The sequence below is a fragment of the Arachis hypogaea genome, chromosome 15 (genome assembly GCF_003086295.3).
Source record: "Arachis hypogaea cultivar Tifrunner chromosome 15, arahy.Tifrunner.gnm2.J5K5, whole genome shotgun sequence".
Lineage (NCBI taxonomy): Eukaryota > Viridiplantae > Streptophyta > Magnoliopsida > Fabales > Fabaceae > Arachis > Arachis hypogaea.
In genome coordinates this window covers 32,280,753-32,424,931 of record NC_092050.1, presented here as the reverse complement: position 1 = coordinate 32,424,931, position 144,179 = coordinate 32,280,753, and the positions used below count along the sequence as shown (strand labels likewise).

Here is a 144,179-nt window from a genome sequence, read left to right as displayed (position 1 = left end):
ATAAAATATCAAAAACATCAAAACAAACAAAAATAAAAATTCTATTTTGTGTTTTAGTTCAAATTCCAAAAAACTTACATTTTTACAAACTTATGAATTCAAAACAAAATAATAAAGAATTTCTAAAAATTCATTAAAAATCATCTCTTGACTCAATAACATCTAAAGAATCATTATCGAAATTTTTTATGTTAAAAAAGATATTAAAGTATAGCCTTCTAAAGTAGTATAAGAGTTAAAATTTAAATTTTTTCAAAGTTAGAAGTAACACATAGTTATACAATATAAAATAAATATCTATATTTATACAATATGTAATTTGTGAAATAATTAAAATATTATACTAATTAAATTATCATTTACTTTGTAAAATTAAGTATAAAGCTTACGCTTTGATGATATTATTTCTAACTCGAACTTTTCAGAGCATAATGTCATCAAAGTGTAAACACTGAATTTTAACAATTAAACGATAATTTAATTGATATAATATTTTAGTTATTTTTCAAATTACTGTATAAATATAGTTGTTCATTGGAGGATTATATAACTATCTGTTACTTCTGATTTTGAAAAAATTTAAGTTTTAACTCCTATGTCACATTGGAAGACTATATTTTATAATAACTTTTTTAACATTAAAAGTCTTAGTAATGATTCTTTAGATATTAATGAGTCAAATGATGATTTTTAATAAATTTTAGAAATCGTTTATTGTTTCGTTTTGAATTCATAAATTTGTAAAAATGTAAATTTTCTAAAATCTGAACTAAAATACAATTTGAATTTCTATTCTTATTCTTTTTTATATTTTTTATGTTTTATTTGAATATAGATGTGAGTATTTTCTTATTAACATTTATGTTTTAAAATTATAATTAACTTAAAGTAAGAAATATCAATAAACTATATATATATAAGTAGTAAATCGAAACAAATTGGTTTGATTTATTACTCAACATGCAAAATCGAATTCAATTGATTTGATTTACATGTAAATAGTGTAATTCGATTCGATTTATATAAGGATGCTTAGGACAGACATGTAACAAAAAATGGATTAAGATATCTGCATAATTTTAAACTCCAAATTATTTATTTATCTGAATTACTCAAACATAAAAATATTAAAAACGTTTAAAATTCTCAAATCATTCATAGAAGAACAATCTAATTTAGAAATTAATTTATTTTAAAATAAAATTTAGAATTCAATTTGATAATTAAAATTTATCAGGTAGATAAAAAACTTTTTTGAGACCGAATCATATATTATTCAATTTTTTTTCAAATGTGGTTTCCTTACAAATCAAGCCAAACGGTAAGTTTATTTAGTCGAAAAACTACGTCGTTTCATTTTTTTTTATATCTATGCCTTAGTAAAAGAATCTTTTAGAAAAAATGTAAATTATAACTTAAGAAAAAGATATTGTATTGGAATGCTAATTTTTACCGTCGTTAAATATCCACATGTAGCAAAGTGGACAGATTAATCCATGTAGTTATTGCAAAAACAATGTCGTTTTGTTTAAAATGCAACAAAAATGTGATTTGTGTTAATTAGTTCATTAGTGAAGTTATGTTTTGATTCAAAAATAACCCAATTCCAAAGTGAGTCACGGTAAAGTTCATTTGTTGCAGTTTGATGTAAGAATTTTATCAATAGTTAGACCAAAACTCTCTCTTTAAGTCATAGATACCGGAGATATAAATCACGTTTTTTTTTTTTGTTATCTATCTGAATGATTTTGGCACCTATCAAAAGGTGAAATCATTGGTTGTTAAAATGAGTAATGAGAGCCTAACAATAAATAGCATTGTTGCACTATCATATTTTCTAACAACCTCTTTTTAGCAAATGTGCTCTTTATTCTATCATTTGACTTTTTAAGTTATTTTCAGTGTCAAAATTAACAACAATTTTGAAGTGCAAAATGCTATTATTCATGATGATATCTATGAAATTCAGGACTAAGCTACATTGAGAAAGATTGGAGTAGCTAAATACGGATAATCTATATACAGTACATTGTTCACCTTGCATTGCCACAAACCTGAAACTACAATATTAGCATTTCATTTTTTACATATTTTAGCTAATTAATAAAGATTTAGGCGCATTGCCAATTGACAACAAGATTCTTGGCCACATTAGACTAGGACATATATACAATTCAATAAGATTGTGATAATGAAAAAGGAATTTTCATTCATTAATTACAAAGTCAATGACATCATATCTTACGATAAAACACTCAAATAAATCAAAGCCATCTAAATATTCTATAGATCACTCAAAGCCAAAAACTTTACGTGAATGTTTATATGCATGTCATTATATAAATTAAGTGAGTCATATTCGATTTATTATGGTGTAGGATGATTCGAAAAAAGGTAAGTTAATTTACTAAGGAGTACACACGGTTTAATTTAACCTATAGTAAATTGATTCAAGGTGATTTGATTTAGTATATAGTTTTGGTCCATGGTAATTCAAATTAGTTGTATTCGAATTGCACCATGGTAAATCGACACAGCTTGTATTGATTTATTATAGACGTACTTCAAAGTAAATCGATAGAACCTCATTCAATTTACACACAAATCTCTATATATAGAATTCGAATTCACTAGATTCGAATTACATTTCATTAACCCATACGCCACCAAAGTCGAAATCTAGAGAAAGGCAAGCTATACTACAAGATTGATACTACGAAAATAGAAGACGATCCAAATCGAATCTATCGATTGGACGGAGTCGCCCATATTGCTGGTAGCGTGCATGAAGAGGTTAGTAAATAAAATTTAATTTTTTTTAAGAAATAAATAATTATTTGTAATATTAAATCACTTAGAACTTGATTATTAGAATGTCGAAACTTCAAGTAGTAGTTAGAGTATTCATTTAGGGATAGTAGTGTGTTACAAGATTGATAGTGATATTAAACCATTTAGAACTTGAATATTATAATTATTAGAATCTTTAAACCTCAAATAGTAGTTAGAATATTGATATAGGGATAGTAGTGTGTTAGAAAATTGAAATCACAAATGCATGTTGGATAAGGGGTACTAACGAATGTTGGCGAGAAGATTTAACAGCTTTGGTTAGAGTTTGTGAGTTTTTATTGTTACAAGTTTAACGAGGTTAAAAATTTTGTGGAGTTTAATTTAATTTAACTTAATTTAAGTTAATTTGGATTTCAAGTTTTGGATTATGCAGGCTGCATAAGATTAGCATAAGATTAGCAAGAATCTAGAATAATTTAATTTATTTAAAAAATTTAATTATGAAATGTTAGATTAATGAGGCCCTACAATATTAGTCATATGCTAAAGGGTTAGTTGTATGCTATAAATAGTAGGTTAACTATATTCCGTTAGAATTTAATTGAATTCTGGTTAAAGTATTATTTGATTAAAATTATCCGTTTTTGGTGATTTTTGTTATCTAAAGTGTTATCTAAGAGAATTTTTTTCAATGTCATGCAGTCCTGTATCACGAGCATGAGGAGGCAGCATGGTATGTCGTTAGATGATAGGATCATACCGTACCTGCAGATGGCTGGCTTGGCCCATTTTGCGAGACTCAACGACCACTAGTTTAGGTTGGATGCGCCATTAGTGAGTGTATTTGTGGAGAGATGGTATCTGGAGACGCAAACATTTCATCTGCCATTCGGTGAGTACACGATTACGCTATAGGATGTAGCCTACTTACTAGCTAGGGTTCCGAACGACGGACAATACATCAGCGGATGTTTGATGGACTTTGAGCGGTACATCGACGGCGGCCGTCCAGCATGGGTTTGGTTCGAGAAGTTGTTGGGTATGTTGCCGCCACCGGACTACATCGACAAGTTCACTATGAAGTGCATTTGGATGCAGGAGACATCCAGTGACCTTTCGAGGGTGCAGATAAGAAAATAGTCAGAAGGCACGTGAGAGCGTACATCATGATGCTATTATCAACGCAGCTCTTCGGTGACAAGTCTGGTACACACATACATATCAGGTGGCTGTCGTATGTAGCGAGGTTAGAGGACATGGGCAGATATAGCTGGGGATCAGTGACGTAGGAAAATTGCCGGTAAAGAATTTCTCAAAATTATAGCGTTGTAAGTATAGTTCTAAACCAATAGATTTCCCTTAGTCAACGTTTAATTTGTTTTTCACTAATACAAACCCAATAAAAATAAACCGAAGTATTTAAACCTCGGGTCGTCGCTCAAGGAATTGCAGGGAGGTGTGTTTATTAGTGGTTATGGAAAACTGTATTTTTGGGTTTTGAAATAAGGAATAAGAAAGTAAAATGGCAAGAAAATAAAGTAATAACTACAAAAGCTCTTAGCAAGGATTGAGAGTTAGAAGTCCTATCCTCATTATCATTGTCAATTGTGATGGTAAATGTGAATTGCCTTTACTTAGTTAACCTCTAATCAATGGAGAAAATTCAAGTGCATACAATTAACTTGAGTTCACAAGTCCTAGTCAATTCATAGTGAGAGACTAACTTTGGTGAAGTTCAAGCTAACCGGCAATCTTCAATCACCAATCAACAAAAGACTTTTGATAACTTAAGAGTCTCTAAATAATCAATCCAAGTTAAGAACATAAAAATCTAAATTAAAATCCAACCAAGCATTTTATCAAACACTTGGAAGGCATAAAATAAAAGTATAGAAAACTAACAAGAGAATGTAAAATCTAAACAACCAATTGCAAGCATCAATGACTAACAATTAAAGAGAGTAACAATGAACATGGAAAACATAAACTGCATTAAAAGAGATCAAATCTAACAAGGGCTCATAAACATAAAAATGGCGAAAAAGGTAAATTAACAAGAGAAGAAGATGAAATAAAGTGTTTAAACAAATAAATGTAAGAGAACTAAATTAAAGAAAGATTGAACCTGAATTTGAGAAGAACTGAAACTAAAACTAAAAGAAGCCCTAAAACCTAGAGAGAGGAGAGAGTCTCTCTCTCTCTAGAAAACCTACATCTAAAAACCTAAAATTGTCTGAATGAAAGTTGTATGAGAAGTGTCCATGATTTCCCCGCTTTGCAGCCTCTAATCTGAGTTTTTGGGCTTGAAACTGGGCCGAAAACGGCCCAGAAATTGCCCCCAGCATTTTCTGCAATTGCAGCACGTGACGCTCTGTCACGCGTATGCGTCGACCACGCGTACGCGTCGCTGAACAATTCCTGGTCACGCGTATACGTCATCCACGCGTGCGCGTCGTATTTCTGCTGCACCAGTCGTATGTCCATGAAAGGTGTTAATATCCACGTCGTATGTCCATGAAAGGTGTTAATATCCACGTCGTATGTCCATGATTCCCCCACGCTCGCGCGTCGCTGTCAGCTTCTGAAATCTCTTAAATTCTTGTGTTCCTTCCATTCTTGCATGCTTTCTTTCCATCCTCTAAGTTATTCCTGCCCTATAAAACCTGAAATCACTGAACAAATATATCACCTCATCGATGGTAACAAGAGTGGATTAAAAATTAGCAATTTTAAAGTCAAAGAAGCATGTTTTCAATCATAGCACAAAATTAGGAAGGAAAATGTAAAACATGCAATTTCTATGAATAAATGTAAAAATAAGTGACAAAATCCACTCAATTCAGCCCAAAATATACTATGAAATAGTGGTGCATCAATCAGCCGCTCTATCGTGGTTATTCAGGTGCCTATGTCATGTGGTCAACAAGCATGTGGTCAAGTTGGCAAGTCCACTACAGCTCCTTCAGTCATGGATCTTCTGGCGATTTTTGGGTTTTAGGCCAGATGGGTTTAACACCTTTCATGGATCTGTTCCTATTTTTCCATTTTTTTGTGACTTGTTGATAACATATTGACGTGAGGATTATTGTTGGTCTAGCTAGAATTTCTCAATAGAAATGAACTTCGTTGCAAGTATAGTTCTAAACCAACAAATAACTCTCAATCAAAGTTTAATTTTTTTTGTCACTTAAGCAAACCAATAAAAATCGAAGTATTTAAACCTCGGTTCGTCTCTCAAAGAATTGCAGGAAAGTGTGCATATTATTGGTTTTGGAAAAGTATTTTTGGAGTTTTTGGAATGATGAACAAGAAAGTAAATTGCAAGAAAGTAAAGAAAACTCAAATGGTAAAAAGGTCTTGATAAAGGTTTAGGGTTAAGGATCACTATCCTTGTTACTAACCACAATATGATAATTACAAGGATCAATCCCATTTTGTCATCCCCAACATTAGAGGAAACTCAAATGGGTTTTATTAATCCTAATCCATAAGTCCTAGCTAACTCACCAATTAATTTAGTGAGTGACTAGAGTCATTGGACACAAATTATCAATCACTTGGACATTAGTAACTCAAGGACACCCAAGTTACCAACCCAAGTCAAGAACACAAAAATCTACTCTAAAACCTAACAAAGCATTTTATCAAACACTTGGAAGGCATAAAATGAAAGCATGATAAAAGTACAAGAATATAACATCTATGGCTACCAAATGCAAGAAATTAATAATAACAACTCAATTAAACATCAATAAACATAAAAATATTAAATTGCATTAAATGAAAACTAAAATTAACAAGAGTGTTCATAAAATAAAAAGTGACATAAAAGATAAATTAATAAGAGGAACTAAGAGAATTAAGACAATAGAGCATGAAAATATAAATGAAACTATACTAAAATAAGAATCAAAGACTAAAATTAAAGAGAAATTAAACTAGAAACCCTAAATTCTAGAGAGAAGAGGGAGCTTCTGTCTCTAGAAAACTACTCTAAAACATGTTAAAATCTAAACCTAATTGCTCCCCCCTTATTTTCTCTTTATTTCAGCCTGAAATAGCTTCAGAAATGAGTTGGATCTGGGCCTGGATGAGCTCGGAAATCGCCCCCAGCGTGTTCTTTAATGAAGTCACGTGCCGCTTGTCACATGTACGCGTGGGTCACGCTGCATTTTTCAGGTCACGCGTACGCGTGGGTCACGCGTACACTTCGCATGGCAGATTCCCAAATCCTCATTTCTTCATGAATTCTCCACTTTGCATGCTTTTTTTCTTCATTTCTTCGATCCAATCTTTGCCTTCTAAACCTGAAATCACTTAACAAACATATCAAGGCATCGAATGAAATTAAAGAGAATTAAAATTAGCAAATTAAAGGCCTAAAAAGTATGTTTTCACTCTTGAGCACAATTTAGGAGAAATTCACAAAACCATGCTATTTCATTGAATAAATGTGGGAAAAGTTGATAAAATCCACCAAATTCAATACAAGATAAACCATAAAATTGTGGTTTATCACATATCTTAGGTGGCAGGTGGTCAGGTTATTAGCCGACATCGAGCGAGAAGGGACCTCGAGTCGCACACTGCAGGCTGAGGATAGATTTATTTTGTCCTGACAATGTGAGATTCATACACTTTAGTGTTTTATTCTTCAGTTATTTTGTGTCGTTACTGGTCATGATGACTTACTTTCGACCCAATTTCCCTTTTCAATTTGCTTGGATGTCGTATAGCTCGCCGAATGTCATACAGGTCATGCATCCCAAGATACTAGAGCCGCGACACACAGTGTTATGAAGGTCTGTGACGGTATTGATCTACTTTGCTGTCATAGAGTGGCATCAGGTGGATCGGGTTCTACCACAGCTTGGAAGAGTACAGCATCAGCCGCGACCCGCACTGAACATCGAATTTTTTATGTCAGAGAATGGCAGAGGTGGTGACCGATGGTTTCCAACTACCTTACAGAGTTGGCACACTCATTGGATCAACAAGGCGCAGCATGTCTTACGGTTCGATGTTGTTCCTGATCCAGGTCCCTCTCATGAATACTTAGAGTGGCAGCATTAGTACAGTAGGCGATTCTTGTTGTCTGAGCTATTCCTTGGAGACCCCAGAACAGACGCAATCCCGGCCGATAAATTGCAGAGAGATCCAGGATAGGCTCCACAGATGGATCAGGTGCTTGATGTTTCGGACAACCCTCATGTTGAGCAAAGACATCGTGTCGGGACACACTTCAGTCAGCGTGAGTGGAGGTGGCTCGATGGTACGCGAAATTGTGATCCCTGGTAATGGCTCTAAAAACTTGGTGCTCTAATCTTAATTCATAATTTATCACAACTCCGTGTAGCTGACCAGAAAGTGCACTGGGTCGTCCAAGTAATACCTTACGCGAGTAAGGATCGATCCCACGGAGATTGTTGGTATGAAGCAAGCTATGGTCATCTTGTAAATCTCAGTCAGGCGAAATCATATGGTTATGGGAGATTAGATAATTAATAAAGCATAAAATAAAGATAGAGATACTTATGTAACTCATTGGTAGAAATTTCAGATAAGCGTATGAAGGTGCTGTTGCTGTTGGAAATGGCTACATCCCATCCTTTCCATGGCAAACTGTATGTAGGGCATCACCGTTGTCAATGGCTACATCCCATCCTCTCAGTGAAAATGGTCCAGGTGCTCTGTCACAGCACGGCTAATCATCTGTCGGTTCTCGATCATGTTCGGAATAAAATCCATTGATTCTTTTGCGCTTGTCATCATGCCCAACAATTGCGAGGTTAGGTGGGAAGTTTAGGTTAATCAAAGATTCAAATTTCAAGCTCACTTGACCATATGCATCCTACCTTGACCCTAACTCCATTACAACCTATGGGAAAGCCCTCATGATAATTGTATACATGCATAAAGTAATTGTTGATTGTTAGATGAAAAACAAATCTTGGAAAGCATGATTAGGAGAGAATTGAGTGAATCAACCCTATACACTTGAGTGACTAGAGCGGATACACATCCGGTGAGGGTTCGATCGCTCAATTACATGTTTCCACCCATGATTATCTTTTCTTGCAAGTTTGTAAAATATTTCAATGATTCAATTCAATTGTGGGTTAATTTGATTGCTATTACCTTAGCCCTTGTGCTTGTATATGTATTCTTGGAAATTGACTCATTTTGACCAAGTGGATGCATTCATGTAGATAGATTGCATATAGATAGATTGCATTTAGTTAGTAGTTTGCATTGAATAAATGTGATACCCTTTGCTTCTTTCTTGATTTTAGCATGAGGACATGCTTAGTTTAAGTGTGGGGAGATTTGATAAACCCCGATTTCGTGGTTTATTTTGTGCTTATTTTGGGGGATTTATTCACCTTCTCCCACATTTATTCAATGAAATAGCATGGTTTCATAATTCTCCTTTGAATTGTACTTAAATGTGAAAACATGCTTTTTAGGCCTTAAAATAGCTAAATTTAATCCACTTTAATTCCATTTGATGCCTTGATATGTTTGTTGAGTGATTTCAGGTTCATAAGGCAAGTATTGGATGGAAGAAGTGAGGAGAAAAGCATGCAAAGTGGGAGAACTCATGAAGAAATGAAGGAACCGTAAAGCTATCAAGCATGACCTCTTCGCACTCAAACAACCATAACTTGAGCTACAGAGGTCCAAATGAGGCGGTTCCAGTTGCGTTGGAAAGCTAACATCCGGGACTTCGAAATGATATAAAATTTGTTATATGTTGCTTCGCGTTCAGGGGCGCGCATGCGCCATGTATGCGAGCACGCCGATTCTGCCCGTGGCCCACTAAAGTGAAATCGCCCCCAGCGATTTCTGAAGCACTTTGGGCCCAACCCAACTCATTTCTAATGCTATTTCATGCATAATTCAAGCTTGGGCAAGGGGGGAGCAATTAGTTTAGCCAACATGAGCCTTTAGTTAGTTTTCTAGAGAGAGAAGCTCCCTCTTCTCTCTAGAATTAGGATTAGGATTTCTTAGATCTAGGTTTAATTCATGCCTTGATTTACTTTTCCTTTATAATTTCTTGTTCCTATACTCTTCCTTTCTCTAGTTTTGTATTTAATTCATGTAATTCTCTACTTTTATGTTGATGCATTTTTGTTCTTCTATTTTCAATTCCATGCAATTTATGATTCATGTTCTTTATTGTTCATTTGAATTGTTATTGTTTAATTCCTTGCAATTGAGTAGTGTAGATTTACTTTCCTTGTCATTTATCATGCTTTTCTTTTATGCCTACCAAGTGTTTGACAAAATACTTGGTAAGATATTAGAGTAGATTTTGAGCATTCTTGGCTTGGAAAGAATAATTAGGTAATCTTGAGTCATGAAAACCCAACTTATGTTGGTGATCTAGAGTTGTTAGCTAATATTATTTCCATTGACGCTAATCTTTTGCTAATTTAATTAGTGAGTTGATTAGGACTTTTGGAATATTGTTTCCATTGACGCTAATCTTTTGCTAGTTTAATTAGTAAGTTGGTTAGGACTTTTGGATTGAGATTAGCTAGTCTCGTTAGACTTTCTCCCTATTTGTTAGAGTTGACGTAATGAGATAAATTCTTGTTTATATTTGTGACATGATTAATTAGTCTTGTTTGACATTCTCCCAATGTGTGAGTTAACTAAATAAGGCGAATTAATCATGCATGACTAGGATAGAAAGCCTATGATCTCAATCCATTGCCATGAATGTCTCTCTCTATTAATTGCTTTCTTTAATTACTTGCTCAATTTACTTTTCTTGCCATTTATTTTCTTTCCAATATCAACCAAAACCCCCCTATACCCCTCGTAGCCAATAATCATACACTTCATTGCAACTCTTCGTGAGACGACCCGGAGTCCAAATACTCTGGTTATAAATTCATTTGGGGTTTGTTATTCGTGACAACACCAAAATTTTTGCATGAAAGGATTCTTGATTGGTTTGAAAAATATACCTGCAACGAGACTTCAATTGTGAATTCTAAACCGTCAAAAGTCCGATCATCAGTCCCTCTAGCGCAGAGAGCACGGCGGATCAGGCTCCCCTGGCGCTACTTCACAGGATTACATCTCTTTTGACTTGTGTTTTTGGCACTAGGCCGTTCATGTTAGGTCTTCCCTATTGTTTTATGTTATTAGATACGATTTAGTATCGTAGCTACGTTCATGCTTTATCCGAACATAGTTTTGAACTTGTTAATTTCATTAGTGTATGTTCATGTTTCCATTCAAAAGCACATGTATTTCATTATGTTTAGAAGCACATGTATTTCATTATGTTTAGAAGCACATGTATGTTATGCGACTTTTCCATTATACGTCGATATTTCATTACACTACATAAGACTAAACATTACACAAGCCATCAAATGTAAACAACAAATAGACTAACAACAACATGACTAAACAACAACAAGATTAAAACTGAAGACAAAACACTACACTAAATAAGCCCAACACTAAACGTTATTGGCGGAAGTAGAACCAACGTTGACTCCTCCTTGTGGACACCTCCTACGTTGTGGCCAGGCTGTCTGCAAAGGCCACATCTTTTGGGTCTGTTCGGGTGAGCCTCGTCCATTGTGGTCCGGATCCTAGTAGTCCTGGGGTGCCCTTAGGGATTGGAAGGGTGAACCCCATCCGATATGCATTAAATACCGAGCTGAGGCGATACACTTCATAGACATAAGTTGATCAATCCAGACATGAATATGCACACCACGCTAACGCATGGTGACATGGATAATGAAGTGCCTAAAAATACCTGCAGTCACAGATGTAGTCCCTGAAGGACAATCTGTAAGAGCCGAGTGAGAAGCTCCCTGTCGGCGTGGTTTCAACCACAATGAGCTCAGAATTATCCCTGTTAAAGTCATCGTGAAACACTTTGAGGCCTTCAGATTAGCCTCAATTGCCTTCATCGGATGCTGACTAAATTGATGCTTGGTTTCTAACTGTGCCTCTACCTCTCTTCCTATGCAAAAAATAGCTCTGCCAATGACGTGGCAGAAATTGACGAGTTAAGAAATTATTATAAGAGATGCGTTGCAAGTACAGTTCTTAACCAACCAGAAATCCGCTTATCAATTTAGAAGGGTTGTCACAAAAATTAAAATTAAAATACTGGGAGTATGAATCCCAGGTCGTCTCCCAACGAGTTGCAAAAAGATGTGCTATTTTATTAATGAGATGTTTTCAAAAAGAAAAAACGGTTTGAGTTGAGTAACAGGAAATTAATTCAGAGAATTTATGTAATCTTAAATAAAAACCTTGACTGGGAGTAGATTAGTTGGAAGCCCTATTCTTGTTGGAGTACTCTCAAGATTAATTAATAATTGAAGGTTGTTCTGTTTAGTTATCCCTTACTAGGTAAGGGAAAGTCAAACAAGTTGGAAAGCTATTTCTATTCACAAGTTCTAATCCTCTTCCTTAGGAAGGATTAGTGTCAGTGATTAGAGGACAAACCAACAATAAACCCAATTACAATTTTTCTTTTGAGCATTCCAGCTCAAGATCCTCCTTTCAATCAACTCCCATTCAAGTTATGGAACTACTCGCTCATTATGAATGTAAATTTCACAACATAAGGAAAATAAAGAATGACATGATAAATGATAATAAAAAAAGATCAATTAAAATAAAAATAGTTCTTGTATTAATAAATTCTAACAATAATCCAATAGCAAAATTGAGTAAATTAAGGACATGGAAGAGTAAGAGACAAGTAAAGAAAAAAACTAGAATGGCGAAGTCTTGGCTGAGGTAATAACTCTTCTCAATATCCAAATGCAAAAGTAATAGAAAATAAAATCCTAAGAACTATGAATGTGTAGAGAGAAAACCTAGAGGAGAAGTAAAATTAGATCTAAAACTCAAAATTGTGTGGAATGAATCCCCCCTTTGGTCTCTGCATGTTCCCTGGCTCTAATATGCTTTTCTGGGCCAAAAATTGGGTCAAAACAGGGCCCGAAATCGCCCCCAGCGAATTCTGCAGATTCTGCAGATCGCGCACGTCACGCGATCGCGTCATTCACGCAGACGCGTCATCCAGCGTTTTACCTTGCCACGCGTGCGCATCGTTCACGCCTTCGCGTCACTTGTGCAGTTCCAATCCGCGCGATCGCGTGATTCACACGGACGCGTCACTGTAATTTCCTCTATGTCGTGCGGTCGCGTGAGCCATGCGTCCGCATCACTTCTCGCTGGTCATCTCCTCAATTTCTTGTGTTCCTTCCATTTTTGCAAACTCCCTTTCCAATCTCCAAGTCATTCATGCCCTATAAAGCCTGAAACACTTAACACACGGATCACGGCATCGAATGGGATAAAGGAGAATTAAAATACATAATTAAAAGTCTCTAGGAAGCAAGTTTTCAATCATGGAATAATTTTGGGAAGGAATTGTAAATGCATGCTAATCATACGAATAAGTGGGTAAAGATTATGATAAAACCACACAATTAAACACAATATGAACCATAAAATTATGGTTTATCAGCCAATCTCCCATAGATAGACTTCACCAACGAACAAACTGGAAGGTTCTTTACACCCTTCAGTATCGAGTTTACACACTCAGAGACGTTTGTAGTCATATTCTCAACCTCCGACCTTCATCTCGATGCTGAGTCCACTGCGCAGACGATTAGTCCAGTCACACATTGTAGGATCTTCAGAGCGGAGGATGTCAAACCAGTAGCCAAACTCGACTTCAGTCTTCACAAAAGCAGCATTCACTAGAAATCTCCTAGCATCCTTACCCCCTTCAAACTCAGGACAAAATTTACTACTATAAATTGAATCACCCCTTTTCGATTTACTACTATAAATTATAATCAAATTTGACTCATTCGATTTATATAATGACATGTATGGGAACATTCACATAAGATTTTTGGTTTTGGGTGATTTATGTAATATTTGGATGGCTTTAGTTTATTTGAGTGTTTTACCCTATACCTTATGTCATTTGGGAAAACAAAAAAAAAAATTACCATCCTTGCATAGTCTCAATGAATCTAAAAATTGTATTGGCCTTGTCCACATGGATATTTTGGGGTCATTGTCCACACCTTTCAGTGTAGCTCATAGGTACTTTTTGACAATAATGAATGATAAAAGTAGACATACTTGGATCTACTTTATGAAAGCAAAGTCAGAGACTTGACTTCCACTCTCTTACAAAACTTTGTTCAATGTACAAATTAAATGTATTTCACTCTAAAGTTCCAAAGTTTTTAAGCAGTTTGCAATTGGTCATGCAACCCACCTTATAAATAGAATTCCATGTACTTTTTTAAATAATTGGTCCCTATCAAATTTTGTTTCATAGTTTACCTTACTTGACTAACATAGAGGTTTTTGGATGCCTAGCTTATGCCAGCATCATTAGCAATGGCAGAACCAAGCTTGATCAACGAGCTAGAAAGTGTGTCTTCTTAGTCTACAAAAAAGGTACAAAGGGTTATATTTTGATTGAGCTCAAAAATAGAGAGATTTTCACTTGAAAACATGTCACCTTTTATGAAAATTACTTTCCTTACATGAATGCTAACAATAAACTTGCTAATCAACCTTATAACAAAGCAATTTCAGAGCAAAAGGTTCAATTTGAAGACCTTGATCATTTCACCTACTACACTAATAATTCTTCAGCATTCATACATCATGATGAACTAAAAACCGATACAATCATTCCAAATAATGATACTAATTTAGGCACCAATCCACAGAAAAGTATCACTAGAGAACTTGAGAAGAGTACAGTTTCCACTTTACAGCATGTTAGAAACATTTCATTCATTGATAATGCTCATTCACCATCTAGTAGGCCAATTAGAAATAGGAAACCACCCTCGTACATAAAATACTATCATTGTATGTTAGCCAAAACGGACTTAACACCTGCTTCTACCCAAAGGTATCTTATGTCGAATAATTTGTCATATGAGAAGCTTATTTTTAAACAAAAAAATCCCTGTGCTTTACCATCTCCTCAAATCTTGATGTTGAAAGCTGATGTTCATCAATGCTGGTGAGAAGCAATTCAAAGTGAGTTGAAATCTCTTGAATTAAACAACACTTGGAGAATCAGCAAACATCCGAATGTTAAATGAGCTATAGGCTGAACAAATGGATTTCATTGATACTTTGAACCCTGTGGTTTGGATGACAACTTTGAGATTGGTTCTGACCATGGCAACAACTAAGAACTAGTATTTGAAACAGCTTGATGTTAATACTGCATTTTTGCATAGTGACTTGAATGAGGAAGTGTACATGAAGATCCCACTAGGGCTCACTGACATTGAACTAGGCATGGTATGTAGACTGCAAAAGTCACTTTATGGTCTAAGGAAAGCAACTAGGCAGCAGAACCTGAAGCTCACAGTAACTCTCATAAATTCTGGCTACAAGAAGTTAGTTTTAGATCATTCTCTAGACACTCAAAGATTGCAAGAATCAAAGCTATTCTTCATGATAAAATTAAGATCAAAGATATTGGTGACTAGAAGTTTTTCTTAGGGATGGAAGTAGCTCAATCAAGCAAAGGCATTCACTTGTGTCAGAGAAAGTATGCCTTAGACATTCTTGAGGATTTGGGATTTTTGGATTGTAAACCAGCAAACACCTCAATGCACTACACTTCGAAGCTGTCCAAGGAAGGTGGAACTTTGCTCTCTGATTTCATGAATTATAGGCAATTAGTTGGTCGTCTCATGTACTTGGCCAACACTAGGCTTGATATTTCTTATGCAATTGGCCGTTAGAGCCAATTTATTGACTGCCCCACTACTACTCACTTGCAAGCTGCTTTCAGAGTATTGAAGTACCATAAAGGATGTTCCACGATTAGCATATTCTTCCCAGTAAACTTCAAGGTTACTGGATTTTCAAACTCTGATTGGGTTGCTTGTGTGGATGTGAAACGCTCAATTACTGGATATTGTTTCTATTTAGGATTTGTTTTGATCAGTTTGAAGTGTAAGACGTAGTCGACTATATCTAGATCTTCTTCGGAGGCAGAATATTGTGCTTTAGCAAGCACCACTTGTGAAGCCTAGTGGCTATCCTACATCTTCAGAGACATTGGCATGCCTTTTACAAGCTCCAATTACCATTTTGTAACAATTGTTTAGCCATTCATATAGCTGCCAATCCTATTTTCACAAAAAACCAAGTATATTGAAGCTAATTGCCATATTGCTCGTTAGAAGTTTCAGTCTGGGTTGACACACTTGCTTCTAGTGTCTTCGGCCGATCAATTAGCAGAGTTCCTCACTAAGCCATTGGCACCAGGGACCTTTTCACTGAATTTGTCCAAGCTAGATCTGCTAGATCTCCATGCCCCTAGCTTTGCAGAGAGTGTGACTTGATTGGTTTAGTCAAGAGTGTGATTTGTGTGAAGTTAATTAGCTATGTGAAGTTCTATTAGTTGGCTGCAACTTGAGGTGCTGAGTTAGTTGTTAACTTAAATTAATTAGAGGCAGTTAGGTAGATATTTTTGGCAAGTTGATAAGTTAGTTAAAGGAGAGTTAATTTAGCATTGTATATAAATAGCAACTATGTACAATTGCAATTTAGTTTTTGCCATTCATTACATTCAACTCAATCTGGCTCATTTCTCTCACTTCTTCTCGTCATTTTTTTTCCTCATCATTTCCATTTCTCGTCTCATTCTTTTTGCTCCTCTCAAGAACTCGCATCACATAGTTTGATGAGAGCTCATCATTTTCAACACACTTTTACACTATACGATCTAAACAAAACGACGTCTTTCTGCAATGGCTATAGAGACTATTCTGTCCATTGGCTATAAAGATCCATTTGTCCACCTCACTACACGGAAACACTTAATAGCCACGTAGGCAAGTGAACATTCCAAATTATCATTTGACGTAATTGACTATTGAAAAAAAATTGACTAAGAACTATATTGACTAACGAAAATAAACATTAGGAATGTAATTGTGTATTAAAATTTTTTGAGAACTAAAGTGTCGCCTTTTAAAAACCTTAGGCATTGATTTAGATAATTAGTCTCTACTTTTTATAAAGAATGCTGCTTGTCCATATTACACATTCGTCTTCGAAGCTGTGCTGCACCTTTGTCACACTAATGGATGTCACAACTCTAGCTTCCTTCAAATGGAATAAGAAGTGATATGATCCATTCACCTATCAAAATATCAATATCACATGTTTCAAGTGAACAAACACTAGCACGAATGATGACTACATACTTTCTCATATACAATATGTAGCTGAAGAAAAATTTCCCTTCATATATTACTGTTAGTCTATTACCTAAAAATTAATACAGAAAAATTTTGTAAAATATGAAGAGCCGTCTAGGCTACAGCACCAAAGGAACTCCCACCCTGATTGAAGCTATTTCCACTTGACTGGAAGTAAGAAACTGCTGCCCAAATCACACGCAGAAGCAGAATTGCAGCAAATACAGTGCCTCCAAGTGTGCAGAAGACCTAAGATTTATAGTAAATAATCGTCAGCGATTGTTGTTTGTTAGGTTTCGAACTTAGAATGCAATTCTCAATCACAAAATCAAAGGAATTCACCGAATTATGCCAAAACCACAGTTCATGTTTTGCTTGTGTTGGGATAAAGTGGCTAAGGGGAATACAAAAGACTGGAGAAATTAAAATCAATAGATTAAGGGAGAAATAAGAAATTATAAAACAGGTCAGCTGTCATATCTTAACACTAAACCTTAGCTAATATAGACTAAATTACTCTCTCTTGAAATTTCAACAGTAGCATGTTAATTTTATGATCTCAAACTTTTATTCTTTCTGTTTTTTTTTTTCCTCTGGTGTAAATTAAGAACTCATTTGAGTTAGCTTTTGGATGTTCAAATGAACTCTTCACAAGTAATGATTTCATAATCAATATATGTTTCAAGGCCTAAAACATTATAATAAAATATCAACGATGAGGAATTCTGAGAAAAAAGAGAAAAAAATAGGGGAGATAATAGAAGAGGAAGCTTTGCATTCTGTGATTCCGCAAATAACATTTCAATAAAGGAATTCTGATCAAATGAGCTGTAAGATACTATTAAGTTGTTAAACAAACATGAAAAAGCATATTATTTATTTATTCTAGAAACTATTACAATCCTTCCTCACATCTCTTATCTACAACAAAGGAAAATGGCGTGATATCAATTCAATTAGTGTTTATAGGGGGTGAATGATGATACTCTAGACGATAGATATGAAGGTGAAGCAACACAAACAAAGAGTTTGACTAAACATGGGTTCTCAATCAAGCCACACAGCAATGGGAAGAAGCAAATACCTCAAGAAGTGCTTTGGCTATGGAAAGTGAAGCAAGTAGCAGAGTCCCATCCACTGCAAAAGAAACCTGAATTTCCCCAAACAAATGAAAACAAATAAGTGAAACTAGAAAGAATGCCGCCAAAGATAAATACAAAGAAAAAAAAAATAGGTAACTACAATTAACTGAGCTTCCAGACCCCAAGACTAGTATCTGAACTACAAGTGCAGAATCAGTATCGGACTAAATCCTCCTATCCAATTTTTTCTATTCAGAACACTCCGATTTTGAATTTTCTTATAAGAAATAAGTTCTGAACCACTTCAAGTGCTAAACTAACTGAATAAGCTCATCCCATTCCCAATGGAATTTATTGATTTTGAGCCTGAGGGCCTCGAACTAGTTTAGTCGAATTTGGATCCTCTAAATTTTGAATTTTCACTTTAGAAGATAAAGTATGATCACTCACCCTTGAATGGTTTCTCTCTCATATTTTCTTTTGGTCCCACCTATAAAATAAATGGTGAGAAATCACACTTTGAAATTCAAAATTTAGAGGATCCAAATCCGGTTTAGTCAGGTTCTTATAATAACATCTGAAATTCTGAATAAAGTAGATCATTGCCTTATATTATTATAGAGTCGCCAAATTAAATAAAAAGGAAGGTTCAAGCAATTTCCCCAATGAACCAATTACTAGTGATTAAGAGTGATCTATATTGGGCTAATAATAATAACCTGAACATTAATTTGTTAGCTACAACTTACAAGTAACTCAGAAGTCAGAAGTGAAAAAACAAAATGGAAAATAGATAGTACTTCTTGATACCCAATTTGAAAATAAGGGTTCCAAATAGTGAATAAAAGAAAAACTAGAAGAAACTTACAAGCTGAGGCGAAATCACTGATGGCAAAACGGAGCGAGAGGCCTTCTTGGCACGCTTAGAGAATTTCCTGAACATGCTTTGAAAGAATCTGATAAACAAATCGAGGCTGCTCTCTGCATCATCCTCATCACTCTCGTCATCAACCCCATCATACCCACCGAAAAGTCCTTCATCCAACTCATATTGTTCTCCTCCACTCGAGTTATTCAACTTCAAAGTGAACCGAATTTGAAAGTACAGTTTTCTGTCACTGTTTGAACGGTAGTTGAATGAAAAATATACAAATCATGTATGTCTATGTAATTGTGTACCTTGCTATTGCAATCGCAGATTAGTAATTGATGTGAACGATGCTTGTAGAAGATTCCAGAAGGAAAGGGATGTTGAAGAGAAGAAGGAACATTAGTGAAATGGAGAAACTTGGAAGAAGGTGGAAGAGAGTGAGTGAGGTTGAAAAATTGTGGCGCAGTTGCAGTACTTGATGCCATTTGTTATTTTGCTTTGCTATTTTGTTCTGTTTTTAACTTTTTATGGACTTTATTTATTATCGATCTGAGGGAGGGGGAAGCCGAAGGCGAAGAACACCAAACAAGAATCATCATATCCTTATTATATTTTGGTTGGTAGATTCCGTAAGGAGCTATCGGCCTTTCTTTCTAACCAAATGGGCTCTACCATTAGCCAGGTCCAAAAGTTGGAAGATACCATTTTAATGTTGACTAAGACTCATGACAAAAAAAAATGTTGGCTAAGACTAGTCAATTTGGGTTGGTCGAGTGGTAAGCTTATTCATCTGTTTAAATAAGTGTTAGAGAATTCGAATTTCACTTTATATATGCAGTAACAACCCAAAACTATTCACGAAAAAGCACTCCTTGTGCCACCATCATCATCATTAATGGTGTTTATGGACTGGTGGGGTTGGATTTAATGAGACCTGAACCAGATCTTAAAAGGTAGACAAGTCTATTTTGACTCAACCTAAAAGTGGCGCAAAATAAATTGGGCCGACTTGATATAAAACAAGTATATATAAATTTGTAAATTTTATATATTAAAATAATATTTTTTAAAAAATTTAAATTTAATAAATATTATATCATATTTATACCAAAATAAATTACTTCTAAAAAAAACAATACATATGATATAAAAAATAGAATAAATGACAAATAGGTTCCTAACTTTTTTTCTTGTAAACATTTTCGTTCCTGTCATTGAAAAATACTTTTATGTTTCTGACGTCCGTAAAAGTTGGACTGATCAGTCCCTCCATCCAAATGCCTCCGTCAGACCCAACGGAAAAGTTTGACGTGGCTCCCGTAATGCTTGTCACGCGTACGCGTGGGTCACGCATACGCGTGACACATGCGTACGCATCGCCATGAATTTAACAAATCCACATTTCTTCATAAATTCTCCACTTTGCATGCTTTTTTTCCATTTCTTTCAAGTCATTCTTGCCTTCAAAACTTTAAATCACTCAAACAAACATATCAAGGCATCGAATGGGAGAAAAGTAAATTAAATTTAGCCCTAACCCCATTACAACCCTTAAAAAGACCTCTTGATATGTGTTCCATGCATTGAATATATGTTGATTGGTAGAAGAAGAGCAAGGCTTCGAAAGCAAGATTAGTAGAGAATTGAGAGAATCGACCCTCAAACACTAGCGAGATTAGAGTGCAAACACTTCTGGTGAGGGTTCGATGATCAATCCCTTATTCCTTGCTTTCACGAGCTTTCTTCTTGCAAGTATATTTATACTTCATTTTGAGATTTAAATTAGTGGAATTCATAAATCATCATACTATCTTAGCCCTACTTGTTCATATATGTTCTTGGAGATTGATTCATTTTTAACTAAGTAGGTAGACGCATTTTGCATATTAGTTGATGAACCACAAGAGTTTAGCATGAGGACATGCTAATGCTTAAGTGTGGGAAAGTTGATGAACCACAATTTTATGGTTTATATTGTATTGAATTTGGTGAAATTTATCAACATTTTTCACATTTATTCACTAAAATAGCATGGTTTTGTGAATTTCTCCTAAGTGTGCTTAATGATTGAAAACATGCTTTCTAGGTTATTAAATTGTTAAATTTAATTTGCTTTTCTCCCATTCGATGCCATGATATATTTGTTTAAGTGATTTAAAGTTTTGAAAGCAAGAATGGCTTGAAAGAAATGGAAAAAAAGCATGCAAAGTGGAGATTTCATGAAGAAATGAGGATTTACTGAATTCATTGCGACGCGTACGCGTGAGAGGAGAGTCTGCCAGGCGACGCGTACGCATGACCCACGAGTACGCGTGACAAGCATTACGGGAGCCACGTCAGACTTTTTCGTTGGGTCTGACGGAGGCATTTGGACAGAGAGACTGATCCGTTCAACTTTTAAGGACGTTAGGGACTTAAAAGTATTTTTCAATGGTCAGAGACGAAAATGTCTGCGGGAAAAAAGGTCAGGGACCTATTTGTCCTTTACTCTAAAAAATATTAATTGAAGTATAAAAATATTATGTGGCATTATTGCTTTCACTCTAAAATATATATTTTTATCATAAAAAAAGAACTTCGAACTGGACTGGGTGACTTAAAGCATAACCCGATCCAAAAATAACATCGAATAAGAATGACAAACCTAAACCTGACAAAATATGCCTTAGGTTCGAATCACGTTTCGGATTGAGTCCAGTTTTAAACACCCCTAATCATCATTATCTTCGTCTTTTCCCTAAAATAAAAAATAAAAATAATAAAAAATAGTACTACGAAAATAGTTGAGAAAAAAAAAAGAGAATACATTTAAGAAAATTCAGAAAGCAGAAAGAATAGAATTTGCGATGACCTCATGTGTGAGGATTTTACTTAGCAACCATTCTGGCGATGAAATTCTTGTCGAGGACTTTAAGGGCGTTGCAGAGTTGGCTATCGAAGGGGTCAGCCTTTTTGTGCTTGGTCATCAGATTCAGAAATTGAGAAAAATCAGAGGGGCGATGAGGTTCTCTTCGGCCTTTATACGGCTAATTTTTTTTTATATTGTAAAGTGAATGGTGTAATACGGGATTATTATGCAAATTGAGTATAATGCGTCGATATGGGTTGAATCGGTGTAGAACAAATCGTCACTTCCGATTTGAAGAGACAAAAATATCATAAAATGTGACTAACGATTTGAGAAAATGACAAATTTAACAAGTATATACAAAATTTTAAAATAAATATGTACAAATTTGTAAATTTTATATACTAAAGTAATAAAATTTTATTTTTAAAAATTAAATTTAACAAATATTATATCATATTTATACCAAAATAAATTATTTAAAAAAACAATACTTATAATATAAAAAATATTAATTGAAGTATAAAAGTATAATATGGCATTATTGCTTTCACTCTAAAATATATTTTTATCATAAAAAAGAATTTCGAACCAGACCGAGTGACTTGAACCATGACCCAATTCGAAAATAACCAGGTAAAAATGACAAACCTAAACTGACAAAATATGTCTTGGGTTTGAACCGTGTTTCAGATCGACTCCAGTCTTGAACACCCCTAATCATCATTACTTTCATCTTTTCCCTAAAATAAAAAATAAAAAAAAAAGAAACAACACTACGAAAATAGTTGAGAAAAAAAAAAGAGAACACATTTGAGAAAATCTAAAAGCAAAAAGAATGGAATTTGCAATGACCTCATGTGTGAGGAGTTTACTTAGCAACCATTCTGGCGATGAAATTTTTATCGAGGATCTTGAAGGCATTGTGGAGTTGGCTATCAAATGGGTCAGCCTTTTTGTGCTTGGCCATCAAATCCAGAAATTGAGAAAAATTAGAGGGACAATGAGGTTCACTTCACCCTTTATATGGCTAAATTCTTTGATATTGTAAAGTGAATGGTGTAATACGGTATTATTATGCAAATTTGGTGTAATGCGTCGATATGGGTTGAATCGGTGTAGAACAAATCGGCACTTACAATTTGAAGGGACAAAAAATATCACAAAATATGACTAACAATTTGAGAAAATGACAAAATTTTGTCCTCACTGAAATCAAAAGTTACGGTTTATATTTAGAATCTCTGACACAAAGAAATTGTTAGTACCAATTTCTTTTATAGACAATTACATTTTTTTAAATTCAGCCGTTAATCACTAATCGGATGATTTCTAGCTCCTCTTGCACATTCTCTCTCCTCCATGAAATCGTTAATCACGATTTTATTTAAATCATGTATAACGATTTTAATATAAACCGTTATTTGTCTCATATCTGTGCATAACACACTCAAATTCTCATTTCTTAGTATTACACGTATCTAACGTTCATATTAAAAATAAAAAGCGTCATAGGCTTGGTGAGTTCTCTTCTACCCACTATCGTTTATATTGAATAAAGTGAAAACTTTCTTCATTAAAGCTACCTACTCATCGCTAAAATTTTTACCTATTTTTATTTTATCTCTTGCTATTTTTCTTTTATGCTCCTCTCTCCCCCCTCCCTCTCAACAACAAAAATAAAGTTGAAAATGCTAATTTTTCGTCCTTTCTCTCTCACGCTTTTGAATTGATTTTATTTGATCAATCACGATAATGTATCATGTTTTCTCTATTTTTTGTTAGTTTTATTTTTATATTTTTTTTCTCAAATTTGTGAAGCTCAAGATTTGACGACATAGCTGGAATCATGTTTTCTATTGTTTTTTTTTTTTTTTGTAGTGGTAATGGTTTAGGGTGAGAGTAACAAGTGAGAATCGTAGACATATGGGTATGAGTATACAATAGTGCGTTTGGAATGTAAAGGTGAGAGTAGAGTATGTGATGTGATGGTAGGAGATGACGAGGGTCGTAATTTGGAAATTTTGAATTATTTTTTAACTTAATTAACCAAAATTTAAGGTTTGGACATTTTTGTCAAAGAAACCCATCATTTATGGGTACAAAGTTGATTTCACTTTTTTTGTAAATAATTTTGTCACCGTTTTGAATTTTCTAATGTAGAAATAATTATTTTTCCAAAATAGTTATATTGACAAGTACCAGAAGAGAGTATTGTATAAACAAAAACAATACTAATGGTGTGCTAGCCCAAAAAGAATGTGTTACTGTGTTTGAGTTAGGGGTGCACATGACCCGACCCGGTCTGAAGACTCAGTCCGACCCTGAACACATTAGAGGCTAATTTGGTGTGATTTCATCAGGTTTAGGGTCGGGTAAGAATCTCAAAAATAGATCTGGTCATTATTTCAGGTCAGGTCCGGGCCATAGCTCGGGTCACCCGAACTCGGCCTGGTGGCCCGGTCATCATACACAATTAATATTTTGTGTTATTAGTGATGGATCATGGCTATTCTTATGTGGAATTTAAGTATTGTAAACCTTAATATTTTGTATTATTAGTCATTATAAGACTATAAGTTAATGTTTTATGTTTAGAATGCATAAGACTTTAGACTAATACATAATATTGTGTTATTTGTATTGATTTAAATATTTGGTGTTATTAGAAAATATTAGTATTGATTGTGGTTATGCTTTAATTTTGAAGAAAGGTTGGTTCTTGTTATATTTTTCTAAGTGAATTTTACCATGTCAAATAATGGTTGGAGTCTTAAAAATTTGGATATTTTTATACCCTAACTTACAAGAAGGTATCAATGTAATGTAATGTTAACGACCCGGTTTTCACCCGGTATAATTGTGGCCCGAAAGTGTGTTGATTTCATCGGGTCTAGGGTTGGATTCGGGTCTAATAAATAGACCCTGTGTATACTTCGGGTCGGGTCTGGGTCACATCAAATCCGACTTCACGCGACTCATGTGTACCCCTAGTTTGAGTGTCGTTAAGTTGTTAAAAAATATATTTTTTCATAAATAAACAAAAAATACTTTTAAATTGTTATACCCAAATATAATTGATATATAAAAAGATAGAGTATATAACTATTTGGGTCCAAATTTTGAGATGGAAGTGTTGGGCCAACCGTGAGGAGCTCTCGATCATCGGGGAGACTTCGAGGAAGAATCAAGTGAGAGAACATAAGATGAGAAGACACCACATCCAACTCAAAACTTTAAGGTGTCAAGTTAATAAGTCTCTCATCTTATAAACTCCTCACTCTTCCATGCTTTCTTTGATGTGGTACTAATTTTAACATTCCTCACACTTGCAACACTAACAGAAAGTATCTCTTAAACAAAAGTATTTTTGGTGTTCAAGTTGGGAACCACTCGTTCCTGATATGGAAAGTTATTATCAAAGCTGCAGCTGCACTAAAGAATGGATTTTCTTGGTCTATTAGGTCTTTGAATAATTCCTTGTGGTTTTTCCCTTAGATGATATCTAGTACAGTTGGAGGCAAGATGGAGATTATTGAGATAAGAGAAAATGAATATAAGATAAATGATACCTTTGTGGATAACTCTTGGCAGCTGAATCGTATATACTCTCATATGCCAGATGAGCTAAAAAATGTGATTCTGAGTCACCAGTTGTCTTTGGCTGCTAAATGTAAGCCTGATTAGAGATGAGTCAAAGGGGTATATTCTACGAAAAATAGATATCTTTGGCAGTTCAATAAATCTGTATGTTGATTGCGATGCTCAAGAGGACTAGAGGTGGCTATGAAAGTTGCACATTCTAGAGAAACTTAGACTTATTCTCTAGTTGGGGGCTCCACAACATGTTTCCTACAACTGCACTATGGTACCATTGCAAATTGGTTGAGTCTGCTCTCTGTCTTAGATGTCGAGCTCACTCTAAGACTATCCTTCATTGCTTAAGAGACTGCTCCAAGGTAAACGATATCTAGACTCTTTTAGATTTTGCCAATCCTCATTTTTTCAATGTTCAAGACCTTAAAGCTTGGATTCTTCAGGGTTTTGATAGTGAAAACCTGTACAAATTTGCAATGGGACTGTGGTGCATATGAGTTGACCAAAATGAGGACCTCATTGCCAACAAGGGTTCCTCTACTTTTTTAGTGAGACTCAATGTGTGTGCCATGACGGAAATATTTAGAGCAATGGAGATTTTTTACACTTATATAAACTGATTCAGCTGCCACCCGTTTCTGGTATTGTCTGGAATCTAGATTTTTTGAAATTGAATTGCGACAGAATCGTATTCATGGAAAAGAGTTGGCTGAATTTGGTTGTGTTCTCCGTAGTGAAGATGACAATTGGGTCCATAGTAGGTATAATAAGGTGCCTAGGGTAAGTGTGCTTTGTACAGAGATTTGGACAATTTGGTAGGAGTTGTTGATTGCTCTGGAGGTAAGAGCCAACCAAGTGATCTGCGAGGTGGACTCAACGGACGCTTTCTTCTTGTAAATCACTAGTACTTCCCTAAGGGGTATGAAGAGAAGGTTCTATTACAAAGGATTTTCGAATTCAAGAATCATGAAAATTGGGATATGTGTTTTGTGCTGATCCAGCTGAGTGCAAATGGTGTGGTGGATTGATTCGCCAAATATGGTGCCCATGGTAATTGCTACACAGGAGTTTGGCTATAGTCATCCCTCCCCTACTTCAGTTACTTCTAAACTATCTAAATTACGGGACTTCTCCTTGTCATCCTTGTTCCTTGTCATTTGTTTTTTGCTTTTTTTTTTTCTTTTTTTTAGTCTTTGTTCACCAAAAATTCCTTTAAAAAGAACTAAACAAGGGATATCTATTGTTCTTATATAGTAATTATTATGAACTATATCTTGTCCCTTCTAGATCTTTGGTGCAATCCTCCTTTTGGGTGGAAGAATTATAATTCGGACCACTAAGAAAGGGAGTGTGGGTACTACAAAAGGTATTTTGACGCTCAACTTAATATTTGTACAAATTGATAATTCTTCTCTTTCACTTTCTTAAAGCATACATTTTACCTTTGTTCTCAAGTTCTTATATAATCGAATAAAGCATATTTGTCTCAACGTCTATATCATCAGCTACAACCAAGAATTGAGTTAAAATAATATAGGATAATTGTCGATGTTAATCCAATTTTAATATCACAAATTTGAGTTTAACATTAATTAAGCCTAATTATAACATATAGATCATCTGTATTTTAACCACAATTATTATTTAATAAAATTTTTAGTTGTATTACATATTTTGTAAATTAGATTTAATCAATTATATTAATACAAAAGAAGAAATAACCTCTTAATTTAGTACAGGAAGGTTAGCACTTGTTCCAATGTACAAAGCTAGAAGTTTTTTATTCCAATCGCTTTAGCCATATAAATTTAATGTAAAAATGTTAATGGTGATGATCGGATAAAAATTCTGTATTATGGACAGCAATATAGAGAGGTGCATGGTGCGCAAGGAACAGGATGATCCCTTATTATATTTGGCTTCATTTGAAAGTTTGAATTTTTCACACATCTCTAAGAAGTGAGCTTGTAACACTCTTGCTATTAGAATGTCATGCTTCTGGCTGCGTTATTCTTATAGCAAAAAGTATTACGATTGTAAGAATCAGAGTTTTTTACGTAAAAACCGTTTTAATAAAAATAATAATTTTTAAGTGCTCGGAGTAAATTCAAAATTTAGAAGTTTTAATTTGAAAATATAAATGTGAAATTTGATTTCAATAAATTTTTCTGAGTTGGAAATGTATCTTTTTCGAAAAGTTTTTGTAAAAATGCTTACTGGCGCTTAAGTTGGCAATACTGGCTCTAGTCTGTCCAGTATCGCGTATTTTGGAAAATAAGATTCTGAAAATTGATCTATTGTTTTGAAAGGACAAAAATAATTTAAAATCGAAAACCGGAAACTAATCTTAAAATCGAAAACCGAAAACTAATCTTAAAGATTTTGGCCCAAAGTGGGTCAAACGGACCAAAAATACTTAGCGGGTTAGACCGGGTCCAAGTGGGCCCCAAGTCCAACATATAAATGCCCCAACTAAGAGGCATTTAGCCTCATTTTCAAAAAAGAAAGAGAGGGACGGTGAGAAGAGAGAAGAGAAGGGGTTTGGGGTTTTACTATTCACCCCAACCTTGTTTTGATCATATCTTGAGCTAGGAACTCCGATTGACAAGTTGTTTGCGGCTACGCGAAGCTATCCACGAGCTCTTTCTTTCTGTCTAGGTTTTTCTGGTAAGATTTTGAAATTCACGCCCTAGTTTCCTGCCCTGACTTTCTGCGTTTTGGGGGTTTGATTTTTTTGTAGATTTTGTGATTTTGTTTGTTTAGGTGATCTCTAGTAGCGGATAATTTTTGGATTTTATCTCTAATCTCATTGGGTAAGGTAAGGAACCTCTATATCCTTGTGGTTTAGTATAGTGTTAGCTTTAGTTGTTAATGTATGGTTATGTTGTATGTATGAAGCTTGTTTTTGGAGTTGGTTGTGGCTTTTGGTTTGGCTTTGGTGGTTTGGAGCTTGATGGAAGCTTGTTGGAGCTAAGCTTTTGGTGTTTGCGCATATTGGGAATCGACCAAGGTATGGTTTCGATTTTCTTTATGTAATATGTAATGTTTTTGGACACTTAGGCTAGTTGACCTTAAGATAGGTTGAAAGATGTGATTATATGATTAATTGTATATAAAATGTATGTTTGATGATGGTTTGGATGTAGGAGGAATGGGTTTGAATGTGTTGATATACATATTGTTAGATGATGATTATTGATGAGTTGTGTTGGTGGGTGTTGAGATTTGATGATATATGTTGATGATGATTTTGGATTTTGGATTTTGAATCTTGAGGTTGATGTTGATGATTGAAAGTGGTAGAATGATTATTGTTAAGTTTGTTGGATTGAGAAGGGGTCTTAATGTGAAATTATGGATAATTGGGTTTGAGAATTTTGATGATATGAGTAGTGGATTATGACAAAAATGGTAAAATCTGATGTGGGATGGAATTAATGTGGTTTTGGTTTGGTTTTGGTTGAGAAATTTGGGAAATTGAGAACCTTGCAAATTTTGGTAAAAACTAGTTTTTGGTGAACTTTGACGGATCATAACTTGTACCTCAGTTTTCAAAATTTGTTAAAACTTGTTTAGAATTAAAGTTCATTCAAAAGTCTTCAAATTGATATAAAGTTTGTAAAATTTGGATTTTTGTAGAGGAAGTTATGATCATTCAAAGTTTGGTGTCAAAATCTGAAATTCTACAACGTTGCAGAATTTTGTGATTTCTGGTTTGTGTGTGCACGCACAGCCTTATGCGGACGCACACCCCTGTGATTTTTCGAACCTGTGCACACGCACAGCCTTGTGTGTACGCACACACAGGGGAAGGCTTGCTGTTGGCAGCGCTAGCACGACCTGTGCGCACGCATAACCAATGATGTTTTACAACCTGTGCGCATGCACACGTTGGGAAGGGCATTCTGTTGAGGGCGCGAGCACACCATGTGCGAGCGAGCAGAATTGTAAAAATTTGCACTTGTGCATACGCACACCTCTATGCGTACGCACACATTTAAAAAACCTCCTTGGGCGTGCGCACGCACACCCCTGTGCGTACGCACATGCCCTGTTTTTCAACTAAAATTCTGTTTTCAACTATTTCACCTTCCCAACAAGCTTGTAAGCTTCTGTGACACCTTTTTAAGATTCTTTGGCTTATTTTCTTTGGGTATCACAACATGGGAAAGGTCCTAGGAAATTTACTTAGTATTACTTTGAAAAGTTAGAGAACGGAGGTTTAGGTTTCTGGTGTACTGAGGATGAGTTTGGTTGAGAGAGAAGGAAGAGTAGTGAACTTGGTGATTATTGACAATGAGTTGAGGAACTGATGATGGTTATAATGAGCTTGATGGATATTGAAGGAAAGTGTGCCAGGCACTATATCCTTAGAATGTTGAGAATTGATAAATGAAAGTGATTTGAGATGAGAAATGGTAATGACCGGTGATGTTTTGAAGTTGATGGACAGTGGTTGAGATGAGTCGAGGACTCGGAGTTGTAATGATGAAATTATTGGATTATATGAGAGTGTGCAGGGCCTATATCCCTGGCTTAGTAGATTCCTCTGCTGCATGAGTATATGTTGTTGAGAGTGTGCAGGGCCTATATCCCTGGCGTAGCAGATTCCTTTGCTGCATGAGTAGATGTTGTTGAGAGTATGCAGGGCCTATATCCCTGGCGTAGCAGAGAATTAGCAGATTTCTCTGCTACATGAGTAGTTGTTGTTGTTTTCTTTCTGCTGCATGAAGTGTGCGGGGCCTATATCCTTGGCGTAGTAGACTCCGTACTACATGAGTGTGCAGGGCACTATATCTCTGACGTAGCAGGTTCGCTATTGCATGAGTGTGTAAGGCACTATATCCCTGGCGTGGCAGAAAATGCTACATCCGGGAGGATGTGTCGGGTTGGCATTTACGGACCGACAAGTGATATCACGAGCCAATAGGATAGGTACTCATCATATGCATCTTTTATGTGCTTGTTTGCTCTGATTACTTGAGTTTGCCTAATTGTATAATATGCCTACTTGCTTCTTGAATTAATTGTGATATATGATTATTACCTATGTATTACTTGTTTGCATTAATTGTGATTGTCTGATGCTGAGGAGGTTAGGTAGGCGGTGGCGATGGGATCGCACGGAGGTTAGGTTGGCGAAGGCTGTGGGATATAGCGGTGTGATTAGTATTAGTTAGAATCCCCCCCTAAGTTTAGATAACTCAGTTATGGTTTAAGTTCTTTATTTATTTATTTTATTCTAAGCATGAATATCTGTATGTGATGTGAAGTTCTAGAATTACCTTCAGCGTCCCGGAGCCTTACATCTTACATTATTCGGTACTGTTACCATACTGAGAACCTCCGGTTCTCATTCCATACTTTGTTGTTATTTTTCAAATGTAGGTCGTAATTCACCTCAGTGCAATTGCAGATATGGTGACAGAGCGGAGTATGGTTCCTCCTTGGTTTATTTCTATTTTACTTTGTTATAGTTACTCTCGCATCTCTGCTACATGAGTAGTTGTTGTTTCCTTCCTGCTGCATGAAGTGTGCGGGGCCTATATCCCTGGCGTAGTAGACTCCGTACTACATGAGTGTGCAGCGCACTATATCTCTGGCGTAGCAGGTTCGCTACTGCATGAGTGTGCAGGGCACTATATCCCTGGCATGGCAGAAAAGGCTACATCCGGGAGGATGTGTCGGGTTGGCATTTACAGACCGACAAGTGATATCACGAGCCAATAGGATAGGTACTCATCATATGCATCTTTTATGTGCTTGTTTGCTCTGATTACTTGAGTTTGCCTAATTGTATAATATGCCTACTTGCTTCTTGAATTATTTGTGATATATGATTATTACCTGTGTATTACTTATTTGCATTAATTATGATTGTCTGGTGCTGAGGAGGTTAGGTAGGCAGTGGCGATGGGATCGCACGGAGATTAGGTTGGCGAAGGCTGTGGGATATAGCGGTGTGATTAGTATTAGTTAGAATCCCCCCTAAGTTTAGATAACTCAGTTATGGTTTAAGTTCTTTATTTATTTATTTTATTCTAAGCATGAATATCCGTATGCGATATGAAGTTCTAGGATTGCCTTCGGCGTCCCGGAACCTTACATCTTACATTATTGGGCACTCTTACCATACTGGGAACCTCCGGTTTTTATTCCATACTTTGTTGTTATTTTTTAGATGCAGGTCGTAATTCACCTCGGTAAAATTGCGGATATGGTGACAGAGCGAAGTATGGTTCCTCCTTGGTTTATTTCTATTTTACTTTGTTATAGTTACTCTCACATCTCTTTGTATATTTATCTTTATGGCCTTAGAGGCTTACTTGAGAGATAAGTTGTATAAGCTGTTTCAACTCCAAAATTCTGTATTTTTCTGTTTATAACTAGTCGGCTTAAACTCCGCAAGCTACGGCTAGTTCCCTATGATTATTATACTCTTATATCTATATATGTTCTTTTCTCTTGCATCTATATTTTGTATCTTGTCCGTTTGCTTCGTGTGACCATCTCGTGCTTTTGTAATTCTATCTTTGAGCTTAATCATTCATCGGGCTTCTAGAATATATTATTTTTTTCTATATATAAATATGTATAAGCCTCAGAATTGTCGTAACCTTTGATTAACCTTTGCTTTACAGCTAGAGGTAAGGCTTAGGGTAATCAGGGTGTTACAACGACGACTTCATATATTTAATAATAAAATAAGAGTATTTGACTCGAAACCGTATTGCTGATTTCTTTTTAATAAAAATGGAAATACTTTTTAACTGAAAATAAATAAGCATATACATATATACAAAACTTCTTGCTCAAGCAACTTACAAATATTATATACATATGTATTATTACAGTCACGACTCCTATTCCTCTTGTAAGAATATAATAATAAAGGTGAGAGAAAGTCTATAGCATATGTATACAAAAAAAAAACATATCTATGAACTTAACAAAATTCCACAAGCTTCCTTGTCCGTCCTGAAAAGATGAAACTGTAGGAGGTGAGAACATTGTCCTCAAAAGAGTTCTTAGTAGAGGGTTTAAGAATTGTTATAAGATATGTATAAAGAGAAGAATTGATTTCAAGGCAGTGATTATCGTTCATCCTATGAATCTTTTTAAAATCTAACAGCTAATCATCCAAAACCTTTTCAAAAACCAATATTTAATTATCCAGAAAATCCAAAACCTTTCTTTTCCTTATAAGAAAATCTTAATCAGTTTCCTAAACTGTATGAATAACCAACCTGTTCCAAGCATATGTTCATTAAGTCTATATTGGACCAGCTTGATTTTTCATACTTTACTAAAACCTTAATCAGAAACCAATCACAGCCCCCAGCTCAAGCAATTCATTCAAATCAGCGATCAAATCATCACATCAGGAAAACAACTCTCAGCTTCACCACCACCAGTATGAGGGATCTCTCAGTTGCACACGCATACAATACAAACAAGGAAAATACAGATAGGATGCAAATACAGCAAGTAGGCCAAATAGCAGACAAGCATAATTAAACAAATAGGCAAACCAAAACAATGCACACCCAAGCAAAACATACATATGCATATGATGTATGCCTGTCCTATGACTGATGATAACATCTATCGGTTATATAGCCAGCCCGACATGTCCTGGTAGCTAACCGTGGACAGTCCCTCTGTACACACATCCCCAAGCTCAAAAATAATCATGGGAAAATCCCAAGCTCATCCATGGGGGAGACAAAATCCCAAGCTCAAATTCATATATATATGCATGCCCATGGGGGAACCCACGGAGTTAAAGTGCCTGTCACATCTTACATATAGAGGGTTAACAATTTGTCACAATTTCGCAAGTCACATATGCTTTTTAATTCATTATTTATCAATGTTATTATCATCATCAATTCATTCTTTTCTAAATAACTCACTTAAAATGAAGCCTCCAATTTTTATAAAAATTTCGCCAGTATCTCCTCTAAACCTCGGACATTGCTACCCTTTTTGGGTCCCATCCAAACATTCCTCAAACCCTTCTCAACCAAATCCAAATAGAAAATCATTTTTAATAATCAAACTGTTTTCAAATATCAAATCCTTTTCAAATTCGTTTTAAACCAAATTCCAATATCAAATCAGGTTCATTATCAAACCAAATTTCAATATTAACTCTCTTCCAAACAAAACCAATTCCAATATTAAATCTTTTCTAAAATCAATTCATTTTCAATAACAAATCATTTCCAAACCTCAAGAAAACCAATTCGGCAACCGCTAGTTTAACAAAATCAATAACTCAAAATATACAACCTTCTCAAATAGTCAACAATTCCACCAGACAGACAATTACAATCATCCAAAGCAACTTAATTCAGTCCATAAGACTTACGAAATCACAAAAATATACTTTTTGCATTAATATCAACTTGTAACAACTCTCGAAAGTAAAATAAGTTTAAGAAAAGAGCTCCTACCTTGAATAATCGAAACTCATAAAACAAATGCGTCAAAGAAACCCTTTTCTCCCGGCCCGCACTTAGCGACAATTGCATCCACAACTCCGTTTACTTTCGTAACAATAGAAATGGCTTTTATCTCAACCATGTAATTACTGGAACTCTACCCTAGAACGTTAATATCGTGAAATTCTCAATAATCTATAGCAGAATAATAGTGGTGAGGATATCAAGGCTAGAATAACTTATTGCAGCTAAAGAGGAATGAGGCAAGGAAGCGGCAATAGCTGCGGGGACCTTTACTGACAGCAGAGTAACTCGCGATAATCAAAACCCAAGAAAAAGAGGCTTTAGCTGCAGTTTTCGGCAACCACAGCCGTAGTGACGCAGCTTCCAACAGCAGTGGCGGCGACGGCGAAGCAACAATGGCGGTGACACTCCTCCTCTCCCCTCAATTCGCACGTCTTTCTCTCTTTCTTCGCCATCAACGACTTCAACGGATCTGGCGGTGACAGGACAACTCGACGGTGACATCCATGGGAGCTCTGCGCGAAACTGACAGCGATGGGAGGCATGAATGGTGGTGAGCCCTCCGCGGACCCTCTCTCTCCGTCGCATCTCTCTTCCGCGACAGCTCCACCTTCCATAGTGACAGCAACTGGCGTGGCGGCAGCTCCCTCTCCCTTCGCAGTTCTTGCTTCCCAACGGCACGGCGACCAATGGCGGCGGGCTTCCTCTCAGTCGCAACGGCAGGTTCGACGGTGACGCGACTCCAACGGTAGCGACAGCTGGCTCCTTCCTCTCTTCCCCCTCTTTCTTCTCTGTTTTTCCCTCACTTCTCTTTTCTTTCTCTGTTTCTTCCTCTTCTTTCTCCATTTTCTTTCATTCTTTCTTTCTGAAGGGATGGGACTGAGTTAGGGGAGTGGCGGTGAGACGATGGCTAGGTTAGGTTAGGGTTAGAGTGTGTTTTTGAATTTTAGAGTTAGAATTTAATTTGGGAATATTTGGGTTAATTAGGATATATTATATTTATTTGAAATTCAATTTAATCCCTTAAAATTACTTTAAAAAAATATTACTTAATTATCAATTTGCTAATTGGCTTTTAATAAAGTATTCTAATTTAAAATTAGAGATAATATAATTAATTTTATTTATTTATAAAAATTAAAGTATTAAATTCTAAAATCTCAATTATTTAAATCAAGTCATATAAAATTCTTATTATTTTACAATTACTAAATTTTATAATTTAAATATAAAAAATAATTTGATAAATTAAAATCAGATAAAATTTTAAATTATTTTAAATTTAATATTAATCAAAATTTATTTTAATTATCTTTAATAAAATAATTTATAAAATTAATATATTTAATAAATAAATAAATTAAAATTAGTTCATAATAAAAATTTTTAAAAGTTATGGATCTTACTATAGTAATTTGTCGAAAGGGGCTGGATAAACGTAGCTGAGCTGAGATGTTGTTTAGCTTTTGGTTGAAATATCGGTATGTGTAACCTAATGGGCTTATTCGTTAAATGGATTGCTAGTAAGAAGCTGATGTATGTTGTTTTATTTTATTTTATTTTTTTAAAATTTAACGTGTGGAGTGGGTTGAGTAAGAAAGAATTTAATAAATTCCAATATTTAGTAGAATAATTGTCTTAGCTTTTGGAAGATTGTTAACGCCAAAAGAAAAATAAAGAAAATTGCAAGGTATTTTACGTAAAGTAGCAAAATATATTGGTAATTAATACGAATACAATACATGTAATCAGGAATTCTTTGATTAATATGTATGAATTTGTATTAGATCAAATACTTGTTATGTTTTGGTGATTAGGCTTGTTAAATATTGTTTTCGGTGATTATGTTTGTTAAATGTATGGTTGAAGTTTTTTATGCTTATGTGGGAATGCATTTGTTAATTTAAAAAGGCATATGATATAAGAAGAATGATCATATGAGAATAAATAAAAATAGAGTTAAGTACGATTTTAGTTCCTGAGGTAGGGATTGAAAAATTTTTTTGTTTTCGGCCTTTTTTTTCTATGAAATGGTCCCTAAGGTTTAACTAAGTTTTAAAATCTTCCTTCGGACGAAAATACTCTTCTCCCTTCTTCCCCAAAATCAACTAGAAGCAGAAGCTGATCCAGAAGCTGAAGTTATAGCAGAACAGAAGAAACACTAATGAAACAACAACAACCAGAAATAAAGAACAACAATTAGAAGAACAACAACAACAAAAGTAGCTAGAAGCAGAAGAAGAACAACAACAAGAACCCAAAACTTAGAAAGTCATCATCATCATCATCAAAACTCAAAACCCAGAACTCAGAAAAACAAGAACCCAGAACTCAGAAAAAAGAATGGATAATGGAATCAAAAGAACAACAACAACAACAATGGCTAATGGAATCATAAGAAAAAACATAAGAAACCAAAAGAATTGATAATCAGCAGCAGAACCAGAAGAAACCAAAAACCAGAAACCGGCGAGGAGTAGCGACGACCGGCGACCGAGCGAGGAGGAAGAGCAGAAACAGCGAGCGGCGTGTGACGTCCACCCTCGCGGATCTGCTGGTGTCAACGTCGAGCCAGGAAGAGGAACAGCGGCGGCGGCGGCGAGGACCCTTCCCCCTCTTCTTCCCTGAATGGCTGAACCCCTTATTCTCCCTTAATGTGTTTTCCCTTCCCCCTTTTTCCTTTACGTGTTTTCTTTCCTTTTTTATTTTAATTTTTTTATTAGGAGTAATTTGGTAATAAAAATAAAAAATTTAGTAAAAATGATGATTTTAAAACTGAGTTAAACTTTACAGACCATTTTGTAGGCAAAAAAAGGCTGGGGACGAAAAAAATTTGCAGCCCTTACCTTAGGGACCAAAATCGTACTTAACCCATAAAAATACAACACAATGGTAGACGGATAAGATCATTATGGACATGGTGATTAGCATTAATATGTTAGACATTGTTGATAAGGATGCCATTAAGCTTTTCATACTAGGAAGAGAAGATTTGACTACAGTTAGATTTTGACAACATAGTAGGAGCTTTAAGAGTGGTAAATCCAAAAGAAATAGTTGTGTGGCAGGACTGAGTGGAAAATGACCTATAAAAATTGACCTAATGCTCCCCGACTATGCACTTGCTATCTCATGCATGCACTATCGTTGGAAGTTGCATCGTCAACCAAGCCATGGCAGGTGTTTTCGGTTCTGTAAAGTGCCATCTTGAGTGCGTCATTGTACCGGGTGAGATTGTTCAACCTGGTTTCCATGGATGCTAAATCTTGAGCGATCTCAGCGATCCTCTCTTTTCACCGAAGAAGGAGACAAAAGTTGTAGTCGTTGATGTAGGCATTGAGGTAGCGTTTATTTTGAGGTACTGAGACAGAGACTGAGAGACTGAGACTCAGTATCCTGTTTGTTAGTTCAAAGACTGGTACTAAAATTTCTGTCTCTGTCTCTAAAATTTCAGTATTTCAGTACCTCCAAAAAGTAGGGATACAGGGAACTGAAATTTTTAGAGATGGAGACTGAAACTTTAATAACATTGTATACCTAAAATAGTTTCATTTCAATTAATTAATTTCAATTTTACCCTTTGTGCAAATTAAATTAGAATTTTATTCTTGTTTCAATTCCTGTCTCCTATTTTGCACCAAACAGAATACTGAGATTTATTTCAATCCCTGTCTCTTAGTCTCTGTCTCTCAGTCTCAGTCTTTCTGTCTCTGTCTCTCCACCAAACGCTACTTGAGAGTTTATCACAGTCTGCGAATGCAAAGATGGGCACAATCTTCCTTGCTAACGGCAGGGTCGTAGGCAAAGTGGCTTTCAACAACAAGTGCATTGGAACTTCCTAAAGGGATGACGGAGACAAGAAAAAGATGCATACGCACGACCCATGTGTACGCACAACCTGACAAATTTTCAAAACTCATTTTTTTTTCATGAATTCTCCACTTTTGCATGCTTTCTCTCCACTTCTTCAAGTCATTTTTACCTTCTAAAATTGAAATCACTCAACAAACACATCAAGACATTGAATGGGATATAAGTGAATTAAATTTTGACAATTTAATGGTCTGAAAAGCATATTTTTGACACTAAAGCACAATTAGGAGAAATTCTTAAAAGCATGCATTTTTCATGAATAAGTGCAAGATAAGTTGATAAATCTACTATTTTCAACCCAAAAATTATCATAAAATATGGATTTATCACTGGCGCACCTTCCGCTGTGGAACCAGTTCGAGACAACATTAGGTCTTTACTCTTTGACGCCAACTCCTGCAAGGCTCCCTAAGATGCCTAAATTGGAGCGTGTCGAGATGACAACACATTGGATGTGGTCATCCACCATTAAGAAAATACTAACATCAATTGCCTCGTTCGTGCCTCCTGCAAGGCCAGTTATAAGACAAAGTAACCCCACCGGACAACATAGACATGCATTCGAGAACAATGGTAACTCTATGCCGATGGTGAGTTTTCATCCCCTATGCGACATGAAATCTCTAAGTTTATATACGTTGAGATTTTGTGAACTAATTTCTCCACCAATTTATTTCCAAGCATTTGACATTGGCTTTAGACCAACTCCAAAAAAGGGATTGATTATGGAGCAAATAAAGCTGGCTGATAAACCACTATTTTATGGTTTATATTGTGCTAAATTGAGTGGTTTTTCATCCATTATTCTCACGCTTATTCATAGAAATCGCATGTTTTACGTTTTCCTTCTTGATTTTGTGCTATGATTGAAAACATGTTTCTTTGGCCTTAATTTCATTATGTTTAATCCTCTCTTATTATCATTCGATGCCGTGATATGTGTGTTAAGTGATTTCAAAGATTACAGGGTAGGAATGGCTCAGAGGATGGAAGAGGAAGCATGCAAAAGTAGAAGGAATACAAGAAGCAGAAGGAACTGCTAAGTTGTCCAGCCTGACCTCTTCGCACTCAAACGGTCATAACTCGAGCTACAAAGGTCCAAATGAGATGGTTTTAGTTGCGTTGGAAAGATAACATCCGAGGCTTCACAACGATATATAATTTGCTATAGCTGCCTCGAAGCCAGGCGATGCGAACGCGTGGATCACGTGGACGCATGACCTGGCGAAAACCCAATCTGCGCGAACGCGTGGACGACGCCTCCGCGTCACTTTTCCACGATCTGTACGTACCAGAATTCACTGGGAGCGATTTCTGGGCTATTTTTGACCCAGTTTTTGGCCCAGAAAACACAGATTAGAGACTATAAAGTGGGGAGAATGCATCCATTCATAGACAAGTCTTCTATTATTCACTTTTCATGATTTATATGTAGTTTTAGAGAGAGAGGTTCTCTCGTCTCTCTTAGGATTTAGGATTAGGATTCCTCTTAAAGGATTTAGGATTTTTATTATTTCAACTTATAACTTCTTCTCAATTTCCAGGTTCAATGTTCTTTTTATTTATTTTTCCAATTTAATTTATGAACTTTTCCATGTTACATTTGATATCTTTATTAATGCAATTGAGGTATTTCAGATTTATGACTTTTTATTTAGCTTTTTATATCTTTAGCTTTAATTGATTAATTAAAGACTCTTGAGTTATCAAACTCATCGTGATTGATAATTGTTATTTTTGCTAATTGAATTGAATTCCACTAACTCTAGTCCTTTCTTAGGAATTGGCTAGGACCTGAGGATCTAACTAATTAGTCCACTTGACTTTCCTTTGCTTTAGTGAAGGTTAACTAAGTGGGATTGAAACTCAATTCTCATCCCCATTGATAAGGATAACTAGGATAGGACTTCCAAATTTTTATACTTTGCCAAGAGTTTTGTTAGTTATTAATTTATTAATTCCTGCAATTTATTTCCCTTGTTCAAACCTTTTAAAACCCAAAAATACTGTTTTCCATAACCAATAATAAATCATACTTCTCTGCAATTCCTTGAAAAGACAACCCGAGGTTTAAATACTCGGTTATCAATTTTATTGGGTTTGCTTAAGTGACAACCAAAATGTTTGTAAGAAAGGAATTCTTGTCGGTCTAGAAGCTATACTTACAACGGGAATTTATTTGTGAAAATTCTAGATCGCGCGAGAGTTTCGCTCTTTCAAAATGGCGCCGTTGCCGGGGAATTGCAAACGTGTGCCTTATTATTGGTTATTGTGAATATTTTTCTTTTGCTTGTTTATTTGTTTCTGTTTTCATTTTTTTATTCTTATTAGCTACCATGAATTCTCACCCCTCTCGCTTTGAGTTTGGTTCTAATATTGTTGAAGGGAATGAAAGCTATGGCAGGAACATGCATCAAGATCAGAGCAATCAAGGATGGATGGAGCCAAGAGGACTTAATCAACCCTTTAGGCAACAACACCCTCCACAGTATCACAGACGACGACCATTCTACAATGCATGCCAAGGCAATAGATACGGTGGATCCCTTTGTAGTTACCAACAAGTTCCACCCTGTGCTTATGAACCACCCTCTCAACATAGCTTTGAACCACCACACTCACAAGTTCCTTTTCACCATTCACCACCGTATGACCCTTATCCACCACAATTCCAATCCAATTACTCCCAAGAACCACCACATTCTTATTATGAACCCTCTCTCCCAACTAATGAACCCTCATATCCACCCCAATCTCAAATGGATAACAACCTTCGCGTTCTTCTTCAAGGGCAAGCGAAGATGCAAAGGGGCGTACTGGAACTCACTACTGCCTTAACTGAGGTAGTGAATAAATTAGCTTCCCAACATCTGAGCACTCAAAGTACTCCCATGGCTACATATGGGGAATCAAAAGAAGAGCGAAGCATAAAGGAGACACTAGAAACTTCGGTGGACAATGAGGAGCATGGCTTTGTATTGGAACAAGTGGAGGAAGCCATAATCGTTGTAGAGGAAGAAAAGATTGAAGATTTAGGAGATGCTGAACCTCCATGGGAATCGAGAACTGTAAAGGGTTCCGCCGAGAAGTTCGAATCCGATGCCAAGGAGGATAGTGCACAACCTCCAAAGCATATGCCTTGTGAAAAATTAGACGGAATAGACCAAGAAATTGATTCCATAGGCAGTGATGATCGTGAATCAAGCTCTCCTAGTCACAAACCTGCATCCGCAACGGAACTCCTTGAGCCTGAAGAACCTTATCCAAGTGAATACGAAGATGATGTCGAGGTAGACTTCTCACAACCTCCGACTTATGACTTGAGTGACGAGGAAGACATAGAAGACTTTAATCAAGGCGCAGTTGCAGTTGAAGTATTTTGCAAAGAAGTGGAGGAATTCACAGAAAAATACAAGGGAGTAGAGCTTACAGAACCACTGGAAACACCTATCCCAAGGCCATTACCACCTAATACAAGCTTCAAGTGGGTACAATCCTTAACCTTTATCTTTACTTTTCCACTTGAATATGGTTTGCTTGAAACAGATGGCCAGCTTAGAGCTCTCTGCGGGTTTAAGAGTAAGAGGGAAATGGCTCGTACTCAGAGCTGGTGTGCCAGATTCAATAAGGTTCCACACTTTAATCTGAAGTGCAAGGATTGGTATCAAGTTCAATTGAATGGGTCTCGGAAGAAGTTTGGTCATCTTGGTGAGAATACAATTTCTAAACTGCCTGGATGGAAGAATATAGATCAAGACAAAGAGGGATTTAAAAGCAAAGTTTGGGATCCTGGAATCTATTCTGACATTCAACACCCCGGGAGCCTGAGAATCTGTTTGAAGCTACTCGAGGGCTTTACATGCCTAGTTTGGGACCCCGGAGGCTGTTGGAATTCCAAACACTGGTGGAGATTTCTGGATGAATTTAAGCACAAGCCACCATAACAGGAAGCTCATCAAATGTCCAACTTAAGGACTCTAACTAAAAGTGCTAGGTGGGAGACGACCCACCATGGTATGATCATTCCTTTTATTTAGTTTTGTTTGTTTTTTAATTTTATTTTATTTCATTGAACATGGAATTATTCATAACATCTGCATCAGCATTTGCATGCTGCATTCAGCATTTTTGCAAAAAAAAAAAGAGAGAAGCACGCGACACGATAGCGTTGCTGACGCGTCCGCGTCACAAGTGCATTAGGAAGAAAAGAAAAGTGAACAGAGAGTCACGCGAAGGCGTGACTGGAGGCGTGCCTTAGGCACAAATTTGCCCATGCGACCGCATCGCTGACACGTTTGCGTCGTTTGTGAAACAGCCTCCCGACGCGTCCGCGTCACCCACGCAAACGCGTGGCTCTGTAAAATCGACGTAAATGGGTGTATGGCGGTAAGTTATGAGGGAGCTGGGCCGGACTCGTGCTAGAAGCACAAGCCCTACCATGCAAGCGCGTCACCCACGCGTCCGCGTCGTTTTCAAAATGAGGCCATTCACGCGATCGCGTCACCCACGCGAACGCGTCACCCAGATTTTTGGCAAAATGAGCTTGAAACAGAGAGTTACGCGAATGCGAGGCTGCACTCGCGCCAATCACACAAATCCGGTCACGCGATCGCGTGACACGTGTCCGTGTCACCTGACCTTATTGCGCACCACGCGACCGCGTCACTCATGCGTCCGCGTCGCCTGCGCCGCACAACTTATCCAGATCAGCGCCAATTATCTTATCTTTTCTTTTCTAATCCTAATCTCTTCTATCTTTTCTTTTTTTCTTCTTTCTTTCTTACTTTATTTCTTTCACTTCTCATTCTTTTTTCACCTTCATTCTATTTTACTTAATTGCATATTTCATTCATTGCATTTTAATTTTGTGCATATTTTTCTTTTCTTTTCTAAATTTATTATTTTTCCATTGGTGTCACTTGTTCATATTCAACTGTTGTGTCTTTTCTGGTATTATTTTGGTGCTCAGTGACTTGTTTTACACTGTTGGGTAATATTATTTAAGTCAATGCTAATCTTTTATGATATTTGTATTAATTTTGCATTGACATGAATTTATATTGTCTTGCACTCTCTTCCCCATTATTGTAAATTTTTGCACTCTTGATTTGCCATGTACTTCTACTGTTTTCTCACTTGTATATTGTAGCTACCATGTAATTGAGACCCTTATTATCTGGTATTAACACCCATATTTTATTTATTTTCTATCTTTATTTTTGGGTTATTTTTCTTCTTTTCCCTCTTCTTTCAGGATGGCCACCACGAAGGGAAAGGAAAAGCTTCTTAATGGGAAGACAAACAAGTCCACCTGCACAATCTTTGGACAAAAGTATCAGTTGAAGCAACCTATCCACTTGTACATCTTAGCATGCACCGAGGACGGTGCAATCTTTAAGTGTGGGGAGGTCGATACCGATCTCCATGGGTTAGCTATTTTCTTCTTTCCAACACCATTATTTTATTTTCTTTATTAGTTCATTGTTGCATTGCATAATAGATTGCATGTGTAGTTGATTGTTTGCATTTAAGTACTACTTAGTTGAAAAATAATAAGTTTCTTTTTAAGACCCTATTTTTGAAAATTTTCACTAATTTAAATTAAAAATTAAAATTTTCTATGTGTTAAATTTGTTTGAAGTTGTATTTGGAACATGGTTTTTGAGCCAAAGAACACACAACCTGTGAGATTTTGAGCTTATTTACATGGTTACATTATTTAACCATAAATTTTTATTCTTGTGTGTTTTCTTCTCTATAATTGCAATCTTTGCTTTGTTCCATTCTATATATCCATTATTTAGTGTATTTATATGCTTGCATATGATTGAGGCCATTACTTGTTTTTGCTCACTTATCCCAAATAAGCCTACCCTTTTATGTCACCCTTATTAGCCACTTTGAACTTTTTAACCCCTTCTATTTCATAACCAAATTACTAGCCTTAAGCAGAAAAACAAAATAAAAATTCCAAGTTGAATCCTTGGTTAGCTTAAGATAGATATTGTATATAATTTAAGTGTGGAGAATTTTATGGGAACATGGGATGATAGGAAAAAAAAAGAGAATTAAATTGAATAAGTTATTTCAAGGTTTAGGAAGCATGCTCATGTGAAATCAAAATAATTAAATTACCATGTGCATTAAAAAAAGAAAAAAATAAAAAAAAAAAATAAAAAAACAAAAGAAATTTTAAGTAATTAAATAAGGGGATACAAAAATTTTTCCGATGCAAAATAAAAAGAATCAATGCACATGGGACAAAATTCAAAAATTAAATTTGGTACATGAGCATGTAATACAAAAGTGGAAAAATTTGGGTAGCTAGGTAAAGAACTTTAAAATTATATAAAGTGTGTATGTTAGGTGAGATCTTAGACTAATCAAGGATTCACTTTGTTAGCTCACTTAGCCTTATATGTACATCCTTACCTTTACCTCAGCCTCATTACAACCTTGAAAAGACCTCATAATGTTTGCATTGGTATACTAAATATTTGTTGATTGGTTAGATGAAAAACAAAGTTTAGAAAGCATGATTAGAGAAGAGTAGAGTGAATTACCCTATACACTTGAGAGACTAGAGTGATATACACTACCAGTGAGGGTTCAATGCTTGATTCTATATTCCCTGCTTTCATGAGCTATCTTCTTACAAGTTTACTTGTTTTCACTGTATGATTTGAATTAGTGGAATTTGATTCATATTTGTCTTGGAGAACTTATTTACTTTTAACTAAGTAGGTAGAAACATGTTGCAAGTAGTTGCACTCATCTAAATAGGTTGCATTTCATACATTCTACCATTCCTCTTCACTCATTTATAGCTTCTCTTGAGCTTAGCATGAGGACATGCTAATGTTTAAGTGTGGGGAGGCTGATAAACCACTATTTTATGGTTTATATTGTGCTAAATTGAGTGGTTTTTCATCCACTATTCTCATGCTTATTCATAGAAATCGCATGTTTTACGTTTTCCTTCCTGATTTTGTGCTATGATTGAAAACATGTTTCTTTGGCCTTAATTTCATTATGTTTAATCCTCTCTTATTACCATTCGATGCCGTGATATGTGTGTTAAGTGATTTCAGATATTACAGGGTAGGAATGGCTCAGAGGATGGAAAAGGAAGCATGCAAAAGTGGAAAGAATACAAGAAGTTGAAGGAAGTGCTAAGCTGTCCAGCCTGACCTCTTCGCACTCAAACGATCATAACTCGAGCTACAAAGGTCCAAATGAGATGGTTCTAGTTGTGTTGGAAAGCTAACATCCGGGGCTTTGAAACGATATATAATTTGCCATAGCTGCCTCGAATCCAGAAGACGCGAACGTGTGGATCACGCGAACGCATGACCTGGCGAAAACCCAATCCGTGTGAACGCGTGGACGACGCCTCCGCGTCACTTTTCCACGACCTGTACGTACCAGAATTCGCTGGGGGCGATTTCTGGGCTGTTTTTGACCCAGTTTTTGGCCCAGAAAACACAGATTAGAGGCTATAAAGTGGGAAAATGCATCCATTCATAGACAAGTCTTCTATTATTCACTTTTCATGATTTAGATGTAGTTTTAGAGAGAGAGGTTCTCTCCTCTCTCTTAGGATTTAGGATTAGGATTCCTCTTAAAGGATTTAGGATTTTTATTATTTCAACTTACAACTTCTTCTCAATTTCCAGGTTCAATGTTCTTTTTATTTATTTTTCCAATTTAATTTATGAACTTTTTCATGTTACATTTGATATCTTTATTAATGCAATTGAGGTATTTCAGATTTATGACTTTTTATTTAAATTTTTATATCTTTGGCATTAATTGATTAATTGGAGACTCTTGAGTTATCAAACTCATCGTGATTGATAATTGTTATTTTTGCTAATTGAATTGAATTCCACTAACTCTAGTCCTTTCTTAGGAATTGGTAGGACCTGAGGATCTAACTAATTAGTCCACTTGACTTTCCTTTGCTTTAGTGAATGTTAACTAAGTGGGATTAAAACTCAATTCTCATTACCATTGATAAGGATAACTAGGATAGGACTTCCAAATTTTCATACTTTGCCAAGAGTTTTATTAGTTATTAATTTATTAATTCCTGCAATTTATTTCCCTTGTTCAAACCTTTTAAAATCCAAAAATATTATTTTCCATAACCAATAATAAATCATACTTCCCTGCAATTCCTTGAGAAGACGACCCGAGATTTAAATACTCGATTATCAATTTTATTGGGTTTGCTTAAGTGACAACCAAAACGTTTGTAAGAAAGGAATTCTTGTCGGTCTAGAAGCTATACTTTCAACGGAAATTTATTTGTGAAAATTTAGATCGCGCTAGAGTTTTGCTCTTTCACTGGCCACATATGGTTGCGGGAAGAAACACAATCTGGCATATGAACAATCTAAACTATGTCATTGTCACCTTGGCTAACTATTTAGTTTTCCTCTTTAACCCAATTTATAACTTCTGTGTTAATAAACATCATCTCTATCTTTTTTTAATAAATTACTTTTTACAAAAATACTTTTAGCAAAAATTTTGTTCTTGTTATTAATTTTTTTTACTAAAATATCTTTAACAAATTATTTTCTAGTGATTAAATTATATTTTTACCAAAATATCCGTCAACATTTTTTTCATGATTAAATTATTTTTTACTTCGATATCCTACAATAATTTTTTAGTAACTAAATTGTAATTTTACCAAAGTTTTCTTTAAGAAATTTTTTTTATGTTTTACTGTTAATCTCACGATATTAATGCATATTATTAAACATGGTTATTAAACATGGACTATCTCTTTTCGTCCCGCTGAAGAATCCTTTGGAACTACTTTGGTTTGGAATCGCATTACTGGATTAAATATCCATTACTATCAAGAGAAAGTCATGCATAGAATTGCCACGGCAGTGGGAGACCCTATCAAAGTTGATGATGTTGCCACTAAAGAGGCGAAGAAGGGTAAATTTGCAAGAGCTTGCGTTCTTATTGATCTAGGATCCCCAGTCATTAATGAGATTGAGGTGGACGATCTTGTGTATAAGGTTGAGTATGAGAGTTTGGCATTAATTTGTGAGAAATGTAGATGTTATGGACATTTTGCGGTGGATTGCAAAAGTAAGGTGAGAGTGCATCGGAGGGGGAGCAAAAGGGAGGTATGGCGGAGGACAACAGTGGACCTGCTACATTTGTTTTTGGAAAAAATGTCGTAACCATGAAAAAGAATCTGAAGGTTGTGGATATTGCGCTAGACAAAGAGCAAGGAAAGGAGATATCAAAGCCTGTAACATTGCATGACTTTTCCAAAACTCATGCAATTGGAAAAGGGGATGCTAATGAGGGGTGAGCCCAAGTAGTGTCTAAAAAAGGAAAAAAGAAAGTAGAGAAGGAGAGTGTGAAGAAGGTTGTTAGGCCTCAGCAGAAAGGGCCCATGAAAAAGCACATGGGTGTTCTCCCAAAACACAAAGGTGGGCCAAGTGTGAAGGTGGATTAGGTAGCTAATCAGGCTTGGAACAAATATACAAAAGCCTCATATCCAATGAAGCTTGTGACTTCTCCTCTATTGGCCTCTATTGGAGAAGATGGGAATCATGGCACAACAGCAACTATATTGGCGAGAAAGAGAGTTAAGCCAAACTTTTTGCAAAATTCACCATAAGATGGAAGGCTTCAAGTTCTTTTCGATAAATCAGAGGAATCCGCGGCCAAGGAAAGCAGCAATGAAAAGGAGGTCGTGGGTGAGAAGCAGGGCATGCTTTGAGATAAATTTCGATTAGTACCTCTACTTTATCTGTTTTTTGTTTTTTATGGATATTAGCATATTATCTTGGAATGTTAGAGGGGCTTCTAATAAATTACCCCGAGTTCACTGTAACGAAATTGTTAGAAAGTTTCACCCCACAATTTTTATTTTTCTTGAAACCCATATTTACTTTGAGAGGATAAAATCTTTTTGGGGTAATTTGAGCTACTGTGAGATTGGTGTTTTAGAGGCTAGAGGGCAGAGTGGAGGTATTTGGGCGTTGGTTGAAAAAAATTGGGGTCAATTTAGAGTCCTGGATGTTAACAACCATTGTATCACCTTTGAAGTTGTTGATGGTTCTTCTCGGTTGATGTGCAGTGCAGTGTATGTGCCTTCACAAGCGCATCTTCGTGATGAGACTTGGGATTATCTTAGTGGTTGATGAGCGGATAATTTATACCATTTTTGGCATTGTTTTTATATAGTTTTTAGTATGTTTTAGTTAGTTTTTATTATGTTTTTATTAGTTTTTATTCAAAAATCATATTTCTAAATTTTACTATGAGTTTGTGTGTTTTTCTATGATTTCAGGTATTTTCTGGCTGAAATTGAGGGACTTGAGCAAAAATCTGATTCAGAGGCTGAAAAAGGACTGCAGATGCTGTTGGATTCTGATCATTCTGCACTCGAAACAGATTTTTGGGAGCTACAAAAACCCAATTGGCGCGCTCTTAATTGCGTTGGAAATTAGACATCCTGGGCTTTCCAGCAATATATAATAGTCCATACTTTGCCCGAGCTTTGATGGCCCAAATTGGCGTTCAAAATTAGCCCAAAGAATTCTGGCGTAAAACGCCAGAACTGACACTAAAACCAGCGTTTAACGCCCAAAATGGCACCCCAGCTGGCATTTAACTCCAAGGACAGCCTAAGCACGAGAAAGCTTTAATGCTCAGCTCAAGCACACACCAAGTGGGCCCCGAAAGTGGATTTCTGCACTATCTGCACTTAGTTACTCGTTTTCTGTAAACCCTAGTAACTAGTTTAGTATAAAAACTACTTTTAGAGATTTATTTTACGTCTTAGACCATATGATGTAACTTTTACACTTTGATACCTCCATGGGAGGCTGGCCACTCGGCCATGCCTACCCTATTTTCACTTATGTATTTTCAACGGTGAAGTTTCTACACCCCATAGATTAAGGTGTGGAGCTCTGCTGTTCTTCATGAATTAATGCAAGTACTATTATTTTTCCTTCAATTCACGCCTACTTCTTCTCCAAGATATACTCTTGTTCTTAATTCAGTTAAGTCAGAATGAAGGGGTGACCCGTGACAATCACCCAATCTTCGTTACTCGCTTAGCCAAGATCCGCATGCCTAACAACCACAAAGCGGTCTACATGATGTTCAACGTAGCCATTGGACGCCAGCTGGAATATATTCTCTTGGATATCTAATACTCAGACCGAGTCCGTGAGATTAGTATCTTCGTGGTATAGGCTAGAACCATTGGCAACATTCCTGGGATCCGAAAAGTCTAAATATTGTCTGTGGTATTCCGAGTAGGATCCGGGATCCGGAAAGTCTAAACCTTGTCTGTGGTATTCCGAGTAGGATCTGGGAAGGGATGACTGTGACGAGCTTCAAACCTGCGAATGTGGGGCACAAGTGATAGTGTGCAAAAGGACAATGGTCCTATTCCAACACTAGCGGGAACCGACAGATGATTAGCCGTGTGGTGACAGTGCATATGGATTTGTTTTCATCCGAGAGGATCATACAGCTTTCAATGGAAATAAGTAATGCATGGTTGGAAGAAGGCAGTAGGAAAGCAGAGGTTCAGAGGCAACAAGCATCTTCATACGCTTATCTGAAATTCCCACCAATAAATTACATAAGTATTTCTATCTTATTTTATGCTTTATTTACATTTTAATTATCAAAACTTCATAACCAATTTAATCCGTCTAACTGAGATTTACAAGATGACCATAGCTTGCTTCAAGCCGACAATCTCCGTGGGATCGACCCTTACTCACGTAAGGTATTACTTGGACGACCCAGTGCACTTGCTGGTTAGTTGTGCGGAGTTGTAAAAAGTATGATCACGATTTCGTGCACTAGTGGTATTGCTGGTTATTTGCACGGCCCTTGGGTAGTTCTTGGAGATTTTAATGAAGTGCTTTATTCTACTAAAGTCAAAGGGGTATTTTTAACAAAAACAGAGCAGAGGCTTTTGGGAATGCAATGGACTCTTGTGGAATAATGGACATGGAAACTAAAGGAAGGAAATTTTCTTCGTTTAGAAAGGTTCGGAGAGGAACAAATGTCTCAAAAAAGCTGGATAGAGCTTTCGTTTGTAAGGATTGGCATTTGCGTTTTCCTAAAGCTTTTTGTGAGATTTTGGAGAGATTTCACTCAGACCACTCGCCCATTTTAGTTCGTTGCAGGCCGGTTAATTATAGCAAGAAGAATAAATGTCGTCTATTCATATTTCAAGTGGCTTAGATTACTCATCCTCCATTTCGTAATGTTTTTCATAAAGTGTGGAATTCTGAAACCCCAGATGTTGTTAAAAGCCTTGTTGCGGTTCAGAGAGATGCCCATAAGTTTAATTCGGATATCTTTGGAAATATTTTTGTTAAGAAAAGAGAATTGGAGATCTGCATTAACAGGGTGTAGAGTCTTTTGGAGCAGTCGGATGATGTTTTATTAAGAGAAGTGGAGAACGACCTTCAAAATGAGCTTAATATTATTCTTTTGAGAGAAGAGTTGTTGTGGTTCCAGAAATCAAGAGATCAGTAGGTCAAATTTGGGAACAGAAACACTAGTTTCTTCCATCTCCAAACAATTGTGAGGAAGAAGAGAAATAAGATTCATAGTCTGATGCTTGAAGATGGCACTTGGTCAAAAGATGAGAGTGTCCTTAAAGAGGAAGCTAACATGTATTTTCAGCGGTTATTCTGTTCTAGAGAGGAGGTAAGGATTGATGGTTTGAAGGATATCCCTCTTCCGCAGCTTAGTCAGGATGCCTGCTTTAGATTACAAGAGGATGTCACTTTTGAGAAAGTTAGAAGAGTGGTCATGGAGATGAGTTCTTTTAAAGCTCCTGGCCCGGATGGTTTCCAAGTAATTTTCTTTAAAAGGTATTGGGATGTAGTGGGGATAGATGTGTGGAAGATTGTGAGGCAAGCCTTCGGAGGGAGTTGTATTGATAATCATTTCTTTGAGGCTTTGATTGTTCTTATTCCAAAGGTCGATGATCCGACGAATATGAAGAAATTTAGGCCAATTAGCTTATGCAATGTTATCTACAAAATTGTAACTAAGGTTCTAGTGAATCGATTTTGCCCATTCCTTTCTGAGGTAATTGGCCCGTTGCAAGGCGGATTTATTCCTGGACGAGGAACTAGTGAAAATATTATTATTGCTCAAGAAATTCTTTATTTCATGAGGAAGACAAAGTCCAAGAAAGGAACTATTGCTTTAAAGATTGATCTTGAGAAGGCGTATGACCTTGTTGATTGGCATTTTTTCGAGCATTCTTTAAAGAGTTTTGGATTTTCAGCTACAACTGTCAGACTTATTATGCATTGTGTGTGCTCTTCTTCCTTGTCCATTCTATGGAATGGGGAAAGACTTCAAAGTTTCAAGGCTCTAAGGGGTCTGAGACAAGGAGATCTAATGTCGCCATACCTTTTTATTATTTGCATGGAAAGACTTGCTTGCCTTATTTCTCACTTTGTCTCTAGTGGTTCTTGGATCCCAGTGGCTATTTCGAAAGGAGGGCCTAGAGTCTCACATCTTATGTTTGCTGATGATTTGCTCCTCTTTTGTAAGGCCACTAAGAATCATTGAAATAGTCATGGAAGCTTTGGACATCTTTACAAAGGCATCTGGGCTTAAGGTGAATTTGTCCAAGTCAAAAGCTCAATGCTCTAAAAATATTTCTCAAAGAAGGATGGATATTTTATCTGGTATTTCTAGCATTCACTTCACTCAACACTTGGGAAGATATTTGGGGGTGAATATTGATCATGATAGAGCTACACGAAAGACGGTTGAAGAGGTGATCGAGAAAATTTGTGCTAGATTGGCTAGTTGGAAAGGGCGCATGCTAAATAAGGCTGGGAGATTGTGTTTGGTAAAATCTGTTCTATCTTCAATTCTAGTCTATCAAATGCAAACTTCCCTTTTCCCTTCCTATGCTCATGACAAGATTGACTCCATGATGCGCTAATTCTTATGGAAAGGTAATGCGGATGGCAAAGGTCTTCCTTTAGTTAAGTGGAAGAAAGTTGTGGCTTCCAAAAATCTAGGAGGGCTTGCAGTTAGAGACTCGCAATGTGTTAATGTGGCACTTATTGGTAAATTGGTTTGACAAATGTTGAAGGATAAGGAGCGGTTCTGGGTGAAACTTCTTTCTCATAAATATTTGAAGCAAAATAGGGATTGGGGATCGACTAAACATGGATCCTTTGTGTGGAAAAGCATCTCCAAAGTCTATATGACCATCAAAGAGGGTCTTGGGTGGCAAACAGGGAGTTCTCTTCAGTCCTGGTGGTATGATCCTTGGATTCCTTTAGGTATTCTTGCAAATTTTCTTCTGTTTGTTCATGTCTCTGATTTATTGCTTAAGTTGGATGATGTTTACTATGATAGGACTTGAAATTTTGAAAACTTGTCCACCCCAATTTTCGAGGATATTAAATCCTTTTTGGGGGCTATTCCTCCTCCTGAAAGGAGTGTGAATAAATCAGGTTGGATTTGGAAACTAGCTTCTTTAAAGGGTTATACTACCAAAAGCAGGTACATTTGGCTTGCACATATGAAATTTCAATGGAGAGGTGATGGAAATTGGAAGTGGCTATGGAAACTTTCCATTCCGGAAAAGGTTAGATTTCTCTTTTGGCTTGCATTGAATGATGTCATTCCCACTAATGTCTTCCGTCATAAAAGGGGTTTAGCAGTAAGTGACCTTTGTAATAAATATAGTCACGAGTCTGAATCTGTTTTACATTGCCTTTGGGATTGTTGCACTGCTCGTCATATATGGAATTCTTTAGATCCTTCTATTGTTGAACACGTTAATGCTTCTGACTTTCTATCATGGATTACTAGCATTATTAATGGTAAAGAGGAAGTAGTGGCTGCTGAAATTTAGTGGATTTGGCAGAATAGATGTAATGATTTTTTCATCCCGAATGAACCTTGGCCTAGGAGAAAAATCTCTTGCCTTGCGAGAGCCTTGGTGAATGAGTTGAAAAGGGTGAAGAAGGATAGAAACTTTTGGGATTATGCAGTCCAGAATTTTTGGTGGCAGCCACCTCCCTCAGAGTGTTCTTATGGTCAATTGTGATGCTAGTGTTCTCCCAGACTCTCTTGTTGCAGGCTTTGGTTGTGTTATTCGTAATCATTATAGCACTTGGGTTCTAGGTAGCTCTGGGAGTTTGCCCTTTGATTCAGTTTTCAAAAATGAGTTATTGGCAGTCTGGAATAGTCTTATGATTGCGTGGGAAGTTGGTTGTGATTCCCTGATTTGTGAAACTGATTTTATGGATGTGTATCTTTTGCTGAACAATATTACCAATTATGCTGCACGTGATAATATGGATATTATAGAGAAGATTATAGGGTTGTTAAGTAAAAACTGGGAGGTGTCCTTTACTTGGGTTAGAAGAAAAGCTAATGTTGCTGCGAATTATCTAGCTAAGATAGGGGTTAAGAGTGTTTATTCTCATTTGGTGTGGATTCAGCCAAGTGATGACCTCAAGCAGATTTTGTTGAAGGATTCTACTGTGTAGCTTTTTGGGTTTGTGTTCCTATTTGTTTTAAGTTTCGTTACAGACACAAAAAAAAAACATGGTTATACTAATTTGGTTTTACATTTTTTATTTCATTATTAATCTCACAGGAAATATTGTTTTAATTTAATGTTAAAGTACTATGCATTGATATCATGAAATCAATAGAAAATTTAATAAAAAAATTGTTAACAAAAATTTCTGTAAAATCACAATACAGTAACTGAAAAATTATTGAACAATATGTTAGTAAAAGAATAATTTAATCATTAACAAATATTTTGTAGGATATTTTCGTAAAAATATAGTTTGATTACTACAAAAATAATTTGTTAAAGGATATTTTAGTAAACAAAAAGTTAATAACAAAAATAAAATTTTTGCTAAAGGGTATCTTTGTAGGAAACAAATTACTTTTTCTTAAAAAATAGGTAAAATTAGGGTTAGTTAACACAAAAATTTTTAAAATGGTTAAAGAGGAGGTTTTTAAAAAATTATAAGAGAAGAGAGTGTACATTTAATAATTAGATGATAGAGAGTGTCATTTTAATATCTCTCAAGGAGAGTGCAGTTTTCTCTACAAAAAAATATTTCTACTTTTATAAACACATGTTTTCGAAAAATTAGGTCCGTTGATGACCACAACAAATTTTGTGACCTTAACAAGGAGACCTTCTTCAGGTATCATAAGTTTATCATTCCAAAGGAAGTTTTCATGTCACTTGTTCCACCGTAGACACCCCACTCTTGATGTAAGTTATGCAAGTTTTTACAAACAATCATGTTGAATCTAAACTCGTCTCTTCAATGCACAATTTTTTGCCTGTTGAATAACGCTGATATATCTTTTAGTTCCTCCTGTTCAACTCATAAACACAGCTTGCATGGTGGGTTCAATGGTTGCGTTGAAACTTATAGCTCCTCGTATATGGTACCTATCGTTCGACTTCGCCGCAGATGATCTTTGCAACACCCACTTTGACCGACTTGAGGCGGCCTATACACTCCCATGGATGCCAAAAACAAATGATCTGCATTATGTAAGGCCTTGGGTGATTTAATTAGATGTTAGCTATGCTACCTTATTCAGGGCTAAAAGTTAAAAACTCTACGACTGAATCAATTGTTGTCTTCTCAAGTATTTGTGCCGATATTGAAGCTAGCTGATCATTGATACTTGATGATGTTGGATGTCAAATTAGTTAGGGTTATGCAATTTATGTCAACAAGACCTCCGAGATCATGGTCAGAAGGGAGGCCAACATGACTAAGATTGTGAGTACATGCCTTCTAAGAGTGATTTTATTTTGACGTGTCCTCCATATTATGATTATACACTACCATACATGATAATATACTAGAACATATATTTTTTTATCTAGTCGGGTGGATGGGGGATCTGCTATTTTTGTTAACATTTTGCAATAATGTCCACGAAAAAGATGATTGGGTTCATTTAAGTTGGTAGCAACGATTGCCTAACATTATGAAATTTTGTGTGTGAATCCAGTGTCGCGTGTTGGGAAAACTCTTCATGCTGAATCATAACTTAGTTAACTTCAGGCATGTCACTCCAGACCCGACCAACTGGGGGAAGTTTCAATACCATGTTGGTCTTCCTGATGGCGTCGACAGGTTTGTAACAAAATCCATTGTACCCTATGACTTGCTAACCTAGTTCAAAATTGTAATTCGTTGAATTGTAAAACGAAATGTAAATGTGACTCGTAAAATATAAAAATTATAAGAAATTTGATGGCAAAAATTAATTTCACAAATAATAAAATAAATTTCAAATATTATCTATAAGACTATAACTAATATATATCATAACAAATCAAAAGTCACAAGTTATAACACAAATTCATAACTCAACTTACAAATCAAAACACAATTTCACAAATCAAAAGTTTATACGGCACCAAAATAGAGTAAAAAAAATTTTCAAAAAGATTCAATTATTTATTTCAGTTCAATTCAACTCATAATGCATCAATTCTTAGAATTAGCAATATTATACATACAATAGGGAAAGTAACCGATAAGAGAGTAACAATTTACAAATTCTTAGAAATATAACTATATAAGCATGCAACAGAGGATAAGTAACTTAATCAAATCACTAATAAGCTAACATAAAAAAGCAAGTTAACCTACAATATAATCAATAATAAACACATGAATTAGAATCCTAAGTACCACCATAATTTAAAATTTAAAATCATCATTCATAGAGCATATCATTCACTTTGTAACAAAGTCACATAGGTACTTTCTCCCTCAACATTGAATACTTGAGCGGTTGATCCTAAAGAATTAAGAATTTGAGATATTAAACAAAGGGATGAGGGAGTGAAATCAAACAATCAAGGGAGAAAAAGAATTTTAAGGTTTACCTAAAATCACACAACATGGGAAGTGAAAAGAGAAACAGTTAGCAGCGAGCCAGGACAGCAACTCAACAACCTTCCAATGCGATCGCAGTTGGAGAGAGATAGAGATACACTTATGGTCACAGAGTCACAATAATGCAGTCATAGTCACAGGCTCGAAGTCACGCCGCAATATCCACGGGTCATGGTAATGCAACCAATACTCCGATTTGGTGATTTTCAAAATTTAAAAAGAGGAAAAGTAATAGATTGAGTGAGGTGAAATTTGAAAAACTAAAGTCACCATGGATGGAGGATAAATTGCTAGGGTAAACTGTTAAAAGAGAGAGAATTTGTGGGGATTTACTTCCTTAACTTCATATTTGACCATTGGGGTTGATTTGGTTGCAATTTTGGTGAAAAACACCGCTGTTGGAGACTTTCTTCAAATTGGAACTCAACCTCGCCGAAAACTTGTGATTCTAGCATTTGAGCGTTTTTTTCTGACAATTTCACACTGATACATGAGCATCTTTAGTTGTTTTCTTTATTATTTTCTTAAATAAAGTTAGTGATTTTTTCTTGTTATAATTGAGATTTTTTGTGCTTTAATCAATATTTATTGGAGTTATTTTGAGCTTTGGTATGTGTAGGAAAATAATAGAAAAAGAGAAGTAAAGTATAAGCAAAGAAAATCATGAAGGATGAGGACTTCATAGGAGGAAGAACACTGGGCGTGCAAGACGCCCTCATACCCAAATCAAAGAAGTGGCGTTCCACACACTAGTGAAGGGTATGGCACACTGAGCCAACTCCCCAAAGGCCCTAAAAGTCACAAGAAGCAAGGAGCAAAGGGGCGTGTGATGCACCACTATTTCGTGGTACATCTTGTACTTAATTGAGTGGATTTTATCCACTATTCTCACACTTATTCATATAAATTGCATGTTTTACATTTTCCTTCCTGATTTTGTGCTATGATTGAAAATATGTTTCTTTGGTCTTAATTTAGCTAATTTTAATCCTCTCTAATTACCATTCGATGCCATGATATGTGTGTTAAGTGTTTTCAAGGTTTATAGGACAGGAATGGTTTAGAGGATGGAAAGGAAGCATGCAAAAATGGAAGGAATGCAAGAAACTGAAGGAATTGCTAAAGCTGTCAGCCTGACCTCTTCGCACTCAATCGATCATAACTTGAGCTACAGAGGTCCAAATGAGGCGGTTTCAGTTGCGTTGAAAAGCTAACATCCGGAGCTTCACAATGATATATAATTTGTAATAGTTTCCCTGAAGATAGGCAATGCACACGCGTGGATCACGCGTACGCATGACCTGGCAAAAGTTCAATCCACGCGTACCCGTGGACGACGTGTACGCGTGATAGAGCGAGGTGCTGGACGTATTAGAAATCGCTGGGGACGATTTCTGGGTTGTTTTTGATCCAGTTTTCGGCCCAGAAAACACAAATTAGAGGCTACAGAGTGGGGGAATCAATCCATTCATTCACAGAATATTCATTCACATAATTTTAGGTTTAGATGTAGTTTCTAGAGAGAGAGGCTCTCTCCTCTCTCTTAGGTTTTAGGATTTAGTATTTCTTCTTTCAATTTCCAGGTTTAATGTTCCTTTAATTTAGTTTTCTCTTCTACTTTTAATTCTTCTAGTACTCTAGCTTATTTATTTTCCCTTGTTAATTGTCTTATGTTGCTATTTGGTTGATAAACTCCATGCTAGATTTGATTTCTTTATTTAATGCAATTTGAGGTATTTCAGATTTATGATTTTAATTTAGCTTTTTACATTCTTAGCTTTGGTTGAGTAATTGGAGACACTTGAGTTATCAAACTCCTTGTTGATTGATAATTGTTATCCTTGCTAGTTAATTTGAATTCCAATAACTCTAGTCTCTCCTTAGAAATTGACTAGGACATGAGGAATCAAATTAATTTATCCACTTAACATACCTTCATAGTTAGAGATTGACCAAGTGGGAGCAATAGACAATTCTCATCACAATTAATAAGGATAACTAGGATAGGACGTCCAGTTCTCATACCCTGCCAAGAGTTTTTATAGTTAGTTCACTTCCATTGCCATTTACTATTCTTGCTTCTTATCTTAAAAAACCAATATATATATTTTTTCCATAACCAATAATAACTACACCTCCCTGCAATTCCTTGAGAGATGACCCGAGGTTTAAATACTTCGGTTATTAATTTTCATTGGGTTTGCTTTAGTGACAAACAAGTTTTTGTATGAAAGGATTATTGTTAGTTTAGAAACTATACTTGCAACGAGAATTTATTGTGAATTCTTTACTAGCAAAAGTCCGTTCATCAGCGTGCCACACGCCGTCCATGACACCCAAACTCCAAGCCAAGAAGTGGCGTGTAACACGCCAGCAAGGTGGGCGTACCACACGCCTTTGATGGCCACATCCAAAGCAAACAAGAAGTTGGCGTGCCACACGCCAAGAATGCATATTTCCAGGGGGCTAGCTTCAAGGTGGACAACTCTAGGCCAAGACACAAAGTGGCATGCAACACGCCAAGTTTGAGCGTGCCACATGCCAGGGATGGACACTCCCAAGGACCAATTTTTGTGGTGTGTCACACGCTAATCATAACGGGTGTGCCATTCTTACACACCTTCGAAGGTTCCTCTAAGCCAGAAGTTGGTGTGCAACACGCCAAAGGTGGACGTGCCACACGCCCAAGTTGACAAGCCCAATTACCACTCCAAGCCCATGATGCTGAAGAATTGAATCATCAAGCTTTAAACCTAAATTACAATGAGAATTGAAGATTAATTAGGAAAAATTTGATTTGGTTTTGTTTTAATGAATTTTGAATTTGAAGTTTAGGTTTTATTTTAGGATTAAGTATAAAAAGTTCCTGAAGACACTTTGACGGGACCTTCAACCGTTTTCAATTCATTGTTTTTTTATTTTCAAGCACACTATGAGTCACTAATCTCCTCGATTAAGATTAGGAGCTCTATTCCTCTTTTTATGGATTATTAATCTAAGTATTTTACTTTATTTGAGGTTTATGCTTTGATCTATTTCATGATTGAGTTTTCGTTCTATGTTCCTAAAGATTTAAAATTGTTGGAAAATATTCTAACTCCATTTTGGATTCTAAATATTGTTTTGGAAAAAGAAATATTAGAATTAGCTTGAAAATTCTTTCTCACGACTGTTTTATTTAACTAGGAATAGTATTTCAAAGAGCGTGCGACGCTTTATGATTTTCAATTGCTCTAATTTGAACAAGTGACATAAAATTTGAATTAGAAAACTTTTGGAAATCATTATTTCTTGTAAGTTTTAATTGTTTAGGACTAGTTTGGATAAGTGACATATAATTATATAAGTCAACCTAAGGACTATTTTTTAATCTTATTTGAAACTAAATCAGAATTGTGCATTTGTGCTTCACCTATTTACTTAAATAATTGACTAAGAAATTAGTGATTAATTAGGTTAAAGAGAAATTGAATTGTCAAAGAATTGGAATTTCATTATTTATGATTTATTGTTCCTCAAGTGGCATGCACAAAGGCGACAATGAGAATTGAGGAACACCTCTTGGATGGCTATGCGCATTGATCTATCGCCATTAGTTATCACCACTTTTGGAGTTTTATGACCCATACATTCCAAAAATTTTTACAACACTTATATGTAAGAAGATTGTGATTCACAAGACACCATCACAGTTGCAGCACAAGTTTGATTGTGATGATTCACCCAAAAAAAACCACCACCGGGAGTTTGTACTTGTTATGAGCGTATATTGCATCAAATGCAAGAATATAACCAAATAATTTATAATCCTATTGACTGTACCCGTCACTCCAGAATAGATCATATATGTGCCGCCCATCCCATATCTTATACCTCCAAAATATCTTATCGTCTCTTCTAGAAGACAACCTCCAATATCCTTAGTGCTGTATTGACGTCACCATTTTACAAAGCCCGTTGCCGTCTCACCTCATTGTACAAGTCTCTCTTAGTAAATGAAACTCGATTGAATCCATCGGCTTGTGCAGCAATTGACTCGTACATTTTTGGGATAAAAATTCCCACTTGCCTCATGCTATTAATGTGAGCTAAATCAACATCAGAAATCTTGCAGTGTATAGGCAAATACTCAACAAACTTTGCAGGAAGGAGATCGTGGTTATAATCATCCACAAATCATGAAACATACCATTTTTCAATACTAACTCTGGGCTTTATTTGCATCTCGGCAGGACACCCGCACCTAGTAAACACCTCGTGATCCTTTTTACTATCCTGCTTCTCTAACCATTTCCTGTCCCGGAAGCTTTCTCCATTGCACAAATACGTTTACCGTAACAAATCACATTTCTTGTTTTTAATCTTCTTCCTTTCACGTATAGCAAAACCCTTCACTCGACTATACTCTTTGTACATTCGAGCTGCCTCCTTCGGATTGTTTAACTCCATTTAGAGGGAATCATCGGCAGTTACTGTTACACTCTTTCCTGTAGCTATTTCTATGTCTACTCTTTCCTCACCTCTACCAACCTCTGCCTCATCGTCATTAATTCTCATGTTAAGTCTCGTTTTCTACAATAGATTTAATGAGCAACTCAATCCAAAGCACACACACATGAACACATGATTCAACATCACTTCTAAAAAATCCCAATCTTAATACATATCACATAACAACCTCACAATTACATACCTCTTCTAGGTCATCTTCCTGGACCCTTTGATTCAAACCACCAATTGAAGCCACATCCATGAATGCATCATCCACTAATCTTCCAAGACACTCCTCTATCTCGGACGTAGGATCTTACCTTGGTACTAGCAAAAGTCCCAAAACAATCTACTCAATGCCTACAAATTTCAATTTTACAAAAACCAACATTTCCAATTTCAATAATGATTCGTTCATACACCTTATCTATAAATTAATACTTTACTGTCCAATTTTTTGCAAATTCTTCTTACATCATAAAAGTCACTATCATATTATACAACATAAAAACTTAACAAATCAATTATTCAAAACATATGTGTTCCCACGCTTCTGCCCAATTAATTCATATTGATAATACTACTCAAACCACATTTGCATAAACCTAAATTTTCGACTATAAAAAATCAATACAAGCCACTACCTGCCTCAAAGCCACACCAATCTAACTGCTCATTGCTTATCATGCGTATGCATCCTGCACCTTAAACTTTATGTTGCTCACTCACTAACTACATCCACTACAAACACACTTTACCTACAACCAGCCGATGCAAATCTCAATTACGGTACCTCAAAACAACCTACCATCACACATTCGGTATGCAATAATAAGTACCAGCTACTCATCACCATAAACAGACTACTATGACTATGAATAGATAAATCCTTCCCCCAACCTACGAATCCATACTCTATAAACTCCATCACTTAAATTCAACACAACAACAATTTCTAACGCAACAAATATATAAACCGTAAAAGCCATTCCTCACACAAATCAACATCTCTTGTCAATTAATTACTAACATGTGTCGCGAATATCTTGCAACTGACTGTTCCCTTTCTTCATCAACCAACCCGTTGTCAAAATGGGTGTATCTGAAAACGAAAATCGTCGTGTTTGCCATCATAGACCACCCATTCCTCCTAACATCCCCTAACTAGGTTGGTGACTTTTTCTTTCTAACACCACTCGATTACCAACAAATTTTAATTGGCACCTTTGTTTCCTACATGATATTGGCTAATTCTCTCTCTTCGAGTCACAGCTCACAGCACAACGTCATTCAATCATGCACATGAGTAGGGGTGTTCATGGCCCGGCTCGGTCCGAGACCCGATCCGGCCCCGAATCTTTTAGGGGCTAATTTGGTGTGATTTTATCGGGTCTAGGGCCGGGTAAGGATCTCAAAAATAGACCTGGTCATTATTTTGGATCGGGTCGGGCCAGAACTCGGGTCACCCGAACTCGGCCCGGTGGCCCGGTCGTCATACACAATTAATATTTTGTGTTATTAGTGATGGATGATGGCTATTCTTATATGGAATTTAAATATTATAAATCTTAATATTCTGTGTTATTAGTCATTATAAGACTATAAGTTAATATTTTATGTTTAAAATGTATAAGACTTTAGACTAATGTATAATATTGTGTTATTTGTATTGATTTAAATATTTGGTGTTATTAGACAGTATTAGTATTGATTGTGGTTATGCTTTAATTTTAGGAAAGGGTTGGTTCTTGTTATATTTTTCTAAGTGAATTTTACCATGTCAAATTATAGTTGGAGTCTTAGAAATTTGGATATTTTCATATGCTAGCTTACAAAAAGGTAATGTTAACGGCTTGGTTTTCACCCGATATCATCGTGGTCCGAAAATGTGTAGGTTTCATCAGATTTAGAGTCAGGTTTGGATCTAACAAATAATCCCGATATATATTTCGGGTCGGGTCTGGATCACATCAAACCCGATTTCATTCGCGCATAAACATTCCTACACAGGAGTCTTAAAGCTGTCCAGTTATGTCTTTTCCTCCACATTCATTGGAAATATAATTATCAATCACATTTACAGTAAACGACAAAAGATACAACGTTATTGGATAAAAAGTTAGAATAATGCTGTTCCAACATAATACGATGGAACACCTGATAATTTTCTTTTATTATGATCCGAAAATTAATTTCAACAAATTATCAGGTTAATGATTATTATATATATATATATATATATATATATATATATATATATGATATGGATTTTTGCTACTGACCTTTTTGTATTGAAATCGATACAATTAGAAGAAGAAAACTAGCGCAATTTGCACTTGGTCAAGAGCGTATATAAATTAATTTTTTATGCATTAAATGTAATAATAAAATTGTTTAAACAAAAAAATTTGTTAAAAATATAAAAATTAAAATCTTCTATAGACAAGTAAAGTTTTATACGTTTAATATTGTTAAAAATTTTAAAATTAATTTATATTACAAATTTAATAATTTAAAGTTCTTATAAGGATTTTAAAGACATTTATTAGCAAAATCTTAAAAATAACTATAAATATATAAAGTGTTGAAGGCAAAATCTTATTTGGGTTGACATAGACCGTTAAGAATGGTAACTGCCTTAATAAAGCCTCAACCAAGTCTAACTCAAACCTTTGTCGCTTCAACTTCTACAACTTCCTCACTCACTGGCCCCACTTTCCTTCCCAAAGAACTCGGATATTCTCTGCGGCCATTGCCTTAAAACGACGTCGCACTCCACTGCAATACCAATAGCCTCTTCTTTGTGTGCCACAAAATGTAATGGGAAGTCCTACGTGGGAACTTGGCTTCTTAACATTTTCCACGCTCTTTCCGCTCGCGTCCTCTTCCTCACATTACTAGCCATTAGCCAACTAACCAACTAATTTCACAAATCCAGCGTCCTAAATCCTGATATTTTTTGTTTCATAAAAAATGATCAGTTTTATATATTCAAATATTCAATTAAATAAAATAATAAATTCACATAAATAAATAAATAACCATTTCGAGTGGTTCGGACTTTTTCTTACAAGTTTGGTTCACTTATTTAACTTTTTTTATGTAATAATTTTCTTAAACATACAAATTTGAAAAGTGCATTATACGCTCCGGGTTGCGGGGGCGCGAAGGAGGAAAGGGAATAAATAATCTAGCACGAACGCGAGATCTCCGAAGACATAAAAAACGCAGAAGGGTAAAAATGGAAACCGGAAAATTTCGTGGAGGTTGAATTGAATTGAAATCGAATAAAATGACTCGTTTTCCGTTTCAGTCCTCCGAAATACACGAAAGTGAAAAAAAAAAGCGCGTGAAATCGGAAAACGAGGAACGGAGCGGTTGAGGTAGGTCTCAACCACCGTCACCGTCATCGTCATCGTCATCGCCGCCGTCACCAACAAGGTCTTCGTTGTCTGCTTCACTCTTTAACAGATCGAGTTACGGAATGAGTCAGCCCGAGCGAATTCCGTCGTCTCGGACGGTTCGACTCGGAAGAGTTCAGCCGCAGTCGCCGGGTCACCGCACCATATACTGCAACGATCGCGAGGCCAATCTTCCTGTTCGATTCAAGGTTTTCCTTCTTCGTTTACTTCACTTGTTTTTTATGCACTGTGTTTTGCGATTATGCTATCTTGTTCCATTTCTACTGATTTTAGATTCAGGAACTTTGAGTGACTTCGTTTTTGGCTGTTTGTACTTGTTTTAGTTCAGATGCTTGCTTTCTTTGTTCTTTCGAATAATCAAGCCATAGTAGTGTGCGCTAGAAATTTGTCACTTGTTGATTGAGTAGAAGTAAGGGATAATTTACTGTTTTTTTTTTTGTTTTTATTTGGAGCGATTTTGCTGGAGCTGTGCTGTTAATATTTGCTTTATGTATGCTGATTGATCTATAGATATTTTGGTTTCAAACTGTGCTTCGCAACACAATTGCTACCGCAATATTTGGGTTGCAACTGCATCACTGCGGCATGTTACGAACTAGAATTTAAGGAGAATGGAACCAGGGAAACGGATGTGAATGATATTTTGAGAGAATTTACTTATAGTAATCCCAAAGATTCCAATTCATTTTCCCCTATAGAAATTCAAATGACACTCTTCCCCAATTTGTAGTTGTGGCAAATATGTATCGTGGCAATAGCATAGGTAGCAGTAAGATGAAGTACATTATATGGAATGTAAGTTTTGTAAGGTATGTATAAACTTGAAACTTCGAAGTGAAAATTGGAGATAACAAGATTCAACAATTCACGGAAATTAATTATTTTGCTCCATTATCCAAAAAATGATAGGGGATAGTGGAAGACATAAATCATAATATTCAAGCTGGTTGCAGAAAATGAAGGAGTGTTCCAGATTTCTTTGCTGTAAAATGTACAACTAAAGTTTAGGGTTAAATTTTACTGCATGGTTATTTTAGAATGGTAATGTTGCAACTTGTATGAGACTACATGTTGACTATTAAAAGCCAATAGGGACATAAGTTTAATGTTATGGAGATGAAGATGCATAAATGGATGAGTGGGCTCGTTAGACTAGATATAATTACAAATTAATTGATTAGAGAGATAGAGTTGAGGTAGTGCCAATCATAAGAAAGATATATGGCATGTTCGGAGAAGGCCCATATATGAATCTTTTTTTTTTTTTTAATTTTCTTTTTGTTGCATAGGAGTTCCGTGAGGTATGCAATTTCAGTTCAATTTAATATAAAAGACGGAGATGCCTGCATACAAACTAGTTTCTTTTGTCGAAGTGAAATATAATAGGAAGAAAAAGAAATAGGGGGATGATTTGAGTTTTACTTGTTTGTTCTTCTTGAAAGGAAGGATCATAATAATATATTAATCTTCATTGAGATGAGATAAGGTTGTGGCTGAATTGCTGATGCCATTATTTTGTCTTAAATTTTATAAATGAATATAAATACAAAGGAAATTAGTGAACCTTATTCAAAAGGGTGGTAACTGACTAGAACTAGAAAGCTGATGCTGATGTCTTTTTTTTTATAACGAGTTATATATAAGGAGTGTACTTCAAATGTTATAGTTGGAATCAAATTAAGATTACTCAGGTGCAGGAGTGGTGCATTGGTATGCTGAGATGTTGGAATCTCGTGTAACATTAAATATTTAGCTTATTCATCCCACCTGTTTGAATCTTTTCTATCATCTAAGTTCAAGAGTAAGAGCTTAGGGAAGATTTGTGATGTTTGACTCTGAAAATGCCATATTTTTATAGGCCAGAACATGTTTAAATTGAAAAGTTAAGCTATAAATATTTCCCCCGCTTTATAAGTTTTCTTAAAGTAGCTATGCGTGTTAGTTGACCTGCAGTAAACTAAGCCATCATGTAGTTCCATCAACTGTTACTTTTTTGTGTGAACTGTAAACTCAAATTTAATCTTATTTCTGTGTTATGGTCACACCTTGAAACCAATTCTTTAGTGTTCTGTTTTTTCCCTCAACTTCCAGAAATTACGGATATCTTTGTCTTGTCTGATATTGTATTACTGTAGCATATTTCACATATCTTGATTTAAGGTTTTTGACTAATTAATATGTATCATATTAGGGGAATTCAATATCGACTACAAAGTACAACTTCTTCACTTTTTTGCCAAAAGGATTGTTTGAACAGGTAAATACTCCAAGCTTTTCGCCTATTGAGACTGTGCACTGTGGAATGCATGTGATTTATACTTTTTCAAATATTCTAAGTTTTGCCTACCACTATATGGGATTTTTAATTTATTTTCTCTAAAGAATATAAGGGTCTTGATTCTTGATTTAAAGTATGTGAAATGAATTTAGTATGCGCTCAAAATGGTTAATGTTTACCTTCTTTCCTCTTTTTAAAACTAATATACTGCTTGTTGAAGGTAAATAATATTTGTATTCTGTCAAAAGAAAAAAAGAGTTTGTAGATGATGACGCCAATCTGTTTCCTGCTAATCAATGTTTTCACTTAACTGAAGCTAAAAATACATGTCTTCGTTGCAGTTTAGGCGGGTTGCTAATCTCTACTTCCTTACAATCTCAATTTTGTCTACCACGCCAATCAGGTTTGCAAATGCTAGATAAATTTACAATTAAACCAGTTAGGTATTGTTTTACTACTTTCAACCTTAGCTTTGAAAAATAAGATCGTATCTACTGGGGAATAGTAACATTTTATTTCTTTAGTTTACTTGCTAACGACGTGATATAGGTGGTAGCATTATCAATCTAGGTATTTTTATTAGAAAGAATCATCATATGATATTAAGAAGTTTTATCTTTACACTTGGTTTTCTAGATGTTAATGCAGCCTGTGTCATTGGTTGTTATTAGTATTATTATTGTTTTGATAAAATAAGAATATTGTTATGATGGAGAGAAGAATAATACAAGGAGATGGGCATCAAGAGGTCCTCCATACAGTAGCAAACAACAACCAGAAGGACAGCTATCTATAAAGCATTGGTTTCTAATCTCTCAAAATATTTGAGAGGAATATTTAACTGTGTCAGTGGCTTTTGTTACTTTGCTCTCATGTTTGATTATTCCTTTTTGGATGGTTTTGAGTTTCCAATTTTATTTACAGATGCCTACACGTGTTTTAGCTGACAAATTGTTAATCCAACTACTTGATAACCTGAAATGGTCTACATGAAGCTTTATTTGGTGTCATAGATTTTTCTTTGTTTTGATTATCGTTTGCTCATTGAGTTTATAGTATTTTGTTTCTTATTAGCAATGATTTGTTATTTTGATCTGTTATTCTTCAACTTTGAATTATGCTTCTCTGTCATGATTTAATATGTGAAGGTGATTATCAGTAATATATACTTAAGCTGCAGATTTCTTCCTTTTATATGCTCTTTTCACCAGTTTTTAGTTTTATTGAGTCACAACTTCTCTAATCAGTAATTAGATATTTTCTGAAACTGCAGCCCGGTGTCTCCAATAACTAATGTGATTCCTCTATCTTTGGTGCTGCTCCTCTCACTTATTAAGGAAGCTTTTGAGGACTGGGTTAGATTTTTATTTACTCTTGAATTCCTGTACATTACTTCCTTGATTGTTTTTCCTATTCATGTTTTCTGGTAATACTGCAATGTCAAATAAGGACCTATTAGAAAAAGTTGGCTAGATAAATATTTAGAATAAGCATATTATTATGCATTTTACTTATAAGCCTGTGGAATATTGAGTGGGTTTTCTTAATAAATTGGCAACTGTGCTGATTTCATGTTCATTTTTTTTCCGTTTTGCCCCCCTAGTTGAAAATTTCAACATCTTAGAATTGATTATGCCAGTGTGACTAATGTATTATTTGCATTGGTTTTATCTTGTTAATTTTACAGAAGCGTTTTCAGAATGATATGTCCATAAACAATAATATGATAGATGTTTTACAAGACCAAAAGTGGGTGTCTATTCCATGGAAAAAGTTGCAAGTTGGTGATGTCATCAAGGTGAGAGTGGTTTATATCTGCATTTAATGTTGACATACTTTTATTTTAAACTGGTACTTAACTACTTCTTTGGGTATTTCTTATAGGAATAACAATATTCTCTTAAATCTTATATTGGTTATTATGTTTTTGGCTGCATATCTTTTATCTGTGATGAAGTTTCTCAGTTCTCATTATCTTTTAGGAGAAACCCCCTTGTTATCATCACTTACCCCTTTTTGGTAGCAATTGTTATTCCGTATTTTCATAATCACTTAAGGAGTTTGAATATGCCTAATTCTCACTTGTGCCTGGTTTATCTCTTTTCAACTTCTCAGTATTGCTGACCAATTTATTCCAATGTGTAATGAGTTTGCGAACCTATTCCTATTTATCTTACATGACGATATTTTAAGATTTATGCTTTTTCTTTTCCAATATATGTGTTGTTATAATAGATGTGCTTCATTCTCTATAAAACTTGCTTGCTGATTCCTCCCTTTATGCGCTTGCTTATGTGTGGCTGCAGCAGTGTTAAGGTTTCATAGAGCAATATGGTTGTAACTCTTGGTAATTTGTTGTATTCTTCTGGATTTTGAAAGTGGCTTTTGTTCTAAACATATTTTTCCATGCTGACTTCTCTTTCTCAATTGGAGATTCTAACTATAGTTATTAGTTTGGGTTGTGGATACCTATAGTTTGGAGACCACTAGGATTTTTAGTTTGTGGAGCTGGTAGTGCTGCTTCGATTGCTGGCTTCATTTTACAATGCTTGTTTCTTGTTTGTAGGTTAAGCAGGATGGATTCTTTCCTGCAGATCTGCTTTTTCTGGCTAGTACAAATGCAGACGGTGTTTGCTACATTGAGGTTGGTTAATTTGTTTTAATCTGAAAATAAGAGGTGCTTGACATTTCTTAGCCATACATTAATCATTGCTTTTGGATGACAGACTGCTAATTTGGATGGGGAAACCAATTTGAAGATCAGGAAAGCATTGGAAAAAACATGGGATTACTTGACTCCGGAGAAGGCATCTGAGTTCAAAGGTTTTGATTTTTTCATTGATTGACCCTCAATTCTTTAGCACTATCTTCCTTTCTTATTGCAGTGAATGCACCATTGATTTGTTATTGAAGTTCTACTTTACTTGGTGACAACCTGTCGACAAATATTTTATCTCAGATGCATTTTATGTGATACATCTGTGGTTACTAGATAGATTTTTCTAATGTCAATGTTCTTTGGCTAATTTATGTGAGCACCTGATGCCTAAAAGCTTGGATTGGTTCTGCTGAGCAATTCAATATCTATGTCTACAGATTACAGAAATGTGCAGCATCCTTTTTAGTTTCATCCTCTTGTTTTGTGTTTTTTTTCTTCTTCCCTCTTTTCCCTCTTGAACTCAGAATTACACTAACTACCCTTGTCAGCTGTAGCAGTAACTAACTATAGCATGAGAATCCTTAATTTAACCCTCTAGGATAGCTTGTGCACAAGCTTCTGTCTTTGTATATAAGCACATGAATGTGCGTTGTATCATTCAGATCAATAATACTAGAATATTCAGATCTCTCTTTATTCTCTCTATTTTGTCTCTAAATTCTCTCACGCTAATAGGATATTATCATCAATTATGCTTTAAATATGTGAATATACTACTGTCAACTGTAACAATAACGATTACTGATTCTTAGATACTGATTGTGATGTTAGACATTGGATGAACTTCTAATTAGCTCCTTTATTGACTACTATTACATAAAAATCATAGTTGGATGTTCAACCTGGAATATTTCTCTTGCATTATTTTCTACATTATACAGGGTATCCTCACCATAAGTGACCCAAGCCTGTTCATATCTTTTTGCCAACTTAAACTAGAACTTTTCTCCATGCTGTCTGTTTCTTGTGATTCTCTCCTTCCAATTGTCTGAATAGTTCTCTGGCTTCTGGGATCCTAGTTTTTCACATATTACTTATGCATTGACATGTTTATGTTTCTGTTTAATTACTCCTTTCTTTTAGTTACAAACTCTTGAATTGTGATTTTATGTAAAGGCAAATAGCTTTTCATGTATGATTGCTTTCCTTCCAATCTCCTTAGAATATTAATACTCAGTTCATGTAATGGACAATCAATAACATTTTGATTAGTGTCCACTTTTGTGGTATTTGTGAAATTTGATCTGTGGCTTGTTTATCTTTTGTTATGACTGTCTTTTTTTTTCCCTGCTACTTGCAGCTGAAGTTCAGTGTGAGCAGCCAAACAATTCATTGTATACCTTCACTGGCAATCTTATACTTCAAAATCAAACACTGCCTGTCAGCCCAAATCAACTTTTATTGCGAGTATGTTATGATTTCCTGTCTCTGGTTTGGCTCTTGTGAGCTCCATCGCCATTCATAAAATAGTCATAATTCTTGAGTTGATGGGATGTGTGAACTTTTGTTTTAATCATAGATTTATTAGACAGATATTGATCTATGGGTCACTCCTCTTTTGGGAAACTTACACTGGCCTTGACAGATTGAAATTTCCTACCTTTCAGGGCTGCAGTCTCAGGAATACAGAGTATATTGTTGGGGTGGTCATTTTTACTGGACATGAAACAAAGGTTTGTTACCATAAAGTGATGCCTAATTATGATTCATGCATATGTCTTTCAACTTTCCAATCCTTTGTGTTTCATGAAGCCTAACACAATTAAATATGTAAATTGTAGGCGTAGCAATGCATTGATTATTAAATGTGCTACCGGCACACAGTTCTTTTATTATTTACTAGTTTGATTTCATCATTATTATTGTTATTCATTAGCATTTATATTTTTAATTCTTGTGGGGTGGTATGATATGAAATGCTTGTGGATCTTCCCCCTTTTTTTCTGCAGCAGGGGAGGTGGTGGATGGGGATGGGGTGTCCAGGGAAGGAAGAAAAAGACCTGAAAATAAACTTTGATGTTGAGACGCTTGTGCTTGATTCCTACATTTATGGCTACTTCAAAAGTAGTATCCAACACATGCAGTGTTATTTCACTTAATTACGTGTCCATTTATTGGTGGTTTGATTTGTATTATTTTTGTTTGAGTTCTCCTTTTGGAAGCTTGGGTTAGCTTAGGCTTGTGATTGAGTAGCACGGAGTTTCTTTCTGGCTGTAAATGCTTTTCTGGATGTTCTTTTCCTTATTATCACTGCATGTTTTCCTTTTGCGTTTGTTTATGTTATCCAACACATCGCAGGTGATGATGAATGCTATGAATGTTCCTTCCAAAAGAAGTACATTAGAGAGGAAGCTTGACAAGCTCATTCTCACTCTTTTCGCCACTCTTTTTGTGATGTGTTTTATTGGAGCTGTTGGCAGGTCTGTGGGTAACACATTTAGTTTTCTTGCACATCATTGCTTTTGGCTAATGCTTTGGGAGCTTTATAATTGCTTGTCCTGGTACTGCTGGGAAGGGAAGGGTTTAGCTTTATTTACACTCTCAATGGATGTACTCTTTTTTGTTATTACTGTTATTAATTATTAATTAATTAACTATTAATGTACAATTTTCTCGGATTTATGTAAACTGTAGTGCTGTCTTTGTAAACAAGAAGTATTTCTACCTACATCTTGAATCATCAGAGGAGGGCGGAGCACAGTTTGACCCAAGAAACAGATTTTTGGTACTAAATATTTCAATGTAAAAGCTGGATGACTATCTCAACATAATTCTTTTTTAATTAACTTAATTCTGTTCTGCTTCTCATGTTTTCAGGTTTTCCTTCTGACTATGTTTACCCTCATCACGTTATACTCAACTATCATCCCAATTTCACTTTATGTGTCCATAGAGGTATGTTTGAGTCATTTATATAACCAAGAAAATGCCATTTTCATGAAAAGGCGGAAAATTTATTTTTGGTTTATGTATCAGATGATTAAATTTATTCAATCCACTCAATTTATCAACAAGGACCTGCACATGTACCATCTTGAAACCAATACCCCGGCATTGGCCCGAACTTCCAATCTGAATGAAGAACTTGGGCAGGTAAGGTGATAATGCATTTTGTTTTACCTGACAAAACATTATTATTGACAAGGAAGACAGAAAGTGCAAGAGAGAACAAGATATGCTAGCACAAGTTCAAGTCAGATCTTTTTTTGTGTAGTGAATAGTAATTCCTCTGCCAAGAACAACCATCAAACTTACTCAAAGATTCATGTTCTGAAAACAATGAACAACTACCACCAAGTGTGTGGTGAAAACCTATTAACAAAATCCATCCTCAGTACCTGGATACTGTGAAAATATATTTTTTTTCCCTTCCTGTGTTACCTAGATGGAAGGGGAGCCTTCGAGCAACGGTTGAGTTATCACTGTGTCATCTCAAGGTCACAGGTTCAAGCCGTAGAAACAGCCACTGATGTAATTATTAGGTTAGGCTGCGTATATCACACCCTTTGAGTGTTGCCCTTCCCCAAACCTTGTGTTAACATGGGATGCTTATGCACCGGGCTTCCCTTTTGTTTTATTGTGTTACCTAGATGCTCTAATAATTAGCAAGAGCAAATTTCACTTAGAAGATGTTTCCTTGAGGTAGTAACCATGAATCGAGATGTGAGTTTGCATATTGATTTCAGTGATTCATGGAACAATAGATACGATTTCTTCCCTCCTAGACCGTGTCATACTTAAATAGATATATTGCCATGATCTATAGCCATGCCATTATCTCTTTGCTTCAATATATCCTTTACTTCAACCAGTCAAATTCTACCATAGAAACTAAAATTTCGGTTCTCCTCGTGTATTCACCATATCATACTATGGAAGAGTCAAATATCCTTCATTATATATCTTGTTCCATGACCAGAGTCTTGCCCTCCCATCCTTGATGCATGTCGCCTGGTCTAAATATTGTCTCTTTCTCTCCATTTTGCTAACCTGTTAATACCTCTTTCCCCATCTTTTTTGCCAAAAGTTTATACAACCCTTTGAGCACTAGTTCTTGGTTCGGTCACTGCCTTTTCTCCCTGTTTGTTGTCTTATACTTTTCCAAGTTTTCAGCGTTTAGCTATAATGACCGCTCTTTGAAACATGTTATTTACCTTCTCTTGAACGTGGGTGTTACACCACCAAGATTCTTTACCTTTTAATTCTTAAACATCTTGATTCTGCATAATCTTCAAGTGTTTTTCTGGCTGCGTTACTAATCCCTTTTGTCATCGCATATCACATTTCATTTGCACATCTCTTCGCTTTTCACTAGCCATATGCCCCCACTTAATCCTTGAACTCTTGCATTTTTCTTCTTACGTTTCTCTCAACTCATATCTCTCCTTAACTAGGATACTATGATGGGTAGTCAAATTGTCTCCGGGGATAACATTTCAGTTTGCATTAAAAAAAAAAAAAGACACTAACACTTTGCAGCTTGTGCTAAGTTTTCTTTCCAATTATTTTCCAGAAGAAATTGATATATGGGCTTCTCGGTAGATGCTATTGAAATTGAAATATTTATAGTTCACAAGTGTACTTGCTGATTTGATTAGGTGGAATACATCTTCTCTGACAAAACTGGGACTCTAACAAGAAACTTAATGGAGTTCTTCAAGTGTTCAATTGGAGGAGAAGTCTATGGAACTGGTGTGACTGAAATTGAAAGGGGAATTGCTGAGCGTAGTGGCAAAAAAATTGAGGTAATACAGGTGTGCATTAAACTGAAGTAGCCAGATATCAGGGTCAAGAATAATGATTATACCTTGTCCACAGGAAAATATCTCATCCAATGCAGTGCGAGAGAAGGGTTTTAATTTTGATGATCCTAGGCTTATGAGAGGAGCTTGGAGGAATGAGCCTAATCCTGATAACTGCAAGGTAAGTCATTTAGCTTAGTGTGAATTGGGTTATTATGCTTTTAATATGCCTTGGGTCTGTAAGATCATATTGTTGATGCTGACTTAGAAGGATTTTATCATATATACCCATGCAGTTCTCTTAACATATCTTTTTTAGTAATGTAAATTAATTGGATTTTACCCTTTGTTGTCTCATCATAGTTTATCACGTAATATTAAGGGTTGTTCTATAAATGTATTTCATGAAATGGCAAAAATTACTTTACTGTTGCCAAGTGTTGTGAATTGCAGGCAAGATTTTAATATCTGGGCTGTTTATACATTGGAATTTTGCACTTCATGTAATGGTCTTTATCTAGAATATAGGCGCTTATGATTTTAATATCTGCATAATCTATTATTGATACTAGCATTTTTTTAATGGTTCTTTTTAGCATCAGTTTGCAATTTGAGTTTCCATATGTTCATGAAACATTGCATATTCCTCTTACTACTCTACATAGAAAATTTCTTATTCTATGATTTTCACTAGAAAAGGATCTAGACAGTTGTGCTGAATGATATGACTTGCCTGCCAATGTATTGTAGATGTTACTTTTCCTGCAATTTCATGGTTACCACTTATCCGTGAACTAATTTTTTTGAACTTTTTTAATCTTTAGGAAAAATATAAAAAATGCCTGATTGCTTAGAAGTAATCACATCTTCTGTTTATTTGCAACTATATGAGTTTGCATAGCCTGGATAGAGGGCGATCCAGCTATGTCAATTTCTTACTTTCTCAAAGAAAATTTGATTGGTTTTGTTTGCCCACATTTCTCATAAGCTTTGTTCTCTTGTTTCTTTTGGTTAAGCACTTACAATTGTGTTTTCTGTATGCTTATACCATGATATAATAATAGTTCTCATCTTGTATTATGGTTTTGGTATATATATATTGGTTGTGTATGCTTACACCATGAAATAATAGTTCTCATCCTGTACCACTGCTTAGGTTGATATATATGTTGTTCTGTAGGAATTCTTTAGGTGCCTTGCTATCTGCCATACTGTGCTTCCTGAGGGTGATGAGTCCCCCGAGAAGATTAAATATCAAGCTGCTTCACCTGATGAGGCTGCTCTGGTTATTGCTGCAAAGAACTTTGGTTTCTTCTTTTATAGGTTCAAACAACTTCACTGTTTTCTACTGTATAGTTTACTGTATAACTGTTGTCTTGTTTTGCCTTACCTTTGTATGTTGCACACAACTCATCAAATTTTGTTGGGTATTTTGAAGTTCTAACTACACCACGCACATATAAATTGAATGTAGGCACACTCCCTATTTTGTGTCACTCGTCCTATATGGTTGCCATGTGTAGTGAGTTATCCTATCCTGAGTCATTTAAATTTGATTCAATCCAAATGCACCTTTGCTGTAGACCTAGGTCTAGCTTTCTGTGCTTAAACCAGCAGAAATGTGAGCAAATTTATGATAGGCTATACTTTATTCATGTAATTCATTGAAGGGAATGAGATCTAAAATTACCAAGTTATTGAGTTTCAAATTAGAAATGAAAATTTCACCTTTTCGTTATTAATGGTGATAGCAGATCCCACTTAGTGTGACATGGTTTAGTTGTGAATTTGAGTCAATAGAAGGAAATGAGTGAGAGATACAGCTAAGAAGCCTCTGGACTCATTCGGGCTGACAATCTGATGGTGTCTTGATATTGGGTGAACCATGAATATGTGTGAAATTCTCACTTCCCTCTGTAGTTTTTTGCATTTTCTTTCTCAGACAGTTCTTCCAATGTTAAAAAAAAAGGAGGGCTAAATCTTTCTTATCCTTCAAAAGCTGTGACTGATTTGAGCCTTCATTTGAAAAGCTCTGTGGCAACATACTCCTTTTAGTCCGAAATATGACCTTCTATTCTTGGATCTACTACTAGTTATTGGAGCTGCTAGGTTTTAGAGGCACCATTCTAGTTTGAGCTGACCTGATAAATACTGTTGTTTCTCAGGCGAACACCAACAATGATATATGTCCGCGAATCACATGTTGAGAAGATGGGTAAAATTCAAGATGTTCCATATGAGATTTTGAATGTGCTTGAGTTTAATAGGTAACCATTTCTCCCTCTTAATGGGCACATAGTTTTAGACATTTTGGACAAAACTAGTAATCTTTGTTCCATTAATAGTACAAGGAAGCGCCAGTCTGTTGTATGTCGCTATCCTGATGGAAGGCTTGTATTGTACTGTAAGGTAATAATCTCCTTCAGTTTCAATACAATATTTATACTGCATGAATTTTTTTCTAGTAAGATAAATCTTTCAAGGAACTTGCTTTTCACAGGGTGCTGATACTGTAATCTATGAGAGGTTAGCTGATGGTAATAATGATATTAAGAAAGTGACTAGGGAGCATTTAGAACAGTTTGGATCATCTGGGCTACGTACATTATGCCTGGCTTACAAAGAATTGCATCCTGATGTTTATGAAAGCTGGAATGAGAAGTTTATTCAGGCAAAATCTTCTCTGCGTGATCGTGAAAGGAAGTTAGATGAGGTAAATTTGATTTGACTATGGTATATGTTATGTTCTATGGAACAGTTTGTATTAGTTTAAGGTTTAGCTTCTTTAGAATCTATATTTTGTTTATTGTGGTCACACCTCAATGTTTTTGCCTGGTATCACTGCAAAGTGTGTCAGTTACATCAGTATCTCTAGCTAAGTTTGGTCAAGTGCATGCACCCCCTTTTTATCAGTGTTGTTCCGTCGAGTCCAAATGTGCATTTGCTTCCTCAAGGAACTTGTGAATCTCTCTCTCTCTCTCTCTCTCTCTCTCTCTCTCTCTCTCTCTCTCTCAACTTGCATCTCCTTCCCCATCCTTTTTTCCCCTGGTTTTAGCTGTATGATATAACTTTTTATTTGAAACTTAAAACTTTTTATTTGAATGATATCCTTTCTTGTATAGTTCCAAATTCACTAGTGCATAAGTTCCAAATTCATGCATAGTTTTGTACGTGTAATTATTGTGTTCATTTTGATGCCTGAGAAATTAATACAGGTGGCAGAACTTATAGAGCATGATCTCATCTTGATTGGTAGTACTGCCATAGAAGACAAGCTCCAAGAAGGAGTACCAGCTTGCATAGAGACTCTTAAAAGAGCTGGCATTAAAATATGGGTACTTACAGGGGACAAGATTGAAACAGCTATTAATATTGGCTATGGTTAGTCTGCTTGATATTTCTGTGGCCAATAAATAAAATATAGTAGCTATTACCTTAATATTTTCTTTCCACTGTTTGGCTACAGCATGCAATTTAATAAACAATGAGATGAAGCAATTCATTATCAGCTCTGAAACTGATGCAATTAGAGAGGTTGAAGAAAGGGTAAGCCTCACCTGTAACTTTATGTTTAAATGCATAACTTTTAATATTTTTGATTTAGAATTTTATACCGTTTTAGTTAATTGCTTTGTAACCTTTTCTAGGGGGACCAAATAGAAATCGCACGGTTTATGAAAGAAGAAGTTAAAAAAGAACTGAAGAGCTGCCTTGAGGAGGCCCAAAGCTACTTTAGCTCTCTCTCTGGTCCTAAATTAGCACTTGTTATTGATGGAAAATGTCTAATGTATGCACTGGATCCAAGTTTGAGAGTCATGCTGCTGAATTTGAGTTTGAATTGTCATGCTGTTGTGTGCTGCCGAGTATCTCCTCTACAGAAAGCACAGGTAAACTTATGCCTGAAGGCAATTAAAGTCATTTTGCAATCCTTATTTTGGATCAGTAAATTTGGGTCTAGTTATGAGGAACTGGTTGGGGGTAACTTGCCTCAGTAGGATTGGTGGTGTTTGGATTTCAATTACGGTGCTTTACAGGTCACTAGTTTGGTCAAGAAAGGTGCTCAGAAAATAACACTTAGTATTGGTGATGGGGCCAATGATGTTAGCATGATTCAAGCTGCTCATGTTGGTGTTGGCATAAGTGGCTTGGAGGGGATGCAAGCTGTGATGGCCAGTGATTTTGCTATTGCCCAGTTTCGATATCTTGCCGACTTGCTTCTTGTTCATGGCCGGTGGTCATATCTTCGAATATGCAAGGTGTTATATTTTTGCTAATTATACAGTTGTTTGTGTGACTTTTTTCTCCCTGTTTCAGTGTTTGTAACACCCGTTAATTTGGTTGTTTCAGGTGGTGACATACTTCTTTTACAAGAATCTCACATTCACTCTAACCCAATTTTGGTTTACATTTCAAGCTGGGTTTTCTGGCCAGAGATTCTATGATGATTGGTTTCAGTCATTATATAATGTCATATTCACAGCACTGCCTGTGATCATTGTTGGACTATTTGACAAGGTTGCATATTATCTCCCTCGTTACTTCTGATAACAACTTAACTTTCAGTAATAGAATTTTAGTAGCACTGTTTAGTGTAGAAATACACACCATTTGCTTGTTCCCATTGCCTAAACCTGTAATTTCATGCTTTGATTATTTACTTGTACCTTTGTCAGGATGTCAGCGCTTCTCTGTCCAAGAAGTATCCTGAACTATACATGGAGGGAATAAGAAATGTGTTTTTTAAGTGGAGAGTTGTGGCTATATGGGCCTTTTTTTCTCTCTACCAGTCTCTAATATTCTATTACTTTGTGAGTTCATCAAGTTTAAGTGGTAAAAATTCAGCAGGCAAAACATTTGGACTCTGGGATGTCAGTACAATGGCCTTCACATGTGTTGTAGTAACTGTCAACTTGCGACTTCTCATGATTTGTAATTCAATTACAAGATGGCACTATATTAGTGTTGGTGGAAGTATTTTAGCATGGTTTATTTTTATTTTTTTATATTCTGGGATCAGCACTCCTTATGATCGACAGGTGAGTTTTTCTCTGCATTCAGAAGCTGGTAATCTAATTATTCCCCGTTAGAAACATGGCTAACTCAAGCTTTATTCCAATTGCAGGAGAATATGTATTTTGTCATATATGTCTTGATGAGTACATTATGTTTCTACCTCACACTACTACTTGTTCCTGTTGCTGCACTTTTCTGTGACTTTATTTACCAAGGGTAACGTCTGATTTGAAGAACACTCAGTTCATATCTTGTCTATGCATGCTATTTGTGGGAGATATCATTCCTCCATTGGGGATGCATGACTAATTTACATAAGGTTGCATCACTTTGGCGTGAAGCATTACAAACATTGATAGTCACAAAAAAGAGACCTTTAATCAAAATATCGATGTTATTACCAATTTCCACTTTCAAGAACGATATACATTTTACTATGGATGTTTAATTCGTGATAGTCTCTGCTGCATTTGCTTTAATGATAATCATGCAGTAAAAAATTAAGCACCTTCACAACATAACCTTTTTTATTTTCTTTTGTTTTTTCTTTTTGTCCTTTTTTCATTAATGGGCACTTGCATCTATGGTATGAATGGACTAAGAAGGAAGCCGACAACTGAAATTATTCATATAACTATATTACTATATCCCAGTGGTTTCTATGTCTATCCTGTCACCTATTTTTTGGGGTTTCCCCTTTATTTACTTTTTTTCCTTTTCATATTGTTACAGGGTTCAGAGATGGTTCTTCCCATATGATTATCAGATTATTCAAGAGATGCATAGACATGATGATACTGATACCAGCAGGGCACACCTGTTAGAAATAGGGAACAACCTTACACCAGCTGAGGCCAGGAGCCATGCCATATCTCAACTCCCACGTGAGATATCAAAGCACACTGGGTTTGCTTTCGACTCACCTGGTTACGAGTCATTTTTTGCCGCACAACTTGGTGTATTTGCTCCAACAAAGGCATGGGATGTTGCAAGACGTGCTAGCATGAAATCTCGGCCAAAGATTGGACATAAGTAATCAGACAACAAAGAAACTTGGAGGAAGATGTTTGTACATTGACCGTAGTTTTGCTTTTTCATTGAGAGGCAGCCTAGGAGATTTGTAACATCACCATGTACCATATTAAATATTGAGTGGTTTCATTTAGGTATATTTTGTGCTCTCTGTCTCCCTAGCTTGGGGGTAAGTAGAGCAGATCTTTTAGGGTTGTTACAGATGTATATTCCACTATTTTAGTTACTCACGTCCATATTTTTCCCCCCTAGAAAAAGAAAAGTGAATCAATTTTCATTTACGAAGTGTTCAATATTTTTCATTGTGTTTTTGACATATCTGGATATAGTATCATTTTTCAAATGCCAAGTGTTCAATATTTTTCTTTTCTTTTAGTGTTTTTTACATATCTGGACATGGGTTGTATTGTATCATTGACAAAGAATGTAACTCACATATACGTGTTTAATGTTTAGGTTTTGCTTTTCTTTTCAAGTCAATACAGCTAGGGTTCAAAAAACTTGAGAAGATATGCCATCAGCAGATCAAAATTGGAAAGAATTCTTCAACATTCTTCAAAAATTGAGGTATCTGAAGTATAAATAGCTCAAAGCACACAAAAATATCGCACTAAAAAAGATGGAACGAAGCCATGGGTCTGGAACTGTGCTTCTTGTTATACTCCTCCCGATCTCAAGTGGTTCATTTGACGTACTTGTATTCACATGCAAAGGCGATCTCGGGCAATAACAAGAGTTGAAGAACTTGGCTAATTTTTGTGACACCGAATATTGGCTTTCATCTAGCGAATCTTCATCTCCTTCATAGTCATCATCACCTTCGAAGACCAAATGAATTCCGCAGTTCTTCAGCTTCAATTCCTGAACAAAGGGTGCATTCCGCTTTGTCAAATGCAAGGTGTATTTATCTTTCAACTGGTGAACCAATGAAGTATGAGCTCCAAATCTGTGCAAGAAGATGTGGTCTTCATTTGTCCTAGGTACACCTAACAGGCGAAACGTAGTGCTATATACATTATCAGTCAAATTGAAGACTTTTGCCTGAACATCCACTAACTGCAAGGCATCTCTTTGGTTTTCAGGTATACCGTCGAAAGAGAGTACACCGGCACAAATAATACCCTTAAGCTCACGGTTTGTTCTCTTGGAAAAGATAATTGATTCTCCTGAAATCCAATCTGGAATATCTTTGCTTCCAGGCATAATCAAAATCCGTAAATTTTTAAGCAGAGCCTGTGACAAAAGTTATTACAAAAGAAAACATAAACTTGGTATTAAACATGAAGTTGGAAAGGTCAGGTTGGAAGAATATATGAGTAATGATTTATCGGTCTAAACTCCTTATTAATTATCCTTCTCTTAATTCCAAAACAAGGAAAGTACCATATTCATTCAATACCTTGCAAACATAAGGCGGCATAAACATTTTTTTTTTTTTTAACTTGGTGGAAATTAGAGATCTGATTAAGAGAAGAAATAACCATACAAACCTTGGAAAATCTTCTCATCACAGCATGGGAGCATCCAATGCATCCACTCATGTACAATCTTCTCAAGGACTTTAAGTGCTCAATACCTGGTATGTCTTCCAGCTTTTCACAATTTGTAAGGTTCAACTCCTCTATGTTATCTAAGTTTGAAATATCAGATATGCGCTCTAATGCAATACAGTTCGCAACATCGACCTCTACTAAGCTAGAGGGAAGAGATGGCAGAAAAATGAGCTGAGTGCAATTTGACAACAAAAGCTTTTTTAGACAGGAAAGGCCTCTCATGCTGGCTGGAAGGCTGATAATATTATTCTGGCATAAATTTAGAGTTTCTAGTGATGACAACTTTTCAAAGTCATCTGGGATTTTTCCAGCTATTCTCCATCCATGTGCATTTAGCTCTTGCAACAAAGTTAGTTTACAAAAACCTCTTAAGATTCCAACTGAATTGGGTTCTTCGGTATTCTTGTCTCCAACCATATTGAGGTAATACCTTCTTTCCATGTCTAATTTTACCAATCTTGAAAGCATCCCAAAGCTATCAGGTAGCTGTGTAACTGCTGTTTCCTTCATCCGTAACCAGCATAGAGATTTCAAATTTCCCAAGGATTTTGGAAGCCTTTTGAGCTCTTTGCACATGTCTAGCCTTAAATGAATAAGATTTTCCAACATTCCAATTGACTCTGGCAATTCAGTAATATTAGTGTTATACATGTCCAAGGTAGTAAGGGCCGACATGTCTCCAATCGATGCAGGTAGAAACTTGAGATCTTTACAATTCGCCATCCCAAGCTTTTGTAGCATTTTCATGGCCCCTATATGTTCTGGCAAAATAGTAATTGGTGTCTTATCTAAATGAAGCTCAACAAGAGAGACTAAAGCCTTTATTGACATAGGCAATTCACCAAGAGAAGTGCAGCCACTAACAGACAATTGCCTTAGATATGATAAAGAACCAATAGAATCAGGCAACTCTTTGATTCCACTGACATCCAAAAACAAGTGTGTCAATGAAATTAGTGTCCCAACAGAATCTGGAATAATAGAGAGGGACTTACACCCAACCAAACCAAGTTTCTCAAGATTCTGCAAAGATCCAATAGAATCAGGCAATTCATCCAAAGCTGTATGGTTTAGTGATAATTCTCGCAGAGAACAGAGTTTCCCAATGCAGGTGGGTATCCTTCTCAAAAGACGGCAACCACTGCAACTCAACTTTTCCAGTTTGGTGAGGTGGAAGATGGAATCAGGTAACACAGTTATGGCAGTCTCATCAATGAGAAGCTTTCTTAAAGAGACCAAGCAGCTTAGGTCCTTTGGTAATGCTTTCAATTTCCAACATCCAGAAAGAATCAAGTCCTCGAGATGTTTCAACCCAGAGACATCACTAGGTAACTCAACAAGGTTATGGCATGCGCCTAAGTTCAAGTGAACCAGGGTACTTAAATTTCCAACTGATTCATGAATCCTAGTTAAAGCAGTGCAGTTCTCCAATATAATCTTTTTTAGACAATGGTAACCAGTTAAATCCGGAATTGCAACTAAATGGTGGCAACTGGAGAGGTTTAAAACCATCAGGCACTCAGCTACCTGGAAAAAAAAATCGTAGTTTCTCACAGTCATACTCATTAATAAAGACAAAGATGATATAGTAAATGAGGTTTTTTTTTCCTGGTGAAGGCCTAAAAAATGACATCACTTTAGCTTTCTCAAAAAATTTTGTTTATGTATTCCAATTTTGCTGAAACCTTTATAGTAACTTAATTTGGCAATCATAGAAAATAATATTAGTGTACTCCATTAATCTCAAGCCAAAGAAAAAATTTAGTCAATAAATCTGATTGTCCATATTCCGGAATAAAAGATTGATTGATCTAAACAATATTTAGAAAAACTAACTCATTATAGATTTTCAAGAGACGGCTTTGGAATAATAGTTGAGGTGGATCCTTCATCTTTAGAGATCTCAATTGTGAAGTCAACCATAAAAGACTTATCCTGGTAGGCCATATATTTTAAATAACATGGCAATCAACGGAACATGATCTATTATTCCATGATTCATATTTGTTGGATCCTTTTTTTCGTGAAAGAAACTCCGATGAATCTGACCTATTTTCTTAGGAATTTCTTTTATGGAAAAAAGGCTTTTACAACTATAAATCTTAGAAGAATAGACCAGATTCCCTTGATTTTTTTTTTTTGGTCCCTTGATTGTCATATTCTGAAAATGGCCCTATCAAAATAAGTCGTGTTAATAATTTATTAATTTTACGGTTGAGATATTAGTTTCTATTTAAAATCATCATGGTATCTTCTATATTTAAAACTTTTTTAGTATCCGAAATAATTTATTTTTAAAAGTATAGCTTTTCTTTTTTCGCCGCAGAAAGAGAGGAAGAGAAAAAGAGAGAAGGGGGGGGGGGGGTTGTCTTCTGGTACTTTTTCTCAATAATAATCTGAAACATACACAGAAATAAACACTCTTCAAAGCTATTTTTATATGATATAAATAAAGGCCGGCGAATGAAATACCAAAAATGAATGTTTAATCAATTAAAAGAAACATAATTAAATTTAGAATTACAGCCAATTCTTCAAAGATTTAATCAAATAGTTGGGAAAAAGAATCTTGGTGTCTGTTTTTTTGGAGTGAAAGAAATTTGGTCTTTTAAAAATAAAAAGACTAAAAGAATAATGTTAGGAAACTAATATCATTCAGTCATTAAGTATTGGGTTAGCCAAAACCTCAATAAAACAAATATAAAAATAATATATTTTATTTTTAAATTACTCATGTACCCTTTTTTACTTTTTCATTCCTCTCAACACTACAATTTCATCCATTACGGACCACTAAGCCACCTACTATCACCGCCAACCATACCATTCTACCACCATGCACCATCGACCATTGCTTGCCACCCATTGTCGGTTACTCTAAATTCTAAATTCTAAATTCTAAATTCTAATTAGATTTAGTTTATTTCTTTTTTAGATATCTTTTTTAGTTGAATTTTGGATGTTTTCATTTTTTTTTTAGTTTTAAATATTCCTTTTTAATGATGAATTATTGTCTATTTTATTAGTTGAAAATATATTAGCTCCTAATACTTTCTCATACTAAAATAATGCCAATGTATCAGTCCATGACGTGAAAAGAAAATAATAATAATAATAATAATAATAATAATAATAATAATAATAATAATAATTATTATTATTATTATTATTATTATTATTATTATTATTATTATTATTATTATTATTATTTTCGTTTTTGTTAATGTAGCTAATAAAATCTTATTTTCATATGATATCTTGTCATAAAACAATCATTTTAAAGGTTTTTTCCCCCAGTTATGAAATGAATTTAAAAAGAAAATTAGAAAAAAGGGGGACTTAAATAGCATCAAAATTCAAAACAGTAGTATTCCTTTCATGTCAAAATTATGCCAACCAAATTTTACTAATAGGGACTTCAATAAAAAAATACTTTTAAGGCAAGCTAAGAACAAAAGTAAAATCTCAAAACACATGTGGAGATGAAAAATAAAAATATAAAAGATTCCATCAGTCAGTTCATCAGCTAACAAGAAATCAAACCTTGTTATGATGCTTTCCCCACAGTGTTTCAATCTTGCTTTCCGAGAGATCAAGCACGGCAAGTTCCAATGGATAATAGGAAGAAGACATGTTCTTTAGAGGACATTGTTTCCATTGTAACCACTTTACTCCTTGAGGCAGAAATTTGCCCTGTCCTTCAAGTATTGAATAATTAATTTGAAGCAACCTTAAGGAAACCATAGGTTGGAAGTCCTTTGTATCAAGTGTAAATTTTTTTGCTTTCTCTCCTCTATGCTCCACATATTTCTTATACTTTGCCTTCATATATGCTGATGCTGTTTTGTAACCTGGCATTTGTCGAAAATTGTCCCAGGTAATCTCTTCAGCAGTACGGTCTCTAGGTTTAGCCAGACTCCTCTTTACACAATCAAGGACAATACCTTCAACTTTTCTTGTTCCCTATAGATATTAGTATTCATTGTTAGATTTTCATTCTCAAAGAAATTGAATTGAATGAAAGGACTTTAACAACAACAATAACAATAACAATAACAATAACAAAGTTGTCTCGCAAGATAAAGGGTGTTATGTATCAGTTTGATGCTGATAAGGCCCCATAATTAAAGCATGGTGGTAGACAAGGTTTCACTAGGTTTTCTACAAATACTGATTATTTAGAGCTTATTATAATTCAATTCATATGTATTTTTTTAGGTGATTGCTATGATGTCTACGAATGTTTGTCTAACTTTTTAAAAAAGTTAAAAATCAATATTTAATTTTAAAAGTATAAAAATAAATAATTATTAAATATTCAAAATTTACCATAATAAATAAATTAGGCAAAAGTTAAGCACTATACTACAAGCACTATAGAATTCACTTTTTTTTTAAACCTTAAATCCTAAATCTAATTCATGTGTATGTAAACCCACTAAAAGATAGATAAGCTATTTAAAATAAGTTATTGCAACTATTTTGAAGGAAAATATGTTTATACCCCCCATAAAATGTAGACACCCATTAAATTCTAAGAGAAGTGCTGGAGAGAGTTCATAGAAAAAGTTGTGTTTTAGGAGTAATGTAGATCAATTCTCTCTAATTTGTGTCAAGAATAGTATTATTTAAAACATTTAAAATTAGGTATTTATGAGATGTTTAATAAGATATAAGATAGAAAAAAATGTTCGAGTATTAGAATAAAATCACAGTAGAATTTTAAAGATGGTAAAATGGATGTCGAACACAAAATACGACATTTAACTGTTTAGAAACCATTTTTTTAGCAATAAAAAATTAACTTGGTAAACCATTAGAGTATTAGACATATACCAGACACCAAAGTTAAATAGCTGCAAGAGAGTAATTATTGTTTGATTCTTGAAAGAGTAGGGTTTTTTATTTCTTAATTAAAGGTTTTGCCGTTTTGGACTTAAAACTTTTTTTTTAAAAAAAATATCATCAAGAGATTCTTATCCTTTCTAAAAAAACTTCATAAAGTTAACTCAGATTAACTGTATTTTTAGTAAAAGACTCAAATATTGTAATTTTACTCCCCATCAAAACTAAATAGCCAATAGGTAAATTAGAAGGGAAGTTCTAAAAATGCTATTCGTCCAATTAGCCATTAAAATCAGCCACTAATATATTTGTATATAAATATATGTATAATTTAATTTATTTTCAATTTGTATTGATATTCCAAAATGTATTTTGTATTCAAACAAGGTCTCCTACAATAGTTACCTTCTTATTCTTCAAGACACCCAAGATTTCATGACGATCCCATAACCTGCTACGTGAACCACAATCTAGAATACTTTGATTTTGAACAATTTGCCTTCCCATGTCTCTAACCTGATCATGCATCCACACTACACCATCCTTAATGATCTTAATTAAACACTTTGTAGTTAAGACCGTTATTGCAATCTCCCCTCTAAAACCACAACCATTCAGTATATCAACCACATCATCCCTCTTCATTTCCATTTGCACAAACAAGCAAGCAATGTCAAGGAACACACACTTGTCTTGTTCATCCAAGGCATCAAAGCTGATCTTCAGAGCACCTTGAAGTTTATCCGGCCGAATATCTTTAAGCTTCAACACTGTGTCTTTCCATTCGTTAATCGTCCTCTTATCGAATAAGAATGAGCCGAAAACTTCCAAAGCCAGAGGCAATCCTCCTGTAAGAGACACAATTTGTTCAGAGAGATTGAGAAAACCATCAGCAGGAACCTTTCTTCTCATGGAATGGTAACAGAACAATTCCAGTGCTTGAGACACTTTCAATTCCTTCACCTCATACTTCACATTAACATACCTCTCCTGTAAAACGGCTCTGTCCCGTGTAGTAATCACAACACAGCTTCCTTTAGAAAACCATTCTCTCTTACCAATTAATGAGTCAAGCTGTTTTACATCATCAACATCATCAAGAAAAACCAGAACTCGATTTTCCTCTACAATTCTTTTGATCGCAGAAATACCAGCATTAACATCATTGATGGGATTCTCAGTTCCAGGGGAAAGATCACCAAGAATTCTTTCCTGGAGTGAAACCATACCATCTTCATTGTTTGCAACTTCTCTAACATTTGAGATGAAGCTGCGTCTATCAAAATGATCAACAAGGCTGTTGAAGAGTCCCTTGGCCAGAGTTGTCTTACCGACCCCTCCCATTCCATACAATCCTATCACTTTGACATCACTGGATCTTACGTCAACTAACTTCCTTAACTCTGCAACTCTGTCATCAAGCCCAACTGTATACTGTGCCACTGTCAATGGAGTATTCCTCATCTGCTTCAAGACCGTTTGCACCAAAACTCGAATTAACTGATCCTTGTTGCTGTCCAAACATAAAACACAGTTGGAAAATCAGCCAAAAAAAGAGATTCATACCTTATATACAACAATTAATGAATAAAGATAAGCCAGTTTGGCTATACAGTGATATAACTGTTTACTTTCATATCACAAGAACTAATTACTGGAAATACTGGAATAAAAGAGGTGATTATTCCAAAAACATATAGAAACAGACCAAATGCTCTATTTTTGAGAGTGGATTAGATGGAAGGAAGCCTTACAACTAGAGGTAGTTCCGAGTGCAAGAAACTAAGGAAGAAATTATTGAAAAAAAAATTAAATATAAATATGATGATATATGATAATGCAATAGCATATATTATCATTTTGAATCAGTATTTGACTAATAATAATTTACACCTATATTTACAAAGATTTGCTCATAAAAATCATATAATTTGTACTTATAATCAAAGTTTACACACATGAATTAATACCGTTTATACTCACATTTACCAAAATTTACATATATATCAAAATTTACATATATAAACTAATAAAATTTATTTGCTTAAAATAAATTAGCAATGTACTAGCTAAATGCGGGTCAAAATTGCTAAAAATGGCTGACTACAAAAAAATTTTATAATGCAAAGGCATAAATCTATATAGTAAACTTCACTTAATTAGTATGACAGTTTATGTTGTGGAATGGAAATATACAAAAATCAATGCTTGTGTCAAAGGCATCAAAGGCATTTGAAGAAGAACGTTAGTTGAACATATTAATTTTAAATCTTTTATATTTGATTATCATGGATTCATCCATTTTTGTGTAAAAGGAGCTCACATCCCATTTAACGGTGGATGATTTTGTGTAGCAGTATAATGATGGGCATTATGGGCGATGGCTTTAATCTTAAACAAATAAAGCAAAGCAAGAAAACTATAAACAATAAGTAACGCTAAATTAATTACGTAGAATCAATCAACCACGATTGACACAAGTATTTAAATACTTGTTAAAGTATTAAGTCAACCAGATTAGAATAGAAAGCTCGAAACTGAAAGATATAATATAATATTTTCCAAAAATGATATATCTATACCTATTATGATCACCAAAAACCCAACCAGCAATTCCACCAACTTTGTTCATAGCACTCCTCCAACTGGCAACCTTATTCCTAAACCTCTCACTCTCTTCGTGCAACCGAAACGCCTTCTCGAAAGGTCCCTTCTGTTTTCGGACATGAGACGGGTCAACCCGGTAGAAAACGGGCAGCACCAGCTTCCAACCGCACTCGCAGATCTTCGCCAGCTCCTCAAGGCACCAGTGCGAGGAAGCGTAGTCGGGCGAGAGAATAACAATGGCGGCGGCGGAATCCGCGATTGCTTCCACCAGACTCGGCGAGATCGAGTCGCCACGCTGTAATCCTTCGTTGTCGATGAAGGCGCGCACGCCAGCGGCTTCGAGAGCGCCGTGGAGGTCCTCCGTGAAGGCCTCCCTGGTGTCGGAGCCGCGGAAGCTCAGGAACACATCCCACCGGAGACGGAAAGATGCCGGAGATGGCATCGTGATGTCACTTTCCGGCGACATGGATCTCCTTTATTTTGTTTTTAAGTTTTGATAATAAAATGAGGGAAAATGAGGAAGGTGCTTAAATTTTAAGGGAAGTTGGAAATTGGAATGTAAATGGAATCGGATTGGATTGCTTTGATTTAATGATTTTGGTTTAGGGTTTACTAAAGGTCAATGGTTGCTGTACGTGCATGATTAAAGTTAAAGGGCTCCACCTTGAATTTTTGGAACTTAATTATCGGCAAAGAAAAGAAGGAAACAAAACACGTGATTGACTTCACTTTTTTCAGGTCTATGCTACTTGATTCCCACGCAGCCCCAGATCCCACACAAACCCAACTAAACTCATAAATGTTCTCTCTACTCCCTGAAATTGAATACGATTCATCATTTAAGATGTTTTACTTGGTATCTTTCTCCTCCTAACAAGATAAGAAAAGAAAGAGAGGAAAACCAGCTAAGCAACCATGTGTACAGAAATTTCATCAACACCAGGAGCTTTTAGGCTCCGTTGGGACGTGTTCTTGAGTTTCAGGGGACCAGACACGCGCCACTCCTTCATAGCACCACTCTACGACGAGCTCCAATTGCGTGGCGTTAGAGTCTTTCGCGACGACGATGGATTGGAGCGCGGCGACGAAATTGCTCCTACTCTGCTCGAAGCCATTGACGATTCTGCCGCCTCCATTGTTGTTCTCTCGCCTAACTATGCAGGATCCCGGTGGTGCCTTGAGGAGCTGGCAAAGATCTGTGACTCTGACAAGCTCATTCTCCCTGTGTTCTATGGTGTTGATCCAAGAGATGTTAGGAAACAAATCGGTCCCTTTGAAGAGGCTTTTAGGATCAAAGAAAAGAAGGTTGATGCAGTTAAGGTTTTGAGGTGGAGGGAGGCCATGACGAGAGTGGGTAACCGAGCTGGTCTTCTTCTTGATGATCAAACCAGGTGCTTGCTTCTTTTCTCTATTTGATCATCTTCCTTCAAAGTTTAATGCTCAAAATTTATTTACCCTCAGATCACTCATCCGTATAAATAAATAATTTTCTCTTAAATATCTCAGTAACTGTATAATACACAAACATTTTCTTAATGACGGTATATGGAATGGCATAAAAATGTGCAAGTTGGTGTCGCATGTTGATGAAGCTCGTGGAGTCTTTGACTTCGAAATATTGTGAATTTTAAATGTTCAGCAACTTACATCATGTATTGGACTATTGGGCGCGATGATAACATGCAGCCTTGTATTATACCATTTTTATTTAACAATCGTGCAATATTTACATAAAAAAAAATCAACCATTCATATATTTTAGTTAAACTATAAAATATATATTAAAAATAAATAAAAAATATATATTTATATATAATAATTAATTTAATGATTAATTTTTTGTGTTAGTATGTATTTTTGTTTATTTAATTACTAACCTTTGCTTATAACTTGGTAAAAATTCAGGTACACTTAGACTTGAGACGAAGTTGATAGTTGAGAACAGTTAGATGAAAATTTAGTCAAATAAATCAAATTAGTTGATATTAGACTTTCTATTATCAACTTCACATGGAGTCCATTGCACCTTTTCACCATCAGTCCCAACTCCCAAATCCATTTTACTCTAAATGTCGTCGTTGACTTGGATTAAAATAAGTTTATACTTTATAAGGTTTGCAACTTTGTATTTTTTACACCGTGTATAAGTTTTATTTTAGATGTGATTTTACGGTCCTTGTTGTGCAGTGAACTATTTATTCTATGATTACATGTTAAGTAGAGTAATAACAGCAAGAGTCAAGTGTCCCTTGCCAAAACAAAATATGTGAAAATTATGAATAAATATGAAATATTAATTTTTAATTAATTAATATTAACTAATTTATTTTATTATTATAAAGTTTTTTTTTTGAGAATTTAAAATTTAAAACTTAAAATTTAAAATAAAAATGTAATTTCAAAAGAGTTGGCTTATATCGGTTAAAGAAAGTTAATAACCTAGTTGAACTCTAAAATTATTTATCGTTAAAAGTTTTTGAACAAATTTTTCTACATTGAGGAAATTGACAAAGAGAGATATACCATATCTTTCCCTATTAATTTTTGTATCACGTGACAAATTGATACAAATTCAATAGTAAGAGATGTGATGTGTATTCTCAAACCGATTCCTACAAGCTTTTGTTCATCACTAGCATTTTGATGTTAGCATCTTGAACTCCAAATACTATTTACAAAAACACTGCTAGTTGATGCCAATTTGGTTTTAAAAAATGTGCATACCATAAAAATCAGCTGACAAATCAATTCCTAAATATTTTTGTATGAATTCATAATTTGTTTAACTCAATTTGCCTCCCTTTTGTGCTTATTTTATATTTTCATTATCTTGTTTGGTGTGTTACTGATCCCCTCGTATGTGCTCCGCTTTGTAACAGTGCTGAACGCCGAGCTACTTTGATAAGAGAATTGGTGACAAGGGTTTTGAGAGAATTGAGCAACACTCCCTTAGGTGTTGCTCCATTTACAGTTGGGCTCGATCGCCGTGTCCAAGAGTTGCTGAATTCGTTAGAGCTCAAATCCAACGGTTTCAAATTGTTTGGGCTATATGGCATGGGCGGTGTTGGAAAGACAACTCTTGCCAAGACTCTCTACAACAACCTCGTTGCTAATTTTGAACACCGCACCTTCATTGCAAATGTCAGAGAAGCTTCGTCAAAAGATAACGGCTTGGTTTCTCTTCAAAAGAGAATCATTGGTGATCTAAAACCCGATTCTTCCAACTCCATTCAAATCAATAACATAAATTCAGGCATTGCTGCAATCAAAAGGTTAGTTGCAGAAAACAGAGTGCTAATAGTCTTAGACGATGTTGATGATACAGAACAGCTTCATTCTCTGTTTGGAAAAAAGGAATGGTTTTACGAAGGAAGCCGCGTTATCGTCACTACAAGGGATAGGAAACTCTTACTTGATAACAATGTTGATTTGGTTTATGAGGTTAAAGAATTGAGTTCAACTGAATCATTGCAACTATTCAGTAATCACGCTTTTAAAAGAAAGCATCCTCCAACACAAGAATTTCTTGGGCTATCGGAACAGATAGTAAAGCTAACTGGAGGATTACCATTGGCACTAGAAGTGTTTGGTTCGTTCTTGTTTGACAAAAGAAGGGTGGAAGAATGGGTGGATGAACTCGAAAAGCTGAAGCGGATTCAGCACAAGAACCTCCAAGATGTGCTCAAGATAAGCTACGATGGGTTGGATGAAGAAGAGAAAACGGTGTTCTTGGACATTGCTTGTTTGTTGGTGCAAATGGAGATGAAGAGAGATGAAGTGGTTGATGTTGAAAGAGGTTGTGGTTTTAGTGCAGAGGTAGCAATCACCGTTCTTACGTTAAGGTGTTTGATTAAGATCGGTGAGGACAATACTGTAATTGTGCATGATCAAATCAAAGGCATGGGAAGGCAAATTGTTGAAGATGAAGGGCGTGTTGATGGGGGAATGCGAAGCAGGTTTTGGAAACGTGATGAAATATTGAACGTTTTGCGAGGGAATAAGGTACGAGTCAAACAGAAATTCTACATTATCAACACAATTTTTTTTTTGTCTTATATTTAAATTAAGGTGAAAATTTAGTGGATTTTACGTTAAATTGATAACTGAGTCGAATAATGAAAAAGTTTTTTTTTGAATCTAGCACTCTAATACCATGTCATGATACCACTCATTCCAAAAATTTTAGTTGATAAAAAAAAGTAACATTAATGATTATATCTCTAATACTCCCTAAACCTCCATTGTACCCATTGTATAAATATTCCATTGTATTCTCATACTTTCGCTAAAATTTTACGTCAATGGGTGGAGCCGACTAAGATAAAGGTGTCTAATTTATTAATTAATTTTTTACTTTTAAATATATTTAATAATAATAAATACAAAATTAGTTAAAATAATAAATAATTTTTTAACAAATGATCTTATAGTTAAATTTTTAAAAATAGAAATATTTATATATTTTTAAGAAAAAAAATCATATATCAAACCCTAGATATGATATTATAGAATCGGATTTTTTTATTCGAATTTTGATTAAGATACATTCAATTAGTTTAATACCATACGAGAAAAGTCACCAAAAAATACCATACGAGAATTGTTGTTATTGTATTTAAAATTGTGCGACACGTTAACTTCAGAAAGTAATGAACCATAGTTAACAACAATTTATTATGGTGACTATCCGTATCATAATTTGTCACCATCTTTTATTTTAAAATATATTTTATTTATTTATTTATTTTATTATAACAGGTTAGTACAAATGAACTTAGGCAGAAGAGTTGGAAAAACTTAGATTAGCTTTTCAATTTTTCTGTAGATTTTCTCTGGGAATTGGTTGATGTATAACTAGCTTTTTCAGTTCCTTACATGGCATGCTACTCATACACCAGAAAAATATATTGATGAAATATAAACGTTATTCTTTTTTATAGGGAACAAGATTTACACAAGGGATCACCCTCGATTTCCAGGGAAAATATATTCTCAATGATGCAGAAGCTGAAACAATTTTGAGGCACAAACTTCAATGCACCTCCATCATAACAAATCCATCAGCATTTTTTAAATCAATCCTTGCCAAGAAAGAAAAAGGGCTTACATTCCAGACAAAAGCATTTAAATCAATGGTGAACTTGAGACTACTTGAGATCAATAATTTGAGAATGGAAGGGAAGTTTCAATTTCTTCCCTCTGAAATCAAATGGCTACAGTGGCAAGGATGTTCTTTCAAAACCCTGCCTTCTGACTTTTGGTCACAGAAATTCACTGTCCTTGATCTCTCACACAGCAATATTGAAAGCTTGTGGGGCTTGAGAACAAAAAAGGTATGTATTATCAAATTTATCAATCAATAATTTATTTATAATTTTATATAAATGTTACAAGCATATTTAATTGGAAATTCTTGCATACTCCTATTGAAAGTATTTTAGTATACACATCAAAATATGCAATACAAAGCAGAAAGCTACTACACTTACTCTTTGATATCCATCATACACTAAAATGAACACTCTTTAGCAGGTGCCAGAGAATTTGAAGGTTCTGAATCTCTCCCTCTGTAGGAATCTAACCTCAATTCCTGATTTATCTTCTTGTGCAAGTTTAGACAAGCTTGTACTTGAAAGATGCACTTCTCTAACAAGCATTCATGAGTCAATTGGGAGCCTCAGTGCATTACACGATTTGAATTTGAGCTACTGTTCAAATCTTAAGGAACTTCCCTACGACGTATCCGGGCTGAAAAATCTAGAGAACATGTTGCTCACCGGCTGTGCGAAACTAAAAGCCTTGCCATCAAACATGGGCCACATGAAGTCACTGAGAAAACTACTTGCTGATAACACTGCCATTGCTGAGATACCTGAATCAATCTTCAGCCTGGAAAGACTTGAAATGCTTGTATTAGATGGTTGCCAAAATCTGAAAAGGCTTCCGAAATGTATCGGAAACCTGACTTCTCTGCAAGTACTCTCACTTGATCAGTCTGCATTAGAAGAACTACCTAACTCAGTTGGGTCACTTGCAAGCCTTGAGATACTTAGTTTGAGGTGGTGTCAATCTCTCACTGCAATTCCTGAAACTATTGGCAATCTCATATCATTGACAAGACTTTCAGTTAATTGTAGTGAAATCAAAGAACTCCCTTCTTCTATTGGTTCATTATCATCTTTGAAGGAGCTATCAGCTGGACAATGCAAGCTTCTCGGTCAATTGCCGGACACAATTAACGGCTTAGCTTCAGTAGTTGAGCTTCAGTTAGATGGTACAGCGATTGCGAATTTGCCGGATCAGATTGGAGCTATGATAATATTAAGGAAATTTGAAATGAGGAATTGCATTAATCTTAAATCATTGCCTGAATCTATTGGCAGATTAGCAGCACTAAGTACTTTAGACATAAGTGATTCAACTATAGAGGAACTTCCAGAGTCCATTGGCTTGCTGGAGAATCTTGTTACATTAAATATGAACAAATGCAGAATGCTCAAAGAGCTTCCAACATCAATTGGAAAATTGAAGGAATTGCACCACTTGATGATGGAGGAAACTGCACTAACAAAATTGCCTGAAACATTTGGTTTGCTCTCAAGCTTGATGACATTGGAAATGGCGAAACGACCACATTTGGTTGCGAATGATGATAGATTTCCTGCAGAGGAAGAAAGTGCTCATCATTCTTTTCAACTTCCAACTAACTTCTGTGATCTGATTCTGTTAAATGTATTGGATGCTCGAGCTTGGCGAATATCGGGGGAAATTCCCAATGATTTTGAGAAACTATCATCATTAGAAAAATTAGATTTATCTCAAAACAATTTTCATAGCCTTCCATGTAGCTTGAAGGGACTCTCAATCCTCAAAAGGCTTTACTTGCGAGATTGCATTGAGTTGAGATCTCTGCCTTCTCTTCCTTCAAGCTTGATTGAGTTGAATGCTGAAAACTGCACCTTGTTGGAAAATGTATCTGAGGTTACAGACTTAGAGTGCTTACAAGAGTTAGATCTCACAAACTGCGCGAAAGTGGTGGATATTCCAGGGCTTGAAAGCTTGAAATCTTTGAGAAGAATGTATTTAGGTGGCTGTATTGCATGCTCCTCTCAAGTAAGGAAAAGACTTTCAAAGGTTAGTTTCCCACATCATTATAAAATCTTGTCTCACTGAGTAGGTCAATTACATAAATTTTATAGTTTTCTATCACAAAAACAAAAAGTGAGGGTTAAAAAAAAAATTTAACATTAAACAAAAAAAATCGACTAATTGTTAACTAATAAAATGTCAGTTCCTTATACAGTTTCAAACTGTTTCTATGTTTGAACTTATGTCTGTTTCTCATCATCCTCTTTCTTTCTAATTTCATTTTTCTCTTACAATCACATATACGAATAGAGATAAATTGTGTGACACATGTTCTGAAATGTGACTTACAATGAGAATTTGAATAACAGGTTGCATTAAGGAATATAAGAAACTTGAGCATGCCGGGAACCAAATTTCCCGAATGGTTTTCGAGACAAACTGTGAACTTTACCAAGCGCAAAAACCGTGAGCTAAAAGGTATTGTTATATGCATTGTTCTTTCCATCAACCATAGCATTCCCAATAATGACATGATGCCTGGAATTGTTGATGTTGTGGCAACTGTTCTCAAATCGGGCAAACAAGTGTATAGCACTTCAGTATACCTACGTGGGGTGCCAAAAACGAACCAAGAACACATGCACATGTGTCGCTTTGTAGATTTTCATCCATTAGTGCATTTTATGAGAGATGGAGGTACATTATCTGTGACTACGAGAAACCCTCTCGTAGATAAGAGGTTGGAGCTGAAAGATTCTGGAATTCATTTGATCTTAGAAGGGGATGATGATTATGGGGGAGATGAGAGTTCTGTGGAGCCAAGCTTGAAGTCTGTCTCAGAAAAAATGGCAGAGTTTTTTAACTCCGTAGAAGATGCATATGATCCTGAACCTGGTGGTGCAAATGAGTCTGAAGATTAGTGCAAGAGCTAGTAACTTAACATGCAGGGAAAATTCATCAGGTGTCACAAGTATAATTATTGTTTTGTGTTTTATTTGTGCCTCAAATAAATGCCAACTGATATATTGTTTAGCATCCTCATCCTCTGTTGGATGTGTCTTTTGTTTAAAATTTGTTTAGATGTGTCTTCTGTTGGAAGTGTTTTCTGTTTAAAACTTATTTGAATGTGTTTTTAATAGATGTGTTTTCTGTTTAAAACTTTGATGTTGCTTTTCAAGACTTGTGAACTTTCTTTAGTTATCTCTTATAAAAAAATTTTAAGTGTGAATCTGCCTTCTTTGTTAAGACACTTATATGTCTTTATGCATTTGTTAAACACTTGTTTTGTTTTAACCAACTAATGTTTGGATGTGTCTTTAATTGTGTGTCTTTAATAGATGTGTCTTGTGTTTCAAACTTTGGCTGTGTATGTGATGGATGTGTCTTTTGTTTAAAACTTGATTGGATATATCATTAATTTCATAACTACTTAAAATCAGGTAAGATTTAATTCGTTCTGGCACACCTAATCTAATCTTTGAATACAAGCTCCAACTTTAGCAAAGAGAATCAACTTTTGATCAAGACCACAAAAATAAATAAGAAATAAATAATGATTTGTCATATAATCTGAACATAATTGACTATAACTCAAAGTTCACCGTTCATGAAACTAAACAATAAACTTTAAATTTGAGGAAAATATTATGTCATATTCTGAGGTTGATAATACACGAGCAAACATCATGTATGAATAAAAGGCTTGTAAGCAACACCAATATACATTATAGTTGGCATCTAATTTCAACAAAATATTGACAGCTTTACAATCACCTATGCAAAAGACAAAAAATTTGACATAAAAGATATAAGAAACATTTTAAAACAAATCAATTAGTTATTATTTTGGTCAGTCTCAGCATCAGAGGGCATCCCAGGGTCTTCATATAGTACTTCAGTATACCTACATGGGGTGCCAAAAACAAACCAAGAACACATGCATATGTGTCGCTTTGCAGATTTTCATCCATTAGTGCATTTTATGAGAGATGGAGGTACATTATGTGTGACTACAAGAAACCCTCTCGTAGATAAGAGGTTGGTGCTGAAAGATTCTGGAATTCATTTGATCTTAGAAGGGGATGATGATTATGGGGGAGATGAGAGTTCTGTGGAGCCAAGCTTGAAATCTGTCTCAGAAAAAATGGCAGAGTTTTTTAACTCTGTAGAAGATGCATATGACCCTGAAGCTGGTGGTGCAAATGAGTCTGAAGATTAGTGCAAGAGCTAGTAACTTGCCATGCAAGGAAAATTCATCAGGTGTCACAAGTATAATTATTGTTTGTGTTTTATTTGTGCCTCAAATAAATGCCAACTGATATATTGTTTAGCATCCTCATCTTCCATAATGGCTACTCTTGCACTTGTAGTGATATGTTAATCGGAAATGTTTGGTAACAAAAAAAAATCAGCAAAAAACAGCCATAACTTGCTTTAGCATTCATTAATTGTTGCGACAATTAATTAATGCTAAATAAGACAAATTCTGCCTGTTTTTTTTGTCTACCTAGCATTACCTTATGTTAATTCATTTTTCGTTTATTAATTTAGGACTTGTTACTTATATGACGATGGAAAGTAGATCTCGGTTAAGGCTAACAATTCACCCTATAGTAAGTAACTAACAGAAGATTCATGCATCGCACGGAACGCAAAAATCGATTGGCCAGATCAGTCTATCGACTAAAAATATCTTGCAATATTACATTATCATATGACATGAATATTATTTAAAAGGGGATGTCTCTTGTGGCTGAAATAGTTGGGTGGCTAAGGGTGAAGAACAAATCTGAATTGGACATGTGGCAGCGATTGACTTGAATGAATGATAGTGTAACCTTATTAACGACTGTAACTCAGCTAATGATTCACGGTAACATTTTTGGATCTTTAAACAATAGTTATTAACAAGTTAAACATAGGACAAATTATTTGAGACAAATCTGTAAATTTCCAACTTTCAAAGTCAGCAAGATTGGGCAAGTTGGAAGCACGATTGGATGGAGAAGCAATGCAATATTGGAAAAGTGGTAGTGTGAACCATCGAGGATAAACTAGTGTTCCATGTGTTGTTGGTGGCTAAGTCGCGTAAGGCAGTGGGCGATTTCCGGCGTGCAGTCGTCGGCGGGAGCTGTGCCGTAGAGGAGCAGCGGCGTTCGTCGCCTGCTTTGAAGGGTTGCGTTCCTAAGAGGAGCAGAGGAGGTATTCGTCGGCGTCGGAGGCGGGCGAACCGAAGAGGATTAGGGACAGAGTTTCTCGTATACCTTGTCAGCGCAGAATACGTTTCTTCCAACTCCGATTATGGTAAAGGTCAGATTGCGGTGTCTGTTTAGCAGGATAGGAGGCAATACTTCTTTCCTAACTATGTCAGACTGATTAGGCATATGTGAACTTTTAATTTTACTTGTCTTTCAATTTTTGTGGTTTTGTCTTTGCTGTTGTTTAGGGTTCAGTGAAGGTGTGTTCTAGTTTGACCATGCTCACTAAAACGAACAATCAATGTAGGGTCTTATTCTATAAAAGTCATGAAGAACTGTGTTTCCTTTTTTTTTTTTTTTTGGTTTTGTGTCGGGCTAAACTGCCCAAAAAAAAGAGACTAAGTACAAACTAAGCGGGGTATAGAGACTTCTTGTTTATCATCAGCTAAAAGACTAATCACTTCTCTAGAAGGTGTGTCTCAAAAGTGAAGGCCTAACTGTAAATCTAAATTTTTAAGAGCAAGACAATCAGCACATCTATTTTCTTCTCTATAAATATTTACAAAACAAATTTTTCAATTCTTCTGTCTCCAAATATTAATGTTTCTAATCAGAGCATTTGGATGTCTGTTGAGATCTTTTTGCCCATTCAAAGTTGAAATTACTACTTGTGAGTCACATTCCACCACCAATTTTCTGATTCCCATAGTCCAGGCTATCTCCAAGCCTTTGGCAACTCCCCACAACTCAGCCTTATATGCTGACACAGCGCCCAATGAAATAGGAAAACCCACCAATCCATTTTCCCCTCCCATCCCTTAAGAGTCCACCACAGCCTGCTCTCCCCGTTCCCCTTTCCATGGCCTCATCCAAATTCAAGGTAATCCAATCAATAGGGGTAGGGTTCCATCTAATGGCTATTTCTTCTCTTCGATGAGCTTGCATTATTCTTCTTCTCTTCTTGAAAGCTTCTCGGCATGTCTCTACTCCTTTCAAGATCTCCATGTGTGTTTCCGGCGGTCTTTGGTAACCAGTTTCATGCACCTCCCGATTTTGCCATCTCCAGAAGCTCCAGCAAGCAATATTGAACATATCTATCCAGTTCATATTTTGGTTTGCTCCCAGGTTGTTGTTGAAGTTTATGTGAATCCATTTCTGAAGGTTGTTGGCCTTTTGTGGGCCTTCCCATTTTCATAGTTTGCTCCAGGTATTCTGTTATGGTTTTGATCAATTTTTCAGAGCTTTGTAGGTTGCTCCTACCATGAAATTTCCATCCTCGGAGTGTCTCTAGCCTATTCTGTCATCTCCATGTTCCTCAGCAGGTGGGAGGGTGGCTGTTATCTTGTGTACAACTTCTTCAGGTAGAAATCTCCTCAGTTTGTTATTATCCCAGTTTTCTTCATTGTCTGTCCATTCCCATACAGTGCTTTCAAGATCAGTAATATTCTGCATTGTTTCACTTAACAGGTTTGCTGTCTCTTCAACCCAAGGATCAAGCCATAAATTTGTAGACAAGCCATTTCCTATAATGCAGATGGTATTCTCCTTGTATGTTGGCCATAATTTGACCAATTCCTTCCAAAGAGGTGAGTCTGAGCTTCTTGCTACTGGTTGGGCTGTATGAATATTACCATTGCAATGTTTATAAGATATGACTTTTGAGCAGAGAGTGTTAGGTCTTTCTCTGAGTTGCCATAGGATTTTCAATAGGAAGGCGTCATTCATTGATTTTAGCTTTCTTAGACCAAGGCCTCCATCATGTTTAGGCGCACATAGTGTCTTCCAGTTGATGTGGTGCAACTTTCTTTGATTCTCATTATCACCCCGGATGAAGTCTCTTTGTAGTTTTTCAATTTCAAGGCATACACCCCTTGGGATTCTTCCATGTTGCATCTCAAAATTAACGGTTGGGCTTATGACAGATTGGGCAAGAGTAATTCTACCAGCTAGGGATAGGCATTTGCTTTTCCAACCCTTTAACTTGTTTGAACTCTCTCAATGATTATTTTGGAATTATCTTTTCCTCTTCTGTTGTTGTTTATGAGCGCTCCAAGGTAACGTCCTAGGGCATTGCTTTCCTTGAACTCGGATCTTCTTAGAATTTCATTCTTTGTTTGGGCTATGACATTTTTTGAGAACACTATAGATGATTTAGCTTGGTTGACCTTTATGCCTGCTGCCTGATGAAAGAGTCTTAGAATCTCCTTAATATTACTGATTTGCTGGGGGGAAGCCTCTGTAAAAAGCAACAAATCATCTGAAAACATCAAATGTGAAACTTCCGGTCCGTCTCTTCCCACTCTAATGGGATTCCAATTTCCTTTTCCTACTTCTTGTTCTATGTATTGGGATAGTTTATCCATACATATCACAAAAAGATAGGGCAAAATCGGATCTCCTTGTCGAACTCCTCTAGTAGGGGAGAAGCTACGCAGCTTGTTTCCATTCCAAAGAACCTTGTAGCTCACTGATCTTACTCCATTCATGATGATGTTTATCAATTTTGTTGGAAGATTAAATTCCAGTAGTCTTCGGTTGATGAAGTCCCAGCTGATTCTATCATAAGCCTTTTCAAAGTCAATTTTAATTGCCATATAGCCTTTTTTCCTCTCATCTTTCTCATCGAGTGCATAATTTCTTTAGCTATCATTATGTTGTCTTGCATGTTTCTTCTCGGAATGAAGCTGGATTGGTGGGGGGAGATCCTATCATTTAGTATTGGTTTTAATCTTTGAACTATGATCTTGGTGAGGATCTTGTACTAAACGTTGCAGAGAGCTATCGGTCTAAATTGAGATATCAATTCCGGATGTTGATTTTTTGGAATGAGGGCCAACAAAGTAGAATTGGATACTTTGATTAGGTCCGAGTTGTTCCAGCAGCTTCTGATGTGTTCATACGTCTTCTTACGTAGTAGGCTTCAATTGTTTTTATAAAATACAGCTGGAAAACCATCTTCTCCTGGTGCTTTTAGGGAACCTATACTTTGAAGTGCATCCTTGATTACCTGATCTGTAGGGGTAGTTTCCAAGATCCTGCAGGTAGATGGTTCCAAATTAGGTAGTGATATGTTAGTTAAATCAAAAGGAACACTATTTACCTCTTCTTTGTAGAGCTTTATGAAGTATTCTTCAATGTGCTTTTTCAAATGTGTTTCTTCCTCAATCCAATGTCCCTGTTGGTCTCTTAGTTTCAGGATTTTATTTTTTCTTCTTCTGATAATAGTCTTGTTGTGATAAAATTTTGTATTTCTATCTCCTTCTGTGATCCACTGTTCTCTGGACTTTTGAAGCCAAAATATTTCCTCCTTATCGAGTACCTCATTCAGCTCCCTTTGAAGGGAGGATTCAAGTTGTTCCAAGAAGGGGTTGTTTCCGTAGGAATGGTGCCTCTGAATTCCTGTCAGTCTATTCAAGATTCTCCTTTTCTTTCTAAATATATTACCAAAGACTTCTTTATTCCATTTTATTAGCCCCTCCCGAACATTGTTCAGGCTACTCGGGAGTGACATTTCCTCGTCCCAGTGTTGCTGCAGGATGTTCTCATAATCTGTGTGGGTAGACCACTTAAGTTCGAATCTGAACGGTCTATCTCCTCTTCTACTGCTTTCTCCTCCGTCTGATATGAGCAAGGGGTGGTGGTCCGAATTAATCCTAGGAAGGACCTGGACCGTAGCATTCTGATAGGTTAAGTTCCATTTTGAATTGGCCAGCGCTCTATCAAGTCTTTTTAGCATTCTGTCTTGTCATTCACGCTTTGGTCCTCTCCACATTACAACAAATAAGGATTTTCGCAATGGTCAAAAACCGTTGCCGTAGATTGAAAAACCGTTCCTAAAGCTTTAAGCAACGCTTTGGCAACGGTTTTTGACCTGTGGTATATGCGGCCGTTGCCAATGATCAAAGGCAACGGTTTTTTACCTAAGGCAACGATAACAAAAAAACCGTTGCCAAAGTTACTGGCATAGACAACGGTTTTGAAAGAAAATTTTAAACAACGGTTTCGAACCGTTACTCTATAAGCAACGGTTTTAAACTGTTCTCTTTCATGCTCCAACGGTTTAAAACCATAACTGAATAGGCAACGGTTTTAAACTGTTGTAGTTTTATTATTCACAAAGCCAACGGTTTTAAAGCGTTATCGTTGGTGTCATTTTTTGGCAACGGTTTTAATACCATTGCCATTTTATAGTCTTCTAAGACAACGGTTTTAAAGCATTACCATTGGTGTCTTTTTGGCAACGGTTTTAATTTCAATTTTTTTTTAATTATTAGTGTCAATAAATAATCTAAACTACTTGAATAAAGTCACTAAAGAAAAATAATTGAACATTTCCATCAAATTTGACTTATAAAAATTGTTATAAGATCCACAATCACATATTATTTGCTAATAAGAATAAAATGTGTACATTTCCTTATGTTTCTAAAAGAAACAAGACTAATATTCTCACTTGAACATATTCCCAAATAGCTTCTTTATCTTTAATCCCCTTCCAGTTTGTAAAAATTAATGGACAAACATATGAATTCCTTGCCACTATGCCCAATTTGCTCAAGTTGTTTACAACTTCATCAGTAGGACCAATTCTCTCTCCTTCAATATTTAGAGTAATTTCTTCTCTATCTTCCAACTATCTTGCATGAATCTTCAACCATTGTGTAGGTCCTCATGTTTTCTTCACGGTTGTCTCTATACAAAGAGAATAATTAAAATTGTAAGACCCAGAACTTTGAAAAGTCTTATTTTGATCAAGTCTCAAATCATATTGTTATTTATAGCCTTAATTTCGGAAATCATTTTATTAAAGATAATTAAGGCAAGTTTTGATTTATGGGATTTGAGATAAGTTATGATTATTATCCAATTTCACAATTATTGGATTATTTTCTATATTCAGAGTATAAAATTGGTAGTTGTGAAATAATAAGGATTTCTATATGATTTGAATTAAATAATTAATATTTTCAATATTAATACTGCTACTTTGGAAAATAAAGGATTTAATTATATTACTCCTAATTATTTGATTTGGATATTTTATTGAAAATAATTTGTGAAATTGGTGAGCAAATAGTATTTTCTATACATAATTAGTGTTGGATTTAAATTGGGTTTCAATTATTATATTATCCTCAATTTATGTGAAATTACAAAACTACCCCTAGCTTAACCCTAACCCTAATTTTGATACACCATCCCCAAAAACCCTTCTCTTCATGCTGCGCAGCCAACAGTCTCTCCTTCATCCTCTTTGCTGCGCAGATGAACACAAACACACGCACACAGTGAGACCCAAGGGGAGAAAGAAAACGAAATAGAGGGGGAAGAAGGAAAGAGTTCGCCGGTGGGGGAGGGGAGGAGAGCGACGCAGCCGCCGAGCCCGTCACCATGCCGATCACCTTCATCGCCGCCAGTTGAAGAGAGATGTGATGGAGAGAGAGGATCCGCGGAGGGAGGCGTCGCCGTCCCCCTGAGGCCGCACTGTCGCCGCTGCTTCTCCCAACGACGCTGCTGCACGAGCCGGAGGAACTCGTCTCTGTTGGAACCGCCGCACCCAATCCAGCTGCGCCGCCGTCCTTGCGCCGTCGCAGAGCAGATTTGAGGCGAAGGAGAGAGCCGCGATGGGGGAAAGGGTCGCGCCGCCTAGTAGCCGGTCTGCTCGTCGCCGGCTGTTGCCGCGAGCTTGCCGCCGCCGTTGTGAAAGATCTGCCATTCCCTTGTTGCCGCTGGAGAGAGGGAGATCGGAACGAGTAAGGAGGAAGGTTGTGTCTGCCACCATCTGAGCTCGCCGCTGCAGGTGATGGCAAGCTGAAATGCAGCCAGAAGAGTGTTCAGGCCGTCGCAGGTGCCGCTGCCGGACAAGGGAGCTGCGTCTCTGTGATACTGACCGCCGGGAGTGGTTCTGTGACTTCCAGGACCGCCGCCGGAGCCTCTGGCTACTTCTGCCGTCGCCGGAAAACTCTACCGGTAAGGGCTTTGAATTTGGTTTTCATTCGTTTAAGATTCCGGAAGCTTTATCACCTCTGTATGTGGGTTTCAGTTACCAACGCCGGAGTCCGGTCGCTGCTGTCGCTTGAGGTGGCTGCCGGGCTGCCGCCGAACCGGTTCAGAGACCGCCGCTGTTCGGTTCAGCCGTTCCTTCTTCGTTTCGATAAGTATGTTTCAGAAAGCCTCGCGTTAGTATTTCGTTTTGTTTGGTTAATGAATATGAATTTTGGTAACGAGGGATAGAGTCCTGATTATTGTATGTTGCGATTAGTGTTGCTATGGTTATTGTGAACGTGGCTGTGAGCTGAGGTTTTGGTTGCCGTCAGTTCGGGTTGAGGCGGAAAGGACTTGATGAGGCGTTTGGATTATGGAATTGCGTTTTGAGGTAGGGGCGCTTTCCAAAAACTATAGTTTATTATTGGAATTATTACATATGGGTACTGATGTGAGATATTGTGTATTTGGTGATTGTATCTGCCTTATGTATTATTTGATTGACTCGAATGACTATGGATATTGGTTTGGCCGAATTGTTGTGTGGATTGTGAAATGTAATGTTTGAAGTTGATTCTTTAAAGATTTGAAATGAGTTTAATCCGTTGAGGATTGGTTTGAATTGAGTCAATTATTTTGATGATGTGAAAGATAGAATACTCTTGAAATTCAGCCTGGGTTGCTTTAATTGATTTGGTTTTAATAAATGATTTATTGCTGAACCGATTCTTTAAAGCTTTAGAAATGAGTTAAATCGGTTGATATTGAGTTGATTTTTGAAATGGCTTCCTTGAGATATGCCACTGAGGCGACTGTTGGATTTAGCTTGCTTTTGAATTGATTTCTGGTTTTGAGCTGTTGAAAAGGAATGAGAAACGGTTTAGTTGGGACCCGAACCGGGTGGCAAAAGTCCAAGTTTTAGGGGAGGTGCTGCCGAAATTTCTATAGAATCCGAGTCCTTATTTGAAATGTTAATTGGGGAATTTTGAGTTTAATGCCTTTCCTATCTATTTTGAGGATTGTGAAATTATGGCTTCTTTATTACCTTTACTTAGAACAATTAAGAAAGCAATGAAGTTATGCTTTGAAAGAATTATTGAAAAGAGAATCATGATTTATCCTTATTTTCCAAGAAGAACAGTATGTCTTTGGGTACAAGTCATTTGAAAGAGAATTTTGCTTTGAGGCTGTTTTAAAAGGTAAAACGGGTTTATGTTTTTCTCTATTAAACACAAAGATTGTCCCTTGGGAGAGTTTTCGTGATTTTAAAAGGAATTGGATTTCGATTGATGAGCCTCATTATTTTGACGTTTTAAATAAGATTCAAAGTATCTTTTGAACTCTAGTTTAACACAACAAAGATGATTCTCTTATCAGTTTGAAACGCTTCAGATTTAGTTATGGAATTGAAGCCGGTTTTGTTTAAGTAAAGGAAATGGTTTTGAAAGAAGTGAAGATTACGTGACTCGGTTTGGCTTAGATCCTATTTTCTTACTCAAATCAGAAAGCCAATGTTTTAATGATTTTAAAGGAATTTGGTGAAATGAGATATGTTATTCTCCCCTAAAGACTTGGGACTCTGCCGAGAAACTTTTGTTATAAAATCCCATTGTTGGATGGGTGATTTTGAATATCTCAAAGAGGCTTTTAACTTGCCATGATTATGGAAGTTTTGGAAAGAAGATGCCGAGAGTGGCATTGTTTTGAAAGGAGAATTTACCTTGAGTAAAAGTGGCTTATGAGCCTGAGATGATTTGAGAAATGAGATCTTTAAAGCCAAGGCTGAAAAGAGTTGAAACTTGATTTCAAAGTGAAATGAGTCGAGAAAATGATTTATGGCTTAAATGCCGATTTCATGAATTTGATGATTTTGAATGTGGAAGTGTTGTTTTATTGAGAGCCGGAATGGCTGTGTATGTTTATACATACTGATTGGTTCTGGATTGAACCGTGAGCCGGAATGGCTGTGTATGATATGAATATTGGCTGGTTCTAGAATGAACCGTGAGCCGGATGGCTGAGATGGATGTTGATCCATGGATGAGATTGATTGCATGTTTATGCTGAATCATTGATAAATGTGAATGTTGCACTTCCACTATCTGAGATACGAGTTTCCCTGGGTAGTAGCAGTGGCTAGCCACCACGTGCTCCAGGTTGAGACTTGATACTCTGTTGACCCTATGTCGTAAGTGTGGCCGGGCACTGTGAAAGTCCCGGATGAGCTCGCCCCCATGAATATTCACCAGTGATGGTGATGGATAAATATTCACCAGTAAGGGTGATGGATATGGATCATGATTATGATCAAGTTTATGATAAGTATAACTCGAGTTGGGGATGCACGACAGAGGGACAGTCCAATGGTTAGCTACCAGGACTTGTCGGGTTGGCTCTATAACCGACAGATGATATCATCAGCCACTAGGGACAGGCATGCATCATATGCATTTATGTGACATTGTTTGGGTGTGCATATTATACTTGGTTTGCCTATGTGATTAATTGCTAACTGTTCTACTTGTAATAACTGTTTGTTTGTGCTTGAACTTCCTTCCTGTGTTTGCATCTGGGACTCTGTTGGATTGTGGTGATTGGTTGTTGGTTGGATTGTTTGGGCCTAGGGCCGTGGTTGAATTGAGATGGACCGATGGTTGGTTTCGGTATTGTGGTTATGGTTTGGAAATGCGTGAAAGGCTATTTTGGTTCAGCATAGATAAACCGTTTTGAAAGGCTTTTGAGTTTTTGAGAATTGAACTGTTCCTCTTTCAGAAAAGATTTCCGATTCCTCTTTTATTGTAAACCGTTGTTTTTGAAAAGAGGCATAAGACGGTTATTAATCACTGGTACGGTTTATCTTCATGTATCCTATTACAGTAATTCCCAAAAACCCTCTACTGAGAACCCTTTCGAGGATGATGTTCTCACCCCCCTACATTTTTCCCCTTTCAGGATATGGGCGCAGAAGTTACGAAGAGCTTATTTAATTGTTGTTGTGATGCTCTGTATTGTTTTAGTTATGGTTTATTGTACCCTCGCCTTTATCTTGATATAATCTGTAAGAGGGATAGGAATTGTATTGGTTAATGCTTGTAAAGTTATTTATATGTATTTATGTATATATATATGGATGTACTCTTTATGAGTTGTTGTAAGTTGTATGGTATTTATAGATGTACGTTATCGAACGAAAGTATTTTTGGGAGCGGTATCACGGTTTAAAGTTTTAAACAGGCTCATATTTTAGTATTAAATAGTATAAGTGTCGTCGTAATGCCCGAGCTATCAGAGTTGCGCAGCCGGAAGCGTGAGCTTTGGTAGTTAGGGTGTTACATTATGGTATCAGAGCAGTCCTTCCTGTAGAGCCTGAGGAATGGACCAACTATGCTTCAATTGCATACTCTGAGCGTTTGTCATGTATTAGGTCTTGTCGAATGACGAGAATTAGAGCTTGATGCACATGACGGTCTATTGATTAACGATGTTAGTCTTGCATTGCAAAATTCTTTGTATTAAGTTTGGCCGGCTTAATACTAGTGAATTTTGTATATGAAAGCGCTAATGGGTTATCATAGATGATAGACGAGTCTTGAGTAAAGCGAATCACGGGTTTTGAGAACGCTAGAAACTATTTCTCGAGGCTATTCAGTTTTGTGTCTTGAATTTCATTTGAGCCGTCCTGTTCTTTCATGTCCTAACTTGAAGTTCTTGATTGCTGATCCTTTTGAGGAGTAGTTTGATTTTTAAACTTTATTCCTCTATCCACAGGCATTCTTGTTTGATCTTAAGTGCATATGCTTGTTTGAGATCCTTGTTGCATCTACCTTCCTCTGTTTGAGTTCTTTTTTATTCCTGTATTCATTGATATAGCCTTGAACTTGTCTTAAAGCGCTGTGCATTTTTAACTCCTGATTCTGAGTCCATTCTTTGAGAAATTGTTGATTCAGTTTTTCTCTTACTTGACAGTGATCACAGCCAATTTTGAGATTTTATAAATTGCTGTTGATTAGATATATACTTTTCTATATATGAGACTTTGAGATTATTTATACAGTTTAACAACTATTTCTTTCTAATACCTCGCCTGTACTTTTACTGGTTTACGGAATTGCACTTACTTTAAAAGTAGATTTGACTTTCTAGTAATTTTACAATAGTTCCAATGTACATCTTCATTTGATTATGTATTTGGGGTATTTTTCAAAATTCTGGAAAGAAAGGGGATTTCTCGCTTTTATCCCGGTTGAGTTTCATTTGATAAACTTTACTTAATTCATTTTGATTTGAGTTTGATTTAGCCTACTACATGGTTTATGATATTGTTGTTCTTTTGAAAATATTGGACTCATAGCTTTCTTCTTGTAATCAGACTCGCTCCTTCTTAAGCTTTTCACCTCTATGAATGTCATGCGTGATTCTGTTTTTAACTAATCTTTTACATCTTGTGAACATTACCATTGATCTTGGTTTGTCCTCTCTTGTGAATCTCATTCTTATATGAGTTAGTTTGATTCGTTTCAAATTAGTGCATCGTTTATTCTCTCATTATCTCTACAAGAGTTTTTAGTCAAAGAATTTTCATTGAGAAATTACAAATGATTGAGTTGTCTTTTTCTATGACTTTTGTATTCTTTTGGATCAATTTAAAACTTGTTTAATGTTTCATGTCTAGTGGAACTTGTTTGAACTACTTTAAATTAAGATCCTTTCTTGCAAGGCTTGACTCCTTTTTAGTGCATCTTAAACTTCTTGAATGTTCTTCTGAGTTGGTGATTTCAAGAACACTTTTGGAGTCTTATTTTGAACCTTTTAAAAGAATTTTGAATTCTCTTTGAAGAAATATTAAACGGAATTTATTTTCTGTTGCTTGATTGAGATTGAAACCATTGTTCAATTTTGACGAAGTTAATTCAAAGTTGGCAAGCGCTATTTTAAATGAGGTTTTGGAAAGCTCCCTTGTTTAGTGGAAATTGGTTTGTTTGTAACGCACCACCTATTTCCTTACCAGATGGTAAGCAAATTTTTAGCTCGAAATTTCTTTTCTAAAAAGAGTTTGACTTCCTCTTTCACCCTTGCTATGAATGTTATACACGCTTGTTTGAATATGAACTTTGGGAATTTTTGAACAAGCATCTGATTTCTCTTCCGAGTTTTATGAATTACTTTTGGTTAAGTTGTGCACCTAATTATCTTTCTAAAATATTTGAGGAAATATTTTAGCTCTTAGCGAAACTTGTGTGCATTTTGTTTTTAAAACTCTACATGATTTACTTCAACATGAAATTGTATTGAAGTAAAGCCACGATTATGCTTTTGTTATTCTCTTGGAGAATGTTTGTCACTTAACCATTCTTTTAGACTGCGAAGTGGTTTTTCCGCAAGTTTCGGTTCCTTCATGAACAATGTATTCGAAAGTATTTGTAATTGTGCTCTTGAGTTCTGTGAGCTTTGCCTTGGGTTTGAAATATTCTCTTGTGTAAACCTTATACTTCTTCGACTTGGCTTGAGTTTGTTTCAAACTGGTGCGCTGGTTTTCTTCCTATTGATCTATTTCTAGCAAACTTCATTGTTTGAACATCCTTGTTCATCTGGAATTGGATATATTCCTTCAAATCTATGAGTATTGTCCTTGACATTTGTCTCTATTTTTAAGACCTCGTATTCTTCTGAGTAGACTCGAGAATTGTTTTGATATCACGTGCGATCTGTAGATATAGTAACGCGATGCGTTAGTTCTTTAAGACGTGATATGTATATATGGAAGGTAAAGCGGTAGGTGTGTAACGTTATGATGAGTTGTGGGTGTTTTATCCCTTGCAAACGAGCTTGCGGGTGTTAGGCTTATGTTTGGCTATGAGGTTGAAAAGTGCTTGACGGAGTTGGAAAGTTGAAGCCTTGAGGTTGATATGAGATTAGTGTGCGGATGTTAAGCACGTCGTTTTAACCCCATCATGTTTTATAGCCTTCGATGCCTTGCTTTACTATCACATGTTTGAACCATGTCATCTTTGCTTTGTGAACGCCTATCTTATTTGGCACCCTATTTTGGCACCTCAAGTTTTGTGAAACATTGAGGTCATATGACCTTGTACATTGAGCCTATCTTATAACGTTTGCTTTACAATCACACTCCTGCCTTTGTATCTTTATGCATACAACCATCCAAGTATTTGAAAATCGTATATATGTTTATATGTTGAGATATTTTTGCTTCTTTCTTAAATGTGTTCAAAGGTGAACTGTTATGAAATTTCTTTCGTTTTGTATCAATTTTCGAGGACGAAAATTTTTATAAGGTGGGTAGAATGTAAGACCCAGAACTTTGAAAAGTCTTATTTTGATCAAGTCTCAAATCATATTGTTATTTATAGCCTTAATTTCGGAAATCATTTTATTAAAGATAATTAAGGCAAGTTTTGATTTATGGGATTTGAGATAAGTTATGATTATTATCCAATTTCACAATTATTGGATTATTTTCTATATTCAGAGTATAAAATTGGTAGTTGTGAAATAATAAGGATTTCTATATGATTTGAATTAAATAATTAATATTTTCAATATTAATACTGCTACTTTGGAAAATAAAGAATTTAATTATATTACTCCTAATTATTTGATTTGGATATTTTATTGAAAATAATTTGTGAAATTGGTGAGCAAATAGTATTTTCTATACATAATTAGTGTTGGATTTAAATTGGGTTTCAATTATTATATTATCCTCAATTTATGTGAAATTACAAAACTACCCCTAGCTTAACCCTAACCCTAATTTTGATACACCATCCCCAAAAACCCTTCTCTTCATGCTGCGCAGCCAACAGTCTCTCCTTCATCCTCTTTGCTGCGCAGATGAACACAAACACACGCACACAGTGAGACCCAAGGGGAGAAAGAAAACGAAATAGAGGGGGAAGAAGGAAAGAGTTCGCCGGTGGGGGAGGGGAGGAGAGCGACGCAGCCGCCGAGCCCGTCACCATGCCGATCACCTTCATCGCCGCCAGTTGAAGAGAGATGTGATGGAGAGAGAGGATCCGCGGAGGGAGGCGTCGCCGTCCCCCTGAGGCCGCACTGTCGCCGCTGCTTCTCCCAACGACGCTGCTGCACGAGCCGGAGGAACTCGTCTCTGTTGGAACCGCCGCACCCAATCCAGCTGCGCCGCCGTCCTTGCGCCGTCGCAGAGCAGATTTGAGGCGAAGGAGAGAGCCGCGATGGGGGAAAGGGTCGCGCCGCCTAGTAGCCGGTCTGCTCGTCGCCGGCTGTTGCCGCGAGCTTGCCGCCGCCGTTGTGAAAGATCTGCCATTCCCTTGTTGCCGCTGGAGAGAGGGAGATCGGAACGAGTAAGGAGGAAGGTTGTGTCTGCCACCATCTGAGCTCGCCGCTGCAGGTGATGGCAAGCTGAAATGCAGCCAGAAGAGTGTTCAGGCCGTCGCAGGTGCCGCTGCCGGACAAGGGAGCTGCGTCTCTGTGATACTGACCGCCGGGAGTGGTTCTGTGACTTCCAGGACCGCCGCCGGAGCCTCTGGCTACTTCTGCCGTCGCCGGAAAACTCTACCGGTAAGGGCTTTGAATTTGGTTTTCATTCGTTTAAGATTCCGGAAGCTTTATCACCTCTGTATGTGGGTTTCAGTTACCAACGCCGGAGTCCGGTCGCTGCTGTCGCTTGAGGTGGCTGCCGGGCTGCCGCCGAACCGGTTCAGAGACCGCCGCTGTTCGGTTCAGCCGTTCCTTCTTCGTTTCGATAAGTATGTTTCAGAAAGCCTCGCGTTAGTATTTCGTTTTGTTTGGTTAATGAATATGAATTTTGGTAACGAGGGATAGAGTCCTGATTATTGTATGTTGCGATTAGTGTTGCTATGGTTATTGTGAACGTGGCTGTGAGCTGAGGTTTTGGTTGCCGTCAGTTCGGGTTGAGGCGGAAAGGACTTGATGAGGCGTTTGGATTATGGAATTGCGTTTTGAGGTAGGGGCGCTTTCCAAAAACTATAGTTTATTATTGGAATTATTACATATGGGTACTGATGTGAGATATTGTGTATTTGGTGATTGTATCTGCCTTATGTATTATTTGATTGACTCGAATGACTATGGATATTGGTTTGGCCGAATTGTTGTGTGGATTGTGAAATGTAATGTTTGAAGTTGATTCTTTAAAGATTTGAAATGAGTTTAATCCGTTGAGGATTGGTTTGAATTGAGTCAATTATTTTGATGATGTGAAAGATAGAATACTCTTGAAATTCAGCCTGGGTTGCTTTAATTGATTTGGTTTTAATAAATGATTTATTGCTGAACCGATTCTTTAAAGCTTTAGAAATGAGTTAAATCGGTTGATATTGAGTTGATTTTTGAAATGGCTTCCTTGAGATATGCCACTGAGGCGACTGTTGGATTTAGCTTGCTTTTGAATTGATTTCTGGTTTTGAGCTGTTGAAAAGGAATGAGAAACGGTTTAGTTGGGACCCGAACCGGGTGGCAAAAGTCCAAGTTTTAGGGGAGGTGCTGCCGAAATTTCTATAGAATCCGAGTCCTTATTTGAAATGTTAATTGGGGAATTTTGAGTTTAATGCCTTTCCTATCTATTTTGAGGATTGTGAAATTATGGCTTCTTTATTACCTTTACTTAGAACAATTAAGAAAGCAATGAAGTTATGCTTTGAAAGAATTATTGAAAAGAGAATCATGATTTATCCTTATTTTCCAAGAAGAACAGTATGTCTTTGGGTACAAGTCATTTGAAAGAGAATTTTGCTTTGAGGCTGTTTTAAAAGGTAAAACGGGTTTATATTTTTCTCTATTAAACACAAAGATTGTCCCTTGGGAGAGTTTTCGTGATTTTAAAAGGAATTGGATTTCGATTGATGAGCCTCATTATTTTGACGTTTTAAATAAGATTCAAAGTATCTTTTGAACTCTAGTTTAACACAACAAAGATGATTCTCTTATCAGTTTGAAACGCTTCAGATTTAGTTATGGAATTGAAGCCGGTTTTGTTTAAGTAAAGGAAATGGTTTTGAAAGAAGTGAAGATTACGTGACTCGGTTTGGCTTAGATCCTATTTTCTTACTCAAATCAGAAAGCCAATGTTTTAATGATTTTAAAGGAATTTGGTGAAATGAGATATGTTATTCTCCCCTAAAGACTTGGGACTCTGCCGAGAAACTTTTGTTATAAAATCCCATTGTTGGATGGGTGATTTTGAATATCTCAAAGAGGCTTTTAACTTGCCATGATTATGGAAGTTTTGGAAAGAAGATGCCGAGAGTGGCATTGTTTTGAAAGGAGAATTTACCTTGAGTAAAAGTGGCTTATGAGCCTGAGATGATTTGAGAAATGAGATCTTTAAAGCCAAGGCTGAAAAGAGTTGAAACTTGATTTCAAAGTGAAATGAGTCGAGAAAATGATTTATGGCTTAAATGCCGATTTCATGAATTTGATGATTTTGAATGTGGAAGTGTTGTTTTATTGAGAGCCGGAATGGCTGTGTATGTTTATACATACTGATTGGTTCTGGATTGAACCGTGAGCCGGAATGGCTGTGTATGATATGAATATTGGCTGGTTCTAGAATGAACCGTGAGCCGGATGGCTGAGATGGATGTTGATCCATGGATGAGATTGATTGCATGTTTATGCTGAATCATTGATAAATGTGAATGTTGCACTTCCACTATCTGAGATACGAGTTTCCCTGGGTAGTAGCAGTGGCTAGCCACCACGTGCTCCAGGTTGAGACTTGATACTCTGTTGACCCTATGTCGTAAGTGTGGCCGGGCACTGTGAAAGTCCCGGATGAGCTCGCCCCCATGAATATTCACCAGTGATGGTGATGGATAAATATTCACCAGTAAGGGTGATGGATATGGATCATGATTATGATCAAGTTTATGATAAGTATAACTCGAGTTAGGGATGCACGACAGAGGGACAGTCCAATGGTTAGCTACCAGGACTTGTCGGGTTGGCTCTATAACCGACAGATGATATCATCAGCCACTAGGGACAGGCATGCATCATATGCATTTATGTGACATTGTTTGGGTGTGCATATTATACTTGGTTTGCCTATGTGATTAATTGCTAACTGTTCTACTTGTAATAACTGTTTGTTTGTGCTTGAACTTCCTTCCTGTGTTTGCATCTGGGACTCTGTTGGATTGTGGTGATTGGTTGTTGGTTGGATTGTTTGGGCCTAGGGCCGTGGTTGAATTGAGATGGACCGATGGTTGGTTTCGGTATTGTGGTTATGGTTTGGAAATGCGTGAAAGGCTATTTTGGTTCAGCATAGATAAACCGTTTTGAAAGGCTTTTGAGTTTTTGAGAATTGAACTGTTCCTCTTTCAGAAAAGATTTCCGATTCCTCTTTTATTGTAAACCGTTGTTTTTGAAAAGAGGCATAAGACGGTTATTAATCACTGGTACGGTTTATCTTCATGTATCCTATTACAGTAATTCCCAAAAACCCTCTACTGAGAACCCTTTCGAGGATGATGTTCTCACCCCCCTACATTTTTCCCCTTTCAGGATATGGGCGCAGAAGTTACGAAGAGCTTATTTAATTGTTGTTGTGATGCTCTGTATTGTTTTAGTTATGGTTTATTGTACCCTCGCCTTTATCTTGATATAATCTGTAAGAGGGATAGGAATTGTATTGGTTAATGCTTGTAAAGTTATTTATATGTATTTATGTATATATATATGGATGTACTCTTTATGAGTTGTTGTAAGTTGTATGGTATTTATAGATGTACGTTATCGAACGAAAGTATTTTTGGGAGCGGTATCACGGTTTAAAGTTTTAAACAGGCTCATATTTTAGTATTAAATAGTATAAGTGTCGTCGTAATGCCCGAGCTATCAGAGTTGCGCAGCCGGAAGCGTGAGCTTTGGTAGTTAGGGTGTTACAAAAATTACCATAATATATTCAAAGAGACTAAAACATTAATATTTTTAGCATTATATACCATCCCTCTTATCGATTTATATACATTTAATTGAAAAAAAAAAAACTGCTTCATCCATTTAGCCAGATGAATAAAATTCCATAATTTCACTATTGCTAATGATTTATTCCAGCTGCGTAGAGAGAGTTATTTATAGAAAAATCACAGCAATTACAACTCAATGACATATATAGAGAGAGAGAGAGAGAGAGAGAGAGAGAGAGAGAGAGAGAGAGTTATTTATAGCCTAGTGCACCAAGTAAAAGTCACAGACTCTCACAACTGCTATAAGAAAACTAACTATTTAACACTTGAGTCTTGATTTTCTTGTTCGGGTTTTGCTATTTAACTTGAGTCTTGATTTTATTGAAAGCCTAGCTCAAATTAATCAATTCAAGTAAATTAATCGTGCTTATTAATGAAAATAACAAAAAGCCATGTCCTCACATACAACCATTTTCATCATCATGCTCACCGAACACTCTTTTTCAACCCCCGCCCTGCCGCCCCCAAATAATAATTTAGTGAACAAAAGCAACAACATTTCCAAATAGTAATTTAGTGAACAAAAGCAACAGCAAAAGATTAGCAAATCCCACATTCCCATACTTTATTCTGCTCCCTAATCGCAACACCATAATCAGTTAATCATGTCTCATCTCATAATCCAAACTCTAATCACTATTCAAAGGACTGAAGCAAACACAAAAGCAGAAACTCACACACCGCTTTCCTTTCTTCTTCTTAACTCCAACAAAAATGGCCAACACCCAAACACGCCCTAACTAAACAAAAGAAAATCAGAAAAAGACCACTTACCACAGATGACAACCCACAATCAGCTAAGGCAGTGAAGCAGAAGCAGCGAGGTAGAAGCAGTGAAGCAGAATTAAATATAATACTAAGTTCTCCCTCACCTTCATAATGATTTTCCAGTGAACAAAAAAGTTAGCAAATTAAATATAATACTAAGCCTAATGCTAATAATGTTTACTAATAGAGAGAGGGGATGAGGAAAACAAAAGATAACTATTAGGATAAAATTTGTGGAAAGAAGACTAAATAAAACATCTAAACAATTCGGCTACCTGGTGTTTCTCAGAGCAGTACCGCACTTGTCTGTAACTACTGCAGAGTTTATCTCCTTTCCATGTTCCACACCTATTGCAAAAAGCAGAAAAAAAATTCCCATCTTTTAATAAGATGTGCCTAATCAATAGAAGTACTAATACACCAATCTTAATGTGAAAACAGGTCATATATTAGTCATATACAAAGCAAAAATAATAGTAGAAATAATGCACAGTATAGCAACAATAAAAATACAATGTAAGAGCAGCTTGTTCAGGGTATCAAATTAAGTCTGACATTGAAATATAGCAAAAGCATAGTGCTACAAAATCAAAAAGATGGATTGCATGTACTCATGAACTCTATAACTCATGCATAACTCTAGAATGTTACTCCTCATAAGGAAATAGTCACCAGTTATAATCCATCTCCATGTTTACAGTATCTTTAGGGTGGTGAAGTGTGATAATCCATCTCTATGTTTACAGGGAGTGTCATAAATCTTAATTTACATAAAAGTTGCATCACTCAATCACCTAGAATATTATCACTGAGAGAACCCATCATTTAAACTCAGAGAAGCAGTGACCAAAACAGGCAGCATTATACCAAATCAAAATTCAAATCAAAACAGAAACCAAATCAATTAAACTCCAACAACAGTGACCATGGTTGCAGCAAAATGGAGAATTCAAACTCAATGGAATCAAAAACAAAAATGAATTCAATGGAATTCAAAACAGAGATGGCTTACAATAAAAGAACGAGGCAGCAGCAACAGGAGAGGCAGCCCCCTTCTCTCCGGTCCGTGATTCCGGCGACCAGAGGCACGGCGGTACGGTGTGTTCTCCAGTGACAATCGATGGCGGCAGCGGCTCCTCTTTTGGTGGCGACAAGTATGAACGGCGGCTCCTCTCCACGTCCTCGGCGACGGACCTTCGACGGCGACAGTGGAGATCAGACGCGATCGAGCTGGCAGCACAGGCGGCGTCTTTTTTCTCCCCTACGAGCTTCCTTCCTCACGCATCTCTTCTCCCTCGCGACAGCAATGACATCATGGCAGCGGCGGTATGACGGGTTCGACGGAGGCACAGCCACGGTGACGCGACGGTGCGGCTTCGACGGCGTTCGGCTCCTCGGCTTCAGATCTGACGGTGACGTGACCTCCTTCGGCGGCGTGAAGGAATGGCGACGCGGAATAGAGCCTCCCTCCTTCCCTAGTTCTCGCGTTCTCTTCTCCCTCACGTCAGACTCTCTCTCTCTCTCTGTGTGTCACTCCTCCACCTCCACTCTACGGCGACGGCGACGGCGACGGCGACGGCGACGGCGACAGCGACAATGGTGGAACCCTTGCTGGCGCCGTCCCTTCCATCTCTTCCCTCTCTTCTTCTCTGTTTCTTCGCCCTTCTGGTTTCCCCCCTTCGAGCTCCCTTTTCTCTTGTTTCTTTTCTTTTCTTTAAGTTTATGTATGGTTAATTTGGAAATTAGGTTATAGAGTCAGGGTTAAGAAAAAAAAAATTAAAGATAATATAAAGATTTTAATAAAATTATAAAGTAAAATATTTATTCAATGGATATATAATATTTATTCTAAAATTATTTTAATTTTATTTTTTATATTAATATTTGTTATATATTTATAATAAAAATATATAATATTTATTATAAATTTATTTTAACTTTATGTTTTCAAAATATAATATTTTTTATATATTTATAATAATAATAATATATAATATTTATTATAAATTTATTTTAATTTTATTTTTTTAAAAATAATATTTATTATTTATTTATAACAATAATTTTTGAGTATTTTATAAATTTAGTATTTATAGAAAAAATAGTTTATATTTATATGATTATCTGAAATTATTTTTATTGGTATTGTTTAATTTGTATAATTATTTAAATAATATTAAAAAATAGTTGTTTTATAAACAATTGTTGTAATGGTTGTAAAACCGTTCTTTAAAATAGTCAAAGAGAACGGTTTTATTTTGTTACTATAGCGTAATGAAAAAATGAACTTCAACAGCAACACTGTAAAAACCGTTGTTTAAGACCATCTAATAGAACGGTTTTAAAGTGTAGCATTTCGGCAAAGGTTTTAATACGTTTCTTTTGTATAATTCTTTAAACAACAATAAAAAACCGTTGCTTAAATGCAAATCATGGTAACGGTTATAAAATCGTTCTTTAAAATAGTCAAAGAGAACAGTTTTAATTTGTTGCTGTATATTGATAAAAAATTGAATTCAACAGTAACACTTTAAAAAACCATTGTCTAAACCTATCTAAGAGAACGGTTTTAAGGCGTTGCAAAATTTGACATTGCTAAAGGCCATATTTGTTGTAGTGCCATGTGAATCGTGTCCCAACAAAACCGAGGTCAATAAGACCACAGTGATTAATCCATTCCTTAAATTTTTTACAAACTCTGTTATTTGTATCACCCCCTCTTTTCTTTTCAGTTGGATCCTTGAGCTCATTAAAGTCCCCAGTGAGAAACCACGTCTTGTCTAATCTATTTGCAATATTTTGGAGGAGGGGCCAAAGGAATCTGCGATTCTGAGCTTGAGGGCTCACATAAACAGCAATAAGATAACACTCCTCCTTGTACGGAGCCTCAATTTTGGTGTGAATGTATTAAGAGTGAGATTCCAGCTTGGTTATCTTCAAGTTGTCATTGTTCCAACAAATCCATATACCCCCAGCGAAACCCTGTGCTTCTTCTATAATGAAGTGATTGAATCCCATGTTTCTAATAGCATTTCTAGCGTTATCTCCACTTATTCTGGTTTCCATGAGTACCACTATATCAGCCTTGTATTGTTTAAGTAACTCTTTGAAAGTGCGTCTAAAAGCGCTACTAGCCGCCCCTCTAACATTCCAGGATAGGATAAACATATTCATGGGGTGTTTATTGTACTTGCATGTCTACGGCTTCATTGTCTTTGGGCTCACTAATAGATGGTGTTTCGAAGTCCACACCTTCTATTAGGTTTTCAATCTCTTTTTGCATCTCTGTCTCCATGCTATCCTCCTGGTTTCAATATGATTTTTCTGGATCTGGAGGTCTCCCTTCTTCCATAAAATTATGATTTAATTCTGTGCATTGTATCTCCTCTAGTTCAGTACTTTGTGTGTCATCATTTGTCTCATTCCAGTTTTTTCTGTGTGTTTTCTCTACTGGTCTTTCTTGGTTGTGGCTGGAGGTCTTTCCTTGTGTAATCTTAATTGCTTTGTATGATCCTATTGCTTTCCCTTTACTTTGTGCTATTTGTTTAGGTAAGTTCTGAGTGAGAGACCCGTTGTTGTTGTTTTTCTTTAGTTTTTTCTGGTTCTATTGCATTTGATTTTTCCCTTTGTTTTTCTGTGGGGCTGCTTTGTGTGTAGTTTGCTTGTTAGTATCTATTTCTTCCTCCCTTTGTTGTAGTTCTTCCTCTTCTTGTTGGGTCTCCTCTACTTTTAGCACCTTGAATCTGGATGAATTTTCATTTTTCTTCTCCTTTTCTGCTGCTTTGCTTGTGCCTTTACCGTTTTTGTTTCCTTCCTCTGTTGGCTCTCCTAGATCTTCTTTGTTTTTGGACAATCATCCATGGACCAAAGTTATTGCTGGTGTGTTGTATTGTTTCTTTGCCCTTCTCTTTTCTTCTTGCTTCCTCTACCTTTGCATCCATTCCATGAGTGTTTTGCCCTTCAGCTTGCTGCATGCTTGTTTCTTTATGGTTCTCGTCTCTCACCTGTATGTGCTGCCCTCTCTCTGAGTCTATCTCTTTTCCTAGGGTGCATTGTTTTTGCTCATGGTCTATTTTCCCACACAGGAAGCATAACTGATGTATTCCTTCGTATTCAATCTGATAAAATTTACCATTGATCATGTATACTTCCAAGAGTGGTTTGGTTAGATCAACTTCCACACATAATCTAGCAAACTTACCCCTGCATAGATCGAAAGTGTTATAGTCAACTTTGCATGTCTTGCCAATCAGATCCCCTGTTTTTTTTTCAAAATTTTATCATTGTACAGCTCTATGGGCAGGCCGGGAAGTCTGATCCATGCTGTTATCTTGTCTATAAAAGTTAAAAGTGGATTAAAGTTTGGTTCCCAGAGCCTGACTGCTAGGTAGTGATCATATATTTTCCATGGTCCGTCAAGAAGAGCGTGGTCGAGGTCTTCTTGAGCATAAAACTTGACGAGGTAGAAATCGTTTCCCAAGTCGATAACATCAATACCTCCAAATCTGCCCCACATGATCTCAAGCCTTCTTTTCATGACAGGATAACTTATCTTTCTTCCTAGTAGTTTAACAATTAGTGATCTCCACCATGGCTTCCATAGTTCTCTTTCAACCTTTTCACTTATGACGATGTTAAATAGTTCCTCTCCCATATCTTGCACTGTGATATCTGACTTCTCTATGTTACTCTAGTTCTCATTTGACTCGTCTTTTGCAGGTGTTGGGGCTTCTTTCTCCTTGCTGTCCATTCTATTGTCTTCATCTTCCAAAGGATCATCTTTTATGGGGTCAGCTTCGCCTACTCTGGATGAGCCCCTGACCATGCTTGCATATGTTTTCCTTGCTTGTTCTGGCTCCTCCTGCATCCAGTCTTCTACCCGAGGGATGAGCGCAGTAGTTCCAGTGAAACCTTCATTACCTTATCTGACCTTTTTTACACTGCGTTGGAGGAGGTCTTGTTCTTGTTCCGTTGGTTGGTGGTCGACCGGAGTATATTCCGTTCTCCCTAAATTACTCATAAGACTAGGCAGAAAGATGAACGAGTAGAAATTGTACGGAGAGAAAGCTAACGGTCAATTTTCATATATAGAACTGTGTTTCCTTTGCTCCATGTTCAATGTGCCTCTTGGTTTTGTTCCTCTCGGAGTTGTTTCAAAACACAGCCTATCAACTCCCGTGCACCCCGTGTGATTCAATTTTCACCCCGTCTTTTGACAAAAAAATACTCAATTCGGCTTCTGATTTTTTTTTACTGATTAATTTTTGTAAAAAAAAATAATATTGACTTTTTTTAATATAGGACTAATCAATCCCATAAAAATAAAATTTAGGAGTCGAATTGGATATTTTTTTTGTCAAGAACTTCATTGTCTTTTGAGATAATTGTCAGGAGTCATTAGAGTTTTTCTCTAACATATATATTCTTAACACAAGTTTATATTAGAGAAATATTAGAAATTATTAAAATTTATTATTTTTAACTATCATTTGACTGTTAATTTAATTTAATAATATATTTTATCTCATACTTTTAAATATTAATAACTAACTGATAACCAAAAATAATTAATTCTAATAATCTTTTAACATTTTTCTTTATATTATTATGTTAAACTAGGATATTTAATCCCTACGTTTGCACCTGATGTTAACATAATATTTATACAATAAATTAGAAATGTTAACGATTTATTTTCTTTAGCGAAAAATGGGAGTTAGGTTAAACATAACATAAATGCAACAAAAATAATTAATCATCGAATACTCCATAAAAGGTTAGCGGTACAGATATTAAAAAATATTAAGAAATGATTAATCAGAAATAATTTATTCTTTTGGTTAATCATACAAAAAATATTAAGAAAAAAAACCTTATTATGATTTAGGTAACATTTTAATATTTCATAAAAAGTTAGCGTAAAATTTCCATGTTTAGAAGAAATTAATAAACTTTTCAGAGTTTAATTTTTATTAACTACTCTTAAAATTAATAATAAACTATTTAATATAATTTAAGCACACTAATTTATCTATCTATTCTATTATATAAAAATCGGATTTCTGTATTTAATGATGGAGCTGACGTGGCATGCTTCTGAGAGTGTTTTTTGATTTATTTCTTTTAATTATGTAAAGCAAATTAATTATAACTAATGAATAATATCAATTAATTAATTTGATTAGACATTCAAATCTCACAATTTATTATAATTTATATAAATTAATTATTTATAATTAATTATATCAATTAATTAATTTAGTTAATTATATTAATTATTTGATTTGATTTGATTGAAGTAACTATCAAATTATTTTAGTAAATAATAACTATGATAACGAAATGCATGAATTAATTTAATTAGTTTATTTTTTTCAATGTCATCTATTTATACGAGATCATAATATGTTTTTTACTCATTCATTCTCCCTTCTCTCTTTTTTCTCTTTCTCTCTTTCTCTCTTTCTCTCTCTTGTATTTAGGGTACAATTTTTGTAATTTATTTAATTTTTTTATTTTGTTTCTACTTATATATTTTATTTTTTTATATTTTTTAAAAATTTTTATCTATTTTAGTTGCTCCATTATTAGGCGTATATTTTTTTTCTTCTAACTTTTGATTAACAAAAGATATGTATCTTTTTTACGGTATTTTTAAATAATCTTATTATAATTTTATTTGTAATATTCTCTTTTGTCATCTGTACTTTATGTGTTTAAGGAGTTGATTTAAAGTTATAATATAATATATAAAATTATAATATAATTTACAGTATGCTAAAATATTAGGACATTATCGTATAGATATTTTTGGATTTGTCCATTAAATTGTTAATATGAAATATTAGGACTAATTTGGTGCATGATATTTAATTTTAAAGACTAAAATGAGTTACTTGATACAAAGTCAGGCATTAATTTAGTATATAAATAGATAAATAATATTAACCATTAATAAATGCTAAATAATTTATTAATACATTAATTTTTTTATATTTTATCAGCTTTTATTCAAACTTACATATATATGAATCTAATATAATTTATTACATTCATATTACACACAATTTACATAAAATTATTGACAAAGAATATATACATAAATTATTATATATATTTACCCCTTCTTCTAAGAATTAGCTACATATTCATGCATGTTAATTACGGGGGAAAAATAATTCTTTTGATCATCTACTGGAAGCTCCTAATTAATTAAAACTTTTACTATAGAAATTACAATAATATTAATTAATTTCATCCGCCGTATGTATACGATGATATAGATGTTATCCTTTGATTTCTTTCCCTGTATAATGTGTAAAGCATCCATAGATCTAGCGAGAATCTCTTTTGAATTTGTAGGTGAGAATATACCACACTTCTATACCTGACTTACGTTACTATAACATCTGAAAGGTTGTATTTAGGAGAAAGGCTAAAATTTTAAAAAAATAAATTTAAATTAAATTTTTGTATTATGTTTAAAATAAAATATACAAAATTTAGTTATAATTTAATATATGTTTTTAGAATTTCTCTTATTTAACATTTATTTCTATAAGAATTATTTTTTGAAAGAATACAGTTTATAACATTTGTTTTTTTTATTATTTATTTCAAAAAAATCTTAATTACTTAACCATCTTTATTTTTTAAATTCATTTATATATATATATATATGTGGATAATTATATTTTTATTTTTTAATATAATCGATATATTATTAATAATGAATAGTAATTAATCCCTCATATTTTTAATCAAAATATTTTGACGATAGTTTCTATTTATTAATGTTAATGATTGATTGTTTTTTTAAAATAAAATGCATTATAATTTTAGGTTATTTCATAATTAACAATAATGCTTGATTATTTCTTTAAAAATAAATTACATTATGATTTTAGGTTATTTCACAATACATAATTAATGTTCATAATACTAAATTACTCTAAATTTTCTATTTTCTATGGTTAATAGTTAATCCCAAATTGAAAAAATTATGTTGAATTGTTGAATAGTCCAAGTATAATTGAGGTAGTTAATTTAGTTTATTTGTTTATTAGTGTATTTGATCGAAAGCATGAATGATAAATAAGACAAGAAAATAATTAGAAAAATAAAATATTAGTAATTACTTAAAATAAATAAAAAATTAAGTTATAGGGTATTATTTTACTTAAATTATTAATAATTAGAAGAATAGAAAGTCGGTAATTATTTTAAATAGACATTAAATTTAGTTTTATAGTACTAATTTATTTGAATTGTTAATAAAATTTTATAATTTTTAGATTTATATCTATTCAATTTATGTATTTTATTTTATTTTACTTTAGCAGAAAATTAAAACGTGTCTTTTTAATTATTTTTTTAGAAAATATAGTGAAATAAGTTATATCAATTATAATTAATTATCTATAATTAAACTAATTGATTGTGTTAATTTGTAAGATGAATGAGAATGACACATAATAAATGGTGTAAAATTAATTATAATAAGTTAATAATTAATAAATAAAAAAACTAAAAAAGACTTTTTTTTATTATCTTTTGATAGCTACACATTTTTATTCGTTCACTTTTTTTATCCCTTCCTTTCACATTTGTTTCTTTTAATTTATTGAACCAAATCAAGTATACTAATTATTTATATTAACTAATTAAGTATTTTTTAATAGATTCTGCTAATTGTGCCCTTAAAGCATAAACTAGAAACATTATAAAAAAATATTTTTTAAAAATTATTTAAAAATAAATATTTTTAAAATGTGTCCTTATAAAATAAATATAAATTATAACTAAATAATTATATTTGATTTGATTTTATTAGAATAAATAATATTTCATCATTTAATATTTTATTTAATTCATTAAGTTACATCAATCATAACTAATCCAATATTTAATTTAATTAAAATAGATAATAAATTATTTAAAACTTTGTTTGATTCATTAAACCACATAAATATTAAATAATTTAATAAATAATATATAAGGCAATAAAATAAATGAATTCATTTAATTAATTGATACTTAAATAAATTATTTAAACTGGTCAAATATATTTTTTAATTACTCTCTTATTAGTACGGTCCAGTAAATAAAACGGGTATTAATAATTGTAGTGAATGAATATTTATTATTTTTAAATGAATTAATTTAATTCATTTAAAAATATTGAAGAATTCCAATTCTATATGCTACGATTTTATTTGGTTATTAATGTATATATACTTCTATATTATATATTCTATGATTTCTATATTCTCATATTATATTTTTAAATTTTCTTTAGTTTAATTTATTATTTTTAGTCATCAGAATTTATTGTATTTAGTCATTATATAATTAGAACGTGCTTTCTATCCCTTTTTCTTCTCTATTTTGTGCTTCGAGTATAATGTTTGTAATTTTTTTATTTTGGTTTTTTCTATCTTAATTTTGCTAAATTTTTTTATAATTTTATTTTATATCAATTATTTTTTTATGTATTTTGATTAATAAAATTATTTTATTTAAAGGCATTTTAAATTTTTTATAATATTTTTATAAAAGTTGATTAATAGATTCTTCTTCAAAATTTTTTTCTTAAAATTTGTTTAATGAGATCGTATTTTAATTTTTCTCTTTTATCTTTTATATTTATTGATTATATTAATCTTCCATTATAATACATTTTTTATTTATTCCACACATTATTTGTTTTACCTTTTTTACTTTTTTTAATTGTTCTCTTTATTTTATTTTTTATTTTATTTTTACTCCTCAATTCTCATATATAAATTTATTATATTTCATCACATGCGCGCTCTTTTTGAATTTAAGTGATTTTTTTAGGTTATATTTTACCATTGATGCTATATGTTGTTTAGTGTGTTTGTTTTTAATTTTTTAGTTATCTATAAGTATATTTATAAAAATATGATTTCATTTTGTCCAATATTTATTATTGTGTTTAGTAGATAAATAACAAAATTTTCATTTATTGTTATATTAATTGAGTTTGAAGATTTTATTTCTACTTTTATACATTTGTTTATATTGTATGATTTGTATTTGTATTGTACTAGAACAGAGACTGAGAGACTGAAACTCAATATCATGTTTGTTGGCCCAAAGACTGGTATTAAAATTTCAGTCTATATTTTCAAAATTTCAATATTTCAGTACTTTCAAAAAGTGGGGACACAAGACTGAAATTTTTTCGAATGAAAATTGAACTTTAATAACATTTTATATCTAAAATATCTTCATTTCAATTAATTAATTCCAACTTTACTCTTTATGCAAATTAAATTAGAGATCATTCTTATTTCAGTCTCTGTCTCTCACTTTACACCAAACATAATACTGGAACTTATTTCAGTTTTAGTCTCAGTCTCTCAGTCTCTGTCTCTCTTCCAAACTTACCTTAGCGACATCACGGTTCATACATTTTAATATTTGTGTAACAAATCTTATAAATTGCTTTTACAAGTTATAGTTTATTTTTAATTTATTTTATTTGGATATTCAATTTTTAATAATAATTTTTATTTATTTATAAATATATTATTTCTTATTTTTATCTAAAAAAATTATAAGATAGTAAATATAAATTTTTTAATTTGATCCTTAATATTTAGTTTTAGTTTTATTCTTAATATTTTAATATGTTTCAGTTATACTACTAGATAAATAACATTAAGTATAAATAATTAATTATACTAATTATTTGATTTGACCAAAATAAATATTAAATTATTTAATAAATAATAAATAAAAAATAAAATAAATGAATTTAATTTAAAACTTTCACACACATATATATAAAATTAAAATGTACTTTATACTTTCTTTCTCTTTTTTTTGTACTTCTATTATAATATTTGTCATTTCTTTATTTTGCCAAAATTTTTGATGATTTTGTTTTATATATGTTTTTATGTATTTTAATTAATAATTTTTAAAGATATTATTATTTTGTTTATTAATATTTCAAATTTTCCGTAATATTTTTTTAGAACTTTATTAATAAGTTCTTCTTCATAATTTTTTCTTGAAATTTTTTAATAGGAACATATCTTAATTTTTGTCTTTCATATTTTATATTCATTAATTTATACTAAATTTTTCTTGCAGTGTATTTTTTATCGACTATATGTATAGTCTTTGCAGTCCATTTCTACTTCTTTTAGTTACTTTTTTTATCTTATTTTTAATTATTTATTTAACTTTTACTCCCAATGTGTTTATTATATTTTACTTCTTCTTAAATTCAATTTCATGGTTATCTTTTAATTGCGTAAAATTAAATTATTTCTTTCAAAAATACTTAAATATATTATCTATTACAAATAATTATTATAATAAACAAATAAATATAAATTAAATATATAATTTAATTTTAATTTTAATTAAAAATTAAATAAATTATCAAAAAAATATCAACAAATTTTATTTTTAATTTCTCTATAGTTTTATTTAATGGTAAAAATCTCTCTATTATCATTAACATCGTCGATACAAAAAAAAGTATAAGTTTCTATCAAATAAAACAAAATACATATAAAATAAATAGCATATATGTAATTTCATTATTAATCATAAACTATAGACAAATTTCTAAAAATAAAATCTTATGAATCAAACAGTAATTTTTTAATATTTTTTATTTTTTTAAAGTTGTTCAAATTTATTAATATTTTATAATATAATTTCACAAGTTATAATATGTGATATTAGCCATTGTTATATATATGAAAAATGTAACTCATTTAGTGTTTAACCACTTATTTTCGATTAATATTGTTGTAACAAGGATACACGTGATTTTATGAGAATGATTAAGTGGCTAGAGTAGTTTTACATCATGAACCAACAAATGCTAGCAATTAAAATGATAAAAAGACCAGCCAAATGGATATTCGCTGAATTACTTGCAATTTGGGATTAAATAGGGATCTGTAAATTTTTTACGGGTGGAGACTTGTCCACGTGAAATAGACTGGGATGGGGACATATGTACCCTCTTCAAGAGACCCGTTATATATATATATATATATATATCTTAAATTTAGTAATGCTAATTTCTGTCTCTAATTTAAACTCTTTTTTTTCTTCTAGACTCATCCTTAGCCTTGATTTTGTATCTACTCTTTCTCTAACTCACTTTTTTTACCACTTAAATTCGTCATTTTGTCACTTAGTCTCGCCCTAAAATATTATATTATGTTGAAAAATATTTTTATATATTTTTTTGAAATATTATTTTTTATAATGAATATATTATGAGTTGTGTTGAATTATATTAAATTGATTATTTTATAATTATTATATTATAGTTTTTTTTGTTATTTTTTTTTAAAATTTTTAAAAGATATCCATAGATAATCGTGGGTAGACATTTGCCGAGGGGATAATTAAATAGGGAGACTTGCGACGAAGATGGAGAGAGGATAGGGGATATATTTTTTTTTTAAACGGAAGTGAAAGACGGAAAAAGAGGTCCACTGTGCCCCCACGAGTATCTATTACTATATTTAACTAACAACGGAAATTCAATTTGAGCCGATTTGAGATAGGACACATGAACTTTATCTGCATTGGATTTTAAGACAACAAACCTAATTCGGATTTAGGATTCTAACAATAGGCCTAAGTTGATCTTACTCACTTGAGTTAATATTTTGGGTCATTGCTGTAATAAATACTATACTATTAAATATAATTATATTTAGTATATATAAAAATTAGGTATACTTACAATAGATTTTGTAATCAAACTAAAAAAATTCTAATTATCTTTTTTTTTTAATTTTAAATATTATTTACTATCTTAATGAAAAAGTGAATAATAATAATTACTTACATAATTAAAATAGATCATCCTAATATATACATGACACTACATATATCAAGGGTTATTATATGTGATAAATTATTTTTTATTTTTCTAAAGATAATTTATATGTAAATCAACTAATCTTTATAACATACGATCTATTACATAATTTTTTTGCTCTTAATATGGATAAATGATGAATTTAATATATAAAATATAATTTATATTATTTAACATACGAAATAAGTAACTTAAGCCATTATCTAAGACAATAAATATAATAGTACAAATACCTACATATTTATTAGTATTAAAAAATATACAAAATAATATAAACATGATTTTTTTGGTAGAAAAATAATAATAAAGATTATTAATTAAGTTAATTACATATTAAAAAATTATGAATAATTTTTTAAATAATAATAAAAAATAAGATCACTATTTTCACATACTACAAAGTTTATAAAAAAATTTAGACAATAAATTAATTCTTAATAAATTGTACAAGAGCTCTCTTAAAAAAAATTAAATTATATATATATATATATATATATATATATATATATATATTATCGATTATTAAGTTATAATTAATTTCTAACTCAATTTTTTATAATTGAAATTTAAATGCTGAATAATTTACACCTAACTAATTTTATTTTTGTTATTAATTAAAATTTTAAAAAATATGAGTTATTAATTAATTTTGAATTCAAATTTAAATTTAAATTTGTGTAAGAAAATATTTTGAATTTTTTTCACTAACCAGAATTAATTTTAAAATAAAAAATTATTTTATACATCATATTATAAGATACTGTAATCATTCATTTTTTTAATGGAAATTATTGCCAAAAAATTATATAAAAATAGAGAAAAATATATTTACCAATCTAGGAATAATAATTTATTTTTCAATAGTATAAATTATATATTGAATAATAAAAGTTATTATATATTTTTTTAAATAAACTAATACTCAACGACGGTATTTTGGTAATATTACTAAGAAATATTAATAAATCTAATAGCTTTTGCAATGACATAAGTTTATAAGTTTAGAAGCTTGAAAGTCATGTCATAAAATATAAAATTTTAACCGGTAATATCGTTGATCATATTATTTGACATCATTTGAATGAATATGGTACTAATAAATAAAACTATCACAGTTAAATTTCAACAAAGGCAAATCTCCATAAGTATGCTATCATCGATGAGAATCGTTCTACTTTTAAGACAAATACTATTTTCTTTCACTGTATTTTCCAACTCAGCAGGTCAAAAACTAATCTTTCACGGATTGAAGCTCCATTTATTAACGATATGCCGCTAGCCAATGAGTTGTTACATACACAAGATGGGATTCGAAACTCTAATACTTTAGACGAGTGAGATGACCACTCAACCAATCTAAATCAGTTAAGACAAATACTGATTATTTTTAATATTTTTAACATTAAAAATAATTAAACTTTAATTTTAATTATAATTTTATAAAATATTTATATTAATAATTATTATATATATTTTTTGTTTAATCTCTTTTAATAAAAAAATTTATATATTTTTATTAATTACCCCGTACAGTGTGTACGGGAACATATACTAGCTTATAATATAAAATTATATACTATTTGATTTAAACCAATAAATATAACTCTAAATATAAATGCAAAATTTAAAATTTATTTGTTCGAACTACATCCGACTGATTATATTTAAATTAAATTTAAAATTACAAAATCATATTTTCATTTAAACGTAATTTCAAACAATATTTAGGTTTTTTTATTATTTGATTTATTTCAAATAACCGTCAAGTTGCCAACTTAGATATTGTCATATAATTTTAAAAAAACTTAAATGTGCATTTTTTTTTGGTGAAAACTTAAATGTGTATAACATATTTATTAAAGAAAAAAAAAAATAAAACTTAGTTTAAATCGTGTTAATAAAAATCTTCTAAAAAAGCATTTATTGAATATAACATGGTAACATATATCCGTGATTCCTATGCGTAATAATATCTTTAATACTAGAGAAATAATAGTTAAAGTTATTTTATATAACATAATGTTTATAATTTTATATATATAATATTTATAATATATATTTATTATATTTAAAATTATTTAATTATTTAATTTTAATTAATAAATATTAAATAAAATAATTTTAAATTGTTTAAATTATTTTTTTATTATTTTTTAAACTGTAAATTATAAATTTTAAATTTTAAATCTAATTTATTGATATAAAATATAATAAATAAAAAATAAATTTTATTTAATTTGATAAAAAATACATTTTTTATTTAATAAACAGTATTTTGTTCGGTTGCTCGTGGGAGTGGCAGATCGAATGGTGTGGGTCAAGAGTAACAGTTCGTGTGAAGGAAGATTTGGATTTGAACGCGAGCTCTTCGAGGTGAGGGTTGTCTTGATTGTTGGTGGGTCGGCGAGTGGGACCACCTACAAGGACACTCCGATACCAAAGTTAGTGTCCGTACAACGAGGCGGCAAATTAGGGTAAGAGTGAAGTACCTCTGAGAAGGGGTAGGTCCATCCCATTTATACTCTGTACTCGGGTGGGCCATTTGTCTTAGGCCCATCTGCCTGAAAACTTCTGCCAGCTATCCAAGTTTTCAGTAAGGCGTGAGGTGACGCACAGATCACCTTTACTACGGGTCGAATACCCATCAAGTCGTTGGTTCGTGAAATGCACCTCCGGCCCTTATTGGGATGGGCCGTAACAGTACTCCCAACGTGGCGAGCCGTAAGGCTCACGGTTGGCACGTTCGAATTACTTGCATTTTCTCGGGTTAGGCCTTTCTTTGCTCGGGAACCTGTTGACGAGGTCCCGCCTTTAGTGCGCGTGAGTTGCCCCCAGCTGTTGCTTGGGCGCGTCGTTTCGATACTTGTTCTAAGAGCATTAAATGTTCTTTATGACTAATTTGAAAGCGAAAAGAAATGTTCTTTTTACCCTTGCCTTTTCGCACTCCATCCTGACGATTACTGGTGCGGTATTTGTAACCCACAAACTTACCGACAAGTGCACCGGGTTGTACCAAGTAATACCTTACATGAGTAAGGGTCGATCCCACGAGGATTGATGGACTAAGCAACAATGGTTGATTAATTTACTTAGTTAGACAAGCAGAAAATAGTGTTTAAGAGTTCAAAAGCATTAAACAGTAAATTCATTAGAAAGCAAGCAGTAAACGAGTTGTGAATAATATGTGGAGAAACAGTTAAGGCTTCAGAGATATCTATTTTCCGGATTGACTTTTCTTACTAACTATTTTAATCATGCAAAATTCAATTCATGGCAAACTATATATGACTAAGCCCTAATTCCTTAGACCTTCTTAGTCTACTCTAACTTTCATCAACCGTCAATTCCTTGGTCACTCAATTCCAATTAGAGGATAAAGTTCAATTCTAGTTTATGTGCCACAGAAATCCTAATTACCCAAATATAAGAGGATTATATGTCACATATCCCGTTAAGTCCAGATAATTAGAAATTTAGGAGAATATGTTTTCAAGGTATTGTTCAAGTAAAGAGCTTTTCCAAGTTATACAAGAACTCAATTAGAAAGAGGGTCATACTTCCATTCCACCCAAATTCATAAGATAAAGAATGAAAACAATTCTTGAAATATAAATCAGTACATGAATTAAAATAGAAAGATAATATTATCAATCATACAATAGACAGAGCTCCTAACCTTAACAATGGAGGTTTAGTTGCTCATAGTTCAGAGAGAAAAATAAGGATTCTAAAAAACTCTAAATTGCGGAATGAGGTAGAAGAGAAGAGAAGAGAAGAGAGCCCGAAGGGATAATTCTTTTCCCTTTTATATCTAATCCTAATTAATGTAAAATATATTTTCTAAATAAAATAATATCTTTTCCTAATTATAAAAAATAATAAAAGTTTAATAAAAAAATAAATTAAATTCTGTGTGTAGCCTTTGTTGGAGTGAATGGGGACCACTGGAGATGTTGAGGTCCACGCTGAACTTGACTTTTCCCAAGTTTAGTGTGGATGATACAGTGGAGTCTTGTGCGCATAGGTTTGAGTCCACGCTGAACTTGGCTTTTCCCAAGTTCAGCGTGGGATGTAACGTGTGGTTTCCCCTGGAAGCTTTCAAGTTCACGTTGAACTTGGCAGGGGCCAAGTTCAACGTGGAGTGGGCAGAGTTTTCTGGAGAAGAAATGTGTACTATTATATATCGTTGGAAAGGCCTGGAAGTTATCTTTCCAATGCCGCTGAAATCACGTCAATTGGACCTCTGTAGCTCAAGTTATTTCAGTTTGAGTGCAGGGGGGTCAGGATTGACAACATCATTCGCTTTCCTCCTTTTCTGCTACGAAACTCCGTCAAATCCATTCGAATGCTACCTGAAATAAATAGAATTGTGCACAACTCAAAGTAGCATCCATAGTGGCTAAAAGATATTTAAATTTTGATTAAACTTATCAATTCAAGTGCAAATTCACAAGGAAAAGATAAATAAGATGCTCACGCATCACAACACCAAACTTGAATTGTTGCTTGTCCTCAAGCAACCAAAATAAGTGCATGATTAAGATGTGAATTTGCATGAAAAGTAAGAGTTCAGTTATGCTCAAATATATTCTTAAAGTGGGGTTTATTCATTGTAACTCTGAACAGTTTTAGTATCTCACTCTCCTTTGAATCAGAGGAATGTCAGTGTCATGCGGAATTAGAACCCGGATCATATTATGAATTCTCTGATCTCTATACTCCAGTTTAATCCTTGAACACAGCAAGATTTAACTTAATTCTCTTTTCTTTGGTGCTTTGCACCTTGAGCCTAGCCGTGACTTTAAATGTTTTGTCTCAAGCTTTACTTGACACAGAAACACCACAAGCACTTGACTGGGGAACTCTTTCTAAATTCTGATTTTTCTCTCCCTTTTTTTTTTCAGTTACTCCCAGACAGTGGTGCTCAAAGCCTTTGGCATACTCCGTTAATTGCATTTGATCTCGACTCTAAATGTTTTGTCTCAAGGATTACTTGACACAAGAACACCACAAGCATATGACGAGGGAAACAACTCTTTGAGCTTTTAATCATGTCTGACCTCCCTAGTCATTGATGCTCAGAGCCTTGGACCTTGCTTTTATGCTTATCTTGCTGTCTCTTTTACTTCAAGGATTAAATTTTTTTTATTTCAGAGAAGTCATAATAATTCTCTAAATCCCTGTTCCTCATACATCAGCATCCCTTGATTCAAATTCAAATATGCTCTGTTCATGTCATTCATTCAGAATTACAAATAACACCACCATATTTAAGTAAATATGATAAATCTTAGATATAAACTCACTCTTTTCATGCATTACATCACTTCTTTCTTTTCTTTTGATTTTCAAGCTTAGTGAGCAATACATGAGACACTCTTTTTTTTTTTAGCATAAAAATGAGAATAAAATAATGAAGTAGGTAATAAGTTAACTAGACTTAGGAATTGAAATAACCACTGATCATGCAATAACAAAATAAACAGAAAACAGGAACCTAATCATAAAAATAACAGTAAAATGATAATGAGGATAAAAAGGAACTGAGCCACCTCAATCTCCCTGATGGGGATCTCTCTCCTCGGGCTGAGCTCCGTAGGGTCCTCTCAGACGGCTGTAATCCTGCCTCAGCTGCTGGATCTCCTGCCGCTGAGAGCGCTAATCTGCTCTAATCTCATCAAGGGATGTACAGAGATGCTCCCATCGGCTATTCTGTATGGCTCTCATCTCATCAACAGATGCCATGTACTGCTGCCAGCGGTTGTCATTGGCGACCCTCATCTGCTCCATGGAGGATGCAAGCTGCTGCCAATACTCCTGTGGTGGCTGATCTTGTCCCTGAGGTAGCTTTTCTTCATCTCCTTCCTCAGCCTGTTCTATGGGGTGCCTTCAATGTTCCCTTGTCTGTTCTAGCTGTTTCTTTGTGATGGGCTTCTCGGTTGGGATAGAAAAGTCATTCTCTATCTTCACTCTAGCAGCATCACAGAGGCGGAAGATGAGATGTGGGAAGCCCAATCTAGCATTGTCCTTGGTGTTGGTGACGATGTGGTAGAATTGATCAGCAATAACGTTTGCCACCTCCACTGGCTTTCCCAACAGAATACAGTGGATCATGACTGCTCGGTCCGCAGTACACTCGGACTGGTTACTCGTGAGCATGATGGACCGGCGAATGAAATGGTGCCATCCTCTAGCTAAAGGCGTCAAATCACCTACTCTGATATGGCCGGATTTTCCTTCTGACTGGTTTTTCCATTGCGCTCCTGGAATGCAAATGTCGGCGATTACTTGTCCCAACCGCTGATCTCTGTACATCCTCTCACTGTAGGAATGAAATGATTGTTCGGTCTCTGGTATCTGGAGGGTCTGTCTGATGGTCTCTGGGCTGAAGTCAATGGTTTTTCCCCTTACAAAAGTTTTGTGGTTCCTTTCATTTATGCCAGACACGTTCTTGTAGGTGATCCACATGTTCCCATAGAATTCTTGAACCATCGACTATCCCGCTTGTGTGTGTGGATTGCATAGAACTTCCCATCCTCTTCTCTGAATCTCATGTGTAATTTCCGGAAATTCATCCGGTTGGAGCTTAAACTGCACTTCTGGTAAAATCGGCCGCTTGCCAGTGATATAAAAAAATGTTCTTCATGTAACTTAGATTTGAAGCGCCTTGAGTCATGAGAACCGGTTGCCAGTTCCTTTCCCTTTCTCTTTTTGGACGGTTGGATGGTCTTAGGTGCCATAAAGATAAATCAAATAAAACAGCGGAGCAGCAACACCAAACTTAAAACTATTGCTCGTCCTCGAGCAGACTAAAGAAATACAGAGGGGAAGAAGAAAGAGATACAAAAATTTAAATAACAGAAAATAAAATATAATGATAAAAATATTTTTCTGGTTGTTTTTTTTTTTATATATTCCCACGTTGAACTTGCAAAAGGCCAAGTTCAACGTGGGAATGGCAGCCCCAACTTTTGCTTTGTACGTGGCTTCCACACTGAACTTGGAATTATCCAAGTTCAGTGTGGGTCTTGGCTCCTATTACGCTAATTTACGTCGTTCTCCACGCTGAACTTGGTAGTAAGAAATCTTTCTTTGCACGCTTCTAACCACGCTGAACTTGGAAAATCCCTAGTTCAGCGTGGAACTGGCAAAGACACCTCTCCACATTATACGCTCATGCCATGCTGAACTTGGAAAATCCCAAGTTCAGTGTGGAATTGGCAGACTCAACCTTCTCCAGAGTGTTCCAAAATTTTTTCTAAGTGTCCAGTTTCTATTTTAAAAATTCTGCATGATCAAAACACAAGTAAAACAAAGGAAAACAATAAAAACTCAATAAAAATCAAACAAATAATATAATCAACTCAATGGAAAAATAGCTAAGGATACGAAATCATCGGGTTGCCTCCCGACAAGCGCTTCTTTAACGTCACTAGCTTGACGGTCAGTTCTGCTAATTCAACAGATGAGCGGACCTCTGGTGATCAATCACGCCTCCAAGATAGTGCTTCAACCTCTGGCCATTCACTGTAAATTTCCTATTAGAATTCTCTTCTTGTATTTCTACATGACCATATGGTGAGGCTCTGGTAACCACAAACGGTCCTGACCACCGGGATTTCAACTTCCCAGGAAAGAGTTTGAGCCTTGAATTATATAGAAGTACTCTCTGCCCTGGCTCAAAGACTCTGATGGCAATCTTCTTGTCATGCAAGAGCTTGGTTCTCTCCTTATAGAGCTTGGCGTTCTCATAGGCTGAATATCTGAATTCATCAAGCTCATTCAACTGAAGCATTCGCTTAATTCCTGCAGATTCTGAATCAAGATTCAGATACCTGATTGCCCAGTAGGCTTTATGCTCCAGCTCAACTGGCAAGTGACAGGCTTTGCCATAGACCAACTGATAAGGGGACATGCCAATAGGAGTCTTATAAGTTGTCCGGTATGCCCAGAGAGCATCATCAAGCTTCCTAGACCAGTCCTTTCTTGAAACACTGACGGTCTTTTCTAGAATTTGCTTGAGTTCCCTGTTGGAAACTTCAACATGTCCACTTGTCTGAGGGTGATAGAGGATTGCCACTTTATGACGGACTCCATATCTCTGCAGAAGTGAGTCCAGCTGTCTATTACAGAAGTGACTTCTACCATCACTAATGAGTGTCCTTGGGACACCAAACCGGCTAAAAATATATCTATGAAGAAAGCTCATCACCACCTTGGCATCATTGGTGGGTAGAGCTACGGCTTCCACCCACTTGGACACATAATCAACTGCCACTAGAATATAGTTGTTTGAATGTGAGGGTGGAAAAGGTCCCATGAAATCAATACCCCATACATCAAACAACTCAACCTCAAGAATCCCCTGCTGTGGCATCTCATGGTTGGCAGGGAGGTTCGTGGCTTTTTCACATCTGTCACAGTGCTTCACAAATTCTCTTGAGTCCTTGAAGAGAGTCGGCCAGTAAAACCCACTCTGAAGGACCTTTGTAGCTGTTCTTTCACCACCAAAGTGTCCTCCATAATCAGAACCATGACAGTGCCAAAGAATCTGCTATTTTTCTTCATCTGGGACACATCTCCGGATTATACCATCTAAAAATCTTTTAAAAAGGTACGGTTCCTCCCAAATGTAGTATTTTGCATCAGTCAATAGCTTCTTTACTTGTTGCGTACTGTACTCCTGACTGCCTTAACATTGGTTGGTGGTGGTAATTTTTCAATTACCTCCACCTTTGCTCTATCAACCTCAATCCCCTTGCTTGAAATTCGGTGTCCAAGAACAATACCTTCTGTAACCGTAAAATGACATTTTTCCTAATTTAAAACAAGGTTTGATTCTTGACACCGTTTCAAGACCAGAGATAAATGCTTAAGGCATGATTCAAAAGAATTACCAAAGACAAAAAAGTCATCCATAAATACCTCAATAAACTTTTCAACCATATCAGAAAAAATTGAAAGCATACACCTTTGAAAAGTTGCTGGAGCATTACAAAGTCCAAATGGCATTCTTCTGTAAGCAAATACCCCAAAAGGGCATGTAAATGTTGTCTTTTTCTGATCTTGAGGGTCCACTGCAATTTGATTATATCCAGAATATCCATCTAGAAAATAATAAAAAGCATGACCAGCTAACCTCTCAAGCATCTGATCAATGAAAGGCAGGGGGAAGTGATCCTTCCTTGTAGCGGTGTTGAGCCTCCTGTAGTCTATGCACGTTCTCCATCCCGTGACTGTTCTTGTAGGAATAAGCTCATTCTTTTTATTCTTGACCACTGTCCTTCCTCCTTTCTTGGGAACTACCTGCACAGGACTTACCCAAGAACTATCAGAAATAGGGTAAATAATACCTGCTTCCCATAATTTCATTACCTCTTTTTGGACCACTTCTTTTATGGTTGGATTGAGTCTCCTTTGTGGTTGCACAACTGGTTTAGCATCATCTTCAAGAAGGATCTTGTGCATGTACTTAGTTGGACTAATCCCCTTTAAACCACTAATGGTCCACCCAAGAGCTGTTTTATGGCTCTTGAGTACTAAAATAAGCGCCTCTTCCTCTTTAGGCTTCAGGGAAGAGCTAATAATCACTGGATAAGAATTATTTTCACCCAAGAACACATATTTTAGAGAAGGGGGCAAAGGTTTGAGCTCAAGCTTGGGGACTTCCTCCTCCTTTGTTGGCGTGTTCATCAGCTCCTTTTGGGATGGTGAATCATCAACTTCAACTAATTCATACTCAGAAATAGGATCTAGAACATCATCAAGTACCTCAGCTTCCAGTACTTCTTGAACAAGTGGTTCAACAACATCAATTCTCATACACCCTTCAGAGTCATTAGGGTGCTTGAGAGCTTCAAAAACATTAAGGACCACCTGGTCTTCATTGACCCTTAGGGTTAATTCACCCTTTTGTACATTAATCAGAGCTCTACCTGTAGCTAAAAAGGGTCTACCAAGAATAATAGAGGATTTTACATCCTCTTCCATGTCTAAAATAACAAAATCAGCAGGAAAAATAAATGGTCCTACTTTCACAAGTAAATCTTCAACAACACTCACAGGTAATTTAATAGAAAGATCAGCAAGTTGAAGAGAAATACGAGTGGGTTTTACCTCCTCAATTTGAAGCTTTTTCATCACTGAAAGTGGCATTAGATTGATGCTAGCTCTAAGATCACATAAAGCTCTCTGAATGGTGACATCTCCAATGGTGTAAGGAATCACAAAGATTCCTAGGTCCTGCATCTTTTCAGGAATGTTATGTTGAATAATAGCACTGCATTCCTTGGTTAACACCACTGTTTCTTGTTCCCTCCAATTCCTCTTGTTAGTCAACAATTCTTTCATAAATTTAGCATAAGGAGGCATTTGCTCAAGAGCCTCTGCAAAAAGAATGTTGATCTGCAGCTTCTTGAAGACTTCTAAGAATTTAGAAAATTGCTTGTCTTTGGAAGCCTTCTGAAGCCTATGAGGATACGGCATTTTTGCCTTGTATTCAGGAGCCTTTGGCAATGTAGGATAAGTGTCAAGAGAGTCAGGGAATAGGTTATCTGCACGCTTTGGAGGGGTGTATTCTACTTCTTCCTTCTGCTCCTCTGGAGCTTCTTTTTCAACTAGCTCCTCATTGACCTTGGTCTCAGAACCAGCTACTTTACCACTCCTCAATTAAATAGCCTTACAATCTTCTCTTGGGTTCACTACTGTATCACCAGGAAATGTATTTGAAGACCTCTCAGGTAATTGCTTGCTCATTTGACCCATTTGCACCTCCAAGTTTCTAATGGAGGCTCTGGTTTCTTGCATGAAACTCTTCATCATCTCCCAATTAGAATCTTCTTGGGATTTAGAATTTGCCTGCTGAGGTGGTTGTTGTTGCTGAGACTGAAATTGGCAGTTGTTGTAATTATTTTGTTGGAGGCTGCCCTGAGAATTATTATTAAAATTTTGAGGTCTCTGAGGTTGGTCCCTCCACCCAAAGTTTGGATGATTTCTCCATCCTTGATTGTATGTCTTAGAATATGGATCATTGTTGGGATTTCTAGGACCACTCCCCATGTAATTAACCTGTTCAGAAGCAGATTGAGCATAATCATAATTATCATTTTGTACAAAATTACCTGCCATGTCATAAGAGAACTCTTGAGGTGGATTTTGGGTGTTGATAGCTGAGACTTGCATTCCACCCATCTGCTGAGTAAGTAGATTTATTTGCTGAGACATAAGCTTGTTCTAAGCAATAAGAGCATTAACGGCTTCCACTTCTAGGATGCCTCTCTTCTGAGAGGTCTCAGAGTTTACAGGATTCTTGTTAGATGAGTATAAATATTGGTTGCTAGACACCAATTCAATAAGCTCAACAGTCTCCTCTGGTGTCTTCTTCTTGTGCAATGAATCACCTGCAGAAGTATCTAAGCTCATCTTGGACATCTCACCCAAGCCTTCATAAAAGATATCTGGTTGGGTCTGATAAACCACTATTTTATGGTTTATATTGTGTTTAATTGTGTGGTTTTATCATGATCCTTACCCACTTATTCATTAATTTAGCATGCATTTATATTTTCTTCCTGAAATTATTACATGATTGAAAACTGCTTCCTAGAGACTTTTAATTATGTATTTTAATTCTCCTTTATTCCATTCGATACCGTGATCTGTGTGTTAAGCGTTTCAGGCTTTATAGGGCATGAATGAGTTGGAGATTGGAAAGGAAGCTAGCAAAAATGGAAGGAACACAAGAAATTGAGGAGATAACCAGCGAGAAGTGACGCGGCCGCATGGCTCATGCGACCGCGCGAAAGAGGAGAAATTGCAGTGACGCGGCCGCATGGCTCACGCGACCGCGCGGATTGGAAAAGCACGAGCAACGCGGAGGTGTGGACGACGCGAATGCATGGCAAGGAAAAGCGCGAATGACGCGTCTGCATGGATGACGCGATTGCGTGACATACGCGATCTGCATAATCTGTAGGATTCGCTGGGGGCGATTTTGGACCTTATTTTGACCCAGTTCTCGGCCCAAAACAGCAGACTAGAACCAGAGAGCATGAAGAAACCAGGGACAATATCCATTCTACACAGTTTTAGTCTTTAGATCTAGTTTTACTCCTCCCCTAGGTTTTCTCTCTGAAGACATTGATAGTTCTTAGGATTTTATTTTTCTCTAGCTTTTTGCATTGGGATATTGAGAAGAGTTATCACCTCATCAAGACTTCGTCATTCTAGTTCGTTTTCTTTACATGGCTTACTCTTCCATGTTCTTTGCTTTGTTTAATTTTACCATTGGAATATTTTTAGGATTATTTAATACAAGGATCATTTTTATTTTTAATTGACTATTTTAATTTTTATTTACAATGTCTTTCTTTAATTCCTTTTCATATGCTATAAATTTTACCTTTACAATGAGTGAGTAGTTCCCTAACTTGACGGGGAGTTGATTGAAAGGAACCCTTGAGTTGGAAGGTTCAAGAGAAAGATTGTAATTGGGTTATTGTTGGTTTGCTCTCTAGTTCCTGACACCAATCCTCCCAAGAGTGGATTGAGACTTGTGGATAGAACAGTATTCCAACTTGTTTTACCTTTCCTTACTTAGTAAAGGATAACTAAACGAAATAACTCTCAATTGTCAATTAATCTTAAGAGTGTTCATTCAAGAATAGGGCTTCCATGTAATCAACTCCCAGTCAAGGCTTTTATTTACATTATTCAATTTCATCAATTTAATTTCCTGTTTACTCAACTCAAACCTTTTCGAAAACATCTGATTAATAAAATAGCACCCTTTTCTGCAACTCGTTGGGAGACGACCTGGGATTCATACTCCCAGTATTTTAAATTTCAATTTTCTGTGACACCTTTCTAAATTGAGCGGTTGATTTCTGCCGAGTTAAGAACTATACTTGCAACGCATATATTCTAATAATTTTTAATTCACCAATTTCTGCCCGCATCAGGGTCCATTTGGAGAACATGTCCGGAGGGTATTGCCTAGTCAGTAGCTTGTACCTCTCCCAAGCTTCATACAGAGTTTCACCATCCTTTTGCCTGAAGGTCTGAACTTCCAACCTAAGCTTAGTCAGCTTCTTTGGTGGAAAAAATTTAGTAAGAAACTCAGTGACAACCTTTTCCCAAGTATCCAAACTCTCATTGGGTTGAAAATCTAGCCAAAGCTTTGCTTTATCCCTCAGAGTAAACGGGAAGAGCATGAGTTTGTACACCTCTGGGTTCACTCCATTTGTCTTCACAGTGTCACAAATCTGCAGAAAATCAGAAATAAATTGATTTGGGTCTTCGTGGGGAAGACCGTGATACTGGCAGTTTTGTTGCACTAGGGTGACCAATTGTGGCTTCAACTCAAAAGTTGTTTGCAGCTATAGGAGGCACCACAATGCTTTTTCCATAAAGATCTGCAGTAGGAGCAGAGTAAGAGCCAGTACTCTCCTTTGCTCATTCTCATTCGGATTTGCCACATTGGCATTAATAGCATTATTATTATGATCCATAGTGGACTCTGCAGCCTTGTAAAGTCTTGCTTGTTGCAAACGCCGCCTCAAAGTCCTTTCAGGTTCAGGATCAAAGTCTAACAGAGGTTCCTTGTCCCTCTTCCTGCTCATAAACAGATAGAAGACAAGAAAAGATGGAACTCTCTACGTCAGAGTGCAGAGAATTCCCAGTGAGGTAACCTGTGTAAAAGAAGTAAAATAAAACAACTAAATGATTAAAGCCGAAAAATTTAAAAAATAATAAAAAAATAAACAGGAAAATAAAAATAAAAATAACTAGGTAACACCAAACTTAATTTAAAAAATAATATTAATACTAATGTAAATATATATATATATATATATATATATATATATATATATGTTTTTTTTTCGAAAATAACAAAGCTTAAAATTTAAATGAGACTAATGAAATAAGACAAAAGAAAAATATTAAAAGAAAATAAAGAAGGAAAAACGAAAATGAACTAAAATGAAAATAAAGAAAAAGAGAAACGAAAGAAGGTGGAAGCAATCACAATTGACGTTAAAGAAATAAGAAAAATTGAAACGAAGACAGGAGTTGATGAACGAATAGGAAGAAAAATAAAAGAAAAAAATGAAAAGCACAAATTAATAATATTAAAATAAAACCAATTACATGAAAAATTATCTAATCTAAGCAATCAAACAACGAGTAGTTGTTAATCATAATCAATCCCCGGCAACGGCGCCAAAAACTTGGTGCAGTATTTGTAACCCACAAACTTACCGGCAAGTGCACCGGGTCGTACCAAGTAATACCTTACGTGAGTAAAGATCGATCCCACGAGGATTGATGGACTAAGCAACAATGGTTGATTAATTTACTTAGTTAGACAAGCAGAAAATGGTGTTTAAGAGTTCAAAAGTATTAAACAGTAAATTTAGTAAATTAGAAAGCAAGCAGTAAACGAGTTGTGAATAATATATGGAGAAACAGTTAAGGCTTCAGAGATATCTATTTTCCGGATTGACTTTTCTTACTAACTATTTTAATCATGCAAGATTCAATTCATGGCAAACTATATATAACTAAGCCCTAATTCCTTAGACCTTCTTAGTCAACTCTAACTTTCATTAACCGCCAATTCCTTGGTCACTCAATTCCAATTAGAGGATAAAGTTCAATTCTAGTTTATGTGCCACAGAAATCCTAATTACCCAAATATAAGAGGATTATATATCACATATCCCGTTAAGTCCAGATAATTAGAAATTTAGGAGAATATATTTTCAAGCTGTTGTTCAAGTAAAGAGCTTTTCCAAGTTATACAAGAACTCAATT

At 35.1% G+C, this 144,179-nt stretch overlaps 7 protein-coding genes and 1 long non-coding RNA gene across 10 annotated transcripts; 5 read left to right on the top strand and 3 right to left on the bottom strand.

The window, feature by feature from the left end:
- Positions 1 to 16,841: 16,841 nt before the first annotated feature.
- On the bottom strand, positions 16,842 to 19,704 carry LOC112750137 (uncharacterized). The gene is made up of 4 exons (XM_025798699.2): positions 19,313 to 19,704; positions 19,002 to 19,211; positions 18,136 to 18,201; positions 16,842 to 17,300 (listed from the first exon to the last, which is right to left on the bottom strand). Exons 1-4 carry the CDS (start codon positions 19,487 to 19,489, stop codon positions 17,166 to 17,168), a joined length of 588 nt encoding a protein of 195 aa, XP_025654484.1. The 5' UTR covers positions 19,490 to 19,704; the 3' UTR covers positions 16,842 to 17,165.
- A 43,378-nt stretch (positions 19,705 to 63,082) lies between these two features.
- Positions 63,083 to 79,787, top strand: LOC112750136 (phospholipid-transporting ATPase 3). 2 transcript variants are annotated; one of them, XM_025798698.3, is made up of 27 exons: positions 63,083 to 63,848; positions 65,852 to 65,917; positions 66,280 to 66,341; positions 67,212 to 67,293; positions 67,626 to 67,736; positions 68,505 to 68,582; positions 68,665 to 68,761; positions 69,958 to 70,064; positions 70,265 to 70,330; positions 70,956 to 71,077; positions 71,292 to 71,382; positions 71,475 to 71,552; positions 71,634 to 71,750; positions 73,256 to 73,402; positions 73,476 to 73,580; positions 74,580 to 74,722; positions 75,565 to 75,666; positions 75,745 to 75,808; positions 75,900 to 76,112; positions 76,615 to 76,780; positions 76,866 to 76,945; positions 77,047 to 77,286; positions 77,434 to 77,655; positions 77,747 to 77,914; positions 78,073 to 78,435; positions 78,522 to 78,628; positions 79,145 to 79,787. In XM_025798698.3, the coding sequence occupies exons 1-27, from the start codon at positions 63,723 to 63,725 to the stop codon at positions 79,446 to 79,448; spliced, it is 3,627 nt and encodes a 1,208-aa protein (XP_025654483.1). In that variant the 5' UTR covers positions 63,083 to 63,722; the 3' UTR covers positions 79,449 to 79,787. The 2 variants fall into 2 exon arrangements, with proteins under 2 accessions (XP_025654483.1, XP_072075103.1); XM_072219002.1 differs by having other exon boundaries at positions 63,169 to 63,848; positions 66,285 to 66,341.
- A 95-nt stretch (positions 79,788 to 79,882) lies between these two features.
- Positions 79,883 to 89,009, bottom strand: LOC112750134 (uncharacterized). Its single transcript, XM_025798696.2, has 5 exons — positions 88,425 to 89,009; positions 86,248 to 87,355; positions 84,541 to 84,960; positions 80,935 to 82,524; positions 79,883 to 80,677 (listed from the first exon to the last, which is right to left on the bottom strand). The coding sequence occupies exons 1-5, from the start codon at positions 88,913 to 88,915 to the stop codon at positions 80,000 to 80,002; spliced, it is 4,287 nt and encodes a 1,428-aa protein (XP_025654481.1). The 5' UTR covers positions 88,916 to 89,009; the 3' UTR covers positions 79,883 to 79,999.
- A 215-nt stretch (positions 89,010 to 89,224) lies between these two features.
- On the top strand, positions 89,225 to 96,696 carry LOC112750135 (uncharacterized). 2 transcript variants are annotated; one of them, XM_072219001.1, is made up of 6 exons: positions 89,225 to 89,840; positions 90,355 to 90,562; positions 91,329 to 92,451; positions 93,390 to 93,782; positions 93,982 to 95,583; positions 95,907 to 96,696. In XM_072219001.1, exons 2-6 carry the CDS (start codon positions 90,519 to 90,521, stop codon positions 96,456 to 96,458), a joined length of 3,714 nt encoding a protein of 1,237 aa, XP_072075102.1. In that variant the 5' UTR covers positions 89,225 to 89,840; positions 90,355 to 90,518; the 3' UTR covers positions 96,459 to 96,696. The 2 variants fall into 2 exon arrangements, with proteins under 2 accessions (XP_072075102.1, XP_025654482.1); XM_025798697.2 differs by lacking the exon at positions 90,355 to 90,562 and having other exon boundaries at positions 89,227 to 89,840.
- Positions 96,697 to 98,576: 1,880 nt separating this feature from the next.
- Positions 98,577 to 121,598, top strand: LOC140179648 (uncharacterized). The gene is made up of 4 exons (XM_072219004.1): positions 98,577 to 98,847; positions 99,985 to 100,096; positions 100,203 to 100,321; positions 121,199 to 121,598. The coding sequence occupies exons 2-4, from the start codon at positions 100,044 to 100,046 to the stop codon at positions 121,525 to 121,527; spliced, it is 501 nt and encodes a 166-aa protein (XP_072075105.1). The 5' UTR covers positions 98,577 to 98,847; positions 99,985 to 100,043; the 3' UTR covers positions 121,528 to 121,598.
- On the top strand, positions 104,413 to 107,905 carry LOC112750133 (uncharacterized). Its single transcript, XM_072219003.1, has 4 exons — positions 104,413 to 104,705; positions 104,779 to 104,893; positions 104,998 to 105,111; positions 107,673 to 107,905. The coding sequence occupies exons 1-3, from the start codon at positions 104,552 to 104,554 to the stop codon at positions 105,032 to 105,034; spliced, it is 306 nt and encodes a 101-aa protein (XP_072075104.1). The 5' UTR covers positions 104,413 to 104,551; the 3' UTR covers positions 105,035 to 105,111; positions 107,673 to 107,905.
- On the top strand, positions 111,988 to 115,420 carry LOC112748249 (uncharacterized). The gene is made up of 4 exons (XM_025796459.3): positions 111,988 to 112,280; positions 112,354 to 112,468; positions 112,573 to 112,686; positions 115,248 to 115,420. Exons 1-3 carry the CDS (start codon positions 112,127 to 112,129, stop codon positions 112,607 to 112,609), a joined length of 306 nt encoding a protein of 101 aa, XP_025652244.1. The 5' UTR covers positions 111,988 to 112,126; the 3' UTR covers positions 112,610 to 112,686; positions 115,248 to 115,420.
- LOC112750132 (uncharacterized) lies at positions 115,746 to 118,242 on the bottom strand. The gene is made up of 3 exons (XR_003175377.2): positions 117,492 to 118,242; positions 116,755 to 116,827; positions 115,746 to 116,583 (listed from the first exon to the last, which is right to left on the bottom strand). It is a non-coding gene; the product is annotated as an uncharacterized lncRNA (long non-coding RNA).
- Positions 121,599 to 144,179: the final 22,581 nt, after the last annotated feature.

Bases quoted from the DNA above. Each gene is read 5' to 3' on its own strand.
- LOC112750134 (XM_025798696.2), bottom strand. From the start codon at position 88,915: ATGTCGCCGGAAAGTGACATCACGATGCCATCTCCGGCATCTTTCCGT. The intron at 87,356-88,424 runs GTATAGATATAT...ATGTTTGGACAG, and splicing joins GTTTTTGGTGATCATAATAG to CAACAAGGATCAGTTAATTC. The intron at 82,525-84,540 runs GTTTGATTTCTT...TTTTTTTTCCAG, and splicing joins GGGGAAAGCATCATAACAAG to GTAGCTGAGTGCCTGATGGT.
- LOC112750136 (XM_025798698.3), top strand. From the start codon at position 63,723: ATGAGTCAGCCCGAGCGAATTCCGTCGTCTCGGACGGTTCGACTCGGA. The intron at 74,723-75,564 runs GTTCAAACAACT...GTTGTTTCTCAG, and splicing joins TTTGGTTTCTTCTTTTATAG to GCGAACACCAACAATGATAT. The intron at 77,287-77,433 runs GTAAACTTATGC...GGTGCTTTACAG, and splicing joins CTCCTCTACAGAAAGCACAG to GTCACTAGTTTGGTCAAGAA.
- LOC112750137 (XM_025798699.2), bottom strand. From the start codon at position 19,489: ATGGCATCAAGTACTGCAACTGCGCCACAATTTTTCAACCTCACTCAC. The intron at 19,212-19,312 runs GTACACAATTAC...TTCACTTTGAAG, and splicing joins TCTGCGATTGCAATAGCAAG to TTGAATAACTCGAGTGGAGG. The intron at 18,202-19,001 runs GTAAGTTTCTTC...GGGGAAATTCAG, and splicing joins CAGTGATTTCGCCTCAGCTT to GTTTCTTTTGCAGTGGATGG.
- LOC140179648 (XM_072219004.1), top strand. From the start codon at position 100,044: ATGTTCCTCAGCAGGTGGGAGGGTGGCTGTTATCTTGTGTACAACTTC. The intron at 100,097-100,202 runs GTAGAAATCTCC...TTCACTTAACAG, and splicing joins CTTGTGTACAACTTCTTCAG to GTTTGCTGTCTCTTCAACCC. The intron at 100,322-121,198 runs GTGAGTCTGAGC...CGTCTTTTGCAG, and splicing joins GACCAATTCCTTCCAAAGAG to GTGTTGGGGCTTCTTTCTCC.
- LOC112750135 (XM_025798697.2), top strand. From the start codon at position 89,365: ATGTGTACAGAAATTTCATCAACACCAGGAGCTTTTAGGCTCCGTTGG. The intron at 89,841-91,328 runs GTGCTTGCTTCT...GCTTTGTAACAG, and splicing joins CTTCTTGATGATCAAACCAG to TGCTGAACGCCGAGCTACTT. The intron at 93,783-93,981 runs GTATGTATTATC...ACTCTTTAGCAG, and splicing joins GGGGCTTGAGAACAAAAAAG to GTGCCAGAGAATTTGAAGGT.
- LOC112748249 (XM_025796459.3), top strand. From the start codon at position 112,127: ATGCAGCCAGAAGAGTGTTCAGGCCGTCGCAGGTGCCGCTGCCGGACA. The intron at 112,281-112,353 runs GTAAGGGCTTTG...TGTGGGTTTCAG, and splicing joins GTCGCCGGAAAACTCTACCG to TTACCAACGCCGGAGTCCGG. The intron at 112,469-112,572 runs GTATGTTTCAGA...TGTTGCGATTAG, and splicing joins TTCCTTCTTCGTTTCGATAA to TGTTGCTATGGTTATTGTGA.
- LOC112750133 (XM_072219003.1), top strand. From the start codon at position 104,552: ATGCAGCCAGAAGAGTGTTCAGGCCGTCGCAGGTGCCGCTGCCGGACA. The intron at 104,706-104,778 runs GTAAGGGCTTTG...TGTGGGTTTCAG, and splicing joins GTCGCCGGAAAACTCTACCG to TTACCAACGCCGGAGTCCGG. The intron at 104,894-104,997 runs GTATGTTTCAGA...TGTTGCGATTAG, and splicing joins TTCCTTCTTCGTTTCGATAA to TGTTGCTATGGTTATTGTGA.